The 143,538-nt window shown below is 38.9% G+C and overlaps 2 protein-coding genes and 2 pseudogenes across 6 annotated transcripts; 3 read left to right on the top strand and 1 right to left on the bottom strand.

Moving 5' to 3' along the window:
• Positions 1–49,469: 49,469 nt before the first annotated feature.
• Positions 49,470–59,150, top strand: LOC149818015 (putative aquaporin NIP5-1). 2 transcript variants are annotated; one of them, XM_089985083.1, is made up of 4 exons: positions 49,470–50,660; positions 55,706–56,125; positions 56,249–56,310; positions 58,671–59,150. In XM_089985083.1, exons 1-4 carry the CDS (start codon positions 50,439–50,441, stop codon positions 58,864–58,866), a joined length of 900 nt encoding a protein of 299 aa, XP_089841209.1. In that variant the 5' UTR covers positions 49,470–50,438; the 3' UTR covers positions 58,867–59,150. The 2 variants fall into 2 exon arrangements, with proteins under 2 accessions (XP_089841209.1, XP_089841208.1); XM_089985082.1 differs by having other exon boundaries at positions 58,647–59,150.
• Positions 59,151–75,393: 16,243 nt separating this feature from the next.
• LOC149818014 (glucuronokinase 1-like) lies at positions 75,394–82,012 on the top strand (annotated as a pseudogene). Its single transcript, XR_016427445.1, has 6 exons — positions 75,394–75,699; positions 79,016–79,165; positions 80,054–80,176; positions 80,257–80,373; positions 80,536–80,696; positions 81,638–82,012. The product of XR_016427445.1 is annotated as a glucuronokinase 1-like (transcript).
• Positions 82,013–85,007: 2,995 nt separating this feature from the next.
• LOC149818013 (putative flavin-containing monooxygenase 1) lies at positions 85,008–117,306 on the top strand (annotated as a pseudogene).
• Positions 117,307–125,700: 8,394 nt separating this feature from the next.
• On the bottom strand, positions 125,701–141,485 carry LOC149818012 (uncharacterized). Of its 3 annotated transcripts, none has more exons than XM_089984313.1 (5): positions 139,570–141,411; positions 138,794–138,946; positions 138,504–138,575; positions 137,804–138,012; positions 125,701–126,067 (listed from the first exon to the last, which is right to left on the bottom strand). In XM_089984313.1, exons 1-4 carry the CDS (start codon positions 141,280–141,282, stop codon positions 137,899–137,901), a joined length of 2,052 nt encoding a protein of 683 aa, XP_089840439.1. In that variant the 5' UTR covers positions 141,283–141,411; the 3' UTR covers positions 125,701–126,067; positions 137,804–137,898. The 3 variants fall into 3 exon arrangements, with proteins under 3 accessions (XP_089840439.1, XP_089840438.1, XP_089840440.1); XM_089984312.1 differs by lacking the exon at positions 125,701–126,067 and adding an exon at positions 126,550–127,151 and having other exon boundaries at positions 139,570–141,485; XM_089984314.1 differs by lacking the exons at positions 125,701–126,067; positions 137,804–138,012 and adding an exon at positions 127,091–127,151.
• Positions 141,486–143,538: the final 2,053 nt, after the last annotated feature.

Genomic DNA, 143,538 nt, shown 5'->3' with positions numbered 1-143,538 from the left:
AATTGTTCACAACCCGAAGAATTCTAGAGGCCTTTATATATAGATTTCCCTTACCTTTTCTGTATGAGATGGTAACCTGCATATTACCTTTTGTATAAAATGAAAACCTGCCAATTCTGTATTCAAATGTAAAGAAGATATTAAGGTAGTTATGGTAGAAAATGTAGATAATATAGATTATAGATCACTAGAAAATATTGGAGAATGCGAAGCTTTCAGACCCTTTATATCAACCATTGAGAAAACCTTTGATTTCACCAAACCATGCTTCACATTGATTCTTAAAGAGTAGACATGACTTTAGGCCCTTTTTGAGTTCCTTATCTTACCAGTTCTTTAATATGGGGATTACATTTTGGATTTTGGATTTTCAATCCTACTGCTTTGAAAATATATTGTTCAGTTCAAATACTTGCGTCTGTGGTCCGACTCATGGGACGTCGTGGTTCTTGTGGCTAGAAGGCGATTATCTGAGGTTGGAAGACAATCAACCAGCATGTTACATGGCATGTTAATAACGGAGAGCGAATCAAATTTTGGTTGAAACTATGGTTGGATTGTATCCTAATCAATGAAGTTGTGATATGGACCTTGGCTTGGCTTTTCAGCAGATCACTAGTTCTGTCTCTCAAATTCTTGCCATTTACCAGGTAGGAGGTGAGTTGCCTACGCTAAACAGACCCTAGGAACAGGTCCTTAATTTCTCCTTGAATGATCAACCAGACCAAGTTCTTTGGAAGGGGAGCCTAGCAAACCACCTCTCCAGGAAAATGACATTCGATCCAAGCATCTTCTTGAGGAATAGTGAAAGCTTGTGTGGAACCTGCAGCATCACCATCGAGCTGCGTGCTCTCTACCTCAGTTGCGAGGAAAGCCTTCTCACATTTGATAGGTTGCAGCGTTTCAGTATTGCCTTGGCAAACAAGTGTCCCCTGTGGTTTGAGTTTGGAATCAATCCACCACCTGCTGATCACCTGCCCTATTTCAGCAAATATATGGAGCTTCATTGTCAATCAATTTGGCCGTAAGAGGTGTCCGACAGGCAGTGTTCTGCAGGAACTTCAGTTATGACACAGAGTCAGGCTCAAGACAAACTGGATTCAGCCTTATTGGAACATGACGTTTCCCTTGGTGATTTGGTTCATTTGGAATGAAAGGAACAGAATCCTTCACAAGGGTGAAATGCTCTCCTTATCTAGGCTCAATCGTAACTTGTGTAGAGTTATTCAGGATCACTTCCAGAGACTTCAGGTGGATTCTAATCACACTGTTAAACTCAAAGCATGGCGTAGATTTGGGTTTCTCAAGAGCGACCCCCCAAAAGTGCAGATGCATAGGTGCGTGCTTCAGGTGGCATCCACTCGTCAATCTACCAGATGTAAAGTTGGTTTTCTCCTATGCAGCTCTAATGGGGATCCAATCATCTCGGGCTTACTAGGGTGCCCGTTGGATTTGATTATATGGTTGCACCTCACAGCTGAGATGTTGAATTTGAGATCTATGGCGGTGATTTTCAACAATTCCAGGTCGACGGCGTCACTGAAAGCTATTAGAAATGGAGCTCCTAGACCTCCCGCCCATGCGAACCAGGATCAGGTGCCATCACATGGCATACTTTGAGTGTGCCTCTGCATCTGGCTGCCCTCTATCTGCTTTTGGGCCCCACAACTGACAGACTGATGCCAAAGATGGAGGGCATTAGGTGCAGCAGCACACTTCAAAGTGTGCCATGTGATGGCACCTGATCCTGACTCCGCCCATGCAACCTTCTTGACAGTGGTTGCAGTTTTGCACATTCCCCAGCTCCAACCCCACTCTTGAAGTGTGTTTGCTTTTAGAACAGCAGGTGGAAGTAGGTGGCCAGCGCCTGCCGAGTTAGGCCCCTTCGCAGGTGGATTTTTGATCTGTACAGCCTTTTTTTCTTGTATATGTTCTTTGTATAGCTTCTTAACAAAAAAATGTTTGTGATATTCTTTCTTGTTCTTCACTTTTTCACATCCCCAAAATGAAAGAGAATCATCAGATGGGTTAAAACCTAAAAGTGTATCCATGTGCAGTTTGCTATATGCTTATTCTTCCCTTTTGCCAGTACGGTTATGATTTATTATGTGGTCGGCAATTCTTTATCCAACTGCTACGCTCATTCTTTATTGCACATAATTTACTGAGTTCCTGATTTATGTCCCAGAATTCAAGGTGTAATTTTCATGATCTAAATGTCCTATGTATTGATGTCTTAGATCATTGTGCTTTCTTTTATCATAATTCCTTACTGTGCTATTTTTTACTGGACAAGCCCCTACTGTCCACACGTGCACTACTGTTTCATTTGTCTGTGGTGCATCAGCATCCATCCATCAGATCTAAATGTTAATACAACTTCAAGAAGCCACACAAGGTGCGTAGTGTGGGAACAGCCATATGTAGTTGTAATGAGATGCTCTATGATCTCTGGCAGTTTGTGCACCATGATGTACGATCTAATTTTTTTTATCCAAAGAAGCTTTTATCAGGAAGAAGTGCATTTTAATCTCACCTGCTGGTACGACCCGAACGAACAGAAGAGAGGGTGTTCAAGCTCGGCTTGTTCTTTTTGGTGAGCCAATCCGAGCTCAAGCTCATGTAAAACAAGCCGAACTCGAGCTGGCTCATTTACATAAAATTGAAAACAGTAGATTTTTTACTCTCAACCTACTGAACAAAGCTCAAACTGGCTCATTTACAAAGTACATACATTGTTTCAAAGCGGTAAGCAACAGGATTTGAAGTTTAAACTCGTTAATTGCAAGCCAAGCACTTCAACCATCTACATTATATGATATAAAATAGAAGTAAAATGTATTTTTTACTAGTTAGCAAGCCTGTACAAGCCAAACCGAGCCACACTCATGGTTCATGTTTGGCTTGCTAAACCTATGTCATGAGTTCAAACCTGCTCTTTATGAGCTGAACATAAGCTGAACCACGAGCAGTTCTCGATTCCCGTCACTAGTTAGCACTTTATAAGAGAAACCCCTGGTATTGTTGTCAATTGCTACTAGAATGCAAAACCAAATAGCAACAAAACCAAGATTGTTACCAACAGCCCAACTTGACATGAGATTCTATCAGACTATGCTGCATGCTGATGAAACCAAGCCTTTTTTTTTTCCCAGTTACTGTTTTCCATTGTTATATTAGAGATCACCATTTGAAAAGTGAATTCTGTAGCATAGGTCTTGTGGTCGAGATGTAGATCTGCACACTTTGTCTCCAATATCCCACTTCCCAGAAACAACCACCCCCATGTGCTTGCATGGAAAGTAGTAACATTAATCATTAAAGAGAGATGCTGCATTTATCTCAGCGGATCTTACTTTTAGCATGTTCAAACCTTGATTCATCTTGCAGGTGCATCCTTTGTAGTGGCACAGTCGTCCCCAATACTTTTTCTCAATATAAAAAATATTTTAATGGCTTTAACATGTGTCACGTTCTGATTGACAAGTAATTATTTTTTGGTCGATTCAGAACGATTCACTTGAGTATCGGTATCGGGCCTGACTGAATCCGATACCGATACTGACAACATTGTTTTTTTCTATTCCACTAAAACACTTTACCAAACATCAAGAAAAGTTGGTGCACCTTTTGGATTAGAAATGTCTCTCTGCCTATAGGTGACATCTTGGTACTTTTCTAGAAGCGTTTTTCACTATCAACAGAATATTTCAGAAAATCTTGGTCTGTCAAACCATTTCCAAAGTTTCATGAAAAGTTCTGGGCATACTTTTTTTTTTTCATTGGTTTAATAAAAGGCACTACTAGCTTATAAAACACAAGAGCCACAAAAGACATGGTTTGCTTTCCAATAAGCTTCATGGACCGCTTGTTATAATGAGTGGACCACCAAAGCTTGTCGCTCTCAGTGGAGGTTTTAAGGGCCTCTCTTGGTCTAATAAGCAACCTCATATTTTATTTTGAGATCAATTACTTTGGAACTGAACCAGAGCCTGATAAAGAACTCTACCGACTGTAGTCAAACCACAACCTCCCTCCTGATCAGCCTACCAAGTGATACCCAAAATTTCATGACATATGACTAATTCTTAGGGTGTGTTTGTTTCACACCAAATTTACAGGAAGCAGATCAGGTCATGCTGAACATGAGCGTTTTTTCTCATGCCGACATCGTGGCCGTCTGTTTGCATTTTGGATGGATGCCAAGTGGTTTTGTTGAGTTTTGAGTTTTTTAAAATGCAAATCGGATGACCGAGATGTCGGCATGAGCAAAAACACTCATGTTCAGCATGACCTGATCTGCTTCCAAATTTGCAAAAAGTCTTGAGGTCCTTTGATGCAGGAGCGGAGTCGCGGGAGATTTGGGTCCAAGGAATCTATTCCGATCTAGTTTTTAATTTAGGTTTTTGTTTAGATTTGGATCTTTGTTATGTAAAGGATCTATCTCATGTCTAATTTATGATTAGGTTTTCTCTTTTATCCTATTAGTACTCATTATAGAAACTTGACAGGTGGTTGACGGATTAATGCTCTTGTTATTTTCTTGAATTTATGCATTAATTAATTTATTATTTTCCATTGTTCCTGCTTTGGGTAGCCTAGTTTGCATAGAAGTAGTGATAACTTGGATCAATAAAAGTAATTGCCAGCATATTTCTGTGAATCCAACAACGGATTTACATCATCCTCCCTGCCAACCAAAGAGTGCACCCAGTTTCATCCTTGTGTTAAGGGATGCCTCATCTGGGTTTCAAACTCTTCAACTTGGAAACTTTTGCTACCACTTGATTCCCAGATCGATCTTGACCCTCCGTTCCATCAATTGATCTGATTGTTGGATCTTCAACTTAAAATAGAATGACCCAATTGCAAGAGTGCAGCTCTGCTAAGCTGCATCCCTGGAGCCTAGTGGCACATGTTTTTTAACTTTTATTTTTTGATAAGCAAGCTGGGGTTAAGCAGACCCCCACCAGTTGTACATAGTGCCATTGGGTTTTGAACTTGCAACGTCTCCAACACAAGATGTGCACAAACTGCTCCTACCACACAAGTGAAGCCCCCATTAGTGCATGTTTTGTAACTTTGTGGGCGCTACTGTGTTATTGGCCATGTTTTTATACCATTGGGAAGTTTGATGATCTTTGGAGAAATTGTCTGAATGATAATTTGTTTTACTATAAACAGATGTAAGTGTGACATAAAGATCATGTAAATAGAATGATGAGTAGGGATATGGCAGTAGTCCAGCGTTTTAAATCAGAACATGAAACTAGGAATGGACCGGGGGATGGTAGTTAAAATCAAAACCCGTGCAGAGATGAACTTACTCTTTCTCCTGCCCCATCCTAACCTCATCTTTGTTATAAAAACTATTATTTTACCCTTATACATATTATAAAATCTTATATATATATATATATATATATATATATATATATATATATATATATATATATATATATATATATATATATATATATATATATATATATATAACTCTTATTCGAATCTCTCATCTCTCCTGAAGGATTCGATACATACCTTTATCTTGTCGAAGCGGAAGCGTGAGAGGATCGTCTATGCTTGCTTTTTCTCAATGGATGCGTGCCCTCACTTGGAGAGAACGACAGATCCACGATCCAAGTGCTCACTACGTTGATTCACCACAAAGACAAATTCAGTGTCTTTTTCTTCTCTGTATTTTTCCTTTACACTGTGCACAAATTTCTCTATTGAGATCTCTCTCTCTCAAAGACACAATGCACGGTCACCCACTGTGTACCAACATACACAGTGCTTTCTCTTTCTCTTAAGCATACAAAGGCCCAGCCTTTGTGTCTTCTTGTGTCTCACACAGACTGTCAGATTTTTTTTTTTACTGTCTTTCTCTCTATCTGTATCTTTCCCCTTTTCTACTCTTTATGCATATCAGGAATCCTTAGAAGAGGGGATAATGGGCGGTTATCAAACCGTCCCTTTTTCAAATGGTGGGTCGGGTCCGGATCTCGCCCATCATGGGCGGACCCGGTACCCAACCCAACATTCTCCCACTCGCACATGATGGGAAGAGATCTTAGAAGAAGGAACATCAAATGTGTTCTTATGGTGAATAACTTAATGTATACATACTGGCAAATGGATCGTGCGACCCATGAGCTTAGGGAGTGGAGGCATATTATGTACCGGTTAGTGTAACATAATAGCCTAAACCTGCAAACAATAAGATAACACAAAGTATACCTGCACAAGCCAGGTAAGAAGCTCACTGTGTCCTAGATCAAATACATTTTTCACAATCTAGCATACTGAATCCCTCTGCACATTTTATAGTGCTAAGCTATGCTAGACAAGGCCTTTTCATTATGTCACATGTTTAATCATAAACCCAACCATCCCCAAGATGTGGTAAAATAAGCTAGCTTTTAACATATGCATAATCTGAAAATGTCAAATGATCTTCCTTTCCAACTCTTATTCTTTGAATCAAGATAAGTTGCTTTCCCAGACATGTTCTTTTAGACCGAAACAGTCATAGCCTTAAGCAACATGCTAAAGTAGCAACACTCATCTTTCTCCTTAAAATAAGGTCAAAAGTCAATAAGGACACCAATATATATATATATATATATATATATATATATATATATATATATATATATATCAAGGACTCGCACAATGAAGAAGCATGGATCATTCTTCATTTCCTTTTGTAGTCGACTTATAGTTATGGTCTGACATACGTGGTATGATTCACATATTACGGCAAAACAATCTCACTCTAGTGAGCGTATGCATACACTATTAATTATTTGCCGTACAGATCTTTACTAGTTCAGTTCCTCTCCGAGAAACTAACTTGAGTCATTCAGGATGCACATTCTTATGTAATGTCTATCCATGTCCTCAGATCTGGTCAACTAGGTTACCCTTGACATTTAAATAGTAAGGTCAATCTCTCCATATAGTTAAATATACACGAGACCTCATCCTAACCCAGTTAGGGCGATGTATCCCATATACGTATATATGGCGAATATCATAACTCATTGTACTCAAACTCTTTTGAGTTATTATCACATGATATCTCTAAAATTCTACATGCTTATTAATTCAGCAACCCTAGATTTTGTTACATCTCATCTCACCCCCCCCACAAACAGCGTCAAAGGCGATAAATCTGTGTGAGAAGATTTATCTCAAACCTGGTAGCATACTCATATAGATGTGCAACATGCTATGCAATAATCATAGAAAGAAAATATGAATAACATTAGCATATCAAATCTTATAAATACCCATAGGTTTTATATGTTTAATATAAGAATCCCTATAAATTGGCTTAGTAAAAGGATCTGCCACCATATCTTGGGTATTAACATATGCCAAGGCAACCTTGTCTTTAGATACAATGTCGCGCATATACTTGCATCTCGTGTCAATATGTTTGGTTCTATTGTGAAACTTGGGATCCTTAGCAAACACAATTGCCGCTTGATTATCATAGAATAAAGTCATTGGCAGTTTTGCTTCACAAGTGAGTCCCAAATGTTTGATGAATCTTCTTAACCTAACACATTCCTGCACTGCGAACGAGCCTACAACAAATTCAGCTTCCATTGTGGACAAGGCTACACACATCTGCTTTTTGCTACACCAAGATATAGCACCATTGTTAATCAAGAACACATAGCTAGACGTAGACTTACGCTCATCAGGGTCCATGCCCCAATCTGCGTTCGTATAGCCTACCACACGCATGTTACCACCATGGTAGCAAAGAACTGAATTTGATGTGCCGTTAAAATATCTCATAATCCTCTTGACAACCTTCCAATGAGCTTGTTCTGGATTAGCTTAATATCTACTCACCAACCCTACTGCATAACATATATCAGGTCGGGTGCACATCATAAGGTACATAAGGCTGCCTACTGCACTGGAGTAAGGTACTTTAGACATAGCTTCTATTTCTTTAGATTTCTTTGGACACATCTTAAGATTTAAATTATTCCCTTTTGCAACAGGAGTCTCTATGGGTTTACAATCTTGCATATGAAATCATTCTAAGACCTTCTTTATATATGACTCGTGTGAAAGAGAAAGAAGTCTCTTTGAACGATCTCTTTTAATCTCTATACCCAACCTAAAGCATGCTTCACCCATGTCTTTCATTTCAAAATGAATAGACAATCATTCTTTAATAGTTTTTAGAAACTCTAAATCATTACTAGCCAATAAAATAGCATCTACATATAGAGTTAGAATTACAAATTTTGGACCTTGACGCTTAAGATAAATACAGTGGTCTTCATCAATCATAGCAAAGTCATTGCTCATGTGGTCTCATGAAACCTTAAATACCACTATCTGGATGACTGCTTTAATACATAAATGAATCGTTTGAGCTTGCATACTTTGCGTTCAAAGCCAGCAGTAACAAACCCCTCTGGTTGTTCCATATATATTTCTTCATCTAGTTTTCCATTTAGGAATGCAGTCTTAACGTCCATCTGATGCAATTCTAAATCCATATGTGACACCATGGCTAACAAAAGGTGAATAGAGGTCAATTTGACCATAAGAGAGAATGTTTCTTCATAGTCTATCCCTGCCATCTGTGTGTATCCTTTAGCAACCAAATGAGCTTTGTATCGCTCGATAGATCCATCGACATTCCTTTTAATATTGAGAACCCATTTGCTCCCAATAGGTTTTCTTCCTTTTGGAAGATTAACAAGATCCCAGACCTCGTTCGATGCCATGGATTTCATTTCCTCTTCCATTGCCTTGCATCATTCATCCATTTTAGAATAAGCTAGAGCATCTCTAACACTCTTAGGTATCTCATCATCTTGGGGCATGACCACAAAGGCTTCTCCTTCGATTTAGAATCTCTGTCGAGGAATTTTCTTCCTTGAACTCTTTCGAGTTGTCAGATCTTCATCAAAATCGATATCCACTTGAGTGTTACTCCCACTATCCAATAGTGGTATAGACACATCCTCTTATGTCTCTAAAACATGATGATCAATATCTTTAGATTGATCTTCATCATCCAATTTATAGAACTGGAAGTGATGCTTTATCTCTCCTCTTTTAGGAAAGTCACTTTCAATAAACATGGCATCTCTAGAATCTATCTCAGAAATACTCCCATCTGTATTCTTCCCTAAGAACACATATCCTTTTGAATGTTTACAGTATCTTATAAAGATATACTTCTTTCTCTTAGGACCCAATTTTCCATATTGATGGAAAGATTATGGACATATGCAACAGACCCCCAGGGTTTGAGATAAGCCAAATCTGCCTTTCTACCTTTCCATAATTTGTAGGGAGTTGAAGAAATAAATTTAGATGGTACACGATTTAATACATGAGCGACAGTCAACAAACAATCACCCCAAAAAGAAATGGATAAATTTGCCTGCACCATCATGGACCTGACCATCTCTAAGAGGGTCCTATTCCTTCTTTCTGCAATACCATTTTGTTGCGGAGTTTAAGGAGTAGTTAATTGTCTATCTATTCCTTTATCATCACACAATTCCTTAAATTGTTCGAATAGATATTCACGTCCACGATCTGTTCTCAAGGCCTTAATCCTACGATCAAGTGGATTCTCTACTATGTTCATAAAGGATCTAAAGCAATCCAATGCTTCAGATTTATGTGTAATTAAATGCACATGGCTAAATTGTGTATAATCATCAATAAAAGTGATGAAATAAGAGGCTCCATGCCTCGTTGCCACATTCATTGGCCCACATATATCGGAAATAATTAATTGAAGAGGATAAGTTGCTCTAATTGCCTTTCCAAAAGACAATCGTGTTGCTTTTCCAGCAAGACAATGCTCACATATAGGCATTTCAATCTTCGCATGGGATCCCAAAAGACCCTCTCGTGCGAGCCTATCCATTCTCTTTTGCCCTATATGTCCAAGTCGAGCATGCCATACAGATACATCCACATCCATATTATTAGCAGTTGAAACAAAAGAAAAACATTCATCACTAACATTCAAACTTATAAGTTTTATGTCCAACACATAGAAATCATTCATCAAGAAACCAGAAGCAACTAAAGTTTCTCCACAAATGATGTCAACATTGACATCTCCAAACACAAGTTTATAGTTTAACATAGACAAAGTAGAAACTGAAATCAAATTTCATCGAATCTCTAGAACATGCAGAACATCATATAATAATAAAGATCGTCCTCCTCGCAAATCCAATTTGCAAGTCCTGATTCCTTTGACTTCTGTTGTAGTGTTGTTCTCAAGGAATAACCACTTCGAACCAGATGACATCTTCCTGTATTCGACGAAGTTTGTGCGGTCTTTGGTCACATGGTCGGTGGCTACTGAGTCTACAATCCACATAAGATTCAATAATTAGTGCACAACTACAAACATTTGCACTTAAAACAGGAGTTATGAGAGAATGTACTTTCTCCTGCTCATGACATTCACGAACATAGTGACCCAAATTGCCACACTTAAAATATTTTGCATTTGCCTTATTTTTCTTGCCACCACGCTTTCCAGAGCGTTGATAAGACTTCTTTTCTTGCTCTTTGTATTGTCCCTTCTTGTTACCCTTCTTGAACCTCCTTGGTCCATAAATTTTTTTCTTAAAAGATTTTGGTCTTTTAGAGGTTTCTGCCACATATGCTCTCATGCTAGATGATTGAGTCGCTTCTAGGCGATCATTTTCTAGCTTCACATGACAGACGATATCATTGAAAGTCTTAATACTTTCGTTATGAGTCATATTTATTTTCATATGCTCCCAACTATTGAGCTCTCTTATCATATTTGCCATCTCCCTGATATGCTGACTCATAGTGTGCTAAGGGGACTTCCTGTATGAATCGAACCTGATGGTCAACTGTAAGGGTATGTCCTGTACTATTGAGCTCTTTTATCATATTTGCCATCTCTCTGAGATGCTGACTCATAGTGTGCTGAGGAGACTTCCTGTATGAATCGAACCTAATGGTCAGCCTTCTTTTAGCTTTGTAGCTGATGTTCCCCCAAACTTATCTTTAAGGGCCATCCACATCTGTTGAGCAATCTTATAATGCTCAAATTTGTATATTATATCATCCTGCATAGAATATGACATGGTGACACGCGTAACAGTATTCATGGGTTTCCATTTCTCATAGGTCTCCATGTCCCTACGAGATTGTGTCTCATTACCAATTTCAGGTTGATCCATAGTATGTTTGAGAGCCTCCAAAGCCTCAGTCTCCTCCAGTGTAAATTGAATCTTTTTATGCCATATATCATAGTTATCACCATTCAGTTTCTCAATCCGTGCTAAATCCATTATGAATTTACTTGGTGCAGCTGTATCCTTATAAAATAAGAGTAAAAACAATACGCAAATATGTTATTCAAGCATATTATGACCTAATCATTAGCACATCTATATGCAGTCATAATCACATGATTAAATAAGATATAATTTCCCTCAGGGTGTGGAATCGAAAGCTCACTACATTCACAATCATCTCCTACTTTTCCTACGACAATTATATTTATCTAAGTTGTATTATGACTGTATAAATAAGATATCAACACATAGAGTAAATACTTCAATCTCCTTATATAATCAATATGATTATATCACATGCATTCAAATTCAGAGAAAAAAATATAAAGTTATACGGATCCGAGTATCCCCGACCTAGTAATGGCTTAACCAAGGGAGTTTACAGCTCCAGCCACTAGCCATTGGCCTCAACCCACATGGACCCTGGCCATGCCAGAGTCCGTCTAAAAAAAAAATATATATTTGTTCAGCCCAGTCGCAATACCCTAGCCCATGATCGGGGGCCAGGCCTGCGGCCTATGCCGCAATTCCAGGAGCTAGGCATGCGGCCTGTGCTGCAGGGCCGGGTCTGGGCCTACGACCTATGCCACAGGGCCGGCCTGCACCGCAGGGTTGGGTCTTGGCCTACATGCGGCCTGTGCCGCATGATCGGGGCTAGGTCTGCGGCCTCTGCCGCAGGATCTGGCCCGGGGCCGGGCCTGCGCCGCAGTAGCCCACCTGGTTGTAGCCCAGGTCTGTGACCTAGTCGCTGGGCTTGCGGCTGCAGTGGCCTGCCTGAAGGAGGTCCCATTATGCAGCCTTGCCACATCATACATGGGTCCAAGGTTGGACCTGCTGTACTAGGTTTTTCAGGTAGGCTTGATAGTGGCCCCACAACGTGCGTCCACCATGAACGCATAATGGTGGATATGGGGATGCATCTACAAGCAAAAAATAACATCAATAAACGAAGCTCTGATACCAATGAAGGATTCGATACATACCTTTATCTTGTCGAAGCGGAAGTGTGAGGGGATCGTCTATGTTTGCTTTTGCTCAATGGATGCGCTCCCTCACTTGGAGAGAATGACAGATCTACGATCCAAGTGCTCACTACATTGATTCACCACAAAGACAGATTCACTGTCTTCTTCTTCTCTGTATTTTTCTTTTACATTGTGCACAAATTTCTCTATTGAGGTCTCTCTCTCTCTCTCAAAGACACAATGCAAGGTCACCCACTGTGTACCAACGTACACCGTGCTTTCTCTTTCTCTTAAGCATACAAAGGCCCAACCTTTGTGTCTTTGTGTATCTCACAGAGACTGTCAGATTTTTTTTTTTACTGTCTTTCTCTCTATCTGTATCTTTCCCCTTCTCTATTCTTTATGCATATCAGGAATCCCTAGAAGAGGGGATAATGGGCGGTTATCAAACCGCCCCTTTCTCAAATGGTGGGCCGGGTTTGGATCTCGCACATCATGGGCGGACCCGGTACCCAACCCAACATCTCCTTTCTCTCCTTCCTCTAACGAGCCACGAGAGCTTCCATTTCTTTCCTCTCCTTCCTCTAACGATTAAAGGCTAAAGGCTGCAACATCAAAAGGTCCTAAGAAACAGGGCCCCTCTTTGCCGGGTTTGGTTCGGGGATAGAGGACATGAAACAGAAAATGAACCGACGATGGAGGTTCAAATCAAAACATGGAGGGCAAAATTTAGAGGCGGAGCAAAGTTAGAGAGACCTTGTTCCCCTGGTCCACTGCTATCCTTAATGATGAGCTAGATTTGAATCTTCTTTCTTAATTGGCATTTGTTATTCTTTAATTATGACCTGCCCTTTTGTTAAAGCACTTTGGGCTAAAAAATTGGAAGTTGGGGGCAGTGGAGCCCGGAAGAACTAGAAACATTTTTGGCACGTCTTCCTCCCAAGAAATTTGTATGGTACAACCGGCCATTGTGCATTTGGAGCATAATGTAATCACAGTTTATCTACTTTTAGTGGCCCAACACGATAATAATACCCATTTTTAATCTTAGTTTGATGATCTGCATCTGGAAATAAACTGTCTGATTGAGAAGTACGGAAGCAAAATCATTGGCTCTGTAAAAGCAACTGTTTTGCAGGGGCCTGGTTCATAATGGTTGAGCCTGCTGGGAAAACTACTTTTATATGGACGCATCGTTGGAGCATTTATGGAAAATGCCATGCATCAGGCACCCTTTGTTGAATCATGAATAGTGTTTGTAAATGAAAGGTGTGTTTACAAGTCAATGACGTTTATGCTCTAGAGAGAGAAAGAGTTTAAAATTCATTGCAGTCGTTAGTGGGTTTAAAAATAAATCACAAAAGGCTGTGATGTGAGTGGGCAAGCAACTATTGTAACTTGAGGAGATGTTTTGAAGTGGTTAGCAGCTATCGCTTTCTCTCTCTCTCTTTCTCTCTCTCTATATATATGTATATATATATATATATATATAAGCTATCTTTTGTTGAGGGTTTACTTTAAATAGACACACAGTTGTTATTATAATTAATTGGAATTGAAAATGATAGAGATTGATTCTTCATGTATTATTTTGATTTATTTTCTTCTTATGTTGGAGATCCAAAGAACCATTTGTAAATTCACATTATATATATCCTACCACTTTTTGAGCCTACTGCCACTAAATAGCTGTTTTCAGGTTGTTTTTCGCAAATTTGACCATGCATATGTGTTCCGAATGATTGATTTGCTAGGAATTGATATGCGGACTATACTTTTTGATAAAATTTTTTATTTTTAAGCATTAAATATTTTTGAAAATTGTAGACCATTGATTTTTAAATCTTATAAAAACCTAATCGCGTGTCCGAATCGAACGATTCAAGAGTTGATTCCTATAATCTGACCATACGGAAGAATGATCAATTTGCTAAGAATTGATACTTGGATCATGTTTTTTGATAATTTTTTTTTTTAAGCATTGAATATTTTTAAAAATTGTAGACCATTGATTTTTAAAACTTGTAAAAACCTAACTGTGTATCGAATTCGAACTATTCAAGAGTCAATTCCTATAAAATCAAGCACCTAGATCACATATTATAGAAAAAATAGAAAAAATCTTTTGAAAGCCTGGTAGGCAGCTACCACCTGTATATATAACTAGAAATTTCTCATTAAATATATGTGGCTGAATAAAATCGTATAGGTGTGAAGATTGTTTAAGAGAAATTTCTCCAGAAAACTACATAGGAAAGTATTATAATATTTCTGTGTGAAAATTTTCTCTTGCTTGGGATTAATTTTCATATTTCAGTAAGATTTTTTTTCTCGCTTCCAAGCATGACTTCAGGACACGTTTGCAAACCTACAAAATACTTTCTCAGCAGATATGCAATTGTTTACTAGATGAGAAAGATTTGGCATGTTTGCAAACATGTGATTCATAGTTGACAAGACAAAATTGGTCTAAAAGGATTGGTATTTTTTTGCAGGTGACCCACTCCTAACACATCATTTGTTGGAAATATAAGTTGATTATTTTGTTATTTTATTAGGTTGGATTCCCAAATTTATTTCTCACTCAAATGTTCAAATCTTTGCTTGTGTTCTGAGAACTCTTTGAACGTTGATACTTAGTTCTGTTGGTACTTGCCTACATAGGCCCTGCTCATGTGGTAGCTAGGGGCGTCTTGTGAATATCACCAAGTTGACAGGATGTCACGAGTTCAAAACCCATGGAGGGCATTCCTTATCGCAAGGCCAAAGCTGAGTATACTTCTGGATGGGCAGGGAGGATCTCAACAGTTCTACTAAGGAAAGGGTTGCCAAGGTGCAGTCCGTGATAGATTCTTAGTAAATCGATCATGCCCAACACATTTATAGGGCCGGACCTGCATAAAAAGCACAGGAGAAGCTGAAAAACTCATTTAGCACGCACCAAATGGGTTTAGCACGGACCCATTACTCAGTACTTTTATACATATAAGTTAGGGCGATTCTCAAATTTGCGCCTAAACTTTCAGTACAATTAAAAAAGACACCTATGTTTTGAAATTTTTCAAAAGTGCACCTAGATTTTGTTAAAATTAATAAAAAAAATCCTTCAAGTTTGGGCATTAATTTTACAGTGAAATCTAAATATGACTGATTTTTTTTTAAACGATAAAAATGAAAACTTGAGGAATATAATCAAATTAAACCCACCTAATTATTCATAATAAGCCTTGCAGACAAAAGTTGGAAATACATGACCAAGGGGTACATCCTAATCGTTGAGGGTAAAACGATAACATATTAACCAAGATTGTTTAGCAGTAAAACTGCAATTCATTTAAAAGAATTGTTCTTTATCTAAGTAAGCAAAAGTCCGGTGGATTTTTTTAAAAAAAATTCAAATTTTAGGTTTTTTTGAATTATGCCAAACATTACGTGCCATTTTGAAATTTTGTCTATAATTTACGTATTTCTAAAAAATTCAACTACCAAAGTCTTATCACAATATATTCGGAAGGCATCTGATTCGAAACGTTTCAAAACATTAATTTTCAAATCAAAATGCTGCAGCTCGAGTCAAGGCCGAGCTTGAACAAGATAGTTCAAACTTGGTTCGAGCTCAAGGCCGAGATAGTTCAAACTTGGTTCGAGCTCAAGCCCAGTTCGAACATGGTTCACATGTCATATGACTAAGCTTGAACAGTCCAGGCTCGGCTTGAACACTGCCAACGTGCTGTCTTTACCTTTTCGCACTTAAAAATCAAGTTCTATAATTTTATATTCCTAGTTGTGTAAAAGAGAAGCAGTGATATTATTTAATGAAAAAGAATACAAGTATAAAACTCATAAAAAGATAACTTGTAAGCCTTTTATAAAAGAATTATTTTTTAATATGAAAAACATAACAAGTTAGGAGAAAGCGATTGGGAATTGACAAGAAGCGAGAGGGAAGGAAGCGCAAAGGAATCGATTTCGGAAACGAGGAGGAAATAAGCATCCCGTTAAAAAGAAATCGAGTTTCTCATATTTCAGAAACAGGTTTTCCAAAGCTTCTCCGGAGTTTCCAGCTTCCGAAGCCAACTTCCCAATGTAGGAAGAAGCTTACGGTAAAACCCTTGAATTACCAATTCCAATACTGTTTGCCTATATGCAACGAGGGCACTTCTATTTCAGCTCGTGTCCAAGGACAAAAGCATGGCACAATGACGAGATGTGGCACGTTCCTGACATATATGGTCAATAATTCATTATTTTAAATATTTTCATAATACTTTAATAATAAATTATATTTTAATAAATAAAATAATAAAAACTTTGTGCCACCCTCAAAGTGAAATCGCTTCACGAACTCCGATTAGGCTGTCATAGTAGCACAATATTGAAAGCACGTGTCATGGATCACACAAGTTGAACACACTGACACGATTTTGACATGCATGGACACTGCTTTTAATAAGTTTTTATACTTTGTAATAGTATTTCAATAGCAGATAATTTTATATATTAAAATATTAAAAATAGTTTTGTTGATTAAGAAATAAAAAAATCCATATCGTCTCATCCTCTAATTTCTACAAAAATTTCAAACTAGCATGCCAAACTCAGTCACGTGCCGGGTCGTACACGTGTCTTCATGACATAGAGGTGATAGTTTGTGTTGGTGTCCATGTAGGGGTGTAACAGGTCGGGTTTGGTTCGGACCCAGGTAGAACCTGACTTGTACCAGATTTTTGGGTAAGCTATCGTGTCCGGACCCAGGTCTAATCAGGTTCACTATAAGAAAAATGATACTCAGACCCGATAAGAACTACATGAACCAAAACCGGACCATACCCTGTAAAGCCATATTTTTTTATCATTTTTACATTGAAAAATTGTGGGTCTTAATTGGAACTTGCGTCACGTCCAGGTCTGGTATAAAATTTCACAAACTATACCCAGGTCCATGTATTACTCGGACTTTCGAGTCCGGACCCGGGTCTTCATCAGGACTTCTTATTTATCACCATACCCGGACCTTATAGGGTTTGGTTTGGGTCGGGTCCGGGTAAGCCAGGCCCGTTGACACCCCCATGTCCTTGTGAATCGTGACATATCTTCAACTGAATGATGCCATTTTGAAGCCGTTGGCAATTGGGGGCATCTCTTATGGATCATGGCACAGCATTTTGGCACAGGATGCATCATCCGAACAACCCCTCATTGTCAAAGAAGCCCGTGAGCTTAAGGTGCAATGCACAGGTTCAGATGCTACTTTGCAGATAAACCTCATCAAGTACAGTAGAGGATAAAACGTATAAAGTTAACATTCCAATCTCAATATCATGTGGTCATTGACCATCGAATATTTAACACTTGAAGAAGGAATACGTTACTGCTCCTAATTCCTCAAACATTATAACAAATGGCCGATACCACGTGACATACTGGGAATGTCCTCTTTTCTTTTCTTTTTCTTTTTTTTTTTATTCCTAGACCAAATATCTCAAAAATATACTTCTACTTTGACAAAATGATAGCTAAAGGAACCTACACTGAGCATATTGATGACAACAACAAAAGAGTCCGAATGGGTGCAATATGATTGCACAAAAGAGCCCTCATCCGATTTTTAATATTTTAATAGTTTTCAATGTTTAATGTTTTTTAATAAAAAACAGAAATGGCTGATTCAGTTCATTCGAAGGATTATTTGAATTGTTTTGAAAATAGATTCAGATCCAAAAGAGATACTGGCAACATTGATTAGTATTAAACTTAAGTTAATGATTAGTTTACTATTATTAATTGAAACACGAATGCAGGAGTGCCCTTGTGTGCCGAACTTTATTCGTCACCGACCGAAAGTGGCGCACATGTGTGCATTACGGTGAGGCTTATGGTGACATATGCGTTGCTAAGTGGAAAGCTCATGTCTTTACTATGGCATGCGGTGGCAGCACGATGCAACACAATATCGCTCGTAAGCAGCTCAACAAACAAGCTTTAGTGCGCACATCATTTTTCATTTGCTAAGCTTCATACTCCATGACACGGGAGTTTCTCCAGCCAGCCACGGCCATGTGCCATGATTCGGGGCTGCTATGCCACCCGTGACCCGTCTCAACTTTAAGCTCACAAATGAAGGACATTCATGCGTAATTTATATGCCACAATAGAGTATTCTCCCTCCAAATTATATGTGAGAAACATATCCATGAAGTTAGAACACAAAAAAGAGCTATTTCATCTGGATGTGCCATGTCGGTGCCTATATGATCGCCCCCAAACTTTGGGGTCGTGTATCTCCACGAACATTGAAAATTATCAAGCCAAGACCGAAATCTCGTTGTCTCATTCATATGTGGGAAAGACCCTGGTGCAGTTGTTTCAGAGAAACGCAAAGTATACACTTGTGAACTCTATTGAGAATAAAAAATGTGTGTTTTCAAGGGATATTAGGGTACCTCCTATTGGCGGAGGGTCAGGATCCATAATACCTATATAGGAGACTTTCATATTGACTTGCATTGGTGCACCACCGTGAGATCCGGAGTAGGCAATCCCTATATCTCGTGAGCAACATATCAGAGTGCACAAGGGTGCTCACAAGTATACAAATTCTTCATGGGCATCTCGAGCATGCATGAGGCATGTTCTTGTTGCCCACGTTACTGCCCAACCTCGTACTCTTGTGAGGAGTTCGACGAGTGCATGTCGAGCAACAATGATTCCTCTTGGTTAAAAAACTTTACTACATCATACTATCAACTGACTTAAGCTGGGGGTTGAAAGGTTTTCTTCATCATAGTGGGGGATTCTCTGTGGAGCACACGCTCTGCTCTGTGAGGCCCGTAGTGTAACGCTCTAAAAAACCTGAGCCACTTTTTTTTGAAATATATCTAAAAAGATTTAGCTATTTCAAAACACAATGAAAGGAATATTATTTGAAAAGTTTTCTTTTTAAAACCAATAAGATAGAAAAGAAAGCAAGATAGTTCTTCGCACAACGGATAATACAAAATCATTTCATTTATTGAATATTCCAAGTTTCATGCAAAAGTTTAATGAAATACAGTCTATTCACAAAATCCATCTTTTCTAAATGAAATGTTCACCAAAACAAAAACATGGTAGACAATCAATACTGTTTACAAAAAGAATGCACCATTCATGGGGAGACAATATAAAAAGAAACAAGGGCCTTAATACATAATTGACCCAATATACAAAACAATACAAAAAATATTTGTGGTCCCATAAATAGAAGAGCTCAGAATCAGCTCAAGGGGTGATCGAGTCCTTAGCATCTATCATCCTCGATGCACGCTTTCCCATAAGTACCTGAAAAAAGAAGAAAGAAGTAGGGGTGAGACTGACCATATGTCTCAGTATAAACACGACCACCCATCGCGCAATAGCGGACATAGATAGGTCACTAGCTCAATCGGACTCCAACTAAGTCTGTAGCTCAACACAAGTCTAGACTCCTGACTCCCTGCGAGAAAGACTCGACTTAACCTCTAACCAAGAGATTGAACCCATACATGCAATGCATAAACATATTTTATTGATCTTTCATTTATCTTATTCTTTTGCTCTCTATATGATGCATTAAATTACTATTTCATTTCTTATAATCTTCTTCTCACGGGCACCATTGCTCGGGCCACTCTAGGCCCAATAGTCTACTTGGAAGTGTAATTTCATATTTTATTATTATCCCCCAAGCAAAATCTGAATTTCGCTAGTACCAACATCCCAAAACCATTTGTCAAGTTGTTCCTTCCCTTGAAAAAATCTAATGCACTACTGCTAGCATACGTAGCCAGGATCTCAAACAAAAAAAGTGTCCTCATCCCCTAAGCCGTTGTAGTTGGGGACTGATCCACCCTCAGTGACCAAGGTGAGACCTACCAGAAACTGCAACCGCCTTCAACACAACATCCACGGGGTTAATGTTAACTCACTCAACAAGTTGAGTCCATTAATAGATTACCCATCTTTCAGGGCATGACTTTCAAATTTTATGTAACTTGTTTCATATTTAAATATGCATTATAAATTTAGTTATCATAGTACCCCTTAGGTACACATGGTCTTGCCCCAACAAGTTACATTAATTTTTAACTTATGAGAAAATTTATTTAAGATGCCAACTCACAGTTGCACAATTGGGTTCACTATCGTGCCCTAAATAGCATCATGATTACCTTAGCCTTACTGTGTTATAGTAAGCTCACACATAAGCAGATCTCATCTCTTAAGGTCTAATTTATTTACAAGAGATAAATTCATAAAATTAATCTTTTACAAAACCCCAAAACTTATATGTAGTCTCCATAGACCTACGTATCTCTAATCATCTCAACATATGAACTTAATCACACTAACTAATGATATAACATAATTTAGCACCAGTTTACTACAACAACAACAACAACAACAACAACAACAACTACGCCTTCATCCCAAAACAATTGGGGTCGGCGATATGAACCAAAAAAGAAAATCATTCTGGGTCTTCCACATGAATCCTTCTCCTCCAATCATTTCTATCCAATGCCATGTCCTCGGTGAGGTTCAAAGCATTCATATCCTTTCCTATCACCTCCATCCATGTCTTCCTAGGCCTACCCCGACCTCTTTTAACTAATATATTTTCCCATTTCTCCATCCTTCTAACTGGAGCATCATTAGGCCTTCGCCGAATATGTCCAAACCACCGTAAACGATTCTCTCTCATCTTATTTTCAATGGGTGAAACACCTACCTTCTTACGTATCTCCTTGTCTCGAATCTTATATTTTATTGTATTTCCACACATCCATCTCAGCATATGCATCTCAGCTACACTCATTTTTTGAATATGATGTCTCTTGGCAGCCCAACATTACGTACCATATAGTAAAGCGGGCCTAATAGTCATCCTATAAAACTTTCTCTTCAACCACAATGGCATTCTACGATCGCACAACACTCCAGTTGCACTCTTCCATTTCATCCACCCAACCTTTATCTTATGATTTACATCTCCATCAATTTCTCCATACTTTTGAAATTGATGGAGATGTATATATCATCATCACTTCATAATAACTAAATGCATGCATAATGATCTAACTCAATCACATACATGTTTATATATATATATATATATATATATATATATATATATATATATATATATGTTCTTTTCCACTAAGCATGTTCACAATACAACTGAATATCAACTTAGCCATACAAGAAATATGTAGCATGCTTAAGCAAAATAAAAATCACACATTTAGGTATGAGCATTGAATCTACAACTCAAGGTGAGTTAAATCTCTCTTTGAACTATCAAACTCAACTGATGCATACAACCCTAAATCACATCACACACAGGTTACTTAACCTGATCTAGTGTTAATCCATGCATTACCTAGGCTAAGCGACCTTCATCCAGTTTCGAAATACCAAAATCATGAAATCTGGTGCAAAAGAGTTGACTCTGTCAACTCAGGGGTCAACTCTTCCTGAATAGAAATATGTTCTATTTAGCAAGGGTCGACTCCAACATTAAAAGGGTCGACTCTTTCTAAACAAAATACCATTTGGTTCAGAAAGAGTTGACTCTCTGATCACAAGGGTCAACTCTTTCTGAACAGAAGGTGTTATGTTCTAGAAGAGTCGATTTACATGATTCCATGGTCGACTCTGTTAACTTAGGGGGTCAACCCTCAAGACTGCCAAGGGTCGACTCACAAGAATGGGAGTCGACCCTTAGATTTGACCAACACCTAGTGAAGTAACAGGAGTCTACTCCTGCATTTCACAGCAACGAGTAACTTTCAAAACAACACCATAACAGTCGATGCACCCAACAAAATCTCTTTATAATGTAATCATTCAAAAATTTACAACAACTTACTTCTAACCAAAAATACATATGCATTTTCAGAATAAAATCACATTTAAACAATGAAGAATACAAAAAACTAAAAGCTTACATAAATTTGCAAGTTTTCTAGGTTCAGAAAAATTGTTATAAGTAGGCAAACTTGGCAATTTTTTCAAAAATATAAAGGTTGTCTTAAAAGCAAAAAATATGTAAGTATGCTAGGTTTTAGAGAGTATTTTCAAAAGCCTTCTATAGTATAGAAAAACATTTTCAAATTATTCAGAAATCCTAGCTTCCAAGATAACCGAAATCATTTCCAACAACACGAGTTTTGGTGATTTTCTAAAATCATGTGTTCATAGATTTACAATTGAAAACCCAAGATCTATTTCATTAAAACTTGATCAAAACATGGGAGAAATACTCTTTAAAACACCAAAAATCCATTCACACAGTGTAAGGATTGTTTCGTGTTCAGCAAGGATCGACCCAGACACTTTAGGATCAGCCCAAGACTCGGCAACAGTCAACTCCTGGAACTAGGGGTCGACTATTATGGGTCATGGATCAACATAGAACCTAACATGAATCGATCCTTGAAACTTAGGGGTTGACCCTCTTGGGTTTGTATAACAAACACACTCATAAAACAACAAGGTATTGACTCTTCAAAAGCAAGAGTCGACACTCGGGCTTCAGAAACATAAACAACACAACAAGGTGTCGACTCTTCAAAAGAAAGAATCGACACTCGGGCCACAAAACAACAAGGTGTCGACTCTTTAAAAGCAAGAGTCGACACTCAGGCCACAGAACAACATGGTGTCAACACTCAAGTCATAGAAACATAAACAACACAACAAGGTGTCGACTCTTAAAAAATAAGAGTTGACACTCGGGCCACAAAACAACAAGGTGTCGACTCTTCAAAAGCAAGAGTTGACACTCGACTATAGAACAACAAGGTGTCGACTCTTCAAACGCAAGAGTTGCCACTCAAACTGCCTTAAACCACCTGAATATATAGGGGTCCACTCCTATGTTCACCTGAGCTTCGAACTGAATGCTCCTCCTTTAGGGGACGACTCCTGGGTTCTCAAAAACCCTCAACAATGCTCAGAAATCCATTTTTTTGGCAAACCTTTCACACAAAAATCTTTCATAACAAGCTGACAAAACACCCATGTCATCATTTAACATGTATAGCATACAAAAATAACATTTTTTAGCATGCATATTCATATGAAATAAATTATTTTAGCATACAAACGAGCACATCACAATTCATAACACTACAAGAAAAACATTAATTAGCGACAGACGTTTGCGACAGAAATAATCCATCGCCAATTTGAGACGGATTAGCTAGAGAAAATTATCTGTCGCTAACATTTGCGTAATTAATGATGAAAAACTTCAGTCGCTACTTGGCGATGGAGCAGCGACAAAAAAATTATGTCTCATGTTTCATCGCACTTTAGCGACGAATCATCGGCAAAAATTTTCTGTCGCTACTCTGTTGCCAAGTAGCGACGAAGTAGTGACGAAATTGTTCTGTTGATAATTTCCCCCATAAATCCCTAATATGAGCCCCTTTCCCATTCTGTTTCATCTGTCGCTTGCCGCCCATTGACCCCCTGTCGCCCGTCGACCTCCCGATGCTCGTTCACCGACCGACGACCTCCTTTCTTGTTTCCTTCTCGTTCCCTCTCATGATCTCTCTCTCGTTTCTCCCCCTTTGTTTTTTCGGTGAGCCCCGTCTGACGACCTCCTCTTTTGTTCCCTCTCTCGTTGCTCCCCCTCTGGTTGTCGGAGGGCCGATGACCCCAGTCTGCCTGTAGGTAACCCTCCCCTTTTCCCTTATGTTGGAGCATCCCCCTTCTCCCAATGGTTGCTGGAGGGTCAGTAGAGGTCTGACAGCCTCTGTTGGGCCCTCCCCACCCCTTTGTAGTCGGCAGGGGCTGGCAGAGGCCCCGATCGCCTCTGCCAGGCCCTCCCCTTGCCTCGATCTTTGGCAGAACAGGGGGCTTCACCCCTGTCCTTTCAAATGCTGACAGGGCCCCCCTGTCCTCTTGACTTCTCCTGCAGTGGGGCTCCGCCCTGCTGCCGGAGAATGATCTACAGGGGGTGAAGCCCTCTGCCTTTTTGTTTTTCCTGGCAGGGGGTGGCTTCACCCCCTGTCCTCGATAATTTTGACATGGGGCGAAGCCCCCATGCCCCTTGTCTGTTTTCCTGGCAGGGGGCGGATCCTTCAGCCAAGAAATTTTGCCTCCTGATACTTCCCTTTGGGGGGGTCCCACCCCTTGCCTCCTGTGAATGTTTCGGCATGAGGTTTCGCTCCCTGCCGTGACCTTACTACCGGCAGGGGCAGCGTCCCTGCCTATCTCACTTTCAACAGAGGGTTGTGTCTCCCTATCTGGGCTCATTTTTGATAGGAGCGTCACCATCCTTGTCATCGGGTAATAAACTTTATTTTAACACAGTGTCTCCTACAGATTCCGCAATAGATCCCGCTTCTTCCCCGTGACCCGTGGTAAGTAAGTGACAAAAGCAATGCAAATCGGGTAAATACTCGTGGTGAGTAAGTGATGCATGTGCATCACATGTTATTTAATTTCTTGGATGCAACACTTTTCTGTTCACGCACTCACTTAGTTGTGGATATCTAGGACTGCTTTGATGAAGTTCGAAGATCATGCTGAGCATGATTTTAATGTATGAAAATAGAAGTGTTCTTATTTTTGGAGTTCGAATTCCATGTTAGTCATGGTAGTAGTTAGCGGAATATTGGAGTGTGTTTGCTGCGATTACATATTTGATATTATTTTGATATGAATGATTTGAATGTATTGCAATGTTTGATGTGATTGTATCCATGCATGCATGAAGTTACTTTCAATTTGATTATGACTTCCATGTGAAATTGTATCATAAAAACATGCTTCAAATGAATGTATTGTGTTATGAATGAGTTTGCACATGAAAATGAATGATAAGTTATCAATGCTTCAAACATGTTTCAAATGAATGGTTTTGCACATGAAAATATTAAGTTATCAAAGCATGCATCATAGTTCTTGTAATTGAATGACATTATATATATATATATATATATATATATATATATATATATATATATATGTGTGTGTGTGTGTGTGTGTGTGTGTGTGTAATATATATCAAATCATTACATCTACCACAAATGCATGATAAATTTGATATTTTCTTCATTATAGCATTCTGATGATTCTCGTTTAACTGGTTAGAATAATATCTGTAACATCATAGAATAAAATAACTGCAAACCGTGAATAGATGTATCGGAGGATAGTTAACAATGAGGTATCACTTAAATATATGGATAGTGTTGACAATTTTATTGAATTTGCAATGGCAAATGTCAATGCAGTGGATCCCACATGTCAGATTAGGTGCCCCTGCGCGATGTGTAAGAACAATCGATTTGTAGAACCTCATGGCGTTAGACATCACCTATACATGAAGGGTTTTGTGAGTGATTATCAGAATTAAACATTTCATGGTGAAGAATTTAAGAACAATTTTGATGCATGGGTGGATATGATGCACGATAATCCATATGTGAATTTGATATTTGATGCCGCAGGACCAGAACTGGGTTCTGCTATGGGTCCTAGTGATGTACCAACTGGGGTAGAGGAAGAAGCAACAAACGATGTAGCTAGTAGATTTTATGATTTACTTAGAGATGCTGATGAACCACTTTAGAATGGTTGCGAGAGTCACACTATCTTGTCTGCAATTCTTCAAATACTGAATCTGAAGTCCGAGTTTAATTTGAGTCAATCATGTTTTGACCATCTATGCTCTATTGTGAAGAGTATGTTGCCCAAAGATGAGAAATTGTCACAAAATTTCTATCGTGCGAAGGTTATGGTCAACGCTTTAGTTATGGGGTATCAAAAGATAGATGCTTGTCCAAATCACTGCATGTTGTATTTCAAAGATCAGAAAAATGGCAGATCATGTCCATCATGTGGGCATCCTCAGTTCAAGCCAAAGACACAAGACAATGGTAGCACGAGGTTAAAAGAAGTGTCATACAAGTCGCTTCGCTACTTCCCTCTCACTCCTATATTGCAACAATTGTATATGTTAGACAAACCTATATGAGGGGTATTATTTGAGTTGAGTAGATTTTTTAGAACATTATGTGCATTGAAAGCCATAGTATCTGAGGTAAAGAATCTCAAAGATTCTATCGTTACTACTATTTGTTAGCTAGAAAAGATATTTTTGCCAACATTTTTTGATGTTATGGAACATGTGATAATATATTTGCCATATAACAGTATTGTTGCATACCTATTAAATAATTTTTTTATCATTTAACTTCACGGGAAACAGAAAAGAGAGACATTGTGTCATACAATGATGTGTTTGTTGAAACACATAAACGTAAGACCACGAGAGAGTTCATATCAGAGAAGGTGAGAACGACAACGGTATGTATTTATTGTATTAATAAACATTGTAATTCTTAATTATTAATTCACACTGTAATCATTACTTTATATGAGTCATACGAGCAACAAATGGTAGAGCGATATGACGATGACTCCACTCAGCATCCGCTTTTGATCTTGCAACATGGGTGACTGCAACAGGTGAACCCAAAAAGGTTCGTGTGTTTGGGTTTGAAAGTAATATGAACACCTCACCAATCATTGCCTCCTCCAATCACGACTCTTAGAGTTTTCCCGCCAACATCAGCTCCAAGCATCCGACTGACCAGCCTAATTCTTGGGATGGTGTCCGCCAACTTGTTAAGGACACAATGCGCCACTATTTACATGAAGCAATTTCCAACGTTGTCCGTAATGAGTTGTGCGGGTTTTTTTGTGACAGGGAAGCTTCGTTTGCAGGTGCCTGTTAGGTATGAAAGTTTCATGTCATTTGTTTCATATCATTAGATTTCAAGCTAGTATATGTATGATTTCATCACATATGAGCATGATTTCATCACTATGAAAATTTTTGCCTGCCTTATAACCATATATGCATGATTTTATCACTATTAAAGTTTTTTTACTACATTAGAACACATATAAGCATGATTCCATCACTATGAAAGTTTTTTCACTACCTTAGAACACATATATGTATGATTGAATCACTATGAGAGTTTTTTGACAACCTTAGAACACATATTTGCATGATTGAATCATTATGAATTTTTTTTGTCAGTCTTAGAGCACCTATAAATTCTGTCAATATCCTTCACTTTATTGCTAAGTAGACTATGTGTAATTCACTCATGTTACTTTGATTGCCTTAGCTTAGGTACATTGCATATAATTTATTTTATTATATTTTGTTTATCAATACTAACCTTTTTTTTTTCTTGTAGGATGCTGGAGATAATCAGCGTAAAGAAGTTGAAGGGGCAGATCGAGACAATGAAGAAGATGATGCACAGAATCTTGGCGATGATTAGATTCATGTGTTGAATTCATTATACCTTCTTGTTGTTTCAAAAGAAACTATTTGTAAATGTTCACTTATAAATAATTAGAACTTGGCGAGGATTATAGTGGATCGATAAATTGTTTGTAGTTGCTTTGTATATGTATTTTTTATGTGTACTTTATTTTTTATTCACAGGATATATAAATTGTATCACGAGAATTTTTTTCTCGATATTTATATTTTAAATAAATTTTGTAATTTGTTTTTTAATTTTTGGCCAGAGATTTTATCCGTCGCTAATTGGTATCTCCCTCTAATTTAGCGACGGATCAGGGACGGATATTTAGCCATCGCAAAACTGACTCGGCTGATGTTGTGCGATGGATTTTAATCCATCGCAATTCTGTTGACAGAATTAGCGACAGATTCATATTTGTCGCAAATCCAAATCTCTACAGATTAACGACGGCCTTGCGACGAATCATAGCATTCGCTACTTTGTCATAATTTAGCGACAAAAGTAGCGACATATATGTTGTCGCTAATTAGCGACTAGAAATTTGTGATGAAAGTTAGCCATCGCTACTCCGTCGTTAATCTGTCGCTAAACTCTACAGTGAGGGATTGGCAATGGATTAGCAACGGATTGTGGCCGTCGCTAATCCATAGATTTCTTGTAGTGTAATTTCTGAAACATTTCAAGATTCGAATTTCAAAAAAACAATGGCTCAATCATGAGCTTCCTCACATGTTTCATGCAAGTACACAAAAAGAAATCAACATGATATACCTTTCACGATTTCACATCAAATGCATACATCAAAGACCTAGTTCTTGCCTATGCATGCCACTATTGCGGAAAGGGAGATCAAGCTCCTACCTTAGAATGCAATCCGACAAGAATAAGGCCACACGAGAATTAATATTCATCCCTTTGCAACAACACTTATGCCACAACTCATCCTCCACCTCGAGGACACCCCACAACAAGAAACCCAAAAGGGATAATAATGGAGAAAAACAAATGAACGAATTAGGAGAAGAATCAAGAGGAGGGACGGTCTACCCTGAGTTGTTCCTTCCTTGATGATTCTCCTTGCAGCAATGATATCCTTCATAACTCTACCACTGCAACGTCTTTCGCGACTCCACCACTCAGCTCCACAGAGAAAAAGATGGATGGGAGGAGAGATGCCCTCTAATAATGGAGGTCAACAAAGGAGGAAAAGAGATGGATAGTGAAATAACAATGGAGTCAGTGGAGGGAGAGTGATATACAGATCATGAAAGGGGTTTAGAGAGAGACGTTGGGTCCTTAAAAAAAAGAAAGGTTGGGCTGGGTCAGATCCTGGATTGGTTCCATTAAGATCGAATCCAAAATTCAACTAGAATGGACACTTTGGACCCTAGTTAGCCTTCCATTATACTAACTAGGTCCAAAGCCTAGTTGCCATAGCTGAAACAACAAAGAGCTCAGCCATCTGATTGGTCTCTGTTGACCCTGGCAGATTTGACCTGATAGGGTTGGCTGACCTTGGCGATTGCTCAGCCTCCAAAAGAATAAAATGCCCTTTAAAGCTGATCATGGCTAAAAATACCTAAAACTACCCTCAGACAACCTCAAAATTAACTAACATGCCACTCGATCAAACTGAAAGTGGTCAACTATGACCCTCATGCAGTTGATTGATCGGGTTAACTCTGGGTTGGACGACTATGTCTATTGAGTCCAAAATACCCTCGAAACTCTCTCGAAATAATCAAATCACCCCTAAAACTTGTTGGGCTCGCTCCAAAATCAATCTAACTTCGTTTTTGAAGAAACAAAGATCGTTCTCTTCAAAATTTTGATACGAACGCAACTACGAACTCAAAATTCATGAATAAAGCTTCAATGATTACATTATCTCAAAATTATAAAAAAAAAACATTGAAAATATCATATATTACACACAGGACCCAAAAATCAATATACCTCTCGTTCGGTGTGTCTCAGAAATTCGGTGCTCATTCTAATGTTTGCGTTGCTTATTCATATGCATAACTGACTCTACGACCCTCGATTCTTTGTGCACTCATCACAAGAAGGCGACACACACATCCCTCATTGGCTTGAATGCTCGTACGCCAAATTTGAGACTTTGGCATCTCTCCGCTTTATCGACCCATTCAATTATGTCACTTCAGATATTTTGTTGTGCTAAGCGTGCATAAGATATGCACTGCCATGAATATGCTTTCGTTAGGCTTACGTTGCTCATCGCCTAAGGCAAGTTGCATGCTGCATGGCCCAAAAAGCCCATCAAACTCCCTCAGGAAAAGGCCATGACACTTGAGTGGTTCTCACATTTTGAGAACCATGCATGCATCTTTCTTGGTGGTGGTCTTGAACCACCCTTATAGTGTCACTTTCTTAAGCATGTAGGGATGTTCATGGGTCGGATTTGCATCGTATATCAGACAAAAACCGACTAATCAGAGTCGGTTACGACAAAGTAGGTCAAACCCGACTGTTAATGGGATTCAGATATTGCTTGAGATTTTACATCTGAATTAAATGGATATCTGAATCCAAATATGTAACAATCTTGATTTGGTTCTACCCTTTTTAATCTAAATTGAAATCCGTCTCAGAATCCAAATAGCCAATATCCAGTTAGGTGTCACTAAAAGCTACATCCGAACCGAATCTGACCCCTAGGAGTAGCATGTAGGGTTCACTTGACCCAAGGGGTTTGGCATAGTGTGATGGGGCCTAGGCCGTTTGACATGCAGCCTGGGATCAAATCCCAAGGGTGTCATCCCCTGAGTAAGCCAAAGGTTGGCGACTCGCTGGGGTCGAGTGATAAGCCCTCGGAGTTTTATGCGGATAGGACAGCGGCCGTAAGTAGGCAGGATCAGCCAGCGCAGCTAGGCCTCTGCTGTTGGGGGCGCATGGTTTCTCTGAGTAAAAAAGAAAAAAGTAGGTCTTCACTTTTCATAGGACGCCACTGTTTCCGACGACACTAAAGTCGCTTGTTGTCAAGTAAAAAAAAAAAGCTAGCAACAAGTCACAACCTTGGGGGAAAATGAGTTTCCTTATGAAATATAACCCTTGGGGTTCCCCATGCTGGGAATCTTGCTTTTTAGGAGTGGTTGTGACACTAATTTTTTACAAAAGTACAGGTAGAGTAAGGTGAGGTGCTTCCAGGCTTTCTTAGAAAGTTCTCTGTTCTATAAAAGCTATAAGCTTTTGTTGGTTTGTGGAAGAGAACTAGTTCTCCTAAGAAAAAACAAGAGCTATGGCACAATTTTCCCATAGAAATAAAGTTGAAACTTTTTCTTTTCAGGCAAAGAAATTAAGTTGATTGGCTTCATGTGCCACTGATCTTAACAGATACAAAAACATGATTTTGACCTGTACTAAGCAAAAAAAATGGTTCGTAGCAATCATTTTTCTTATTAATTTGCATAATTCAATGTGTTTGCGTGAGCGTGCACGCAGGTAACAAGTTACGATTCATATGTCCACCACTTGGTGTGGTGACATGATTTTTTCCTGCATTTGAGTGAAGCAATCTCACAAATCTTGTTGTTGGGAAAATCTCGATGATGAAAACTGGCTTGTGATCCTTGAACAGAGAGTAAGGGCCAGCCAACCGCTTGGCTAAGATCACATGCAGTGGATACCGCAATCATGATAATGGAGATTCCTTTTTGTTGGCTCAATGCATTTCCAACTTTATTTTATGTTTTCCTATTATCATTCAAATGAGGAAGATGCTTGGTTTATTAGCACCAACCAGTAGGGTTTGGTGATGTGTTTGTCTGTGGAGGGCCGAGACCAGCAAATGACCCATAGTGCCAAAATAGTTGAGCCTAGTGGGATGGAAACTTTTTACCAACCCATCATTGAGCATCTACATATATAGGACATGACCTCCACATAATTTACCCTACCCTACATTAAAGGACTGAACTGTATTATATCAAAGTTTCTGAACCGCTAACGAGAGAGAGAGAGAGAGAGAGAGAGAGAGAGAGAGAGAGAGAGAGAGAGAGAGAGAGAGAGAGAGGGTGGGGTTTAATGTTGCCACCTTTTGCAAGTCAAATGATAATGTGTGCCATGTTGTATGAGCTAATGACCTCATGTTCTGCTTTGACAATCAATATGATTCATCTTTCAACGTCCCAGTGGGAGCCACGCCTGTAAATAAAGCTTCCCAAGTATGAATGATCACTTTTGAGGTGGATGGTCATGGGCCATATGGTCACTTTTCTTTTGTACATTCCTACAACACTAAGAATACTTAGAGAGAGAGAGAGCAGCAAAGAAGTACCCACTTAAAGTCACGATGATTATTACTCTTGACCATCCGCTTAAAGTCACGATGATTATTACTCTTGACCATCCACTTAAAATTGTGATCATTATTGTTGTTGGGTCTTGACAATTCATTGGGGAAAGTTTCAACTCATCAACTTTTGTGACCATCCCACTTCCCCCCTCTCCACATCAATTGCCAAAGCAAGTTACCAAGGCACATAAGAACAGTAAAAATTGGCCCATCATCTGACTAGCAAATGCTAGTCTCTGTCTATATAAGTTAGTAAGTGGGTCCCCATAATAATAGCTATAGAAAAAGATGTGTACAAGAAAACAAAGCAACGTCCTGTTGATATGAATTATGTGCTTTCTTTAAAAAGAGAAAAAAAAGAAGAGGAATTGTGTGCTTCCCTTTACTAAGGGCTCACCTTGACTTGAAATCTCACATATACCTTCAAAAACACCTATCTTGTCACGCGGGGTACCCTCGAACCTAAAATGACGCTAGGTTCATGAATGCTTAGGACAATTGTCAATGCCAATAATGTGATAAAAAAATCAAGGTGATAATAAATAAAATTGCCAAGAAACAAACGGCCAGTAGGGATCCACTAAAATAAATTGGTAGGCAATTTTTATATTGTTTAAATGAGTATGGAAGAGGGTACAAGTAGGGATGGTGAATGGACTCAGTCACTCACATTTATTTTCTGAAATTAGTTGCTTTTCCATTCATTTATGTCATTTGTTTAGTTGGGAGGGTTCCCACCTGTGCAACAACAATGTGAACACAAAATAGATGTACATATGCCCCTCCCTCCCTCTCTCTCTCTCTTGCACACACATGGCTTAAAGAATCATGTTGGAGCCATCTCTAACACATGAAAATAGTAAATAGTTTTTTTTTTTTGAAAGGCAAGCTCGGGCACCAGTTATTACTCAACCTACCACTGGGGTTTGAATCTGCAACGTCCCACCACAAGGAGAAGTTCATTGACAGCTCCTACCAATCATGCAGATCCCCCCGTTGGTGAAAATAGTAAATAGGTTTAGTTTTTGGAAGAAAAGCTGAGGTTAGGCAGATCCCCACCAGTTCTTCAACGTACCACTGGGTTTTAAACCTGCAACATCCTACCACAAAGAAACGTGCACTGACAGCTCCTACCAACCACCCGGAGATGAAAATAGTAAATAGTTTTTTTTTTTTTGAAAGGCAAAAAATAGTAAATAGTTAGTGGTATGTTTGATAGTAGTTTTACCCATATATGAATCAACACCCCGTATTGCAATAAAAATTATATAATGAAGAAACAACTGTTTTATAGAAACAATTCAATTCAAAACTTGTTTTCCAGTAAACAAACAATATTGATAACCATGCTCACTTTTTTTTTTGTTTTTTTTTTTTTTTGCGTAAGCTGGAAGATAACCCAGCTATCTTGTTTGCCCCCAACGCGCATTTTCTTTTAGGCTAATAAAAAGCACATGCAGCTGTGACTTTTTTGAACTGATAATGCGTATAACTGGGCGGGCAACATGCAGAAGGCAGTGACTTCACCCATCTCTGCAACAGATATTACATTATTTTTTTTATATGCATTCATTTTCTTTTGTTAATTCCTCGTGTTATATATTTATATGTCAATTGATTTATGACTGTTTCAATTAAAAAAATTGATGCAAAGCTTAAAAGCATCATGACAAGTCCATGGAGCCCATTAAATGGGTTAGCTGTACTGTTACATTGTCAAAGACTCAAAGCTCAGCTTTGCTCATCACAAACATAAACTTAGTTAGAATGTCAAGGTCTGCAGGTAGGGGTGTCAATGGGTCGGATTTGGTTCGAACCCAGGTAAAACCAGACTCAAACCAGAGTTGAGATGATGATACCGGGTTTATAGGACACATCATAAGAGAAACCATACCCAGATCCTATAAGGACTACATGAACTAGACCCAGTAAAATAATATTTTTTATCAATTTTATATTGAAAAATTGCAGATATTAATCGGAACTGGGTTGGGCATGGGTCTGGTATAAAATGTCACAAACCATACCCGACTCATTGTATTAATCGGCCCAGATTCTAACTGGGTCTTCTTGTTTATCAACAAACCCTGACCCTATAGGGTTTGGTACGGGTAAAGTCCATGTCAAAACCGACCAGTTGACACCCCTACCTGCAGGTTGTATTTTGAGGCACCTCCCCATTTAGCAATTTCATGGGCCATGTCAAAAACAACGAGGTGCAATGTGATTGCACACTTTTAATGTGATGCACCTGATCACCCTCCATCTTGAGGATAGGGCCTGTCAGTTGTGAGCCCAAGAAATAATGTAGGGAGGCCCATGATTGGATCTAAAGCTCCCTGCTTGCAGAAGTAGGTTAGTGCTCTCATGCCAAATGTTACAAGTAGGGGAGGGTGGTAAACCAACCCAGCAGCTCTTGAGCCTGGCTCAGTTCAGATCATCGACGAAATCGTTCTATGAACAGCTCGTTTAGGGTGTTGGCTCAGCTCGGCTCGAGAGAGCTCGTATAGATAAAAATAAATATATTATGTATAATATATATCTTTAGTGTAAATATAAAAAAAGAAGAATACATAAAATATATATACAAAGAGAGGATGCATGAAAAATATATACATAAAGTATGAACTATTAAGTGTAATATATAAAAATATATATATTTTAAGCATAATATATAAAAAACAATTTTTTTATATATTACACTTAATAGTTCATAGTTTATGTATATATTTTTTATGCATCCGCTTTTTGTATATATATTTTATGTATTCTTCTTTTAATATATAAAATATATATTCCATGCATAATTCATGGAATGTTTGTACATGAGGCAGCTCGTGTTCATAATAACAAATCTCACTAGATTTATGAAAAATCTTGCAAAAATATTGTGAGAAATTACCCGAAAGTTAAAAATGGTAATTTCACATTATATTTTCAATTTCTCGCAAGTTTTTCTTCAAAACATAAATACCACATTTTAAATGCAATATTTATATTTTTATCAGCTATTTATCATGCAAAAAAATGTGTTGTTTTTATTCTTAAATATTTTTATTTATATTTCTTTATAAATATTTATTATATTTTTTATTGCCAAGATTTTCAAAAAAACAAAATTCAAATTCTCCAGAGTTTTGGCTGCCGATATTTTGCGGTTTTAACTTTTGTCACTATGCTCGTTGACGGTTCTTCTCATTTAGGGATGCACTTAGATCGGCTAAACATGAACACAAGCCGAGTCACGAGCTCAATCCACTGGTAAACGAGCCTAGCCCGAACATATCCTTCTCGGTTTGGTTGGCTCGTTTACCAGCCCTAGTCACAAGCATGCATGGGGTCCACATGCTCACAACAAAGCTTGGTGTCATGGATAGCTAACATCAGGGCTTCATCTGGGTCCTTTTCTTTTTTGGGTGGGGTGGTCTAACACCTGGGCACTTGGGAGCAAGGTTTAGTAGGGATTTGGGCATGGATAAAAGGCTAGTTTAAAGTGAAAGAATCTATGAAGAAAAAGACTGGCTTAAAACTCTCTCTCTCTCTCTCTCTCAAAACAGCAGTAACTTCTGGCCGGTTCAAGTCTCCACTTAATTTTCTATTAAAAAAACCTCCCCTTAATTTTTAAGATGTTTTCTATAACATCCTAAAGATAATGGATTTCTGGTCCTCCGGTCCACATCCATATAATCTGTGTAACCCTCTAAAAAGGCCGATATGGTTCATCATCATATCTCAAAGTGAAACCTACCACGCCCAAATTCAATAACATAAGATCAGTATCCGGGTCCATTTAGGAGAAAAATTAATTGGTTGATTCAAAGCCGGATCCACTGGGCATATCCCACCCTGACCGAGCAATTTACAGTCCAATGGATAAGGCAAATTTTATTCTAAATGGGTTTCGAGTTTCTCAATAATCATCAAAATTTTATGATTTTGTCCGATACAGAACGATTCACTTGAGTATTGGTACGGGGCCGATGGAGCTGAATCGGTGACCAAACGATTCTGGGCCTATACCGGACACTGAAACATTGGGTATGACGTTAGGAATGAGTGGATCCTGTTCCAGAAACTAGAGTTTGGACTCACAAACCCTAGCACCATCCCTACACGAAAACTACAAAGATAAGTCAAACTTCATTAATCCTCGGAAAAAGATATTTGTAACTCATTGCCTCATTGGTTACGGGAGATGACGATCACCGAGCGGTTTGGTCCAATTGCAATTTCCATTCAATATAATACTAATGACTTTTTTTATATTTAAAAGGTTTTCAAGTTCGAAGGATTGGCATTTCACCAGGAAAATCTCTCTCTCTCTCTCTCTCTCTCTCTCTCTCTCTCTCTATATATATATATATATATATATATATATATATATATATATATATATAATCACTAGAATATGAGAACTGAAAATAATTCATGGATTTTTTGTTCTTTTCTCTTGAATCTAACCATACGGATGTGACCTATACATGCTTGGATTTATATGAACCCACTCTTGAATCATCCTATTTTGATGCATAAATGTGATTTTTTAAGGTTTTAAAATCAATGGCTTACAATCTTTATAAATATTCATTCATTCAAAAATTACATTTTTTTTTTGTCAAAAATACATGATCCAATGGTTGATTCCTAGTAATTAATATATATATATATATATATATATATATATATATATATATATATATATATATATATATATATATATATATATATATATATATATATATATATATATATATGAGAACTAAAAAGATGGGCATTTTCAACACTTTTTTTGCAAATCTAACTATCTGGATGTTCTTCCCATGGTGAATTTACTAGCAATCAACCATTGGATCATGCATCTTTGATGGGAAATGTGATTTTTGAATGCATGAATATTTATGAAGATTATGAGCCATTGACTTTAAAGCCTTAAAAAAATCTCTTTTATGCATCTAAATTGGACAATTCAAGAGCGGGTTCTTATAAAACCAAGCATGCATATCACATCTATACAGTTAGATTCAAGAGAAGAAAAAAAATCTATAAAAATAGTGGTTCATGCGTTAGTTGTCATATTTTCAGTTCCCATATTCTAGTGATTATATATATATATAAGTAACGGTATGGTGCTCCAAGAGCACCTAATAGAAATCATAGTTGTAGATTGTATCTTCTCAATCAAACCTTATAGACGTACTTAACATAGTTTATTTGATAGGAATCATGTTTTTGGACATGAATAAATTTTTTTAACTCATGAAATTTTGATGTATTGTAAACCATTGATTTTTGAAGATCATAAAAAACCTGAATATATGTATAATCACATGATCTAAAACTTGTTTTCAACTAAATAATTATTGTAGATCATATCTATAGGGTCTGATCAACAAAAAATGCTTAAATATTAGTGTGATTTTTGCAGGCATTTATTTTAAAATAAGAGCTTCACACCAAATAATAAATTCAAAATCAGTCCTTGCACTCATGTAGAGTGGCAAGTCAGATCGTCTCCTCAGGGAATAAAAGATAAGGCATAATAATTCACTTAAAAACCTCACTTTATTAATACTTCAAAAAAAATAAAAAAATTACATTATCTTTGCAATTACAATAAAATAAAAGTAAGCACAATTAAAATAAAAGCAAATCCTAAACTATGCTCAGAACTTTTTGTCTTTGGGCTCAATTAAATATGCAATGATAGATATCTTCCTCCGCAAGTAGCAACTTCTAAGAAAAAATACCTGCAAAACAAAATAACACAACTATACCAATACTAACAAGACTATAATTAAAATAACAAAAAGCCTACAAAATTAACAGTTAAAAACTCAAACAAATTAATTTTAACACTACTAAAAAACTAAAACAAAAACAATAAGATTATACTAACGGTCAACATAAAAAGAAAACTAAATACAAACACCTCTATTTTTCATGACGAAAATCAATGCACCCACACATGTACCAGACCTAACTAACACTGATATATTGAATAACACGAAGCAACACCCAAAAACAATAAAATAAAACTAAACTATTCTACTCGATTTATAAATAAAGAAAGCCTGAGTTCAGCAGGACATGTTAATTTTGGATCGAGAATGGGCAAGGTCAAGATAGATCAAAATCTCCTCAAATTCGGCATAGACCTCATCAATATCTTCTATTTACGTGTCAGGACTTATTCCTAGATGAAACTCTACAAAATTCACATAAAATGATGCACTATGACGTGAAATTCACTTTATCGATTCTAATTCTAATGACAATGCAATTAATACTAATCAAAATAAAAACTATTCTAAAATCAATTCTAAATTACAAAATAGAGCAAGCAGAATAGAGAGAACGCAAAGAACATGAAGATTTACAAGAGAATCATAGAGAAAAATAAAAATAAAAAAGAAAACAAAAAGAGAAGCATGTGAAGAAGAAGAAGAAGAAGAGGAGGAAGAAAAAAACATGAAAAAGAAGATGGGAGAAGAAAGGCATGGCTTCCAAGGCTACTTGATGAGTTTAGGGTTGTTGTGGCTTTCTTTTTATATGAAAATTTTACCCTATTTCCTAAAACAGCCCTTAGTTCAAGCTATTTTCAAGAATCACCTTCAAATTATTAAAATTTGTAATTTACCTCTAGGCACCATCTTTGAGGGTGAATCAGTCTTTCTTACTTTAGATCTTCATATTTTGGATGAGTTTGAGTATGGATCTGATCCAAGGTTCATGGCGAATGTTTTGAATCAGATCTGGATCCAAATCTCTTCAAAAACCAAACCCATTACCTTGAAATAGCTCTATCTCTCACATTTTAACTCAGTTTCAAGCGAAATTCAAACTGAAGCCTCTTTGCACTTAAAACATCACAAACATGGATACTTATGTCATAAAACCATATATAAATGCATGGATGTGTGATAAAATGATATGTATTTCATGCATTATCAAATGCCCTCATGCTTGCTTGTTTCTCAGTCCCTAAGCAAACCAATCCTAAGCAACCTCTAACTAAATACGCTAAGAAATTCGAAATAGCAATGCGTAAATTTAAAAATAATAGAAGTACAAGTCCTAATTAGCCTAACTCACTTTTCTAAGAATCACGATTGCATTTAGTATATGCAACAAGCTCTTTAAACCCCTGGGTTACCCTAGTGGGCGAGTTTGGTCTCGCGAGGGTTTACAATAATGCTACCCATAAACATCTTTGTCATGAATATATACAGTCTTTTCTAAAAAGCATTAGGCATTCGAAAAAATGAGTTTGAGCATATATTTCATGTAAATGCATTCTCATAACATGTTTAAAGTCCAACACACCTCCACATTTATAAAGATTTTCCTTCTACCTTTCTAGAGTTTGCAATTATCTATGCTGTTCTCTCAGAAAATCGAGCACATTCATATTATTGTCCATCTAACCTCACATGTATGTTTTCTGAACAATTTTCAAAATTTTTTCTAAGCAATGAATTTTCATTAAACTCTTTTCTTTCTTTCTTTCTTTCTTTCTTTTTTAATTCTAGCACTATGTCAATTTTCAAGCTTTTGTAACCCTATGTAGCGAGCTTTGGGTCAGTGACTCTCAGGACAGACGACCTTAGGGCACTATATACAAAGTATCCCTCAGACTTAATCACTCAAGTCACTAAGCTCTAGATTTTTATAGTTATACATAGTTTTCTTCCTGTCATGTGCAATGCCTATACCTCTTAGGCTTTCTAATGGGTCCATGTAACGAGTGTTGGAAGGGTGACCCTCAAACCAAACGACTTTAGGATACCAAGTATAGAACACCCATCAGGCTTACTTGCTCGAACCCACCAGGCCACAAGTGTTGACTAGACAAAGAAGTTTGACTCTCCCAGTTGCTCTATTTGCATGAACACAAGCAATTTTCATTGTGCCTGAACTCATCTACTAAAGAACAACTACGAATTTCAAGACAAACTACACATGTGCTCTTTTTTTTATCACTTTATATTTTCACTGCTTAATTTTTCACAAAATAACTGTTCATATTCATTCATGAAATTTAAAATGAACTTTAACAATCATATCTTATATTTTCTTTGAAATCCACATAAATAACCACTCTTTCTAGATTGGATTCAGAAAAAAATTCATATGGGGCTTAAAAATCCTCTAAATTGTTAGATCATGTAAAGACATTCATATAATACTAAAACTTATTTCTCAAAAGCCTAACTTTATGAGTGTTTACCAAAGATAGATATATGGACAAAAAAGATTGGGGTGTGCATCTCATAACCTCTCCCATGCTTGAATGATACTATCCTCAGTGGCATACTATAATGCAAGAATGCAAATGTTTATGCACACCTAAGAAACATAAAAGAAAGATAAGAGAAAGGAAAGATACATGTTTTTGCGCAGAACCCGATAATCTGAATGTTGTCACATCCATGCACCACTGCCACACACACGATTTCCTGTTGGTTTGGCATATGAATTGCTTCATTCAAGGTTCCATGTTGTCCTGTAACCTATAACTCATAAACCCTAAAAGCGCAAAAGATTAAAGCAACTATTCATGACAGTTTATTAAAAAACTAACTAACAACGGAAAGAAAGTAAAGCAATCTAATATATTCTTAATCTATGATTACGATACAAAATCCCTCTCAGGTCCTACTTTTCAGCAAGATCCAAGACCTTGCACTCTCTTGCCTGTGAGCCATCTGAAATATAGGGCTTGAGTCGTTGCCCATTGACCTTGAAAGTACCTCATGTGCGAAGATTATACAGGGTCATTACACCATGCGAAAAGACCTCATGCACCACATACGGTCCATCCCATCTTGATCTAAGCTTCCCTGAGAATAACTGAAGACAATAATTGAAGAGCCACACTTTCTGCCCTGGCTCGAATACTTTCCTAACAATGTGTTTATCATGAAATACCTTAGTTCAAGCTTTATAGATCTTCGCACTCTCGTATGCATCATTTCTAAGTTCTTTGAGCTCACTCAACTGCAATCACCGCTCCTTGCCTGCCTGGGTCATATCAATATTAAACTTTTTGATTGCCCAGTAGGCCCTATGTTCCAACTTGACCAGGAGGTGGCATTCTTTCTCGAATACTAAATGATAAGGCAACATGTCAATAGGGGTCTTGAAGGCAGTTCGATAGGCCCACAATGCATCATCAAGGCGTTGAGACCAATCTTTCTTGTCCGACCAAACTGTCTTCTAAAAAATTCTCTTAATCTCTCTATTTGAAACCATTACATGTCCACTGGTCTAAGGATGATAAGGGGTGGCGAACTTGTGGTGCACAAAGTATCTTCTCAGAAGAGAGGCAACCTGCACATTCTTGAAGTGCTTGCCATCATCACTAATCATCGCCCGAGGCACATCAAACCGGTTAAAGATATTGTGCTTAATGAACTTAAGCACTACTTTATGATCATTGGTCTTGGTTGCCACGGTCTTAATTTCCTTAAAAACATAATCAACCACCACAAGAATATGCATATTTTTGAACGATGGTGGGAACGGGCCTATAAAATCAATGCCCCAAATATCAAAAATTTCTACTATAAGTATGAAGAGTAAGGGCATCATGACCCTCTTGGACATGTTCTCTAACTGCTTGCAACAAACACAACGCTTACTGAACTCATGAGCATCCTTGTGGAGGGTGGGCCAATAAAATCTAGACTGCAAAACCTTGCCTATAGTCTTCCTACTACTGAAATGCCCTCTACAAGCCAGAGAATGATAAAAAGTAAGATGAACTTGTACTCTTCCTCTGAGACGCATCTCCTTATGACTTGGTCTGCACATTACTTGAAAAACTCTGGTTCATCCCAAAAATAGTGTTTGACATGCGCTAAAAATTGATCTTTCTCAATCCTAACCCAATGCGCAGGTAACTGTTTGGCCACCAAATAGTTCACAATATTGGCAAACCAAGGCAACTGCAATGATCCTATTATCATAATTTTCTCATCTGGGAAAGAATCGCTGGTTAGTTTCTGATCCATTGTGGAATCCACAATCAACCTGGAAAGATGGTCAGCTACTACATTCTTGTTTCCCTTCTTGTGTCAAATTTTGATATCAAACTTTTGTAGTAGTATGACCCACCGAATGAGACTAGGTTTGATGTCTTTCTTGCTCAACAAATATTTTAATGTTGCATGATCAAAATAGACAACCACCTTAGAGCCAAGTAAATAGGACCTAAACTTGTCCAATGTGAATACTACGGTGAGCAACTCTTTCTCTATCATAGTATAATTTATTTGAGCATCAGAAAGAGTCTTGCTCACATAGTAAATTACATAAGGCTTTCTATCAATCATCTACCCTAAAATAACTCATATGGCATAATTGGACGCATCACACATAATCTCAAATGGGAGCATCCAATCCGAAGACCTCAAAATCAGTGCAGTGGTCAAGACATCTTTAAGTGTCTCAAATGCCTACCTACACTCATCATCAAAATCAAAGGGCTGCTCTTTGACCAATAAAGTACACAACGGTTAAAAGATTTTGTTAAAATCTTTAATAAACCGTCGATAAAAGCCTGCATGCCCTAATAAAGAATGCACATGCCTCACAGTAGTAGGTGGGGTCAATCATGAGATCAACTCCACCATGGCTCGTTCCACCTCAATCCCTCTTTTAGATATAATATGTCCAAGCACAATCTTCTCCTGGACCATAAAGTGGCTCTTTTCCCAACAAAAAATAAGATTTGTCTTCATACAACATTTGAGTACTCTAGTCAACTTATAAAGACAATCATCAAAAGAAGAGCCATATAATAAAAAATTGTCTATGAAAATTTCCATAACATCATCCACCATATCAAAGAAGATTGCCATCATGAAACTCTAAAATGCAACCGGGGCATTGCAAAACCCAAACGGCATACACCTAAAAGCAAAGGTGTCATAGGGATATGTGAATGTCGTCTTCTTCTGGTCATCAGGGTACACTGCTACTTGATTGTATTTGGAATAGTCATCCAGAAAATAGAAGTAGATCTGTCCAGCGAGTCTCTCAAGGATCTGGTCAATGAATGGTAACGTGAAGTGGTCATTCCGGGTTGTTGCATTCAACTTCCTATAGTCTATGCAGACTCGTCACCTTGTCATGGTCCTTTATAGGAATACTCTCCGCATTTTCATTTTCAACTACTATGAGCCCAGACTTCTTAGGGACCACATAAACTAGACTCACCCACTAACTATCTGAGATGAGATAAATTATCCCTGCATCTAGCCACTTGACCACTTTTTTCTTGACAACTTTCTTCATGTTGGGATCCAGTCTCCTCTGCATGTTTCGCACAGGCTTAAATCCTTCTTCACAATAGATTCTATGTGTGCAAAAGCATAGATCTGACAATGCTCAACCTATCATTGCTTTGTGCTCTTGCAAAACCTCAATCAATCTAATCTTTTGATCCTTTGTGAGGTTTGCAGAGATGATCACAGGCAACATATGGTTGTTTTCAAGATATGCATATTTTAGTAAAGCTGGTAAGGAGTTCAACTCAAGCTTTGGGAGACATTCTATTATGGACTTGGCCGGTGTCTCAGCTAAAGTGGAGAGAAGCTTGAATCCTCCTCTCAAAGGAAGGGTACTGAAAACTATAAATGACACATTTAAGGACTCTCTATCTAGGCTATCTCCTACTGTACAATAAGCATCTAATGGATCTCTAATCAACAAGTCTGAGTCTTCTCCAACGAGTCCATAATAGAATGTCTCCCAATATCCACATGGAAGTAAGCCTCATCTCCAACGAGTCCCATGGCAATATTAAAGATATTCAATCTTACTTTTCTGTAGCCAAATGAAACATCCATCACTTCGGTACGACAACTAATACATGTATTAGCCATTGTTAGGAATGGCTGACCCAAAATTATTAGAGTCTGGTGCTGGTTGTCTACGCCCTCCATATCCAAGATAATGAAGTCGACTAAAATATAGAACTCATTTACCTTGATTAACACGTCCTTAAGGTTTTCTCTTAGAACCTTGATAGAATGATTTGTCAGTTGTAGGGTCATAGGAGTCATCTTTATTTCTCCTAATCCAAACGAATCATAGAAATGCCCTGTTAAGAGATTAACACTTGCTCTAATATCTAACAATGCTTGCTCAATCTAAATATTTTCTATGACACATGAGATAATAGGAGAACCAAGGTCTTTAAGTTTAGGTGGAGTTTGATGCTGAAGCACCAAACTTACCTGCTTTGTTAGAAGGACCTTGATAGGAATTTTGCCTCTTGATTTACACTTCTGCGTGCATAGTTTCTTCAAAAACTTAGCATAGGTAGGCACTTGCTGAATGACATCAAGCAAGGAAAGGTTGATTTGCACTTGTTTAAAAATTTTGTGTATCTCTTGCATCTTAACCCCTTTCTTGATAATGCCTCTTGAGAACTCTAAGGTTCTAAGATAGGGTGGTTTCAAGACATGCACTGAGCAATCCTCTTTTTTTTTAGGAGACTCAACTCTATACTTGCCTTTATCAAGAATAGATAACTGAGCAGAAGTAGAAGGCATGGTCTCGCCATGCTCATCTGTCATCTGTATCGAAACTGACTGGTACTCTTGTCCACTCCTAAGGGCCATAACTACCTTAGCCTGCTGTTGGTGAGGATCTGTCATACACAGGCTAGAAGACAGGGGATCCTTACCCTTGAGGTTTACTGTAGGTTGGCTCAGTAAACTACCTTTATTCATCCTAGTTAATGCCTCTGCTAACTGTCTCATATGTATCTTTAATTTGACTATAGACTGCGTGTGGGAGTTTAGCATTTGGTTGCACTTTTCAAAGGCAGTTTGGTTGGAGGTTTTCACTTCCTGAAATGCCTAAAGAAGTCTCCTCAAAGGACAACTGTTGGGTGGTGTTTTGCGGAGCTACTATGAGAAACATAGGAGAGGGTTGGGGATAGCTTGGCCTCTGATAGGTCTGAGTGAAAGTATTAAGTCTAACCTGTTATGTTGGAGGGATATAGACTAAAGCTTGTGGATTCTTCTATGAAAAATTAGGATGGTTTTGCCAACCCGGATTATAAGTACAAGCAAACAGGTTGTTCACGGGTTTAGCGAATCCCTGAGCAACCTAAACTTATTTTTGGACAAATTCAGGGTACTGAGATACCGAAGGATACTCAGTAACAACATGTGTTAGATTAATGCATAGAGCGCACACCATATGAGTAGGTGGTGGGCTAGCAAGAAGCTGATCAAGTTTCTGAGTGAGCAAGTTTGTTTTGCTCTGCAACTCAGTCGTTGTACCCACCTTAAGAGCACCACCTTTTTCATGATCCCTGGTGTGGCTCTCTCGGCCTGTGAGGTGGAGGCATGATGTAACAAATTCTCGCTCAAGATGACAAACAAACACCATGCCTCTTCCTCACTCTTTAACATGAAAGTACTCTCACACGAAGAGTCAATCATCTGACAATTTCATTCAGATAGATCGTCATAAAAACATTGAATCAATTGTCATTTTGACACTTGGTGGTAGAGACATTTCCTAAGAAGTTCTTTCACTCTCTCTCAAATCTCATAAAATTGTTTACCATCAAACTCTGTGAAGCTCGTGATGGCTCATCTAAACTGATTAGTATGACCCATTAGAAAATACTTCTTAAGAATTTTTTTCCACATTTGATCCCAAGACCCTATTTCTATAGTATCTAAGGACTTAAGCCAATACTTGGCATTGTCCTTCAACGAGAATAAGAACATAGTCAATTTTAAGGCATCATCTCTGAAATTTTGGATTTTTTAGAGTGGAGCATACCTTAAGAAACTCATCTAAATGCTTTTAGGGATCCTCTTGTCTAAGGCCATAAAAAGAAGGTAACATCTGAATATAACACTAACCTTAATCTCATAATGTGGCACCCTACATCAGGTCTATTGATGCATGATATCTGGGTGTACTTTGTGGGTAGAAAGTACTTCCTCAAAGGGTGTGTAGGTCCAATAGGCTTCATGTGATCATCCATTTTACTTTGACCTCGAGAAGAATGAAGTAGTCTCTCAGGATCTTCGACAAAAAGATGCAATGGAAAGCCCAAAGATCTACACCCTTGTATACACTTGCGTCTGTGTTAGGTATGAGTGCACTAACTATTCTAAACAAATAATCTTAAATACGATAATGTAAAAGATCATCTACCTATATTTACTAAGTTAAAGCTTATATTTACTAACTAAACAAAAATATCAATAAAGTGAGTAATAAATTAGACTCTATCTATACCGTTTCCTGGCAACAGTGCCAAAAAATTTGGTGCGATTTTTTAAAACGGTTATTTTAAAATAAGAATTGCACACTAAATAATAAATTCAAAACCAGTCCTTGCACTTGTGTAGAGTGTCTCGTAAGATTATCTCTGCAGGGAACGAGAAATAAGGCATACTATTTCACTTAAAAACCTCACTTTATTAATACTTCAAAATAAAATAAAAGAATTACACTATCTTTGCAATTACAATGCAATAAAAGTAAACATAATTAAAATGAAAGCAAATCCTAAACTAAGCTTGGGATTTTTTTCTCTTTGGACTCAATTAAAGAGGCAATGATAAATATCTTCCTCCGCAAGTAGCAACCTCTAAGAGAAAATACTTACAAAACAAAATAACATAACTATACCTATACTAACAAGACTATTATTAAAATAACAAAAAACCCATAAAATTAAAAATTAAAAACTCAAACAAATTAATTCTAACTAAATTCAAGAACAATTGAAAATAAATCAATAATTAATCAAATAATAAAAAATAAATCTATCTAATTTAACACTACTCAAAGACTAAAATAAAAACAATAAGATTATACCAATAGTCAACATAAAAAGGAAACTAAATATAAACACCTTTATTTTTCTTGACAAAAATCAACGCACCCACACATGTACCAGACCTAACTAACAATGATATATTGAATAACATGAAGCAATGCCCGAAAATAATAAAATAAAACTAAATTATTCTGCAGAATTTATAAATAAAGAAAGCTCGAGTTTAGCATGACCTGTCAACTTTGGACGGAGGATGGGTAAGGTCAAAAGAGATCAAAATCTCCTCAAATTTGGCATAACCTCACCAATATCCTCTAGTTACGTGTCCGCCTTGTCCCTAAATGAAACTCTACAAAAATTCACATAAAATGATGCACTAAGATGCAAATTTCACTTTACTAATTCTAATGATAATGATAATGCAATTAAAAATTAATTAAAACAATGCAAATCAATCTAATTAAATACTAATCAAAATGAAAACTATTCTAAAATCAATTCTAAACTAAAAAATAATCACTAACATCATGACGCAATACTGGAAATTAATTAAAAATACAAGGAAAAACTAAGTTGTACGCTAAATGATCTACCGCTAACTCAAGCAAACACTCAGATAAAATTGACTAATTTAATCCTTAAAATATAGATGAAAACAAAATTTGACACAAACAATCAGATACAAATAAATTTAATCTAACTACTATTGAACTAAAATTAATAGTGATCGAAATTAACTAGGACACGCTAAAACCGCAGGACACGCTATACCGATTGACGTTATTCAAGTAAGTCTAATTTATCTAATTCTAATTAATCTAATCTAAATAACATTTCTAAAATATGAGAAAATAATTTAATTAACAAATTGATTTAACAAATTAATAATAAACTATATGTCTAATTGAATTAAATCTATTCTATGACTAACTACAAGCAATGGGTGAGAAGACTTACCTCAAGGGTTGTCCGACGAATTTTAGGAAAAAAAAGAGCGGTCCGCCTTACTTGAAAACACGTACCTACGTTCTTTCCCTTGTTGTATGTTGATATCCTCTTGCTGCACACGCCCCAGAGTCGAATCTATGAAGATGGAGATTGATGGAGAAGAAAAGATGGTCGACGGTTGCTAGATGAGATTCTTAGCCGCCGGTCAATGAAGGTAATTGGTGTTTTCACACTAAATTCAATTTGAAGCTCCAAAAGAGTATGCCTGCAATGATTAGACACAAAATACAAGAAGAAGAATAGAGAGAACGCAAAGAACACAAAGATTTACAAGAGAATCATAGAGAAAAATAAAAAAGAAAAAGAAAACAATAAAAGAAGCGCATGAAAAAGAAGAAGAAGAGGAAGAAGAAAACGTGAAAAATAAGTTAGAAGAAGAAAGACACATCTTCCAAGGTTGTTGTAGCTTTCTTTTTTATATAAAAAATTTACCTTATTTCTTAAAACAGCCCTTAGTTCAAGCTATTTTCAAGAATCACCTTTAAAAATTGTAATTTACCTTTAGGCGTCATCTTTGAGGGTGAATCAAACTTTCTTACCTTGGATCTTTGAATCTTGGATGGATTTGAGTATGGATCGGATCCAAGGTCTATGGTGAAGGCTTTGGGTCAGATTTGGATCCAAATCTCCTCGAAAATTGAACTCATTACCTTGAAATAGCTCTATTTCTCTCATTTTAACTCAGTTTTGAGTGAAATTTGAATCAAGACTTCTTTGCACCTAAAACATCACAAACATTGATACTTATGCCATAAAATCATATATAAATGTGTGTGATAAAATGATATGTATTTAATGCATTATCAAATATTTCAATTTTTTTGAAGCTTTAAGTAGGTTGGAATATATATATATATATATATACTTACATAGGAATGAACCTGGTAGGGGGTGGGAAGGTGAGTAGGGAGCACATCCACGCTGAGTTGGAAAGATCATTCCTAGTTTGGTTTTCTATTGGTTCTGATTAACAAATATACACAATACTTACAGTGGAACGAACCTGGCAGGGGGTCTGCCTAAACCCCTGCTTGCCTTTAAAAAAAACACACATCTGCAGGATAAAATCAACCAAAAATACCTGCAATAATCACTGTAATTTGTTGAAGTGATTAGGATGGTTATGTGTGGGCGCTGTATCATGCCTCACGGCTGCACACGGGCACTAGAATTACTCCACTGGTGGCCGGGTATAATATAATCCTGATCTCCCATATTAATGTGGTGTGGTTACTCCTATATCGTTTTTCTTTATAACCCAAAAAAGACACCTGTACAAAGACCTGATCGTGCTGGCTAAGCCTGCTGCCATACTTACGGTCATCGTGCCGGCTGCCTAAAACTATAAGGCTAAGACCCCTTTCCTCGAAACCTATGCTATGCGTTGGCTTGAGCAGAGTCGATGCTCACGAGAATCGAACTTTGACTGCTTGTTTAGCAGCCAAGGTCACACCCCACTACGCCCACTCCCTTGGGGCGGCTCTAATATCGTTATTTAACAAAATTTTAATATTTTAGAACTTAAAGAACCAAACTTTTCGGTAAAACAAACAGAAACAAAAAATATATTGTGGCATTAGCTGTGCACAAAAGGGTCATTGACCGTCTCTCTCCCATCACTCATCACTATATATGGTTCTGGCTAACTCTTTCTCTTCCCCATTGTGCATTCATCTCTCTACCTTTCCATTGCCCACTTCCTCCAACCTCTCTCTCTCTCTCTCTCTCTCTCTTCCTTTTTGCTTCCATTCACCATAACTGCATTCTCTGATGATCTGTTGGTGCATACACACAACACCGGTGCTGCTCTTGAAGTAAGCCTTGTTATCACCATCCAATATTTCTCTGCTTCCCCTCTCTTCTGCTCTTCATTTGGTGGTTTTCTTCTTGTTGAAACTGTGTTTTCAAGCGTTTATGATTCCTTGACCAGAACTTTAAAAAAGACTGCCAAGTATGTAATTTTCGTTATCTAGGCCTTTGTCTTGAACAAAAGAAAAAAAAAACAGTTTTTTTCCATTTGTTTTTTAAAGAATTGCGATATTGTAGTGCTATAGTATTTGTAGTAGTTAAGCTGGCCGTTGTCTTTCTCGTTGTTCCTTAGCACAACCTTTAAAAAACTCGGAAAATCATGTAATTTGGACTTTATTTTCGTTTGTAATCTTTCCAAAAAAAGACTCAAAAAATCTTTTTGCTTTCTTCAGCACTTGGATGTGTTAAGCGATCACATATCTGTGATATTTAAACTGGATTTGTTTTTTCTTCATATTCCTTAGTGAAATCTTTATAAAAATCTGCAAATCATGTAATTAGTCTCTCATTCTTCCTTTCAGTCTCCAAAAACCCAAACAACAGAAAAAAAGAAAACAAAAAAAGTTCTTGATTGCCAAAGAAAAAAAAAAAAATTTATAACACTCTTTACATGATTCAGCCTATATTATAGCAAAAACTTTATAAAAAACACCAAATCATGTAATTTCACACATATCACCTATTTGCTTCCCATCTATAACCCAAAAAAAACAAAAAAACAACAAAAACAAAACAAAAAAAATGGTGTCTTAGCCGATCATTCTCCAAATATCCATCCTCGTTCGTCACAGATTCCAAAACCCAACTCCATAAAAAAAAAGAGAGAGAGATTCGGAGGATTGTTGAATGGAGAGAACGCCGGAATCTGAGAACGTGACGCCGGCGCCATCAGCTCCGGCGACTCCGGGGACTCCCGGTGCCCCATTGTTTTCATCGATCCGCGTGGACTCTCTGTCCTACGATCGCAAGTCGATGCCGCATTGCAAGTGCTTCTCAGTTGGTGCGTGGACTCCCAGCCACACCTGCCTCACCGACTTCCCCAAGCCCACCGTTTCTCTCACTAGAAAGGTACGTCTCCCACTCTCTCTCTCTTCATTTTGATTGCTATTGATTTTAGATGATTCTTTGGTTAAGTCATAGTACGTAATAGAATTTTAGAGGCCTTTCAAGTTCTCAAAAAAGAGAGCCAATCTGACCTAAACCCTTCACTCTAATAGAAATACAGAATGGTCTTCCTATTCCCACTTGGTTCACTTGTTAACGAGTGCCCCTACTTCTAAACGAGACTGTGTGTATCTCCGGTCTAGAGGGCAGATCAGGTCATATTGAATATAATCTATTCATCAGGTAAATCCCCACCGCACATCTCACTTGATGAAGATTGTGTGTTAAATCCTCACCGCACATCTCACTCGATGGCGATGTGTGTGGGCACCACAATCACCCTTCCGGAGCGAGATAGATGCATGGTATTCTCTCCGAGCTCGTTATCGAGAAAAGGAAAACTAAACCAGGGAGGTGGTATCCCATGTGGTAAGCGGGGTCCTATGTCAAGCTGAAGGCCCAGGATCGAATCTCTCTGCCACATGGGGGCGGCTGTTGTTCTTGTAGGAGGAGTCTGCCTAACCCCAGCTTGCCTTATCAGTTATTTACAAAAATCTGCTTAGCACTTTCGTTAGTTACATTTAGCAGCGGTTTGTTTTTATAATTTATGTTTAAAAAAAACTTAGTTTAAAAAAAGAAAGTGACTAAAATACCTTCATCGTCATTTTGTTTAACAAAAGAGCATGAGAAGAGATGACATGACATGACATGACCGAGTTGTTTTATAGCAAATTGACAAATATGTCACTAAAACTCAATCAGGTATTCTAAAATTCATTTACAAAAACTAAAGCGGTTGAGTTCAATAAGTAATAAATTGTGGGTGTTCCGGAGAACTACCCAAGCTACATCTGCGGGAGCCTTCGCTTCTAAGCCCATGACAGTGAGTGCACCTTTCTTTTAGTAATATTTGTATACTAAGTGAAATGGTGGCCCCCACCAACTCGATCTTAAAACTGAAGTCCTCAATGAATTGCTGCCACGTGTATATAATCAGGTGTCAGAAGATGTAGCTGCTTTTAATTCACTATCTTTTCATGGGTCCCACTATGTGTTTTTTTTTTCCTATCCTTCTTTCCCTCAATAAACTTGGGCCCCACTATACATAGATAAATCGTTTTTTATGGGGTTTATGACATTACGATACCATCGAAGAAACAATATCTCATGTAATCACGCTCTTTTTTGAGATCACCAACTTAGTTTGTATCCACTAATCCTACGTGCATTGGACAAAAGAAGAGAGAAACTACCTGCTCTGACGTTCCTCATGTCGCTCTCACTGATGCATGTAAGCAAAATGCCAAAATTCAAGCTACTGTGCCATAGTCGTCCAATTGCTTAAATCCAATAAACCCTATAGTTATTATTATTCGAAGATAAGATTCAACTCACGGGTGCGGGTCCCTTACTGCAAGGCTGAATTAAGCTTGGTGTACTCCTTAATAGGTCAGGATAATGTTATCAGTATCGGTTTGTATCTGCATCGGGCAGAAAATCGATACGATTCACCAGGCTATTTTACAAAAATAATAATAATAATAATAATATTTTAATAGTTTTAACATGTGTCAAGTTATGATTGACACTTTATACTCTTTTTTATTTATTTATTTGGCTAATACAAAACGATTCACTTGAGTATCAGTATCGCCCGATGCAGCTAAATGGGTAGCCCAATGATTGAGGGCCGATACCGATACTGACAACATTTTGTCATGAAAGTGAGAGTTTTTACACCAATGAGCTCGTGAGTGAATGAAGTGGTTTTCTTTTGCTATCAAAAAACAAAAGAGTGGTCACTATCTCTATATAGGGATGGCAGTGGGGCGGGGCGGGGGACAAGGTTTCCACCCCCGCCCCGCCTCAAAATTTTATCCTCCACCCCCACCCCGCCTCCGCGGCGGGGATGGATTTTATCCTCCACTCCCGCCTCCATCCCCATTTCATACCCTTCATCCCCGGTCCAAACGGGGATGAGGCGGGGCGGGGCGGGGATATTGCGGGGAAAAGTGGTCGGGGCGGGGATTAGGCGGGGATCGTGGCGGGGACGGGGCGGGGCGGGAAAAAGTGCACGTCCACCCCCGCCCCGCCTCCGCGGCGGGGATGGATTTTATCCTCCACCCCCGTTTCATACCCTTCATCCCCGGTCCAAACGGGGCGAGGCGGGGCCCCGCTTTCCCCCGGTCCACTGCCATCCCTATCTCTATATATGTCCTATTTTCTTGATAAGAGAAAAAAAAAACTCCAACCTTTCATGAGATTGATAGTGATCTCCTAGCAAAAGTTAGTACACGTCACCTTGTGTTGGGACGTTGCAGGTTCAAAACCCAATGGTATAGTTGTATAACCGGTAAGGATCAGCCTAACCCCAACTTCACTTTGAAAAAAAAACTTGGAAACGAATATATTTATCATCATAAGAATAAGGTGGGGGTCGAAGTTGTCTTTGTCACATATTCGGTTAATTATGTCTTCAGCTAATAAAGTATTTTAGTTGTGAAATTCGAGCAATAATATAAGGATGAAAGCCTCGTTGTCATATTACCTTTTTTTTATTCTTTCATAAATGGCATCATGTGTATGAAGGTTCTAAGTTCCTAACTTTTTCTGCTCCATGTATATATATATATATATATATAAATTAATTAACCCTAACTGCTCTATAAATAAAAGATTGGTACCTACTCGTCTCGATGTACGCAACTTGTGTTCACGCACGTGGGTCCCACGGGTAGAGGACGACTTTGAGCTTCACTTTTTGAATTATTTTTTCGTTCTGTTCTGTCCGGCTCGGGCCGATGAGTACAAGGTCAGTTTGGCACGAGCACCAACCACCGTTGAGTTCCTATCTCAATAAAAATGATGCTTTTGGGGACGGATTCCTTTTTAAAATGGCAAAGAAACGCGTGATATTTACTTATAGGTACGAATCGGACGGTTACTATTTGTTACTATTTACTTATAGGTCCTTTTGGGCCGCCCATCGACGTGTGCATAGCGTCACAGTGGGTGGGTGGTCATTTCGAGTGCATTTTGTTTTGACCAATTGGCCCTTCCTATTGTTGCAGTTATACGGTTTAACCTTAGCACATATATATATATATATATATATATATATATATATATATATATATATATATATATATATATATATATATAAATGATATTTTTTGAAAGCTTTAAAATTTAAAATCAATATAGCTCATAATCTTCATAAATATTCAAGCATTCAAAAATAATATTTTTTATCTAAAATACATGATTCAATGATTTATTCTTATCCAATTCACCATGTCAAGCACATCTTCATGGTTGGATTTGCACAAAAAGTGTTGAAAATGCTAATATTTTTTAGTTCTCATATTTTAGTGACTATATATATATATATATATATATATATATATATATATATATATATATATATATATATATATATATATATATATATATATATATATATATATATATATATATATATATATATAACCGCCCAACCAAAAGAAAACACAAACGGACCAAACCACTTTTGATAATTAATTATAAGTGTTTTTTGTCAAATCTGACTGTATAGATGTGATCTCAATTATAATATAAGAACTGAATTTTGGAGTAAATTTTTTTGATGTGTACGTAGGATTTTATAATATGCTAAAATTAATAGGTTGAAAATTTTGTAAATCATAAAGATCTAATTTATAGGGAAAAAACTTTGTGATAAGAGTCAGTTTTATAGTTCCTGGTCATGATTATCACATCAAAGCAGTTGGATTTACCAAAAACAGAATTTAAATATAATTTTTTTTAAATATTTTATACTGTTTGTATCTTTTTTTATTGGACAGTCCAGGGTTACTGAAAACGCTATAATAAGGTAGGAAACACATTTCCTCAAAAGCAGGTTTCTAAACAAAAACGCTAAATTTCCGAACATTTGAGAATCTCGATTCATCCTAGTTCACATATTTTCAGTTAACATATTCTAGTGACCCATATTCAATATATATATATATATATATATATATATATATATATATATATATATATATATATATATATATTCTTCAACACTTAATAAAAAGTTTTCTGTAAGAGGAAATGACTAAAACATCCATTGACTTGTTGGGACAGTCAAAAAGGTCCTCTTCATGCTCATATTGAGCGACTCGCCGGAGTGCCGATCGAGAAATTTCAATCTCGAGAATCAAGCTTGGGGTGTTGGAGATCGTGAATCGGGTAATTTGGGGTCTTACAAGATTATTGTAATCCGCCAATACAATAGGTGACACCTGTTCCCCATACTTAGCGAGTTCAGATCAGGTGATAAGTCAAAACACGATTTTTTTGGGTGTTTTAAAATCACCACCGTTCATAGCCTTGATATCTGTACAATGACGACAGCAGCACGTTTTGGTGGGCCCCACCGTTTGGACAATAAGATGGTGGTGACGAAGGTCCCCCAACGCAATGGTAGTGATTTCAAAACACAAAAACACCTCCCCTTCGCGGGTCACGAGAGAAATTAGTGTAGGTGGCGATATTTTGAAAATAACGCTGAAAAAAACATAAAATAGTTGGGGTCACCAATATTTTCATTTTAATGAAAATATCGCCATGTGATATTTTCTATATTGGGAAAATGTGTTATTTCTTATTCTTTTTATTTTTTTCATTAATTAATGAAAATTAACGAGTACACAGGCTGATACCAATGTTGTCAGTATCGGTTCGGCCAACGATTCAGGTGAATTGGCCGATACCGATACTCAAGTGAATTGTTCTGAATCAGCCAAAAAATAATTAAAAATTATTACCATCAATCAGAATATGACACGTGTTAAAGTCATTAAAATAACATTAAAAAACATTTTTAAGTATTTTTTTACATTTATTAAAAATAGCCGATTCAGGGAGTAAAGCGTATCCATTTTCTGCTGTTATGATACGAATATCGGCCGATACAAGCCGATATGCACCGATACTGACATCATTGGCTGATACATACACAGCTTGGAGCTGAGTTCGTGGGCACATTCATCCTCATCTTCTTTGCCACTGCTGCTCCCATAGTGAACGAGAAGTACAATGGTGCAGAGACGCTGATCGGCAATGCGGGATCGGCCGGGCTGGCGGTGATGATTGTCATCCTGTCGACCGGACACATCTCCGGCGCCCACTTGAACCCGGCGGTAACGATCGGCTTCGCGTCGTTCAAGCACTTCCCCTGGGCTCAGGTCCCTGCCTACATTGCAGCTCAAGTGTCTGGGTCCATCTGTGCTGCTTTCGTGCTTAAGGGTGTGTTCCATCCTTTCCTGGGTGGTGGGGTGACTGTGCCTTCTGGTACCATCTGGCAAGCATTCCTCCTGGAGTTCATCATAGCCTTTAACCTCATGTTTGTAGTCACAGCTGTTGCCACTGATACGCGTGCGGTATGTGCATCCTTTTATCTCTAAAGGTGTGTTTGGTACCGCATAAATCATGAACAAGTTCATGAACTCCAACGCCCAAGTCTCTGATACCATCCATGTGTGTGTGTTTGAATTCACCTGCAGGTTGGGGAATTGGCTGGAATTGCAGTGGGTGCAACTGTCATGCTCAACATATTAATTGCCGGGTTAGCCATCTTACGTGCTCTTCTATATATTCAATTTAATTTCCAAGTTCTGTCAATCAAGGATCTCATTTGGTCAAGGCATACAGTGATCCAATTTTGATTCAAGTAGGTTGTGTAGGAAGGCCTGGCCAGTCCTGTCTTTTTATGACTACCAAATAATCTTATTGGAGTATTAACATAGATTTTTCTTTCTTTTTTCGAAAAGACATTTGCACATTTTAAAGCTCTTGAGTAATCGTAGCTTATGCATTTTACTACATTATTAATTTCCATTATAATGACAACTAATGGAGGGCACCATCTATGGTCATTTGGGTAGCATTAATTAGGAGCAGATTTTTGCCATCTCTCTCTCTCTCTCGTTCGTTTTAGCTCGGCTCAGTATATATATATATATATATATATATATATATATATATATATATATATATATATATATATATATATATATATATATAATGTGTTAGTTAGGCTCCCTTTTTCGTTAGGTCTGGTTAGGCCCCTTCAAAAATCATAGTTTTAGGTGTTTTTTTCTCACGTTTAACACTGTAGATGTGATCTTTAGGTTTTGTTTAGTGGGAACTGGCTTTTGGATCGCCTAAATTTGACATGTATACAGGGTTTTTTGGCGATCCAAAATCAATGGCTATGAAGGTACCAGTTTTTTTTGCTCAGAAAAATTTGTTTTTTTTGTCAAAAAAACATGATCCAAGAGTCATTCCTACTAAATCGAATGACACATCTAACTGTTCAGATCTACAGTGTTCAGATCTATCATAAAACACTTAAAACCTATGAGGCAGAAGGTGAAATGGGGCCTAATATGTTCAGTTCTCTCTCTCTCTCTCTCTTTATATATATATATATATATATATATATATATATATATATATATATATATATATATATATATATATATATATATATATACATATATATACACAAAAGCTTATTAACCCAAAGTGTGCCTTAATTGCAATGGTTGCTTTCTTTGTTTTGAAAAGCCGAGTACTCTGGGAAGGTCTGGGGCTCAACATCCATCTTCAGACTGGCCTAGAGAAGGATGGCGCATGAGCTACCCTCAGTCTAATACTTGCCTTTTGACAAGGGCAAGCTATGGGATGGGCCAGGCATACCCATTGGCCCAATGTCTAGGCGTACCCACCTTGTCATGTTCATTTCCTTTAAACAGTAACGATAATATAAAATATATAATTCTTCATTGTAAGCTCGAAATTATATGATATTGTAAGAGCTAAGATTGAACAGCCTTGGGTTGGGCTCGACATGGCTCATGTGCAACCCTAACATGGCTAGTGTGTGCGAAGCCTTGGATCTAAGGATGCAAAAGATTCGGGTTTCGGATCAAAAAATACATTGGGGAGTTGTGAATCCGAGAAGGTCAAAATTTGCAAAAAAAAACCTTCCTCAATCCTAGCCGTTTTAAAACCCTAATTGGATGAGGTGATACGTGCTATCACCAAGATTTTGCCATATTGCACATCACTTGGTCTAAGCTTTTATTTGTGTTGGATGTGTGTGAAAAGCAATATTAAGCTGTGCTGGTTCTCAGAAACCAAGTAAAGGTATCTTCATGTCTTTAGCAAAAAAGCTTGCACATGTGGATATTTGTTTTCTCACGTGTAGTTTATGCTGGCTAATGCGCTCATATGTTTATTATATTCACTAATTTATTGACACTTTATAAACACTAACCCACCCAAGTAAGCATGTCATGACAAATAGGCCTAATTTAGCTTGAAAAAAAAGACAAATAGGCCTAAGTTGGAGGGTGACCATTGTGGTTGTACCCTTCAATGAGCACCATACATAGTGGGGCTGCAGGCAAGAGCAGCCCCCCCCCTACTAGATTACTGTGGGTCATGGTATGTGTTGGAATTCTATGATCGTGGTGAGGAATGAGAGAAAAACTAAAGTGAAGATGGAAGAAATTTGGATTGGTGAACGTTCTGCATCAAGATGTACATTCATATTTTGGGATTCGTCTTCATATATACATGCTGAGTATATGTAACCTCCCATGGAGCAGCCCTTCTCAATCTCAACCTTAACACTTCTCTTGGATTTTCAAACATGTTGGGAATCCAATGCGATATGGGCTCATCACTCTTGTTGTGGCTCACATTTCAAGGGCCCACTACTCTTGGTTCATTGGATTCTCTTATGTGATCCGATTCAATACATGAATCCTTGGATCCAATACTTGGATTTAATATACGTGTAAATTATAGGTTTCATTTGTGAGACCTTATGACCACACTGGATCTGATATCAATATCCAACAGTATATTTTTCTCTCCCTCTCTCTCTCACAGATGTGTTGTTGATGGCATGAGCAGGCCAGGAAGTGGTGGATCAATGAACCCAGTGAGGACACTGGGCCCTGCCATAGCAGCTGGGAACTACAAGGGGTTATGGCTCTACATTATCGGGCCAATCACTGGGGCCGTGCTGGGTGCTGCCGTCTACACCACCGTCCGCCTTCGCGACGATGAGGTTGACCCCCCTCGCCCAGTCCGAAGCTTCCACCATTGAATAGCCTCTCCTTTCCCCAGGCAGAGCCTTTTAATACTACTACAACCAAGTAGCCAAGACTATGATTGCATAAAATAAAAACTGTGTGTAATAATAATACCATGACAAACACTTATGTGTGGTGTGATTGCCTGTTTGATTTCCTCTTTCTGTTTTTTTCTTTTCTTTTTCGATGGGTGCAGTGGACCATGAAGTTCTGTTATCCTTGGTGTGCTAAGACTTTTATTATTTTAAGACTCTGTAATGAGACATTATGTGTTTGAAAAGGGTGTTTGTTTATGGCTTTTCTTGGTGTCCTTGATGTTGGGGGAATAAGATTTTCATTGTTTGGAGGTCTTTAGTTTGTAAGCATAATTCTTTCCTTTTTGCTTTATTGATCATGTGGCGATGGCGTGGAAATGAGTTTGTGAAGCATATTCAAAATTGGGAGGTAACATGCATGTTGCTGCTTCTTGCATGCTTTCGACTTTGGTGAAACTTACTGTGGTAGTCACTAGTGTGTGTGTGGCTTGTGGGGAGAGAAAAGATGTTTTACTGTATGTGATGCTTGAAACTGTTTGTGATGGTACCGTTTTTAATCATTTGCCCCTGTCCAGTTTTCGCATTAGCCGGTGTACAAATCCTATATCCCCTTGTCCATGAGTGAGTGCACCCTGCTTCAGCCTTGCAATGGTGGATGCCCAACCCTAGTTTTGAGTCTTGAAGGAGGATCAGGTGCAATGTGATTGCACACTTTTAGTGTGATGCTGCACTTGATTGCCCATGATCTTTGAGATAAAGCTTGTCAAATGTGAGGCCCAACAGCAGATAGTGGACCATCAGGTGCAGCAGCACAAGTATGCAATCACATTGTACTTTATCTGCCCTCTTGAAGTTGGGATCTCAGGAGCCAGCCCTAATCCAGATGATCGGAGCCCTCGTGGGCTTGCAGCAGTGGGGATACTACATGCTACTACCACCTTTATTTTTAAGTTGAACAAAAAGCGAAAACAGAGAAAATTTCTGCAAAACACGTGATGCCATGGCTTAGTGTGTTAACTAATTTGTCTACTTTCAATATGGTCTCTGTGAAGACGTGTGATCAAGAGTCCACCATTTTGTATGATGCAAGATCAAGTTCAAAAAGAGTCCAAGTCCAGAGGTGATGTGTGGCCTGGTTCAAGAAGAGTCCAAGTCCAAGGTGACCTATGGCCAGGTTCAAGAAGAGTCTAAGACTAAGACTCCCATATGATGGAGTCCTCCAAAATGAGTGGTTAAGATTCGTCAAGTAGGATATCATCTAGAAAAAATCAATGCCTTATGCATGGATAAAGATAATGTTTCTGAGTCTCCTAATGAAAGACTAATTAAGAATCTTGTTTTCTTGTAAATCTCAATGTCTAAAGGACTCTAAGAGATCAGCTGTGGATGTAGGTCAATCCTGACCGAACCACGTTAAATTATGCCTCATTATGTGAGTGTGTTACTTTCTTTACTGTGTTTCAAATCTTTACAGTCTGTTTTGTCATAAACTAGAGCGTTATCTATAGAATGAGGTTCCACAATCTCTTCCAGAATTTGATAATCAGGTCCAATTAAAATAGAAAAATCACACAATAATTGGATAAATCGTTTTGTTAGTTCAGTAGGAGTCTGCATTCAGATGCAAACCAGATAATGTACTCCTATACAGCAATATTTAATTACATAATTTACTTCCATTAGAAAGAGTTGTTACTAATTCAGAAGAAAATAGTTATCTTGGTTTTTTTTTTTTTCCCGCAATGCATGTGTTCTAGCCAGATACAATCATAAAGACTAGCATATATAGGTAACTATCACTAGGTTCACGGATCAATATACCTGCCAATCATCAAGGAATTGCATTCCTAGAGTAGAAATTGTACTGCTAGTTGTAGAACTTTTAGGTGACGGGAGTTTATGCATTTGGTAAAATTTTTGGTCAAACTGCATACTATGGTGGTAGCTGTTCGACAATGAGGATATGATTTATGCATTTGAAAAAGGAGACGAGGCCATCTCACCTTTGTATTTGCACTAAAAACTGGATTTGGCAATACCAGCTCTCATGGTAGGTACCAAATTTGGAATTTGCGGATGCAGCTTTTCCAAATCCATAAACTCCTTCCAACTACCCGTTCCCAAATAGAGCCTATAACCAGAAAGTATAATATGTAATAATTTTTTTCGACAGAGAAAGCTGGGGTTAGGCAGACCCCTATCAGTCATACAACCATATACCATTGGGATTCGAACTTGCAACGTCCCGACACAAGGTGACTTGCACTAACTGCTTCTGCCAGACAAGCGGAGTCCCCGTTGGTATATAATATGTAATATTGATAATATGTGTAAGGCCTAATACTCTTGAACGGACATGGTGGAAGGAGATCCCTGATCATGGCCCTCCCTCACACCAGATAATCATTTCATGTTTGGTTGCGCGATTTGAAATCACACGAGGTAGAATCACGTGGGATTTGAAACCATATGATTCAAGATCACAAGGCGGAATATGTGATTTGGAATCACATGAGATGTGAGTAAATTCACCCCAGCTGTGATTTCAAATCACATTCTCAATTATTTTTCATGTTTGTTTGCACGCGAGGCAAGGGCAAATGAAAATAGTTATCTCACGATTTGCAGGAGAACAATTCTCATCTGGGGCCAACCAAACATTCAGGGGTTTTGTTGATAGAATCATATGCCCCTTATGCATATGACCAGATAGGTGCCAAACTAGGTGTACGGCCTAGAAATCTTTGTAACCTTTAGGTTGGCCACAACATGCAAAAGGTGAATCCTGTGGTCACAAAGTTCAAGATTTTTGCTTCCCATGAACTTTTTTGTGGGTTTTTGGCCTCTGGGTGCATCTCATGTGAGGGATTACAAATCATATATTCCACCTTGTGATCTGAAATCACATGAGCTTCATCCCCAAATGAGATTTCAAATCACATTCTGTTTTTTATTTTCATTTTCTAATGTTTGGTTAGTTATGCAAAAGAGATTGGTTCTCTCTCGCTTCGATGAGATTATGAATTTCATGGGGTTACCAAATATAAAGTTGATAAAATTTCACATGTCAGTTTATGTCTGGATGTTTCATGAATGATATGATTAAACAATTATTATGATAATATACTAATATTTTTTTTTTCAATATAAGAACCTAAAAACCACCCCCAAGAGGTGTAAACCCGAGCGCACCCCAAGGAAGCTACCGGCTTCAGCTTATGCGTGAAGAATAACGCCCATGGGAATTGATGCACAAATCAGTTCATGGATCAATGCCCTGTGATTTTTGGTTCCTATGATTGTAAATCATAATCACCCCTTTCTCAAGGTTTGGGGAATTGTGATTGCCAGCTGAGATTCTTTGTGAAACTTGTGAAAGTCAATAACAATAACAAGGTTGACTTACTTTCTCACATCTGACCAAAACAAACATACACTTAATAAAAAAAAATCTTTCTTTCAAAAAAAAAGAAAAAGAAAACAAAGTTAAGCAATGAAGCCTCAACCTAGTGGTGGCCATAAGTCCAGGCCATGCCGACCCGATTAGGGCCTTAATGAACCCGACATCCCCGAACCTGGCCCCACTCAGTCATACTTGAGCTCAGGTTGGGCTTGTGCCTGACTCAGGCTTGATCACTACAATTTGTGGTGATCTTATGTGTGAAATTAACAATGCACCATTTATGATTTTTTTATTTTATTTTGAGCACTGTCTATGAAGTTGAGGCTTTATTACTCCCACTAGGTTGTAAGAAATTGGCATTTATCAAATGTCCATCGTAATTTTCTTTTATATCTAGCCAAGTTATGAATATTTACAATCTGCATCCGAACATCTTTATAGGATTATGGGATCCTTTTCGAATAACTTACACAAAAAGTTTCTTTATGTCCATTTGATACCTTGATTCAACTCTTGATGTAAGTTAATGGAATATTTTGTCCATAAAAAAGAAAAAGAATGACATGGTTATTTTATGCATTAATCGTCACATGAACCTCATAGATTTATGATCACATTAAAAGATGCCTTGCACTCGTAAAGTATGACCCACAAAAATCTCATATATATATATATATATATATATATATATACTTCATGCCGTCAAAATTCAATATCATGTTTCATTTAGCACAGATCATATATATATATATATATATATATAGAGAGAGAGAGAGAGAGAGAGAGAGAGAACTGAACATGTTTTAAGTGTTTTATGATATATCTGAACTGTTAGATGCGTTTAGCATGATCGATTTAGTGGAAATTGACTCTTGAATCATGTTTTTCGGTGAAAAAAATATGATTTTATAAGCCAAAAAAATTGATACCTTCATAGCCATTGATTTTGGATCTCTGAAAAAACTGTATACAAGTCAGATTTCAGCGATTCAAAAGCTGGTTCCCACTAAACAAAACCTATAGATCAGGTCTACGGTGTTAAGCATGAAAAAAATTGTTATTCCAACCTTGTGAAAAATGGATTTCAGAAAAGAGATTTCAAGCTTAGAGGCACGTTCTTAAGATCGCTATCTTTAGAACTTCAATCGCCCCACTCCGGGAATTCCGAAGATGCGAAAAAGAGTTTTGTTACGACTGAGTTCTCAGAATACAACTTGGCTTGAACCTCAAGAGAGTCACTGCTTCGCAAGAACAGATGACCTCTCCCACACATGAACTCTGCAAGCCAAACCGAGAAGAAAGAAAGGAGAAAACTGGAGAGTCAGAAAGTCTGATGATTCAAAAGACGAAAAAGGAAGAGATTTATAGACTTGTGAGAAGGCCAAAACATTTTGAGATAAATGAGATTAATAGCCATAATCTAGACGGTTTGAAAATAGGACGAAAAGGTCCTTGAACGGTCACCCACCTTTGACTGTCAATCAAAGGCCTTCAAAACCGCCCAACAGTCACAATGCAACATAAACTCAATATAAATGCTATTAAAACCTTTCAAACAGCCAAATATCTCAAAACCAAAAATCCAAAACGGACATTTGCACCATCAAAACGCCACATTGTGCCTCAAGCGCCCTTGCGCGCGTGTGTGCGAACGGCGCATCCGTTGCTGCACGATGCGCAACAACATCCGCAATCCATCTAAAGACTCAAGGCTTACCAAAGTAAAGAATAGATAACAAACTCTCTATTTAATCCTCTTGAAAAACTTTTCTCTCTTAGATATGGGACTAAACTTTTTCAAAACACTTTTGGTAGTAAACAAAATCATCAAAATTTAATATTTTAAAACTTTCCTAACAAAAAAATACTTAAAACTGCAGTTTTTGAATGGGCCTAAGAAGACCTAACGAAAAAGGGAGCCTAAGGAACACATTACTCATATATATCAAGTCATTGGTAGCTGCTCACACGTTAGGTGCTAAATGAGGGTGTTAAATGGGGTTTTCAGCCTTTTTATTTTATTTATAAATTTTGACAATACAAATGTGATCTATATACTTGATTTTATAGGGATCAGCTGTTGAAGTGTTCGATTCCGACACATGGGTGTATTTTTATAAAGCTCAAAAAATCAACGGTCCAAAATCTTTATAAATTTTTTAAGCTCCAAACATCATTTTTTTTCATCGAAAACACATGATCCAGGTGTGGATTCTTAATAAATCAACCATGCCCAGTACATTTATAGGGCTGGGAACAACTCCAGAGAAGCTGAAAACCCCATTTAACGCGTTCACTTAGCACCTAACATGTGAGTAGTTACCAATTTCTCTTTCTATATATCTATACAGAGAGAGAGAAAAACTGGAGGAACAGTGGACAATTACCCTCGTCCAGTGTTACATGCAAAAAATGCCCTATAGCGGTGATCTCGACTGCCACTAAAGGTTATTTTCGCTAAAAAAGTGTTTTGTGAGCAAACTGGCAGCTCTCGTTCGGCCGACAGTATTAAACAGTCCACTATTACTCCATTCCATATATATATATATATATATGTGTGTGTGTGTGTGTGTGTGTGTGTGTGTGTCAGATTTTTAGAGGGTTTTAAAAAATCAATGGCTTGCAATGTATTGAATTTTCAACCTTAAAAAAATGTATTTATACTTCAAAATATTACAATTCAAGGGTTGATTTTTACTATCTTATACATGCTAAACAAATCCATGGGATGACATTTGGTCTAAAGAATTTGTCCTATGAGTTTAGGACAACTAATATTTTTTAGAGCATATAAGATCACCACAACAAAGCAGTAGATTAGCGACGACCACATTCCGTCGCTAACAGGCGTAGCGACGGATTAGCGACGACGAGGCGACGGTATGCTTACGTCGCGAATTTTTCGATGCTAACTGGCGACAAATTTATTTCATCGCTGATTGCGACGGACTAACGAGCACTTTATTCCGTCGCCAATCTGCCGGTACTAAACGATGGCCTCGGCTTGGCGACGGATTTACGTCCGTCGCTAAGACGTCGCTAGATTTATATACATACCGACGGATGTTTCCATCGCTAATCCATCGCAAAAATGAAAAAAAATTAAAAAAAATTATTTGAAAATTAAATACCGAGAATGGTACAATTTATATTTCCTATAAATAAAAAACAAACTACACTAAAAAATTCCATATAAAAAGAATCTACAACAATTAATCGTTCCACCTTAATATTAACAAGTTTAATTATTTACAATTCAACAATTACAATTAGGAAACATAAAAAAATAAAACTTCTTAAACACAATTCTCTAATCATCGCCAAGATTTTGTGCGTCTTCTTGTTCATTGCCTTTATCTGTCCCTTCAGCTCCGCTACGCTGATTATCGCTAGCAGCCTACACAAGAAAAGAACAGTCAGTATTGATAAACAAAATATAATGAAGTAAATTACACACTATATGTGATTCTATCATGTGCTCATGTGTGTTCTAAGACAATAAAAAAACTCTATATGTGATTCTATCATACTCATATGTGCTCTAAGGCAGACAAAAAGTTATATATGTGATTCTATCATGCTCATATGTGTGCTAAGGCAGTCAAAAAATTGAATATGTGATTATAGCATGTTCATATGTGTTCTAAGGCAGCTAGAAAAACTCTATATGTAATTCTACCATGCTCAGGTGTGCTTTAAGGCAGACAAAAAGCTATATATGTGATTCGATCATGCTCGTATGTGTGCTAAGGCAGTCAAAAAATTGAATATGTGATTATAGCATGCTCATATGTGCTCTAAGGCAGGCAAATCAAAAAAATTTATATGTGATTCTATCATAAATGATATATGTTCTAAGGCAGTAAAAAAACTCTATATTGATTTTGGCATGCTTATATGTGTTTTAAGGTAGTCAAAAAACTGAATATGTGATTATAACATGCTTATATGTGTTCTTAGGCAGTCAAAAAACTGAATATGTGATTATAGCATGCTCATATGTATTCTAAGGCAGTCAAAAAAACTTTATATGTGATTCTATCATGCTCATATGTGTTCTTAGGCAGTCAAAAAACTAAATATGTGATTATAGCATGCTCATATGTGCTCTAAGGCAGGAAAAAAACTTTATATGTGATTATAGCATGCTCATATGTGCTCTAAGGCAATAAAAAAACTCTATATGTGATTATAGCATGCTCATATGTGATCTAAGGCAATAAAAAAACTCTATATGTGATTCTATCATGCTCATATGTGCTCTAAGGTGGGCAAAAAGTTATATATGTGATTCTATCATGCTCATATGTGTGCTAAGGTAGTCAAAAAACTGAATATGTGTTTATACCTGAGAGGGATCTGCAATCGAAGATCCTCTATCCAACACAATATTGGTGATCTCATCTCGGAGAAACGGGGCGACGGTGTCATGGAAGTAGTCATTCATTGTGTCCTTAATGATCTAGCGTACATCATCACCGAAAAGAATAGGCTGCTGCTTAGAGCTTATGTCGGCGAAAGTAGCCTATGAGCCGTAACTAGAAGAAGCAATAACTGGTGAAGTGTTCAGATTGCTCTCAAACCCAAACACGCGACCTTTTTTGGGTTCACGTGCTGCAGTCACCCATGCTGCAGGATCAAATGATAGATGCTGAGTAGCGTCATCGCCATATCGCTCTACCATCTGTTGCTCATATGCCTCCTACAAAATAATGTTTAAAGTATGCATTAATAATTAATGATAACATTATGATAACTTGCATATTGCAATGATTATTAATAGAATAAATACATACCGTTGTCGTTCTCGCCTTCTCTGATACGAAGACTCCTGTGGTCTTCCGTTTATGTGTTTCAATAAACACATCCTTATATGGTACAATGCCTCCTTTTTCTGCTTCCTGCGAAGTTAAAGGACAAAAGATTTAGTACACAAGTTTGCAACAATACTTATAAAATTAATATTATATATTGATGAGTTACCGTTTTCTCCAGGTGGCTCCCAAATGTCTTAGATCCACCTGTGTGTAGATGGGCTTCGGGCATTTTCGCTCGATTTTGTGCAGCCTTCGCAGAGCGATTTCTAAATGCATCTCCCACCCACTTATCGCACATTTCATTCCAGTAATCTCTCCTTATAGTAATAGGGCCATGACCCTTCCACTGTAGTGGATCATCTACTACGCCAGATGCTTTTTTCGCTGCAGTCTTCATAGTGTGCAGCATGTCTGCAAATCGATTGGCAACCACCTTCTGCCACACCTTCCTTGCATCATTTTCTTCCACCGTAGTTGCGAAGCGATTCGAAGCCTACAAATATTTTCAGAAAGTTAGTAGACATTACTTAAAAAAATTAAATATGAAACACATTAACTATGAGGAACAACTGTATACCGTGAATGAGGACCACAATCTGCCTAACACCTCCTTTGGGTACTCTTTCCATTGAGCAACCGGTCCTGGTAGATGTTGAAGAAGTGAATTCCTAATCTCCCGTACTACTTCTTGTGGCTCAAACCTCGTGCTGCACATGAATTGTTACACAGTAAATATCAATATAAAATATTTATAAGATATGCAATAATTGAAAAAGAAATACTTACAGTCGATTATCGATATACACTATTCGAATGAGTCTTCTTGTGCTAGACTAAGAAGACCCGACTTCCTGTGTTGGCTCCTGACTTGTGTGATCAACTGGTGTAGATGGGTCGTGTATAGGCGAAACATCATCTGTAAAAAAATACGTTAGAAGTTCTCAGAATGCGCATTTGAACTAATCAAGCATCCAATTAGTTAATCAATATACCTATCACAGGAGCCCGTGAAGATGAAGGCTGGGCCTGGCTACTACTGGATGAGCGACCACTGTAACCTCCATGAACCATATTCTAACAAATAACATGTCATACAATACATTCAAATAATTCACATCAAGTATTACAATACATTCAAGTCATTCACATCAAGTATTACAATAATTCAAATCATTCATATCAGGTACTGCAATGCATTCAAGTCATTCACATCAAGCATTGCAATGCATTCAAATCATTCGTATCAAGTATTACAATGCATTCAAATAATTCAAATCATTCACATCAAGTATTGCAATAATTCAAATCAATCGTTGCATAAATTATAATACATTCAAATAATTTAAATCATTTACATCAAGTATTGCAATGCATTCGAATCATTCGTATCAAGTATTACAATATATTCAAATAATTCAAATCATTCACATCAAGTATTGCAATGCATTCGAATAATTCGTATCAAGTATTACAATACATTCAAATCATTCACATCAAGTATTACAATACATTCAAATAATTTGTATCAAGTATTACAATACATTCAAATAAAATTTTTAATCATTCACATCAAGTGTTGCAATACAACTCATGCATTCGCATCAAGTATTACAATACATTCAAATAATTTAAATCATTCACATCAAGTATTGCAATGCATTCGAATCATTCGTATCAAGTATTACAATACATTCAAATAAAATTTTTAATTATTCACACTAAGTATTGCAATACAACTCATTCATTCGCATCAAGTATTACAATACATTCAAATAATTAAAATCATTCACATCAAGTACTGCAATGCATTTAAATAGAGGTTTGTAGTACAAGATTTTGCTCACTAGCTTGAGAATTCTTCCTCGTCACTAGTTTGACTTTCTTCTTCTTCTTAATTGTTTGCCCATTCACTTGGTACATCATTTGGATCACATTCCTCTATGAATGTTTTATTGACCAATGAAGATATAACATGCATCATCGTGACCATAAGCGAAGTCATAGACATCATCTAATTGATAGTAATCGCTGTCTTCAGCTAACTCATCTTCTTGTAACTGATCATACTCGGGGTATAGTTTGGACTTCACCTTGCAAACTGCACACCATTCATTTCTATCTGACTTTTTTATACTCAGATATGAAGTATAATAAACTTGTTGAGCTTGCGAGGCTAATATGAATGGTTCATATGTTCGAAACCTGGATTTATGATTCACCTCCACAATGCTTGAAGCTTTGGCGAGTCTTGTTGCAGTTGGATCAAACCAATGACACTTGAATAAAGTTACCCTGTTATTTATGCCTAAGTAAGTCAACTCCATTATTTCCTCTATAACACCATAGTAATCATGTTCATTTTCACCGTAGCTGCTACCCTTGACACACACGCCACTATTTATTGTTGATTTGTTTATACCGTAATCTTTTGTATGGAATCGATAACCATTTACGATGTACCCGTTGTAGCATTGCACAATTTTGGTCGAACCATTTTCTAAATCACATACTCCTTGATCTTTAACATCATCATGGCGGACCTACGCACAGACATAAACAATGATTGTGATCACAGTCAATTAAGTAACTTAGTGTTGTTTATAAGTACAAAATTTATGTTAGCTTTTTTACCAACTGTTTCAACCACTCCACAAACTTAGTTTCACGTTCTTTTTGTACTTCTGCATCAGTGAGATGTGAAACTTCTCTTTGCAACTCCAGATCAAATCGTCTGCAAACCACAAATACTTATATTACCGAGCCATGTATCTACATATAGAACATAAAAGGATTTATAATTGTGTTACATCTACATATACTTACTCGATGTATGGGTCAATCGCTGAGCAATTAAAAAGAATATAGATGTGTGCTGCGTCTTGCTCTCGATCTGTCAATAGCCTTGATCGACAACTACCAAACGCATGCCCAAGTGGTTGAAATATCGACAACTTGTCAGCTACAGTTACTTGTTTTCCATCATTGTTACGGGGCAGACATGTGTAATGTGTTGGAATATGAGGTTCGAAGTACATAGATGAGAAATTTGAAATCTCTTCTAAAGTGTACGCCTCACAAATAGAGCCTTCTACTCTTGCTTTATTACGAACCTTTTTTTTAGGTCGAACATGCATCTGACAAGAATATACATTTCAAATTTTAAATATCTGTCATTAAAGAGACAAATATAAAAAAACATATACCTTTCAAATGGGTACATCCATTGATATTGCACAGGGCCACCAACCCTTAGTTCATATGGCAGATATATGATCAAATGTTCCATAACATCGAAAAATGCTGGCAGAAATATCTTTTCTAACAGACAAACAGTGGTGATGACAGAATCCTCGAGATTCTTTACATCTCATACTACGACCTCCGATGCGCACAATGTTCTGAAAAATCCGCTCAACTCAGACAATACCCCCCATATAGGTTTGTCTAACATATCATGGAATGCTAGGGGTATCAATCGTTGCATAAAAATATGACAATCATGGCTCTTCAACCCATATAACTGTCCATCATCAATCTTCACAACCCGAGCAATGTTAGAGACATATCCATCTGAAAATCTCAGTTGTCTCAACCATTGACATACATGTTTTATTTGATCAGGTCCGAGCACGTACTTTGCCTTTGGTTTCAGTACTTTGCCATTATACTCTTTGAGTTCCAATTCTGGTCTTTTATATATTAATTTTAAATCCATACGGGCCTTCAGATTATCCTTCATTTTTCCTTTAACATTCATTATTGTATTGAACACATTATCAAACACATTTTTCTCCACATGCATCACATCCAAATTATGTCGTATCAATAGGGTCAGCCAATATGGTAGTTCCCAAAAAATAGATTTCTTCGTTCAATTGTGATTCTTTTCAAATCCACGGAAGGGTGTAGGACATCGGGCATCTGTTAATACATCTGAAAAATATCGCAATCTTCTTAGAATCTCTATGCCAGACAATCTTGAGGATGGACCTTCTGTTTCAGTTGTGCCCGCTTTAAACGCATTCTTTTATCGTCGGAATGGATGGTCGCTGGGTAGAAATCGACGATGGCACTCAAACCAGCAAGGCTTCCTTCCATGCCTCAATCTAAAAGCTTTGGAATCCTCCATGCAGTACGGACAAGCCAACCTCCCATGTGTGCTCCAACCAGATAGCATACCATATGCAGGGAAGTCACTGATTGTCCATGGAACAACGGCCTTCATGTTGAAATTTTGTTTTTTGTGGGCATCATACGTGGTAACACCGTCATCCCACAACACTTTTAGTTCATCAATCAATGGCCTTAGATATACATCAAGATTTTGGCCAGGTGAGGTCGGACCAGGGATCAACAGAGACAAGAAAAGATTTGGACGTTTCATACACAAGCTTGGTGGAAGGTTGTATGGAGTTACAAATACTGGCCATCATGAGTATGGAGTTGATCTACCCCCAAATGGATTAAATTCATATGTACATAGACCGAGTCTAACATTTCACACTTCCATTGCGAAGTTCTGATGAGTACGATCAAAGTGCTTCCAAGCTTCAGCGTCAACATGATGCGTGATCTTGTTTTCATCGTGTCGAACTTTATTTGCATGCCATCTCATGTGTTTAGCTGTCCTTGAAGACATATACAATCGCTGCAATCTAGGAGTGATAGGAAAGTAGCGGAGCGACTTGTATGAAACTTCCTTTAATCTCGTGCTACCATTGTCTCTTGTCTTTGGCTTGAACCGAGGATGCCCACATGACGGGCATGATATGTTATTTTCCTGCTCCTTGAAATACAACATGCAGTGATTTAGACAAGCATCAATCTTTTTGTAACCTATACCTAGAGCGTTGACCATAACTTTCGCACGATAAAAATTTTATGGCAATTTCTCATCTTTGGGCAACATACTCTTCACAATCATGCACAACCGATCAAAACATGATTGACTCAAATTATACTCGGACTTCAAATTCATTAGTTGAAGAACTGCAAACAAGATAGTGTGACTCTCACAACCGTTCCAAAGTGGCTCATCAACATTTCTAAGTAAATCATAAAATCTACTAGCTGCATTGTTTGGTGATTCTTCATCTACGACAGTTCTTACATCACTAGAACTCATAGTAGAACCCAGTTCTGTTCCTGCGACATCAAATATCAAATCTGTATATGGATTATTGTGCACCACATTCACCCGTGCATCAAAATCGTTTCTAAATTCTTCTCTATGAAACGTCAAGTTTTGATAATCACTCACAAAACCCTTCTTATATAGGTGATGTTTAACGCTATGAGGTTCTACAAATCGATTATTCTTACAAATCTTGCTGAGACACCTAATCTAACCTATGGGATCCACTGTACTAACACTTGTCGTTGCAAATTCAATAAAACTATCAACACTATCCATATATTCATGCGATAACTCATTGTCCACTATCCTACGGTACATCCATTCACGGTTTGCAGTCATTTTCTTATGATGTTATGAATAATAGCCTAACGAATTAAAAGAGAACAATCAGAATGCTACGATAAAGAATATATCAAATTTATCATGCAATATATGATGTCATACAATAACAAGAATTTTGATGCATGCATTGATAACTTAATATTTTCATGTGCAAACTATTAATGACACGATACAATCATTTGAAACATGCTTTCATTATACAATTTCACATGAAAGTCATAATCAAATTGAAAGTAACTACATGCAAGCATGAATACAATTACATCAAACATTGTAATATATCGTAATCATTCATATCAAACAAATGGCTAACATGTACCTGCAGCAAACACACTTCAATATCTCACTAACTACGACCATGCCTAGCATGGACTCCGTACTCCAAAAATAAGAATACTTCAATATTCATACATTAAAAGCATGCTCAGCATGATCTCCAAACTCCAACGAAGCAACCCTAAATATCAACAACTAAGTGAATGTGTGAACAATAAAGTGTTACATCTAATAAATTAAATAACATGTGATACACTTGCATCACTTACTCACCACGGGTATTTACCTGATTTGCATTATTTTTTACACTTACTTACCACAGGTGGCTGAGCACGAGCTGGTTCCGTTGAAAAATCTGCACAAAAAAATATTGTTTTAAAATGAAGTCACCACGAAAAAAAAAGTTGTTCTGGCAAGGGGTCGACTCCCCTGCTGTTCCGGTAGGGGGTCGACTCCCCTGCTGTTCCGGTAGGGGGTCGACCCCCTTACAAAACATAGGGGGTTAACCCCCTTACGGAACGTAGGGAGTTAACTGTCCCCCTGTTTGGGCAGGAAGTCGACCCCCAGCCTTTCCACCAGTGAGTCGACCCCTTGCCGGAACAGCAGCGGGTCGCCCCCCTGCTTGAGTAGGAAAGGCTTGACCCCCTGCCTGTTACGACAGGTGGTTAAACCCCCTGCCCGGGTCGACCCCCTGCCGGAAAGGCAGGGGGCAGGGGTCCCATGCCGGAAACGGCAGGGGGTTAACCCCCTGTCGGAAAACACAGGGGGTTAAGCCCCTGCTGTTCCGGCAGGGGGTCGACCCCCTGCCGGAAACGGCAGGGGGTTAACCCCCTGTCGGAAAACACAGGGGGTTAAGCCCCTGCTGTTCCGGCAGGGGGTCGACCCCCTGCCGGAAACGCAAGGGGTTAACCCCCTGCCGGAACAGCAGGGGGTCGACCCCCGGCCGGAACAGCAGGGGGTTAACCCCCCTGACTTTCCGGCAGGGGGTCGACCCCCTGCGTTTCCGACAGGGGGTCGACCCCCTGCCGTAAAACAAGGGGGGGGGGGTCCTTTACCTTTCTCCGGGCGGCGGGGCCTGCGGACGGTGGGACCGGCGAACGACGGGAGCGGCGGGAGCAGCGAAAGAAGAAAAAGAAAAGTTGTCTGGGATTAGGGTTATTCGAAACTTAGCGACGGATTAAATCTGTCGCTAAGCCCACGTAAATCAAATTTACGAAACCCGCGACGGACGATACGCCGTCGCCAAGTCCGTCGCTACTTAGCGACGGACTAACGTTTGTCGCAAGAGTCTTCGGTAAATCGTGCGGTCGTAACGACAAAATAGTATGTCACAAAATCCATCGCTAAATAGCGACGGACTGAGCGACAGACTATATTCCGTCGCTGGTTTCGTATGTTTCATGGAGTATAGCGACGGATGTTTTTCGCTCTTTAACCTTCGCTAACAACGTGTTTTCTTGTAGTGGATAATCTATCAAATTACTCTAGAAAAATGATTTGACATCCTGACTGCATAGTGACAAATCTCGTGAGATTTATGAAAATCTCACTAAAATATGGTAATTTCTTGCGATATTTTCAATTTCTCATGATTTTTTCGTCAAAAACATATATATCATTTTTTATATTTATGTTTTTATAGGTTATTTATGTAAAAAAAGTGTGTTTTTTTGTCAAGATTTTGTTATTTTGCCATATGCCTGACTGCCCATTGCTTCAATCTCATGGTAGTTGTGAACCCACCAAAAAGGTAATGATGATATCATCATTGGCAGACATAATGGTGACCATTGATCAATGGGCGGTCATGATGTCAAATCACTTTCCCAAAGCGATTTGTCCGATCACCTGATCTGCTCTCAATATTTTCCCTATTTTTAAGTTGGTGGAATTCAGATTCAGTATTACCCTATCCAACTCCAATCTGATTGAGCGATATCCGTTTAGTGTAAAACCCACATCTTGACCGAATCCAACCTGTTTGATATCTCACCTCATATTGAACCGGGTCTGATAAGACCTGGCCCGCTTATCTTATCGGGTATGGTCTGGTTCGACCTAGCCCAATTTCCAACCCTGTCATGCTGTTCCGCTAAGAGTGAGTGTACCAGTCATTAGAGGTGTCAACTGGGTCGGACCCCTGCTAAAATAGGTGAGTCCAAATGCGAATTCATCTAAGTAAAGTGGGTATCGGATCCGAATTCGGGTCTGACCAGATTTTTCATAAGAAAAATCATACTTGGATCCAATGAGAATTACATAAACCAGGCCTGGTCCATACTCGGTAGAATATTATTTTGTATGTTTTTTACATTGAAAAACTGTGGATCTTAATTGGGACTGGGGTTGGACTCGTGTTTTGGTATAAAATTTCATAATACCTGACCCATTTAATAATCGGACTTCATGGGTCGGACCCGAATAGTTAATTGGGCCCTTTTCTTTGTAACCAAACCATGACCCTATAGGATCCGGTACGGGTTGATATTGGGTCATACCCGATCCGTTGACACCCCTACCCGTGATCCCCGATGCGACCGGGGGAAGCCCTCCTCCGCCATCGCACGCTAGAAGATCTCTCTCTCTCTCTCTCTCTCTCTCTCTCTTGGGGAGGTGGGGAAACAATAGGTGTGAATGGGGAGGATGGTTGGATCGAGCACAAGGCATACGCGCGGGTGAGTTTGCTCGGGAACCCAAGCGACGTCTACTACGGCCACACCATCTCCTTCACCCTCGGCAACTTCTGGGCCACCGTCCGCCTTCATCCTTCCGACCACCTCATCATCGAGCCCCATCCCTTCTATGACTTCGTTCAATTCTCCTCCATCCAATCCTTGGTTGGTTCCCCCTTTCTCACTCTTCTTCTTGTTCCTTTTCTTTTTTTGAAGTTTGATTGGATACTATTTATACATATATATCCATTTACGTCCTTCTTTTTATTGATTTGCTAAATATTGAACTGGGTCTTTGCAATTATAAACTGTAGTTGAGTATCTTGGCGGATGCATGTAATTGTGGAGATCGTTCATATATGTTTGTTCTCTTCCATTTTTTTTTTTTGAACATGTTCTCTTTCTTTTGATAATTAGGTGCCATTAAAAAGATAGAAAGATTATGAATGAAAATAGGTCACATCCACTTTGAACGTTATCCTGTTGAAGTGTGTGGGGGAAGAGTTTGATGACTTATTCTATTACCCACTAAGCATCTAGAGAATTCGTTGGGAGCACACCCACGTGCACTGTTGGTTCAAAGGATTGCATTATCACAAGAGCACGCCAAAAGTGTAATTGTAAATATGCTAAAAGATACTTTCGAATTTAGATTAAGTTCAAGAAAAGAAAACTTAAACATCTCGTTGTCATCAGTAATAATGGTTAATATTTGGAAATTGATTAGAAGTTTTAGGTGCATATGTTCACATCGTTCCCTTGGATTATCAGTACTTGCTTGATTAGGGAGACATGGCTTGTGCTGTTAATGTCACCAAAACTAGTCCAACATTAAATGGCAAGCCATGAAATTATTTAACCCTTGAACTGGGATTGATTCAACCTGCCACATCCACATCTTCTTGCTTTTGACATTTATTTATGACAAGCACTTTATCAGTACATTGGTTCCTTCAGCTTGGGAAGAAAGTTGTTTTGTTAAGAAACGCCTTATGTACTTAGCGTTAACCCATAATAAATGACTAGCTAGCAAGGACATGAGAACCCTAAATTTTGAATCCAGTCCACAAAATTTTTGCATTACCCTCGTTCACATATTAACATATTAGATGGCTGATTGCCACAAGTTTTGATCTTATTGAGATATTAAAAAAAAAATCTGTAAATCAAAGTATTGGACTGCTTCTTGCGTTGTAGATTCTTGGTGTTGAGATTTGCATGAACAACATACCAGGAAGATCGTACAAGCCAAGAGTGACATGATTAACAAGGACATAAATGTACGAAGAATGTAGGTTGCTATTTTCTGATCTTAATTCCTTCATCCATTTAATGAATTTAAATCTTTTGGTCTGAAGCAATGATTTTTACCACTTTGTTTCTTCATTAATGAAGAATTACAGTAGTGCCTAAATGCTAACATGAAAATAGCCCATGAAATCTGAATATCAAGGGGAATGATTTCTCAAGTAACAAAACTGGTGAAGATCAACATTCTAGTAATGAATTCAAAGTAGAGAAATTATCAATGCTATTTTAATGAGAAAAACAAATGTCTTTAACACAAAATTAAATGAGTACTAATAGATAAATTATTCATATATTGTGCTGAAAGTCAAGTTGATACATCTATAAAGAGACTCTCCACGCTCTGTTTTCTCCTGTTACCATTCTTTCTTCAGACAATGAAACGAGATTAGAAGGCTACAACAGTACATTGTTTTCCTTTTTTGATTGGTTCATTTGACTAAAATGTTTGGCTCAATGTTCATGTTAGCTCCAATGCTAACAAAAAAACTTGGAGAATAAGAACTGTAAATTAAATATTATTGTTTGTATAATAAGAAGATAAAGAAAGAAATAGATTATATGAAGATAAAGAAAGACAAAGATTGGATTCAAAACATGTTTAGGGTTTATATAAAAAAGTAGACGAGAATTAATTTGGGATGGAGAGGGTTATCTTGATTGTGATGATGATATAATATCATTTGAGCCTTTGAACTTCATGAGAGAAGGTTGGAGATGTGATGGAAAAGGTAATGGGATAAAAAAAGAAACCTCGTACCAACATGAAACGTCTCATCTTATTCTAATGATGATATGGATGTTCTATCCCAGTTAGCATAGGATTGGGTTGCAGCAAATTAATGTTATAATGTAGTAACTGTTACAATATACAAAGGACTATATTCATGCATTTGTGTAGTAAACATGACTTTAAAAGAATAAATGTAACTTTTATAATATACAAATGAGTACTATCATGTATGTAACATGAGAAAATGCTAATGCTACCAATATGCCACACAAGTGCAGTTTATAAACTTTTTGTTCCTTGCATTTTCCTTCCTTGTCAATGTATTTTGGATTGTGGTTATGTGATTGTTCATCGTTTCATTTTACCTTTTATGATTTTTCTATTAATTGCTTTTTTTTATCAATTCGGTGTTTTTTACTTCTTCCAGTTTGTTTTGATCGGTTCTCTTTTCACAAGTGAAATGTCAAGACCTTCACCTATGTTCAACTGTGGAGCTTTTGCATTAATTACATTATTCTTTGATAATTGAATGTAGAGAAATTGTTGATTTGGACTTGGAGGGAAAATCAAAATAACTTACAGGTTCTAATGTTCTGTTAGGAGGACCAAATTGTTAGAATTTCTATTCTACTGTTGTCTTGCATATAATTTTGGAGGGTCTGAGAACATGCAGCTTATTCAAATGGGAGGGTCTGAGAACATGCAACTTATTCAAATGGGAGGAGCAATTTGATTGAATACCATTAAAGAGGTAGAACTTGTAATATGAATGTTTATTAAGAGTATAAAATTGGTTTCTTTCTTGAGATCACTCACAATTGTTACATATATGGTCTCATAAATTGAAAGTATGGTATCTCATTAAATATGAGAACCATTTTTTAATAAGCATGATATCCAAGAGATAGAACTTGGACGACTAGTGATTTCCATCAATGCCAGACATAGCATGCCTCTCTTAGGGGGTTCACAATTGTTTTCTAAAATATCTTATAGAATAAGTCAATCATGAATTAGGCTAATGGGTTAAACAACTTATGGATGAACTAGAGATTTACAGGACGATTGAAATTTATGTTCAAATTATAAATATGACATGATAGAAGTGACAAATGATGAACTCAAAGTTTGAAACTTTATGAATATTTGGACTATGCAATTTTAAATAAAAATGAGTAAGATTAAAGTGCACAGGGTTTTCAAGAGTGTGGACAATGGATATTGTTTTATATATCCAAGTTATATAAATGTTTTGTCTTCTAGTGTTCCCATTGGGCGAGATATGCACTTTATATTATTCAGATTTATCTCATTGTAGTTTATGTTTGTTTGAAAACCAAAGATAGAAGTACATGACTTAGATGATTATAATTCTCGAAATAATGCAAAAGCAATGTCTACACAAATCTGTATATCTGAGGTTATCTGTTTATTTTTCAGGTTGATCGGGTGCAAAACGAAGGCTATTATGGTGGAGTTTGCTTGCTGATGTCAATCTGCAAAGTTTTCTACAAGTACTGCAAGGAAAACAATATTGAACTTAAGAGTGAAAATTTAACATTGTCATATGACACTAATATCCCTCGTCAGGTAAACTTTGTTAGATATGGTATGTTGGTATTGTTGTTTCCTTCTGATTCTTTCACTATTTGTTTAATTTTGTCTGTCTTGTTCTTTGAGTTAATGTTTCATTTTACTTCAGCTCATTCTCATTGACAAGAACTTGCAGTTTTTAACACTGTTACATAAATTATATGCCAGCAAGTGTGGGATTGTGCTTCATGCTTCCATTTAGTAAGATTATTTGTTTGAGTATTATTATTATTATTATTATTGTTAGCAATGTCAATGCCAAAGTGTAGATATAAAGCCTTCATGACCTACTTGAAAGGTTATTTACTCTCAATAAACATACTTTGGAAATTTTTTCTCTTTATATTCAAGTGTTTTCCCAATCAAAAGGTTGGAAATCTTTTCATTTTTTTTCGGCCTTCACCTCCTACCAAAAGTTTTCTGGGGAAAGAAGCCATGCAACTATTACAAATCTTCATTTTTAAAATTGTAAAACCATAACATTATAATCATAATGGTGATGCATTTTCATTTCCTTTGGTTATGCTTCTTTCAGTATGAAAGGGATATCATCAGGTTTAAAGTGTCATTGTATCTTTTCAGTTCTGATTCACAACTATCGTATTGGCAGAAAAGAAAGTGTTTTGACCTATTTGTGGTGATGATGTTTTCTTAGGTGGTAAAACCTCTTTCCTTTTCCATAATTATATGGCAATAATGTTTCAAAGTTTAAAGTTTTGTCCTCAAAAAAGGATGCCTTCATGTTCACATGAATTTATGCTCTCAAATTGTTCGCGTGAATCATGCAACTGTGGATAACTTACTATAATAATCATTCAAATAGGGCTTTCAGGTTTTAGTGCAATTGTATGTGATGCATTGAGTTGCTTGCTTGATTTCTACAAGGTCAGACATCTGGTCAAAGTAGAAATCAGACCGAACCTAATTCTTAGCGCCAAGATGGAACTTGGGATTGTTGCTGGCCTTCAAGATCAGGTTGCACAAGTGTATGTAGGGCTTGTATATATGGTACAATCCATACACCGATATTGAAACTGAGACTCCCATATGTATCCATGATGATTCTCATGTGAGAAGTTTACTTTCAGGATTTCAGCATGCAAAATATGGATGTCTTAGGGCATGGTTTGTATATATCCATGGACACAAGTTTGCTACCTCCGCTATATGTCATTTATGCTGAAAATTCTAGTGATTCTGGAAAGGTTGGTACTCTAATAGCACTTCATGTACCATACTGTTAAAGTTAATTTATTTAGATCTCTGTCAGATCAAAAGACTCAAGTTCTTCAACTCCGAGCCTCTTAGCTCAAACTGCATAGTAGATCTAATTTTGGTGTGCACTTGTGTGGCATCTACTGGTGTAGGTACATAGTTCTATCCGAAAGAGGTGGCTTGATGGAGATGAATTTATTATATCTTCAATGGAGCAAGTTGCCAACTTAGTTGTGGAAGGGCAGAAGGCATTATTGGAAAAAGACTACAGCAAACTTGCAGAACTCATGAACTGCAATTTTCATCTTCGAAGGTGGGCCATATATCCTATTTGTTTAGTATTTTTACTCAAACTAAAATTTTGTTAAAAACTTGTCTCATATCCACCAATACCTTCCTCTCACTCCACTTGTAGTTTGAACTCATGAGCCTTCTCTATTGTATAAAAAAAGAAAGAAAACAATCCAAGTCCACCAAAAAGTTTTGTATTTTGCATCATCCCTTTCCTTGAGATAGGGAAAGTTCATGACACTCCTGTTGATCATTTTCCACACCTGCCACAACACCCTCTTTTATGGAACGCAAATGGCTCCTTAATGTAATGGCAGCTTTTCTTCACATGGCTGACAGCAATGGAGACAACTTATTCGTTTTAATCCATGACATCTACATTCCTCAAATCAAGGAAAGTGTGCATTCTTATCTAATAGCTAAACGCCCTTTCCTAAAAATTGTGGAATATGGTGATGTATTTCTTGAAATTGACACAGAAAGTTACCAATTTCATGAACATTAGATCATGTAATTCACATAATATGATTACCAATTCCAGGTAACGTGTTTTCAATTTATTGAGAAAGTTGCTTGAGTTGAATATGGTGTGTTGTGTCTACATGCATGTATGCATTCTTGTTTGCTTATGGAAACTTATTGTCATTCGCAGTATCTTTCTCTAACCATTCTTTTCATGTCCCATTTGCATAGTTTAATCATTCTATTTCTTATGTCTTTCATATTTAGTCAGTCGACCATCCATGTAACTTGTAGTTTCAAGATGCTTTGTCTCATTATCTTTTCCTTTGCACTGTGTATCCAGTTAGTTGACTCTTTTGAGAAACCACCTTTGCATAGATGGTGTATTGGTAGCCTACTGTTTCATAATACTAGCATGTGATACCAGTTGCAGAAAAGGGAAAAGAAAAAGGGTGATGATCGTCACAGACATTCTTATCAACTGTTTATTGTCCTTTGCAGGTGCATGTTCGGGGATGATGCTCTGGGATCGATGAATATTGCTATGGTTGAAGTTGCTCGAAGTGTCGGTGCTGCGTCAAAATTTACTGGTAGTGGAGGTGTAGTTGTTGCCTTTTGCCCTGATGGATCTTCACAAGCGTCTGGAAGATGCTTGTCACAAAGCTGGTTTTGTCATTCAGCCTGCCATAGTTGTTCCCTGCGTTCTTAATGATGAAGACCTGAAAATGCTTTCTAGCAGAGATCGTAAGTCTTGATTTCCGTTTGCATATGTTCCCCATCAACACGTTCCAAAATGACTGATTTTATTGATTTGCGATTTTGTATGGTCTTTATTAACTTATTATATATTTATTTAATAATTCAAAATTTTTGAAATTATCATTTAGTTGAGAACCGTGAAGCCTGAAGCATGTGTTAGAAATAGTTAAACACATGAAACATGAATTGTTCAGAAAGCATAAGGGGAGGCATGTTTTTTTTTAGGTTTTTTTATCAAGAATGCTCAATACATACCTAGATTTTACGATGAGACCATAATTCTAAAAGAAAATGTATCTTTGTAACATTAAAAAGACATTTCTAATATCAAAGGAGCTTATTTTCACATTAGGTGAAGCAAGTTTCCATGTTTCACAAGTGAGCTTCTTACAAAGCTCGCATGAAAAAAGCATACACGGTTTCATTCTTTAAAGGCAAGTTTTTTTGTGAAATGAACTTTCAAGATTTTTTTTTCATTTGTAACCTAAAGAAACCACACTTGAGATAAAGACTTGGTTGTGTTGGCTTAGCCTGCCATCCTACAGTCATCGTGATGACTGTCGAAAAGTCTGAGGCTAGGGCCCCTGCCTACAGGGCTTATGTTGGACGTCAGCTTGCACAAAAAGGGATGCTCATGAGAATCAAACCTTGACTGCCTGTCTAGTGGTCAAGGCCCCACCCCGCTACACCAAACCCCCTTGGCACAAGCTTTCAAGGTCTTGAGAAGCTTTCGATTACAAGAGCAAATCTAGATCATATTGTATATAACCAATCGTTAGTTATATTTTCAATCCCCACACCATTCTCATTTGGGGTTTGTGCTTCTCTCTTGGGAACCATGAGAGTGGGACCCGTGTTACATCTCAATCAATCTAGTGAGATGTGTGATGAGGGTTGAATCTAACAGAGGAACAGGGTATACTACAATATGACCTGACCTACTGGGACAACAATGGCTCGAACCAACATTGATTTTGATCAGTGATTGGCCTTTTCTACTGCTAGGAGGAAGCTTCTCATTCATTAATCCAAATATGGAGAAGCTTCCCATAGTCAAATAAGGTATGTCCACTGCCCTTAGTTTACGTCATTAATTGTGAAGCCTGCATCCTCTCCCAACCATCCAAACAGGTAGCTCTCATGTGTACACGCCATCCAACAAAATTGGAACCATAGGAAATAAGGAATGTGCACTCATTCATTGAACCTCTTTGCAAGTTGTAACTTCTCTCTCTCTCTCTCTCTCTCTCTTAGGGAATGGTTCAAGCTGGAGCGGGGTCTGTGTCAAGGTTGCCTTCTTTTCCCTTTATTGTTTAATGCGGTCGTCGAGGGTCTTGTTGTGCTACTTAAGTGGGCCACTGCCTGCAGTTTTATTGATCCCTTATCAGTCCAAAACTTTCATGCTCATGCTCTTATTTATACTAATGATATGATCATTTTTTGTCGCGCTAGTGCTCAACAGATGCTTCAGTTCAAGCTTATTTTTCACCTTTTTTTCTCTTTCTTTTTGGCCCTTTTCTCTCTCTCTTTTCGACCTCTCTCAATAAGCAAAAGTGTTCACTTTCTATGTTTCACGTCCAACCCTCTATGTTGGTTGCTGGGATGAAGATTTTTAATTGTGTTATATTTGAACTGCATATATTGTACTTGGGTTTGTCGTTACAAGTTAAGCGTCTTTCCTCTGTGTCCTGGGCTCCAACATGCATGCGGCCTAGCCTGGGCTCTAACGCTTCTTAAAGTTAAGCATAAATTACTCTCGTGGCAAGCTTCTTATCTCTCGTACGTTGGCCGCCTAACTTTAGTGAAGCATGTTTTCTCGACCATTCCAAAATTCTTCATGTTCATGTTTCTGATGCCTGTGGGTCTGGAGAAGCAGTTGACGCGTCTGTTGGCAGGTTTCCTTTGGTCTGGGTGTCATCTCAAGGGTAAGCGCCACCTGGTTGGCTGGCGTTCGGTGATCTTGCCGCATTCTATGACCGGTTTAGGTGTTCTTACGCCCAGACTCAGAAGTATTGCTCTGATCTCTAAGCAATGTTGGTTTTCTCATCAATTGGATAATTCTTGAGCTAGTTTTCTTTTCTCTAAGTATGGGCCTCCTTCTCTCCTTCTGATTTTCTTTCATTCACGGCGTGGAGCATTTTTTCATCTGCGTAAGTCATGATTGTCGGTTTTAGCTTTCTTCAACGATAATTTTGATGATCCCGCTGATATTGGTAACTAGGTGCATTGGGTTATTGCTCCTACCGAAAAGTTTCTGACTAGCAAAGTCTATAGATTGTTGTTTTCCCCGAGGGCGCCTTTGTTGCCCAAATCTATGCTCTGGGCAAAGGGTCCCTCACCCTGTTCTCGGGTCCTGGCTTGGTTAATCTTGCGCGATAAGGTCAAAATTCACTCTACCTTAAAGAGGTGGGGCTTCCGGCTTCTGAGTTGATGTGTGCTTTGTCATGCTGTTGAAGAATCTTTGTTCCATATCTTCTGGTCTTGCCATACCTTTGTGGAGATCTTTCATAGGACTTGGAGGCATCCGGAGGTCCTGGTTATGGAGGAGTCCTTTACGCTCGACCTCATTTTGGGTTTGATCTGCCTTCGGCGCAGTAAGCAATGGCATTTAATTTGGAGGTCATGGTTGTTTATCACTTGGTGGTTCATTTGGATGGCATACAACGATACCCTTTTTCGAGAATCTCTGGTTGACATTAATCATTTTACATAAAAAATATCCTCGTAAACGTTTACGCGATCTTGTGTATTCATCGTCATGATCTAACGTTTCCTTCTGTTGTCGCTCTGCTCCCTTCGGACCTTATTGGTTTTGCGGCTCCTGCGTGAGCCAAGTGTTTTTGTTTGTTTTGCTTCTGCTTGTTTCTGTTTTGTTTTGTTTTGTTTTGTTTTTCTGTTTTATTCTCTTTGGGTTCAACTTTGTTGACCCTTGACCCTTTCTGTGGTTACGTTGAAATATTGTTTGGGCTCTCTATCTCTCGTGTGTGTGTGTGTGTGTGTGTGTGTGTGTGTGTGTGTGTTTTGCACCTCTTAGCTGAGGATAGGACATCAAACTCTTAACTCTATTCATCTAAGTGTCAGTTTGCTCACGCCCTCATTGACCGACTGAAGAATGGCAGGTGAAAAGACAGTGGGCATCATAGGTGCTGGTGTCAGTGGCCTCATTGCCTGCAAATACGTGCTGCAGAAAGGATTCCATCCCATTGTGTTTGAGGCAAGCGACTCCATTGGAGGGATATGGACTCAGACCATTTCTTCCACTAGGCTACAGACACCATGGTTCACTTATGGGTTCTCTGACTTCCCATGGCCTCCCCATGTGAAGGAGGACTACTCCAACCACAAGCAGGTCCTCCAATACTTGGAGTCGTATGCTCAGTAATTTGACCTCACCAAGCAGATAAGATTCAACAGCAGGGTTGTTGGAATAGAGTATGTTGGTGCATCCAGCGAGGATATTCTATCGTGGGGCCTTTGGGGAGGTAATGGTGAAGCTTTCAGCAGCAAAAGGAGTTGGCATATCAGCCTCCAAGACGCACTGCTCAAGTCAAACCATGTAAGTCACTTTACAACACTGGAAATGTGCTTTGATTTGGATGCTCAACCTGGAAACATGGACTAGGTTGGTTAAGGGAAAACCCCTATTGCCAATTCCATATTGGCAGGGCGCTGGTTTCTAAACCTTTTGAGTTTGCCCGTCCATGCCTGATTGCACCCAGCTTCCACCTTGTGGAGCTCTTTCCTCCCCCCTCTCCTCCCCAAAGTGGGTTTTGAAGTGTGATCGTCTCAGGTTAGGTGACAAACCATGGTTGCCTCTAACCATAAAACCAGAGCTAGCTGTTTTTTTTTATGGACGGAGAAACCACCTTTACGATCAGGGACCTAATCGTGCTGGCTCAACCTACCATGTTTATGGTGACCTTCCCAACGGTGTAAACCCATGGCTACCCCTGTAACACCCCGATCTGGGACCTCAGGAGTCCGAGTTTGGTTGGTATTACTTCCCAAAGGGAAGAGTGCAAAGCTTACACAGTGAAAATGTGGCTAAAAAAAACTTTTCATTTTATTGACTAATAAAACTTTTTCTTACATTGATCATCATTCATAACAGAAGAAAAACAATTACATTATTTTCAATGACAAGGAAAGTAAAAATATACCACTGCTCTGCTGTAGACTGAAAAAGAACTGCTCACAAGCGACTGATCTAATGTCTGGAACCTACAGTTGTAATTAAACAAAAATGGGGGTGAGTCTACAGCCCAGTAAGAAATAATTATAAGTAAATAAACAATAATTTACAACTGTAGTGGGCTCTAAGCCCCTAGTCTTATTTTAATTCTCGATACACCACACATGTTTGTATATTTTAATTTCCCCCATTATCATTCTCAAATACTCTCTTTCACACAACTATCACTAGGCTGGCTATACCGGTAATAGCCATCTATGGGCGTAGCAGCCCTGTAGAACACTCCAATTCTACATGTTGGCCAAACAATGAACCATACACTCTCAGTGGTCCCCAGACCACCAGGCACTGCAGTGAACCACCACGGGGACCCCACCGGTAGCTAGCCGGGAGGTCAAGCTCTCAATCTCGGCATGGTTCATGCTACATCCTAAACATGATGGTTATCAACCATCCATGATCCTCTAGAGTCCCAAACCAGTGTGAGTGAAATCCTAAGTCATAACTAAGTTCACACATTGAACAATATACTCACATTCAAAGTTCACCCATTCTCTCACGAGTGGTGTCATGACTAATCACAATAATCTCATTCTCAATCTCATGGTGACATTAGGACTCACACCTCTCTCACTTAGCATGCAATGATGTAGTGTCTCTACATCGTTAAATCACCGGCGGCCCACTCTCCATAGTGGCTGCACTCTGGCCGCGAACCAGGTAGCCCTTGCCACAGGTCGCTACTTCCGGGATTTAAGGGGTCATGCATGCTGATCTCAAAGTATCTATTCACACGTGAATAGATTAAATGAGACTCTAAACTAAACATGGTCTCATCACAATGCATGATATTTGGCAATCATATAAACATGCAATCAAAATTCGAATTTCTTTTCATCATGCATGACATATCAAAACTAACTTGCATATCACATCAACATGTATATAACTCAACTCTAAATGTCAAGCATGGATTTTATGCATGTCATGGTGTGAACACCCCAAATTTTTCAAAGTTTTGTAAAAATGACCCTTTTGCCCCTAACCCCATTTTCTGAAAAAATCAAGTCATTTCTTCGGATTCTCTGAATTAAAATTCATATCGATATATTCAAAATCAACTCCGGATCCGAATCCAGCACTTTAAATCCATATTTCCTCAAAATCCGGATCAAAACCCATTTCTGAAGAAATTTTCGCAAAATGACTTTTAAAATTCTCAGAAAAATTCCCTTTTGTAAATATTTTTGCAAAAACACAAAAAAATTAGTTTTAATCTTTATTTTCTCACAGATTTTAAGATTTTATTATAAAAGTATAAAAAAATGAAAAATAACACAAAAACCAAAAAAATGGAAAATTTCAAGAAAAATGAATGAGTTTAAACTTTTTAAAGTCGATTTTGCTAAAAAATTCATTTTTAAACCATTTTGATGAAAATTTTTGTTAAGGGAGCCTCTTTTTGGAAAAAACCAAAAAATTTTCACGAATAAACCCTAATCGCCCCCCTCTCTTTCACTCTCACCACTTTCCCCTCTCTCTCTTTCTCTCTCCTCCATTAACCACCCGATCAACCTTCACCCTTCATCTCTAACCTCCTCTTCCCGAATCTTCCATGCTCCTCCTTAAAAGGGGACTCAAGGAAACCCTAAAAAAGACCGTCTTCTACCCTACCATCTTCTTCTTCTTCATCCATCGCCTCTCACCCCCACAGCCTTCTCTTTCTTGCATACATCCATCCTTCACCCCTCCGTTGCTTCTTCTTCCTCTCCCCCTTTCTTCTCTTTCTTGGCATCACTGAAGGAAGACCGGCCCTGCAGCAAAGCCAGCCCCATCTACGGAGTCCCCACAAAGGTGGGTTTTCCATTTTAACAGGAATGCACGATAAGTCCATGCAAGAGTTGCACTTCGCTACAATTATTGGACAGTGAAAGACCATAGACAGGGTGCAATACCAGCCAGATCCAGTTTAAGCAGTGATTGTGAAACATCACCTACTGGGAATCTCATGGTTGAGCTGTCTATGAAGAGGGTCTGAAGGCAAGAAGGATGGGGTGCTTCAAGAACAAGAAGATCCAATAAGTGGGTTGTTGGGTCTCTTACGGGTGCCAAGAAAATCAAATGTTATATAGGTATGTCCAATCTCCAAACTCTGCACTTTCTCCCAATCTTTTCTTTAAAATGGTAACTCGCTTCATAAGATATGGCATGCTCTCGATTTCTATCATGTGTTTCATTTTTTTTCTTTCTTTTTTTCCTCTTTCGGTTGTTATATTGCTTTTGATGCATACAAAATACAAGTCAGTTTTCATCATCTCTCGGTCAAAATTTCCCTTTTTTTTAGATGAAATCATAACAGGATTGTGTGAATACTTTCCTGTTTTTGGCCTTCTATTTTACCACCTTCACAACCCAGCGCCTTTGTTGTCAGCATTTTTTTCTAATATTTACATTTATCTTCACCGCATCAGCAACCTCATGTACCCGCCGCCGCCACCTATGCATTTCACAGATTCATTTGCGGATTGTTATATCTTGTAATTTAACACCAACATTAGCATACCTGTTTCAACACACCTGCCCTTCAGTCCCAGCAGCCACCAGTATCTTTCTCGTAGTAGTACTCTGGCTACACCATCATCTCACAACATTTGTACTGTTAAGGCCACTATGTAAATCCTACTGTTCACTCCTCATTTGATACCCATCTTCAGTACCTTACCTACACAGTCTTGCCTCCACACCATCGGCAGCATTTAGGCACTTCCCACAACACACACACATCTTACTTTCAGCTTCATATCACTTGTCAAGTGCATCATATATGGTTATCACAGTACATAACAGCAGTTTACAGTAGTAACCAATTCCCCTTTAGCATACCCCTTGTGGTATTGATTTCATTGTGATATCTTAGTACATTCTTGTATCATTTTACATATTGCCTACACAAATATAAATGGATCACGTAGGTGACTCAATCATCGGATATCCAGGTACATACATCTTCACTAGCCAAACATATCTAGACTTTGATTTGATGTTTTCCACTATTTCCCTCAAGTTATATCCTTGCTTCACTAACTCTGTTTTGCAGGTAGTAGGTTAAAATGTTATTTTAGTTTAGGAACATTAAGTTCAATTTTTAATTCGGCTGAAAAGTTGTAATGATTAGGTGTTGATAAAACTCTCATATTTTCATGTTTTAGCTAGAATGAATGAACATTGTAAATACCATGAATTACTTGTTTTCATGCATTTTTGCTTTTATTTCCTGAATTTTCACAATGGTGAAACACGAATGGCACGTGCACCATTTCGTAAGAGGTAAATTAATCCTAAGTTGATGATTTACATCAACGGCCATAGTCGGGATGTAAACAAGACTTAGTATTTTTATCTTTTATAGAATAACACTGGATCCTTTTTCAAAATCATCATATTTTCTTTAAATATTTTTTTTTCTTTTATCAGAATTTAATCTAAAATTAACTCAATATATATACCAATGGCCATAGTCAGGGTATATTGAGGGTTAATTTCATTTTAACTTCTATAAAAGCACCAAAAATGTATTTTATTCTTCACTTGAATTTAAATGTGGTTATTATATAATATATCCAATGACCATAGTCAGGGATATATTATATCTTCAATCTCATTCTTAATTCATTTAAGGAATGAAATAGCTTTTCAAATTCCAATTTCCAAATTCTTTAAATTCATTTCATCATTTAGGATAGAATTGCATCATACTTTTCAAAAATTCCTTTTAAAAATCCAAGTGATTGTGAATATCTCTTCTTCAAATTCCTATTTCAATTCTATCTCATTTCTCAAATCCAAATTTTGAAATCAAATTCAAAGTATAAATCCAACTTGATTCATTTTATAAATTCCAAAATCAAGTTCAAAGTCCCATTTGACTTTGAAATTCATCCTCAAATCAATTTTGAAATTCCAAAAACCAAAGTTAAAATCTCAACTTGAATCCAGATTTTCAAGTATGAATTCAATTCCACTTCGGATCTTAGACTTCGGATCCACATTTCATCTTGGATTCCAAATCTTGGATCCAATCCACTCTAGGATCCAAAATTTCACTTCTACTTTGGATCTCAGATTACAGATCCAAATTTCCTTTAGGATCCAGAACCCAATTCTTCATTGGATCTCAGATACAGATCCAAAAATCCATTCTAGGATCCAGAACCCAATTCTTCATTGGATCTCAGATTCAGATCCAAAAATCCATTTTAGGATCCAGAACCCAATTCTTCTTTGGATCTCAGATTCAGATCCAAAAATTCATTCTAGGATCCAGAACCCAATTCTTCATTGGTCTCAGATTCAGATCCAAAAATCCATTCTAGGATCCAGAACCCAATTCTTCATTGGATCTCAGATTCAGATCCAAAAATCCATTCTAGGATCCAGAACCCAATTCTTCATTGGATCTCAGATTCAGATCCAAAAATCCATTCTAGGATCCAGAACCCAATCCTATATTGGATCTTAGACTTCAGATCCAAATCCATTCTAGGATCCAAAATCCAATCCTACATTGGATCTCAGACTTCAGATCCAATTTCATCTTAGGGTCCAGAGTCCAACTCTATCTTGGATTTCAGATTTCAAATCCAAAAACCATCTTGGATTCCAAACCTCGAATCCAATTCCATTCAAAATTCTAGATCCAAATTCCACTTTAAATCCTTAAAAACCAATTCCACATCATTCCAGATTTCAAATCAAGTTCCCATTTCGGATCCTAAATCCAAAAAAAAATCAAACTTTGAACCCTATTTAGAATCCAGATCTTGGATTCAGATTTCATCTTGAAATTCCAACTCTATTCTATTTCTCAAATCTATTTTTCCCATTTTTCTCCTAAAAATTTCAAAGATAGAATTCAATTCCATTTCCAAATATTCATCCAAGTTCAAATTTCTAATTCAAAGTCCATTTATGACTTTGAAATTTTCTTTCTTCTTTTATCTCAAAGACTTCAAAATCATTTTCCAAAATCCATATTTATTTTCCCAAAGCTCTTGATTATTCTAAAAACTTAGAACTTTAATCTTAGGTTCTAAGTTAAAAACATTTCTTCACTTTATCAAATTCATCTCAAGAACACTTGGAAGTTCTTCAAAACATTTTCAAAAAGAGCATACATCTTTGCATTTGCACAAACATGATTCTTTGTGCATTTAGACAGGATAAATTCTTAGATAATTTCTTAGCAAAGCAAAAAGGCATAGATTCGACCCTTGGTTCGATTACCTCTGGTAAAGGCGCCAGGAACGGTCGAACCTTGTACCGACGAGCGGATCCCATCTCCCAGTTTTCCCGCAAATATTTCAAAAACGGAGGCGAGTTATTTCAAAATATTTTCAAATTAAGGTCAAGTGAGACCGCGCAAAATAGTTCCTCTTCTCTCTTTCTTTCTTTTCTCTCCTCTTTCTCTTTTCTTTCTTTTATTCTTCTCCCTTCCAAAAAGGAGGAAAATAGAGGTCAGAAAAGAAAACGAGAAGGAAGAGAGAAAAACCACAAGAGAGGAAAAATTTTGCGATGATCACACATGGTCTCTCAAAACTATCATGCTAATCACTAACAACATAACAACAACCAACAAAAACAAATTGTTTATTTACATCTAAGATTACTTATAATATCCCTTACCTCAAGTGTTGACTCTGTGCTCTCTCCGAAATCGAGCCTCATGAAGCTCTAACACTAGGCTGGTCATTAAGGTAATATATTTTAATCAGTTCACAAACTTCTTACTAAAATTACCAAAATACCCTTCCTGAATCTTATTAAAGAAACCACGGTTTCTACATTTTTTGTTTGACTGAATTTCATAGACTATTGGATTCTCCTCTTCAATACGAATCCAACGCACCAAACCTCACTCGATTCCGAGTTCGGAGTGCGACGATATGTCCATTTTACTGAAATGGATCTCACGGATCCAAATGGATCTCTTGGCACATTTCGGATTTCGGGCCAATCCGAGACTATTTTCTGATCCAATCCTGATCTGGATCCAAACCCTGTCTGTTTGGATTCAGATCCTACTCATAACTGGATCCAAAACTGCTGACTGGATCCAGAAAGTCTGATTGGGTCTGAACTGGTCTTTCCCCAAGCTGGTTTGGGTCTGAACCGATTCAACCCAACTGGTTTGGGTCTGAACCGGTTCGACCCAAACCGGTTCACCCAAACTGGGTTGGGTCTGAATCGGTTCGACCCGAACCGGTACACCCAACTGGTTTGGGTCTGAACCGGTTCGACCCGAATCGGTCCATCAAACCGGTTTGGGTCTGAACCGGTTCGACCCGAACCGGTTCACCCAACTGGTTCGGATCTGAACCTTTTCGACCCGAACCGGTCCATCAAACCGGTTTGGGTCTGAACCGGTTGGACCCGAACCGGTTCACCCAACTGGTTCGGATCTGATCCTGTTCGACCCGAACCGGTCCATCAAACCGGTTTGGGTCTGAACCGGTTCGACCCGAACCGGTTCACCCTAAACATTTTTTTTTTAAAAGGACTCGGTCTGAGCGCGACCCAGACCGAGCCATCGGTCTGAGCACGACCCAGACCGAGCCATCGGTCTGGGTCGCACCCAGACCGACCCGGTTCGGTCTGGGTCATCCCAAACCGACCCGGTCTGCTTAAAAAGGACCGAAAGGGGCAAAGCCCCTTTCGTTTACAGGGAGGGGGCGGCCACCTGTCGACCCTCTCCACTGTGTCCAGGAGGGCATCGGTCGGTGGCCGGTGCCGGCCGCCCCCCCCAACGTAGGGCGATCGGCCACCGGCGTCGGCCGGCTGGCCGATCCCCTCTCTCCTCTCTCTCCCCCTCTCTCTGTTTCTGTTATTTTTTTTTTCTTTAAACTGTAACTCGCCGGCAGCCATGGCTGCCGACCCTCTGAGTTCCCAACAATAAAGAAGAACGAAGAAGAAGACGGAGGGGGCTTACCTTGCTGCCGTCGCCGCCGCCGCCGTCTCAGGTAAGAGCCTCACTTTCTCTCGCTCTCTTTTTCTCTGTGTAGGGTGCGGAAGGGGAGCCTGCGTGAGGGTTTTTATAACCCTCACGTAGGGTGGGGGCTGAGGATAACCTCCCCCCCCCCCCCCCCCCCACCCTTTCCGCGGATTATGGGGTGTGAGGTTTATCCTCACCCCCACTCGTTACGCGGTTTCCCCCTTTGGGGGGAAAACCGCAGTTTTTTTTTAAAAAAAATTTAATGTCTATCCCCTCCGGCAACTTTGTCGGAGGGGTTTTTACAATTCTACCCCCCTTAAAAGAAGATTCGTCCCAAATCTTACCTGGAAACAAATGTGGAAATTGTTCGCGGATATCAGATTCACGCTCCCACGTAGCCGCCTTATTGTTGTGATGGCTCCATCTAACCAATACGAGAGATAACTCCTTGTTCCTCAACTTTTGCACCTTCGTGTCCAGAATTTCGATGGGCTTTTCCCTCATACTCAAATCATCTTGCAAATCTAATACAGTCTCAACTGTATCCAATATATGGGAGGGATCTGGTACATACTTCCGCAACATGGAGACATGGAACACGTTATGAATTCGAGATAAGGAAGGTGGTACAGCTAACCGGTATGCTGCCTGACCAACCTTCGCCAGTATCTCAAATGGTCCAATATATCTAGGATTCAACTTTCCCCTTCGACCAAAACGCATTACTCCCTTAAACAGAGATATCTTTAAAAACACGTGATCACCTTGCTCAAATTCCAACTCTCGACGTCTTTTATCTGCATAACTCTTTTGTCGACTTTGTGCTGTGAGAAGATGCTCTCGAATGAATCTCACTTGGTTTGCCATTCGCTGAACCATCTCTGGTCCTAACAACCTCCTTTCTCCGACTTCATCCCAACATAAGGGAGTTCGACATCGTCGACCATACAATGCCTCAAATGGAGCCATGCCTATACTTGCTTGAAAGCTGTTGTTGTAGGCAAACTCCATTAATGGCAAAATATCATTCCACGAGTTGCTATACTTCAAACTACATGCCCGAAGCATGTCCTCAAGGGTCTGAATGGTTCGCTCTGACTGACCATCTGACTGAGGGTGAAAAGTTGTACTCATTTTCAATTGTGTCCCCATAGCTTCTTGAAAACTCTGCCAAAATCGTGATGTGAACTTCGAGTCTCTATCTGAGACAATTGAATCTGGTACTCCATGAAGTCTCACAATTTCTCTAATAAACAATTGAGCCAATTGATCACACGAGTGAGTTGTCTTACAAACTAAAAAGTGCGCTGACTTAGTTAGCCTGTCGACAATCACCCATACCGAATCCATCCTATTCTTCGTCTTAGGAAGCCCCGAGACGAAGTCCATTGATATGTCTGCCCACTTCCACTCGGGAATGGGAAGTGGTTGCAAAAGACCACATGGTCTTTGGTGCTCAATCTTCACCTGCTGACATACTAGACATTTGCTAACAAACTCAGCAATGTCTCTCTTCATACCACTCCACCAAAACGTATCTTTCAGATCTCGATACATTTTAGTGCTACCAGGATGGATGGCATATCTAGAATGATGTGCCTCTTCCATCAACAGCTTTCTAAGTTGATCATCCTTGAGAATGCACACTCTCTGACGAAATCTAATAAGTCCTTGATCATCAATTTTGAATTCTGATTCTACATTTTCTGAAATCTTCTTTCTTACTTGCATCAATTCTGGGTCTATGGTTTGTTTTTCCTTAATTTGATCCCACAATTCTGACTTCAATGTGGTTTGCACGAATAATAATTGACCTGGTAAGCATTGAGCTTCTGCCTTCTGATGAGCCACCGAAGAAAATAACTCCCAGTCTGCAAGTCTAGCTAGAGCTCCTGCCTTTCTGCTAAGAGCATCAACGACAACATTTGCTTTACCCGGATGATATTTTAGCTTGAAGTCATAATTTTTCAGGAATTCTAACCATCCCCTTTGCCTCAAGTTCAAATCTTTCTGAGAAAACAGATACGTGAGGCTTTGATGGTCGGTAAAGACCTCAAATTGCTCGCCATAGAGATAGTGCCTCCATATCTTAAGGGCAAAAACCACCGCTGCTAACTCCAGATCATGCGTCGGGTAGTTGACCTCATGTGTTTTGAGCTGACGAGATGCATAAGCTATCACTTTTCCGTGTTGCATCAGAACACAACCCAATCCTTTGTGAGAGGCATCGCTATAAATAGTGAAACCTCCAGATCCAGAAGGTAAGACCAACACTGGAGCAGTGGTCAAACGCTTCTTTATCTCCTGAAAACTTTGCTCGCATTTCTCATTCCTCTCGAACTTTACATCTTTCTTTGTGAGCTTCGTCATAGGAGCTGCCAATAACGAAAATCCTTCAACGAATCTCTGATAATACCCCGCTAATCCCAAAAAGCTGCGAATCTCTGTAGGATTCTTGGGTCTTGACCAATTGGTGACTGCTTCAATCTTTGCAGGGTCTACCATAATCCCGCCTTTAGAAACAATGTGTCCAAGAAAGGACACTTATTCTAACCAAAAAGCACACTTAGAGAATTTGGCATAGAGCTTATGTTCTCTAAGTGTCTGCAGAACTATCCTCAGATGCTCTTCATGTTGCTCCTTCGAAGTAGAGTATATGAGGATGTCATCGACAAATACCACGACGAACTTGTCCAAATAAGGTTTGAACACTCTATTCATCATGTCCATGAAGGCAGCTAGTGCATTAGTCAGACTAAAAGGCATGACCATAAATTCATAATGGCCATATCTTGATCTGAATGATGTCTTATCTACATCTTCTTTCTTGATCCTCAGTTGATGATATCCTGATCTCAAATCCAACTTTGAGAAGCATGCCGCTCCTTGCAGTTGATCGAACAAATCGTCAATTCTCGGCAAAGGGTATTTATTCTTTATGGTTACTGCGTTCAATTGACGATAGTCGATACACATGCGCAGTGATCCGTCCTTCTTCTTCACGAACAAAATTGGAGCACCCCGAGGAGATACTGAAGGTCGAATAAATCCTTTCTCCAATAACTCTTGTATTTGCTCCTTGAGTTCCGCAGGACCCATCCGATAGGGAGCCTTCGAAATGGGTGTAGTTCCCGGAACTAGATCGATTTGGAACTCAGTCTCCTGATCAGGAGAGAGACCTGGTAAATCTTCTAGAAAAACATCATCATATTCACGGACTATGTCAACGTCTGATATTGTGAGGTCTTCTTTCTCTTCAGTTTTCATGTACGCTAGGAATCCCATGCATCCCTTCTCAATATAAATATTGGCCTTTAAACACGATATGATAGCCGGCTTATGTAACTTTCTAACACCCTGGTATGTGAAAGTTGGAGTATGGGGTATCTGAAAGCTAACACACTTTCTTCTACAATCGATAGTGGCATGATGGTCCGACAACCAATCCATGCCTAGAACAACATCTAGATCCTTGAAGTCGAGTTGCAACAAGTTCATAGGCAACTCTCGATCTTTAATTATTACAACGCAATTAGGATACACAGTATCCACAATAGTGGTTTCTCCTATAGGGGTCTCTATTAAGTAAGAAACACTCAATCGAGAAGGTGCCACTGACAACCTTTTCCCAAAAACTGAAGAAGAGAAACTATGTGTGACTCTTGAGTCGAATAACACACGCGCAAGAACACCAGAAATAAGAAGTGTACCTTCAACCACATCAGGGTTGGCAAGAGCTTCTTGAAGAGCAGTCGCATAGGCGCGACCTGGTACTGCTGGCTTCGGCTTTGGTGGAGCGTTGTTTCTTCGATCAGGTTGTGGGCAATCATTAGCATAATGCCCCATCTGCTGGCAGTTGAAGCATTTGACATTCCTCAAGTTGCATTTACCCTTGTGCCTCTGGAGACCACAAGTTTTGCAAGCATTTTCCGACTGGACCGGCTTCTGGAACCTTTGCCGCTTGGCTTGCTGATTACCAGTATTCTTGACTTGCTTACTCTGGTTCTGACCAGGGTTTTGTCCCCCGAAATGCCTCTTATTGCCGCGCTGGAATCTATTCTTAGAATAAAACTTCTTTCGAGAAGATTCTGTCATATTGCCACCACTATGCTAAGTCTTTTCTTCCGTCTTGACTTTTTCCTTCGTTTGCGGTTTCTCAACTGTCTGCATCTCCCAAAACTCGTATCTGGAGGCATAGTCCACCAGTCGGCTGTATTTCTTTATTTGTTGTGGCCCGACCAACCTCAAAATATCGGGCCTCAAACCCCTCTCGAACGTTCTGCACTTCTCTTTCTCGTTTGCCACCAAGGACTTGGCAAAACGGGAGAGAGAGTTAAAACGTGCAGTATATTGGGCGACTGTCATGTCACCCTGCTTCAATTTCTTGAACTCTTCTTCTTTTTCCACCCTTTGACACTTTGGAAAGAACTGTCTGTAAAACCTTCTCACGAAAGTGGACCAAGGCAAGTAAGTGTCTGACTCCAAGGTGTCCCTGATGGACCTCCACCAGTGCTCCGCATCGCTGGTCAGATTGGATACAACTATCCAAACTCTCTGATCATCTGGACATTGGATGGCATCCAATGCCTTCTCAACTTGCATCAGCCAATTCTCTGCCACGACACCGTCAGGAGTGCCATCGAAGAGCGGATGTTGCATATTCTTGAACCTCTCCGCCCATAAGGTGATACCAGAAATCACCGTCTGTGGCTGACTTTGTTGGGCCCGAGTAGTTTGCAACAGCTCATACAATATGCAGTTTGTAGTATACTCAGGCGGTACCCTCGTACTCTGACTCATTGGGGATCCAGGTGGAATCTCCATACTTTCTTCTCTACCTTCATGATGAGTATATCTCTCCGGCGTGTGCGTTGCCGCGTGGCTCCCTTGAACTTGTGCCCCTTCCGTAGTAGGGGAAGATGAGGGTGCCCTTCGCGACGGTCCACCAATGGTTTCCCTTTCCCGCCTGGCTGCTACCGTGTCCTTGGAAAGATACGAAGTTCCTCTACGAGTAGCCATTTGTACTGCAGTAAAATTCTTACTTAACATCACATGTTTCATTGGAATCTCACAAGATTTGTATCACATCTTACGCAAAATAATTCACTTTATTGCATTCCAAAAAGTTTCATACTTGAGAAACATTCTAATTAAGAAAAAAGAACGAACAATGCAATTAAAATAATACTATTCTACTAAGCAAACTAACTAGTCCTAATCATTCTTCGATCCATCCGAAGCCGGGCCTGTTCCTTGTACTCCCTTGAGTCTGAGTCTCGGGAGGAGCATTCAAGTCGTACTGAGGCGTAGCAGGAGTGTATGATGGCGACGAAGATGCGTGGGTAGGTGTGGCAGGAGTGTAAGTAGGGGAGGCAGGATCATCACTCAGGTCTTCATCCTCGCCTCTCTCTTCTGAATTTCCTCGCCCCTGTCCAAACCCTGGGTCACCTTGGTTGACTCCCGCTGCTTGCCGAGCTGCTTCGGTTGCCTGAAAAGCCGCTCTCCGAGCTTCTTCAGCCAGAAGCTCATTGAATGGAGGTGGAACCCTCTGGTTTCCCCCACTCATGGCTGCCATATAACTAGCCCGGGACATATGTCATCCCCGTCCTCTTGCCATACGAAAACCTCCCCGAGGCACAAAGTTGGTGTTCGGAGATGCTCTTCTCCCGATGCCTTCTCGTGCCGCCATCCGGTTTCCTCCCATTCGCCCACGTGCAGCCCTCGCCCTCTGACAGTTGCATTGGCGATTCCTCCTTCCGTAAGGTGGAGGATGTGGCCCCTGGGTAGTGTAGGGGTAGTTCTGACGATAACCATCCCGGTCTCCGAGAATTATGTAGATCGGAGGTGGCTGAGGCGTCAACTCTCTAACCACCTGAGTCATGCTTGTGATGACTCCCGTAACCATTGCCATTGCGGCAAAGAATTCCTCTCTTCCCACAAAGGGAGGCTCAACTGGGTCTTGAGCCCGTGCGACTTCGTTGTTTCCTTGATTGTTAGTCATTTCTAAATATATAATAATTTAATCACTAACATATATTATTCAAGCAGAGACTTACATCTTGTCATTGAGTCTTATTATGAATGATGAACAATTTTTCTATGTAAACCTGACTCTGATACCACTTTGTAACACCCCGATCTGGGACCTCAGGAGTCCGAGTTCGGTTGGTATTACTTTCCAGAGGGAAGAGTGCAAAGCTTACACTGTGAAAACGTGGCTAAAAAAAACTTTTTATTTTATTGACTAATAAAACTTTTTCTTACATTGATCATCATTCATAACAGAAGAAAAACAATTACATTATTTTCAATGACAAGGAAAGTAAAAATATATCACTGCTCTGCTGTAGACTGAAAAAGAACTGCTCACAAGCGACTGATCTAATGCCTGAAACCTACAGTTGTAATTAAACAAAAATGGGGGTGAGTCTACAACCCAGTAAGAAATAATTATAAGTAAATAAACAACAATTTACAACTGTAGTGGGCTCTAAGCCCCTAATCTTATTTTAATTCTCGATACACCACACATGTTTGTATATTTTAATTTTCCCCATTATCATTCTCAAATACTCTCTTTCACACAACTATCACTAAGCTGGCTATACCGGTAATAGCCATCTATGGGCGTAGCAACCCTGTAGAACACCCAAATTCTACATGTTGGCCAAACAATGAACCATACACTCCCAGTGGTCCCCAGACCACCAGGCACTGCAGTGAACCACCACGGGGACCCCACCGGTAGCTAGCCAGGAGGTCAAGCTCTCAATCTCGGCATGGTTCATGCTACATCCTAAACATGATGGTTATCAACCATCCATGATCCTCTAGAGTCCCAAACCAGTGTGAGTGAAATCTTAAGTCATAACTAAGTTCACACATTGAACAATATACTCACATTCAAAGTTCACTCGTTCTCTCACGAGTGGTGTCATGACTAATCACAACAATCTCATGGTGACATTAGGACTCACACCTCTCTCACTTAGCATGCAATGATGTAGTGTCTCTACATCGTTAAATCACCGGCGGCCCACTCTCCATGTTGGCTGCACTTTGGCCGCGAACCAGGTAGCCCTTGCCACAGGTCGCCACTTCCGGGATTTAAGGGGTCATGCATGCTGATCTCAAAGTATCTATTCACACGTGAATAGATTAAATGGGACTCTAAACTAAACATGGTCTCATCACAATGCATGATATTTGGCAATCATATAAACATGCAATCACAATTCGAATTTCTTTTCATTATGCATGACATATCAAAATTAACTTGCATATCACATCAACATGTATATAACTCAACTCTAAATGTCAAGCATGGATTTTATGCATGTCATGGTCTCTCAAAACTATCATGCTAATCACTAACAACATAACAACAACCAACGAAAACAAATTGTTTATTTACATCTAAGATTACTTATAATATCCCTTACCTCAAGTGTTGACTTTGTGCTCTCTCCGAAATCGAGCCTCACGAAGCTCTAACACTAGGATCTGGTCATTAAGGTAATATACTTTAATCAGTTCACAAACTTCTTACTAAAATTACCAAAATACCCTTCCCGAATCTTATTAAAGAAACTACGGTTTCTATATTTCTGGTTTGACTGAATTTTATAGACTATTGGATTCCCCTCTTCAATACAAATCCAACGCACCAAACCTCACTCGATTCTGAGTTCGGAGTGCGAAGATATGTCCATTTTACTAAAATGGATCTCACATATCCAAATGGATCTCTTAGCACATTTCGGATTTCGGGCCAATCCGAGACTATTTTCTGATCCAATCCTGATCTGGATCCAAACTCTGTCTGTTTGGATTCAGATCCTACTCATAACTGGATCCAAAACTGCTGACTGGATCCAGAAAGTCTGATTGGGTTTGAACCGGTCTTTCCCCAAGCTGGTTTGGGTCTGAACCGATTCAACCCAAACCGGTTCACCCAACAGATTTGGGTATGAACCGGTTCACCCAAACTGGGTTGGGTCTGAACCGGTTCGACCCGAACCGATACACCCAACTGGTTTGGGTCTGAACCGGTTCGACCCGAATCGGTCCATCAAACCGGTTTGGGTCTGACTCGAACCGGTTCACCCAACTGGTTCGGATCTGAACCTGTTCGACTCGAACCGGTCCATCAAACCGGTTTGGGTCTGAACCGGTTCACCCAACTGGTTCGGATCTGATCCTGTTCGACCCGAACCGGTCCATCAAACCGGTTTGGGTCTGAACCGGTTCGACCCGAACCGGTTCACCCTAAACATTTTTTTTTAAAAGGACTCGTTCTGGGCGCGACCCAGACCGAGCCATCGGTCTGGGTCGCACCCAGACCGACCCGGTCTGCTTAAAAAGGACTGAAAGGGGCAAAGCCCCTTTCGTTTACAGGGAGGGGGCGGCCACCTGCCGACCCTCTCCACTGTGTCCAGGAGGGCATCGGCCGGTGGCCGGTGCCGGCTGCCCCCCCAACGCAGGGAGATCGGCCACTGGCGTCGGCCGGCTGGCCGATCCCCTCTCTCCTCTCTCTCCCCCTCTCTCTGTTTCTGTTTTTTTTTTTTCTTTAAACTGTAACTCGCAGGCAGCAATGGCTGCCGGACCTCTGAGTTCCCAACAATAAAGAAGAACGAAGAAGAATACAGAGGGGGCTTACCTTGCTGCCGTCGCCGCCGTCTCAGGTAAGAGCCTCACTTTCTCTCGCTCTCTTTTTCTCTGTGCAGGGTGCGGAAGGGGAGCCTGCGTGAGGGTTTTTATAACCCTCACGCAGGGTGGGGGCTGAGGATAACCTCGTCCCCCCTTTCCGCGGATTATGGGGGGTGAGGTTTATCCTCACCCCCACTCATTACGCGGTTTCCCCCTTTGGGGGGAAAACCGCAGTTTTTTTTTTAATTTTTAATGTCTATCCCCTCCGGCGACTTTGCCGGAGGGGGTTTTACAACCCCCTTGCCCCCGGGGAGTCTCCCAACTTCCATTGAGCAAGGGCTTATCCCCTGCTCTCATTAATGCAAGGGTTTGTCACTCAGGGAGATGGAACCCTGACCATCCGTCTAGTGGCAGGGGGCCTTTATTCTTTAAAAGATTGTCTAAAAAATTATCTTGTTTGAACCAACGCAATATCACTGATATATGGTTTTATCGTTCAACATTTGCTTGGCCCCATCTGATCAACACATCCTGTCCTCTTCTGGTCACTCTTTCTAGTCGGATGGGTGGTCCAGGTTACTTTGATCAAGTTAAGGGCATCCACCGCCACGGGTGACCTGCATGCAACTCATCCCTCTCAAGCCACGTATGCCCATCGCTTGGACGGGCCAAAAATTTTCTTCAGGAACAGGTGCAATGTGATTGAACACTTTACATGATCACTCACCATCTATAGGAGGATTCAATCTGTCAGTTGTGAGGTCTAACACTAGATGGAGGATGATTAAAGCAATCACATTGCACCTGATCTCAAATCTCGACGGCCTTGAAAGTACATATTTTGGGGACAGTTGGATCATGAAAACCCCAATTGTTTTGGGATGAAGGCGTAGTTGTTGTTGTTGTTGTTTGTTTGGATCATGAAAAGCACCCTGAGCTTACTCTTGCAGATGGTGGAGGTTGGGTTTCATGATCCTTTGCATAGGCTGCTTCAGCGACTTCCCCAACCTGCCCCATTTCCCACCAAACAAGGGCCCCGAAGTTTTCAGAGGACAGGTGATGCACTCCATGGAATACTCTCGCATTCCTGACCCCGACGCCACGACCCCTTGTCTCAGGCAAGCGAGTCGCGGTGGTTGGCTTCCAAAAGTCTGCGATAGACATCGCCCCAGAGTGCGCCAATGCCAATGGTACTACTCCAAGAGCACGTATCGGTCATTTTTTTCCTCTTCCCATTGTGAGAATGAGAAGCATAGTGGCTATAAAACATATGAGGCTTTAATTTTGCAGGGGTGGAACGTCCATGCATTCTGCTGTACAGAAAACCTCAGTGGAACCTTCCCAATTATAACATATGGGGAGTGAACCTCGCCTTCTTATACCTCAACCGCTTGGCCAAACTCATGGTGCACAAGCCTGGAGAGGGAGTTCTCCTTAGTCTGCTGGCTACCTTTTTCTCTCCATTGGTGAGTAAGCATCATGCTTCATTATAAAGAAAAATTTCTCACGTTGAGCTTTTCGGCCTTTTTGCCTACCATATGCATTTTCCGTCGAATGGGAAGGCATGTTCGGTCAAATAAGAAAAGTGCTTTTGCGTTTTGAGATCACTACCTTATGCATTTCTTCCATAGATACCATAGTTACCAGGAAACAAAATGGATACGAGAGAAGATGAGTGTTAAAAAGCAGTATGAAGCAGGAAATGGGATACAATTGTGAAGTGAGCACATGAAAAATTTAAAAAAAAAATACATAAAAAACAATATAAAATGATATAAAACCATCACCCAAGCTTGTTATACAAAACTTATAATTCTTTAACATAAAAAATGTAAAAAGCGAGGGAAAGGAGTGAGAAGTGACAAGAAGCTACACGGAAATGTTAAATAAGCAAAAGGGAATGGATTTAAAAAAAGATGGCAGACTTCTCACTAAAGATAATCTAGTTTCTAACAACAACAACAACAACTATGCCTTCATCCCAAAACAATTGGGGTCGGCGATATGAACCAAAAAAGAAAATCATTCTGGGTATTCCACATGAATCCTTCTCCTCAAATCATTTCTATTCAATGTCATGACCTCGGTGAGGTTCAAAGCATTCATATCATTTCCTATCATCTTCATCCATGTCTTCCTAGGCCTACCCCGGCCTCTTTTAACCAATATATTTTCCCAATTCTCCATCCTTCTAACTGGAGCATCATTAATTAGGCCTTCGCTGAATATGTCCAAACCACCGTAAACGATTCTCTCTTATCTTATTTTCAATGGGTGCAACGCCTACCTTCGTACGTATCTCCTCGTTCTGAATCTTATCTTTTATTGTATTTCCACACATCCATCTAAGCATACACATCTCAGCTACACTCATTTTTTGAATATGATGTCTCTTGGCAGCCCAACATTCTGTACAATATAGTAAAGTGGGTCTAATAGTCATCCTATAAAACTTTCCCTTCAACCGCAATGGCATTCTACGATCGCACAACACTCCAGTTGCACTTTTTCATTTCATCCACCCAACCTTTATCCTATGATTTATATCTCAATTAGTTTCTCCATACTTTTGAATGATAGATCCCAAATATTTGAAACAATCATCCATCGGTATTTTTTGCTCACCAAGCTTCACTACACTTCCATCACTACTTCGTTGCTTACTAAACTGACATTACATATATTTTGTCTTACTCTTACTCAACTTAAAACCTCTTGCTTCCAATGTTTGTCTTCACAATTCTAACTTAGCATTAACCCCAGCTCTAGACTCATCAATCAAAACAATATCATCAGCAAACAACATACACCACAACACATTTTTTTGAATTGATCTCGTAAGCTCATCCATCACTATAACAAATAGGAAAAGGCTTAAAGCAGATCCTTGATGTAACCCAACCGTTATAGGAAAATTGGTTGTCACCCCTCCACAAGTGCGGACATTGGTTACTACTCCTTCATATATATCTTTAATTATACTAATGTACTTGAGAGAAACAACTTTCTTCATCATTGTCCACCAGAGAACGTTCCTAGGTACTCTATCGTATGCGTTCTTTAAATCATTAAAAACCATATGCAAAGCTTTGTTCCTCTCTCTATTTCTCTCAATAAGTTGTTTGAGAAGATATATAGCTTCCATAGTTGATCTTCCAAGCATAAAACCAAATCGATTCTCCGATATCATGACAACCTTCCTCAACCTAGACTCAATCACCCTCTCCCAAAGTTTCATAGTATGACTCATGAATTTTATACCACAATAGTTTATGCAATCTTGTATATCACTCTTATTCTTATATAGAGGCACCAAAGTACTCTTCCTCCACTCATTAGGCATCTTATTTGTCCATCAAATCTTGTTAAAAAGATTTGTCAACCATTCTAAATCTTTCTCTCCCAAGCATTTTCAAGCCTCGATAGGTATACCATCAGGGCCAACTGCCCTTCTTGATTTCATTTTCTTTAAAGCCTCTGCTATTTTTTTTCTTTTGAATCTTGTGCATAAAGTCACGATTCATCTCATGAAAAGGAATTGAGAAGTCTCCAAGATCCTGAGCATGACTTCCATTAAATAGCTTATCAAAATAATCTTTCCATCTCTCCTTAATCTCCCCATCTTTGACTAAAACCCTTTGCGTTTCATCTTTGATACATCTAACCATACCCAGATCCCTCGATTTTCTATCTCTCATCTTTGCAAGTCTATAAATATCCTTCTCGCCCTTTTTGGTATCCAACTTGCCATAAACCTCCTTATATACCTTATCCCTCACATTTTGAAATACTTTTTTAGCTTCCTTCTTTGCTATCATATACTTCTCCAAATTCTCATTATCACGACTCTTACTTAGATTTCTATAACACTCTCTTTTAACCTTAATAGCTAATTTAACATCCTCATTCCACCATGATGTATCCCTTACCTAGCGGTGCACTGCCTTTAGACTCACCCAATACTTCCTTAGCCACCTTTCTCATGCCACCCGCTATCTTATTTTGCATTGATTCTGAATCCTCTTCGAGACATCAATCAACTTCCTTAACTACCTTCTCTACAAACATTCCTTGTTTAGCTCCTTTTAGTGCCCACCACTTAATTCTAGGATCTATCCTATGTCTATCCCTTTTGCGGCATTGTCTAATTCTAAGATCTAAAATTAAGACTTTATGTTGTGTATCTACACTTTCTACTGGTATAACCTTACAATCGATGCAACAACCCTTATCTCTCTTTCTAAGTAGGAAAAAATCTATCTGACTCGTATTAACCCCACTTTTAAATGTTACTAGGTGAGACTCCCTCTTCCTAAACCAAGTGTTTGCTAAGATCATATCATAGGATAAACCAAAATCTAAAATCCTTTCTCCACTTTCGTTTTTTTCTCTTATACCATAGCCTCCATGGATACTCTCAAATCCATCCCTACTAATGCCTACATGTCCATTAAGGTCACCGCTGATGAAAAGCTTTTCTCTATAAGATATCCCTTGTACTACTCCATCTAAATTTTCTCAAAATTGACGCTTAATGGAATCATCTAAACCTACTTGAGGTGCATAAACACTAATAATATTAATAATATTTGTACCTAATACTAATTTAATAAGTAAAATCCTATCGTCCTTCCTACGGACCTCAACTACATTATCTATAAACTCACAACTCATAATAATCCCTACTCCATTCCTATTCTTATTTATTCCTGTATAGCAAATCTTATATCCCCAAGGTTCTATCACTTTTGCTTTCTCACCTACCCATTTGGTCTCTTGTAGACATAAAATATCAATCTTTCTCCTACACATAACATCTACTAACTCCTAGTTAAAGACCCTATGTTTCAAGTGGCTAACCTAATTTTATGGTCTTGGACTAACTTCTTTACCCCCACCCGTCCAACAAAGTGAGGGAACTCTTGCCTATTTGACACCACACCCGGGCGTCGGTGTGACGCGTCACTTCCGAACGACGACCTAGCAACCCTTGCCCATTTATCACTGACTCCGGGCCTATAGAGTACAGTGCGTCGCTCATTAGGGAACGCCTCAACGAAATTCTCATATTGGTTCATATTCATAGGGTATGACTAAGTTTTTATGATGGCTGTTAATGGCCTACCGCAACCCTCCTCCTTTATCCGGGCTTGGGACCGGCAGTGTATAACTAAACAGTTATACACAGGCGGAGTTAGATAATCTAGTTTCTCATATTTAGAAAATTGTTTCTCAAAGCTTCCCCTCCTTTCAAGGAAGCCAAGAGTTTCCAGCTTTCTCACTTAGCAAAAAGCTTTTGGTGACTATGACTTCATCTTTGTATAATGATGATATCAACGCTTTATGGTGTGCCTCACTCTTTGCACAATGTACGGTGGTGATTTCAAAACCCAATAAAATGTATGTTGTTATAGTTAAATGAAAACCTACCCAATAAAAAAATATGTATCCTATTTTTGATGTTTTTTCAAAATTCTGACCTTCATCATGATTGATTTAGTAGAAATTGATACTTGGATCATGCATTTTGGATAAAAAAATGGTATTTGAAGCCTCTAAAAATTATGAAATTATAGGCCATTAATTTTTGAAACCTTATAAAAAGATATCTATGCATCCAAATCAAATGCTCCAAGTGAATCCTATAAAACCAAGTGCATAGAAAATTTCAAAAAGACACGGCGATAAATGTTTTTTATTGGGTAGGTTTGGGAGGTTTTCTATTGGGTAGATTTACATTCCCTGTTATGATATATCACCTGATCCATCCGACCTAATACATCTTTTCATGTGGTTTTGATTCCAACTAAAACTAAAATTTTCTTTGGATAAATGGATTGAAAACGGTGTTATCTCAAAGAGGTGGATGAGGTCTAAATTTGTGGAAAGCTACCTCAAATGGAAGCTGCCCTGGAAGAAGTACAACATGGTGCCTCCTCATAGCTTCGAGGAGCAGATCTCTTCTTGCAGGATTGCAGTCCTACCAGACACATTCTACTCCAAGGTGGAACAAGGAAGCATTGTGCTGAAGAAAGCTACCAATTAGAGCTTCTGCGAGAAGGGAGTTATTTGTGAGGGTGACCCTTCTCAGGAGCAAGTGAATGCTGCCCAAAGTGGATCGTGCACCGGTCTGACAAACTCTAACATGCATCTATCGTCATTTCTTTGAAATCCACATAAATAACTATGTTTTTTTAGATTAGCATCAGAAAAAAAAATTATGGGGCTTAAAAATTCTCTAAAAATATTAGATTATGTATAGCATTTATATAAGGTCAAATGCATTCCTTAAAAGCCCAATTTTTATGAGTTTTCATCAATGTGAAAGTACCAAGATAGAAAAACTTTGGGTGTGCAAACTACACACTCCCCCATGCTTGAATGACACTGTCATCAGTGGCACTCCCCCATGCTTACATGAAACTATATGAATGCACATGAGAAACAGAAGAAATATGAGGAAAGTGGTAGAAGTCACCTAATCCATACTGTGTAATCTTACCTGATGCTGCTCTATACTAGCTTTGTAGATATTCTATCTGTCTCAATGTTGATAACTCATAAACATGCACAAAATGCAATGCATACATGATCTAACCTTCATGCTCATGAACAAAGACATAACCAAATGCATTCTAAGAAAACTACGAAAGAACCAAGAAATCTAACCTTAAAAATACAACATGCAAACACTGTTTGTTGCCTCACACATCAACGAGGTCAATGACTTTGATGTCCTAACTATGGCATCTGAAATGTAGGGCTTGAGTTGTTGCCCATTGACCTTGAACATGTTGCCCGTCCGTGGGTCCAAAATCTCAATAGCACCAAGCGAAAAAACTCTCTAGACTATGAACGGGACATCCCATCTAGACTTCAGCTTCCTTGGAAAGAGATGGAGTCGCGAATTATAAAACCAAACTTTTTGCTCAGGCTCAAATTGTTTTCGCACAATGTGTTTGTCATGAAAATGCTTGGTTCGAGCCTTGTATATTTTGGCGCTCTCATACGCATCGTTTTGCAACTCCTCGAGCTCACTCAATAGCAATCTCCTCTCTACGTCAGCTTGGGCCATATTAAAATTAAACTTTTTGATTGCCCAATACGCTCTATGCTCCAATTCCATAGAAAGATGACATAGCTTTCCAAAAACCAAACGGTAGGGGGACATGCCAATCGGGGTCTCAAAAGTAATGTGATATGCCCATAATGCATCGTCAAGGCATTGGGACCAGTCCTTCGGTCTGGTCAGACTATCTTTTCAAGAATCTGCTTAATCTCTTTGTTGGAGACCTCGACCTGGCCACTCATCTGTGGATAGTATGGTGTAGCAGTCTAATGGTGTACAGAATACTTCCTAAGTAAGGAAGCTACCTGCACATTCTTGAAGTGCATACCACCATCACTAATCATCGCTCTGGGGACACCAAATCGACTAAAGATATTATTTTTGATAAATCGAAGCACCTCCTTATGATCATTGGTCTGAGTGGCCACGACCTCGACCCACTTGGAAACATAATCGATTATCACTAAAATATAAACAAAATCGAACAAAAATTGGAAGGAACCCATAATATTGATGCCCTAGACATCAAAAATCTGTATGACAAGAATGAGAAGAAGGGGCATCATATCGTGCTTGGAAATGCTCCCTGTCTGCTGATAGCATAAGCATCTCCTACAAAAATTATGAGCATCTTGATGTAGTGTCGGGCACCAAAATCCATATTTAAGAACATTCACAGCGGTCTTCCAACTGGAAAAGTGGCCTCCACAGGCTAGGGAATGATAGAAAGACAGAATAGAATCGTACTCTTCCTCAGGGACACACCTTTGACTCACCTGATCGAGACATATTCGAAATAACTTTGGATCCTCCCGAAAATAATGTTTCACTTGCGCCAGAAAATGATTTCACTCATTCTTGGCCCAATGTATAGGAAATTGACCGGTCACCAGATAGTTAATGATGTCTGCAAACCAGGGCAAACGCTTGACATGAAGAAGTTGCTCATCTGGGAATGAATCATCAATTCGTCCCTGATCAGTGGATGTTTCCACCGTCAGTCTGGACAGATGGTCAGCTATAAGGTTCTCACATTCACTCTTATCTCGAATCTCAAGATCAAATTTTTGTAGCAAGAGGATCCAACGGATGAGACGCGGCTTAGCATCTTTTTTAACCATCAAGTATCGCAAAGCGGCATGATCGAAGTAAATGATGACTTTGGAGTCCAACAAATATGAATGTAACTTCTCAAGGGCAAATACTACTACTAACAGTTCCTTCTTAGTGGTCGTATAGTTTATCTAAACATCGAAGAGGGTCCTGCTAGCATAATAAATGACATAAGACTTATGTTCGATCTTCTGGCCAAGAATGGCTCCAACTGCGTAATTGAAAGTATCACACATGATCTCAAACGGCACTGACCAATTAAAGGAATGAAGGATGGGAGTTGTGGTCAGGGCCTCCTTCAAAGATAGAAATGCCTTCGGACAGGCATCATCAAAACAAAATGGCTGGTCTTTAGAGAGCAGGTTGCATAACGATCTAGAAATCTTGCTAAAATCCTTGTTGAATTGCCGATAGAAACCTACATGCCCTAAGAATAAACGTACCTACCGCACAGAGGTCGGTGGAGATAATTTGGCAATCAACTCCACTTTGGACTTATTGACCTTAATCCCTTTCTTGGACACAATATGTCCAAAAACAAGCCTCTATTGTACGATAAAATAGCTCTTCTCTCAGCTAAGCACAAGATTTGTCGTCATGCATTATTTTAGCACTCTCACTAACTTTTGGAGACAATCGTTAAATGAGAATCCATACATCGAAAAGTCATCCATGAATATCTCAAGAATGTCATCAACCATGTAGGAGAAAATTGTCATCATGCACTGTTAAAATGTTGTAAGAGCATTGTAGAGCCCAAATAGCATTCTCCTAAATGCAAAGGTGCCATATAAACAGGTGAATGTCGTCTTCTCCTGGTCATCGAGTTGAACGGCCACCTGATTATATCCTAAATAACCATCCAAGAAGCAAAAATAATGTTGTCCTTCGAGTTTCTTCAAAATATGATCGATGAACGACAACGAAAAGTGATCATTTCTAGTTGCATTGTCCAACTTCCTGTAATTGATGCACACTTGTCACCCCGTGGTAGTTCTCATGGGGACGCTTTCTCCTTTCTCGTTAACTGTAACAGTGAGCCTAGACTTCTTGGGGATAACCTGGGTGGGGCTCACTCACTGACTATTGAAGATGGGATAAATGAACCATGTATCCAACCACTTGACTACCTCATTCTTCACCACTTCCTTCATATGGGAATTTAACCTCATTTGCATCTCTCGTGAGGGCTTGGCACCCTCATCTATGATAATCTGATGCATGCAAAAGGAGGGATCTATCCCCTTTAGATCCGCCACCGACCATCTAATCGCCTCTTTATGCTCATGCAGAACCTAAAGAAGCTGACACTTCTGAGTGTCAGTCAAGTCAGCGAAAATGATGATGGGGAGAGACTGATCCTTGCCTAAAAAGGCATACTTAAGCAAAGCTGATAAGGGTTTTAACTCAAGTTCGGGCAGACTCTCAATGGAAGGTCGGGCAGGCTTCTCTGTCAACTCAGGGAGTGGGTCAAAGTGCTATGTTCAATTCAGTTCACCAGACCATCTATCAATCAATTCAAGGCTCTCTCCCTCGAGTGATTCATCAACCTTCTCTTAAGGTGGATCACTCAACGTCCAAACATGCTCCACTTCTATAAGGTCCTGAATGAGATCGACCTCGAAAGAAACATCATCGCCCCAGGGCCCATAGCAATATGGAAAATGTTCAGCCTCATCTTCCTGTTGCCGAATGAAATGCCCATTACGCCTGTGCAGCAATTGATGCATGCATTGGCGGTGGCCAGGAAGGGGCGACCTAAAATGTTGGGGTATGCCTCATATCATCCACTCCCTCTATATCCAAGATGATAAAGTCAACAGGGAAGTAAAAGTCTTCCACCTTGACCAGAACATCTTCAAGAATCCTTCTCAGGACCTTGATCGATCTGTCTTCCAAATGTAGAGTCATAGGTGTCAGCTTCATCTTCTTTAGTCTGAACTTGTCATAAAAGAAACTCTGCAAGATATTCACACTTGCTCCAAGGTCGAGTAAGGTACGCTCAACAATGATATCTCTTATGACACAAAATAATAGGAGTCCCTAGATCCTTGAGCTTTGGTGGGGTTTGGTGTTGTAATACCGCACTCACCTGCTCAGTAAGATAAATCTTCTTCGGCACATGAGACCTCAACTTCCTCTTCTACGTACAAAGCTTCTTTAGAAACTTTTCATATGCAGGGACTTGCTGGATGACATCTAGCAAGGGGAGGTTTATCTGAACGTGCTTGAAAATTTTAAGCATCTCTTGTATGTTTACCCCTTGCTTGCCAAATGACTTTGGCCTCTCTAGCACCTCAGGAAAGGGGGCTTTAGAGTTATAGGACTTTGAAGGCTCAGATGGAAAATCCTTCTCGCTCTTCTGAGGTATGACAGTAAAGACTGACTGCTTTTCACTAGGTCTCTCACTTTCTTCTGCAGCCTCTCTCGCTTTATATTGCTTCTCATTCTTAAGGGTTATAATCGCTTGAGCCTGCTCTTGATGGGCGTTTGTCATGTGCAGGGCATGCATCGACTCCGTACCTCTAGGGTTAACCAACGACTGGCTAGGTAACACCCCCTTGCTTCGCCTACTAACCGCCTTTGCAAGCTGTCTCATCAGTGTCTCAAGTTTTGCAATGGACTGTGTATGAGAGTGTAGGTTTGACTTGAGGTCCGAGAAGGCCTACAACATCTTGTCCTCGAAAGACTGGCTAGAAACAGGCTCCTGGGATGAAGGCTGACTATAGGAAGGCTGATCTAGGGGGTAGCTGGATCTCTAGAAACCAATCGCATAACCGCCTTACCTAGGTTGGTTTTGAGAAGGGATGGGGGGTTGGACTTGTGGACTTCTCCATGAGAAATTGATATGGTTTCGCCAATTCGGGTTATAGGTGTTGAAAAATGGGTTGGGTGTGAGCTTGGCGAAACTTTGCATCATCTGAGCTTGCTCCTAGACAAACTCAGGGTATTGTGGCACTACGAGACAGTCAAAGGCATGGTGTACTAGGCTAGCACACAACACACACACCTGCATAGCTGGGGAGGGATTCGACAACAGCTGATCCAATTTCTGGGTCAGTAGGTCGACCTTATTATGCAACTCATGGTTTGTCCCTAATTCGAAGATACCAGCCTTCTTAGCTCCAATAGGGACAGGTGTATCCCTCTTAGATCGTGAAGATGAAGTGTGATACATCGAATTCTCTCTCAAGATCTCAAAAAGGGCACATGCCTCATCCTCACTCTTTAGCATGAAAGTGCCCCCGCATGTTGCATCGACCATTTGACGGTGCTTCTCGGTCAACTCGTCATAAAAATATTACACCAGTTGCCAACGGGGCACCTGGTGGTGGAGACACTTCTGGAGAAGATCTTTCATCCTCTCCCATGTCTCATAAAATATTTCTTCCTTAATTTGCGAAAAGATGGTGATAGCTTTTTTATATTGGTTCATTTTATCAATCGAGAAGTATTTCTTGAGGAACTCTCTTTGCATGCATTCCCAAGTGGTAATTTGAACTGTATCTAGAGCCTTCAGCCAATACTTGGCTTTGTCTTTAAGGGAAAAAAATAATGTTAACTTGAACGTATCATCCCTAAAATTATTGATCTGCATCGTAGAGCAGATCTTGAGGAACTCATCAAGATGGTGGTAGGGGTCTTCGTTGCTAAGGCCATAAAAGGATAGTAACATTTGAATGATGTTGGTCTTAATCTTGGTTTGCTCCTACAATGGATCTAGCAATACAAGAGGCGACAGTGTATTCATTTAGAATAAAATACTCCCTCAGGGGATGGGTCACATCAAGCAAGCGCTTCAAAGTAGTATAATGTAAAGCAAACCTTATTTTTGTAATCTTTATTAGCTCTAATTTTTTATTGCTTCTAAAGATTGCTAGTGTTTTTGAATGATTTGTGATATACTTCACAATTTCTTTACTCTGCAAATATGTTTCTCCCAACTAATGAAACTCATGTGCCAAATCCTTAAAGATTAAATTAAGTGTGGGCACAACACAAGATGACCAAAAAATATACTTATACATTTGTTATAATTCTTCACATGTTAACTTGCAATTTGTTGCATTGTCTGTAATCATTTGCACTACATTAGAAAGCCCCACAAATTTAAATCCCGTCTTCAAAAACTCGACAATGTTTGCAGCTGACTGTTGCACTTTAGAAAAATCGCTTGCATATAAGAACATCGAGCCAAAACAGTTTGTTGCAAGTATATTTATCAAGTGTTTGTTCTTGATATTTGTCCAACCGTCTGAGACAATGAAAACTCCAAACTCCTAAAAAAAATTCAAAATTCATTTAACTCCCTGTGAACACACTCCTTCTCACTGTCAAGCAACGTTATTCGCGCGTTTTCATATGATGGGGGTTTATATCCAGGCACTTTACTAACTGTAGATATCGTCTCTTCCCAATATGGTGATCGAAGCACCTTGAAAGGTATGTCATTTGCACACAAAAAACTGATAATTTTGTGATCTACATCATCTCTTTCTACCTTTTTAAAGGTATCACGAATATCAATTATTTTTTGGCTTTTACTAGATGATGTAGTCATACTAATAGGCTTTTTTGGTTTATCAATTCTTGATCTTCTCAACTCAAATGCACTTGATGAAACCTCCACTCGTCGAACTTTCCTGTTAATTTTTCTTGTCAATTCTGCATTTTTTGCAACTACAGGATAAAAGGCAATCCTGACATTTTGTCTCTTTGGAGATTCCATGAGATGTGCAAAAACTCGAGTATATGACCCATGATAAATATTTTTGCAGTGACTGCATATAAAAACATGGGTTTCACCTTGCTTTCCTTGCCCACTCTTTTTTTGTTTCAATACATGGCGTCATAGCACTGTTGTTTTATGCATGCTAGGTGATTCATCATCTTGGTCATCTTCGGAATAGTAGTCATCTAAGTCATATTCTTCTTCATCTTCCTCATCAAAATAACTTTTGTTTCTGTCCTCAAACTGATATGGACAATCAGAAGACCTTTTGCCCTTTCTTGCATTGTCATTTTCAACACCACTAGACGATTCATGCTTCAAATTTGTCATTTTCAACACCACTAGATGATTCATGCTTCAAATTATACAAAGAATCATCATCGTCATCATAATTATCGTCATCATAGCTTGTGATAGTCATTAATGAAGCAAAGAACAGGCAAATATACCTGCATCATAAAAGTATAGGAATCATTTTAGAACACTTTAAAAAAGCTATTATTAACAGCAAAGGATAGAGAGTAAAGAACACAAATCATTGCTTATATACGCAAATGTATGCGCATTAATATATAGTATATAGTATATAGTAGCAAAAAATATGTGCATAAATTCACAAAAAATGAATAAAAAATGATTTTTTTATCTAAGAGAGAGAGGATTGGACTTGTAAAAGGCTGATGAAAGTTGAAACTATGTTATTAGTCAAAGGTAAAATATATAAATCTAAGCTAAATTATCAAACAAGAAACAGATCCATTAGGAAGTTATAGATTACAAAAATCACACGTTAATTCCTGAACAAAAAACATATTAATAGACACAACATTGATCATGAAAGTATAACATGCATTAGTATGTTTTGCATTCTAAGGACAAGACTCAAGACATATATTTCTCAACAAAATAATAAATAAAGATAAATAAAGCAATTAGACAGAAAACATAATCTTCTTTTCAACAAAGAGGTTATGTGACCAGCTTGCTCGTAGCATTGGACGAGACTTTCGTGCAACTGCTATTCATGGAGATAAGTCTCAAGGTGAGAGACATTGGGTGCTAAATGAGTTCTGTGCTGGTAGATCTCCGGTATTAGTTGCCAAAGATGTTGTTGGTAGAGGATTATGTTCATCGGATTGACCGAACAGGAAGGGTTGGTGCTACTGGTGTGTCTTATACCTTCTTTTATGACCAATATTAACATCCAACATGTAATAAACCCAAATATTAAAACAGAAAATATTTTGAACTTCAAAGTACCACTGGGTTTTGAACCAGCAACTTTCCACCACAAAGAGACATGTACTGACAGCTCACACCAACCACGCAGAGCCACTGTTGGTACTTTTTTTGAGAGGCAAGATAGGGTTAGTCAGATCCCTACCAGTCATACAACTATACCACTAGATTTTGAACCTGCAACGTCCCAACACAAGGTGACTTGCACTAGCTGCTCCTACCAGACTATTGGAGCTCCATTAAAGGGGTACGAAAGGGAGAACAAAGATGGAGATAAGAGATGGAAAGAGGAGAAGTTGTGGGAGATACGGAGAGAGGAGAGTACGTACCTGAATGGATTCATCGTCGGTCGGTGGAGGTTGCCGGATTCTGGATTCCGCCGATTGGTTGCCAGAGAAAGGAGAGAAGAAGGGAGGAGACTCAGATTGAGCTGCGTGAAAAAAAACCCTAAAGCCCTTTGGGGTTTTGTTTTCATGGGTTTTTCAAAATCTTTATTTTGCCCTTTTAAAAAAACTTGTTCTTTTAGGTTTTTTTGGAAAAAAGGTTTAAAAAAAGATAAACCTATAAAATTGCCCCCTTCATACCCCTTTAATGGGAGTGCGCGTACCCCTTTAATGGGGTATGTGCACCCCATTGAAGGGGTACACGCTTCCCCATTGAAATGTGTGCTTCTCCATGCATTTTGGAAGCGCCACGTTTCGCACTTCCAAAACGCATATCAGGGAAGCGCACTTCCCCTACTATATCGATGCTTTCGATAACGTTGGTTAAAAGTGTGCCTTGAGGCGAGTGGTACGGCTCTTTTCCAGGCGTAAGGTGATGGATACATTTCTTCTGCAGAGTTTTGCGTGGTAATGAATTCTAAGGCAGCAAACAGGTGACCGAGTTCATTTTCGGCCTCGATACGTCAAGAACACACACAAGTAAAGATCAAAGGTTGAGTTGGGGTTTCGTCTAGCGCACGGCTAGGATACAAGGTTGTTTACACAAGCACGCAGACCCAGATTACAAGCTCAGAAGAGCAAACCCTTGCACACGCAGGTGCTTCACTTAATCATAGATGCGCTTATCAAATATGAAGTAAAACGCACGCACAGTTTGGAAAGGAGAGCACAGATAAGGGGAGGTTGTGACTCGTAGTGCACAGGCTGGAGTGCAGGCCCGTTGCACACTGCAACAGTGTGTAGGTTGTTGCAGACCTTGCTGCACTCTGCAGCAATGCGGGCTGCAGGGACTGCCGCCAAGTGTGGCGCAGGCTGCAGGGCTTGCAAGGAGCAGGTTGTGCAAGGCGCAGGGCGAGCGAGTGCCTGCAAGGGCACAGCGCAAAATGCAGCACGACAGCGGCTGGTGCGAGGTGCATGTGCAGCTCTCGGGTGCAGTGCACTGCAACAGGTGCATGGAACTGCATGGGATGAACAAGACTGCATAGTATGGGGCCTCCAAAGGCCAGGGAGTCGTGGGTGACCCGCATTTGTCCAGTCCAAGGGAAAGTCCTCCAGCAACATGCCATGTGACTCTGTTGTAGCGTCGGCACTGGGGCGCAACCGTACGCTAACGGAGAAGAGTCGGTAGGACCAACTTGGAAAATATTGAGTTACTTGCGTAAAGGATTTCGTGGAAACGATGACCGCTACGCAAGATGTACAAACCCAACTTGAAGAAGTTGAAACTCGTATGTGGTTGAAAGAAGAGCTTCGAAAGCATGAACCACGTTGGAGATCAGCCTGATGTTGTAAACCTCCTTGGGTGAAGGAGGTAGAAGAAATCCCTAGACCGATGGCCGGTTCCTTGGCTAGCCGGGCGTGCGCCTACTTCACCAACATTGTTGATCACTCGTTGTTAATGGCCCAAGCAGACCCAAGTGTTTTGCAACACTTGCGTGAACCGAAATGGCACAGTGAGAAGGATCTCACGGCCTTGTGATGAAAAGCCTCTCTTCAACAGAGGGGAAAAGGAGAGGGAGTATGTAGACTCAAGCCAAGCCTTGGAGGAAATTAAAAAACAAAGCATAACTGCCCTAGTGGGCGTTATTAAAATGTGTATATATAAATATATATGCATACATATACTTATATATATACATACATATATGTATATATATACATATATTTTCTTTATTTCTCATTGTACATTCAAATACCTGATAGGAGTATTTTTGTAATTATTCTGTATATTTTTACTTTTAGGTTTTTCTTTATTATTTTCTTTTTATCTTTCTTTTCTTTTTATTTTTAACCCTTGTAATAGGACCACTAGGGGCCCCACCTTCTAGTCGTTGGGGCTCCCAATGACTAGAAGGGAGCCCCAAGTGGTCCCTCTTTCTCCTACTTTTCTCCTCTATAAAAAGAGGGCTCTCCCTCTTGAGTTGTAAGGGTTTTTTAGCCCACTTTGTCTCTCTCTTCAATATATTTTTTGCCTTTTAGGCATTTTACCCCTTAGTGGGTTATTTGTGCACTTTATGTGCTTGTGTTCTTGGCTCTTTGTTTGACTCTTTTTAAGAGTTCTTTGGGTTATTGGTGTTTCCGTTGTTTTCATTATATGGTATCAGAGCAAGGTTTTCAATATTCTTGAAAGATCTTTAGAGCTCTTCACATTCTATCCTTCCCGTCATCAATGGAGCATGAATCAAGAGTTGAGCTCTCCTTCAAGCTCAATGGCGCAAACTATCTTATGTGGGCATCGGCTATGGAAAATCATCTAAAGAGGTAAGAAGTTGTGGGGTTTTGTGATGGGCGTCATTCTTGAACCCACCTTAAAGCTCACTAAAATTGAAGGAGGTGTTGAGAGAGCTCTAGATGGCGATGACCGCATCAAAGTCATTGATTAGCATCAGTCCAAGGTAGAAGATTGGGAAAGTAACCATGCCAAAATTTTAGCATGGTTCATGAACAATGTTGATATTAAAAATTGTGCCAACATTGCGAAATTTAGGAGAGCCAATGAAGCATGGTTCTTCCTTAAGGGTATGTATACCAAAAAAGATTTAGCTAGATAATTTTTTTGTCAAGAAAAGATTGGATCTACTAGACAATCAGACATGAGTGTGTGATTATTTTAGTGCTTTAACCCCTCTTTGGGATGAACTCACTCTTCTTGAGCCCAAGTGGGTGGCTTCGGAAAATATTCAACTTAGAAGAGAACAAATTAAAAAAGAGCATTTCTTTTAATTTCTTCATATGCTTAGGCTCAAATTTGAACAAGTTAGGGCATCTCTTCTTCATAAAAGTAAAGCCTTACCTATTGAAGATGCTCTTGTCGAAGTATGCCAAGCGAAAACTCGTCTTGGCATAAGCTTTAAGAATGATAAAATTTTGGCCGTTACTAGGCCAAGAACAAATATAAAAGCATATAGACCGCCCCATTTTTTCAAAAATAATAGGTATAGAAAGGGAGTGATTTGACACTATTGTAATGAACCGGGGCATATTAAGCCGGTTTGCCCAAAGCTTAAAGGAAAGGTGTCCGCGGTTGGAGAAAACACTCCAAAGAAGGAAGAAGAAGATATTAATGGAGGAGGTATCAAAGAAACTTTTTGCCAAATTTTTGAAGTCCTCCAACATCTTCTCAAGACTTCTTCAACATCAACTTTTGGAGCTGCCATAGCCTATTCATCATCACCTACAGGTATGTGGATACTAGACTCTGGTGCTTCTTTTCATATGACATCTCATAAAAATTCTCTTTCAAATGTTTTTTCTGACCCTATATCTTTGTATGTTTCAACGGTCGATGGGACATCTTTAAAAATTGAAAGTATTGAAACACTTGACTTGAAATCCTCTCAAAAAAATTTTGTCCCTAAAGTAAGAGTTGTTCTAAAAGTTAACTTAAATCTTTTTTCGGTCTCTCAAATTACCGATCGTGGTTGCCAAGTCTCTTTCTCACCTAAGGATTGCACCGTGCAGGATCTCCAGTCAGGGAAGCTGATTGGGCAAGGCCATAGGAAGGGCGATCTTTATTTTATGAATTTTTTGACTCTTTCATCCAAGTCATTTTATAATTTTGTAAATGTCAAAAGTATTGAAGTTTGGCATAAGAGACTTGATAATCCAAACTTTTTAAATATGTCTCTTTTTTCTTTTTTGGACAATAATTGTAAAGACAAACACATGACGTGTAAAGATTGCATTTTTGGGAAATCTAAAGCTATTCCATTTCCTCAAAGAAATTATGTTCACACACGACCATTCAAACTTGTTCATTCCAATGTATGGGGTCCCTCTCCTATTGTATCTAAAGGAGGCTTCTCATATTATGATGTCTTTGTTGACGATTTCACTTGATTTACATGGATTTACTTCCTAAATCGTAAATCTAAAGTTTTCTCTTTTTTCAAAGAATTCCATGCAATGGTTAAAAATCAATTTTTAGGAAACCTGCCCATTCTTAAATCTGACTCGGGAGGTGAATACATGTCCAATGATTTTCAAAGCTATTTAAAAGAAAATAAAAAATTTCATCAACGTTCTTGTCCAAACACTTTCCAACAAAATGGTCTTGCGGAAAGAAAGCATAGACACATAATAGAGACAACAAGAACTCTATTAATTTTCAAAAATATTCCAAAATCCTTTTGGGACGAAGTTGTTCTGACTTCAACATATTTAATTAATAGAACACTCTCATCTTCCTTGAAAAATCTTTCTCTGTTTGAAAAACTTTACAATATGTCTCCCGACTATAAAAGACTGAGAGTTTTTTTATGTAAGTGTTTTGTTCTAACTCACAAAAACGATAAACTTTCTTCAAGGGGAATTGAATGTATTTTCTTAGGATGTGGCAAAAAACAAAAAGGTTATCATTGTTTTGAACTATTAAATAACAAACTTTATATCTCAAAATATGTCACTTTTCTAGAAGAATAAAATGGCTTTTCGCATAACCTAAATGAAAATGTTGATTATTTTTTTTGTTTAACTTGTTACCTCAAGAAAAATGCATAGACAATCATGTTGAATCTATAGAGCCTCCTGAAACTATCATTGAGAATCATATTGAACCTCAAAATGATGAGCAACATGATCTACATGAAAGCCTAAATGACAATATAACAAGTCACACACAAGTTTATACTAGAAGAAATGAAAATAATATCCCTTTTAACAAGAGTGTGATTTACATCGCAAGCAATCATACATTTCACGAGCATACCAAGCATATTGAAATGGATTGCCACTATATTCGAGACGAAATTCTCAGAGGAACTATCACACTACCATATGTTACTTCAGAATATCAGTTGGCTATCTTCTTCACCAAAGCACTTTCAACTTTGCGTTTTATGTTTCTTCTTAGCAAGCTTTCGGTCTTCTCCCCGTAAAGTTAGAGGAGGTGTATTAAAATGTGTATATATAAATAAATAAATATATATATATATATTCTTTATTTATCATTGTACATTCAAATACCTGATAGGGGTATTTTTGTAATTATTCTATATATTTTTACTTTTAGGTTTTTCTTTTTTATTTTTATTTTTATCTTTCTTTTTTCTTTTTATTTTTAATCCTTGTAATAGGACCACTAGGGGCCCCACCTTCTAGTCGTTGGGGCTCCCAACGACTAGAAGGGAGCCCCAAGTGGTCCCTCTCTCTCCTACTTTTCTCCTCTATAAAAAGAGGGCTCTCCCTCTTGAGTTGTAAGGGTTTTTCAGCCCACTTTGTCTCTCTCACTTTAATATATTTTTTCCTTTTAGGCACTTTACCCTTTAGTGGACTATTTGTGCACTTTACATGCTTGTGTTCTTGGCTCTTTGTTTGACTCTTTTTAAGAGTTCTTTGGATTATTGGTGCTTCTACTATTTTCATTACAGATGTACAAGAGAGAAAGGGGCGGGAAATAAAGGCTGACAGACTCACATGGCGCAGCAACTGCCTACGCGCACATGGCGCTGCGATAGGCATGCACGTTGTGGGCAGCAACCGCTCGCGTGCATGTTGTGCAGCAATCGCCCACCCGCATGCCGCTGTAGCTAGCGCGCACGTCGCGCGGCAACTGTCGTCCGCGTGGTGGGCGGCAAGCACGCACATCGTGTAGCAACTGTCGTGCACCTAGTGTGCATGGCGCGCGGTAGTGCACCCACCCGCGTTACGCGCAGCAACTGTCGTGCACGTTGTGCGCGGCATGCGTGGCACTACGACGGCCGCCCGACCGCGATACGCGCATGTTGCATGCAGCACTACCATTGTGTGCATGGCTACATGGCATGCGGCAACTGCCAGCACGTACGTGGCATGCGGCGTTGAAGCCGTTTGTGTCAACATGGCATGTGTGGCCCGGTAACCGTTCGCACACATGTGACTCATTCCGCATGGCATGCCCTTCCGCACGCATATCTTGTGTTGTGCGGCAACCGTTTCAACGTTCTTGTGGGTGCACCAAGTATTTGAATGTGACAGCAATGGTGTGGTTGGTTGGGACGTATCAATCCACCATGCTTCCATTCTTTTGTCCTCAAAAGTTCGACACTCATCACCCTCTTCGCCAATCTGATTTGTCATGATCATCCATCCTCCTCCTTTGTCCTAATGACACCAAATGTTGCCTCTTGACTGAAGGATGCAGCTTGGGAAGGAAGAACGCCATCGAAGGAAGAGTGTGTTTACTAGCGCAGCAACTGTTATCGCATGCTGCAGAGGCGCGTGCGGCGTGGCAACCATAGTCGTGCTACAGAGGCGCATGCGACACACGATAACCGCTGTCGCGTGTTGCATGACACATGGTGCATAATGCTGGGACGTATCACGAGGCCCTCTGTGCCTCGCCTTGAGGCGAGGCCCTCTGGGCCTCAAGGCGCCAGGGTAAGGCATGAAGAAGAATGTTATGATTTTTTCAAAGCTACATGGTTATATAATCAGTTTTTTTTTTACTTTTTTATAGTTTTTTTTAATTCTTAATTATATAATTAGTTTTCTTAGTTTCTCAATTGTATAATCAGTTTTTTTGCTACTTTTTTATAGTTTTTTTAATCATGTTATGCTGTGTAGTTTTTTTCACAAAAGAAGAATTTTATAATTTTTTTAAAGCTACATAGTTATATAATCAGTTTTTTTTATAGTTTTTTTAATTCTCAATTATATAATTAATTTTCTTAGTTTCTCAGTTATATAATCAGTTTTTTTGTTACTTTTTTATAGTTTTTTTAATCCTATTATGCTGTGTAGTTTTTTTGGCAGAAGAATAATGTTATGATTTTTTCAAAGCTACATAGTTATATAGTCAGTGTTTTTTACTTTTTTAATTCTCAATTATATAATTAGTTTTCTTAGTTTCTCAGTTATATAATCAGTTTTTTTGTTACTTTTTTATAGTTTTTTTTTAGTCCTGATATTAGTTTTTTTCACAGCTACATAATTTGTTTCAAAGTTATATAATTACTTTCTCAGTTGAGGGGGGGGGGGGGGGAGAGGAAGAGAGACAGACAGACTCACCTCCTTCCATTGAAAAAATGAGAGAGAGAGAGGGCAAATACGATTGTACACCAACCCTCCCCTCCTTCCATTGAAAAAGTAAAGAAAAAAGGCACATATGCCCTCTCTGCCTAGGTGAGAGCTGATTATGAACTGAAAAAGGAGAAGATGATGCATGGAAAAACTTATCTAGATCACCAGTAACATGGTGCACAATACCAGAACCTTTATAGGCCGACCAACTGTAGATGAATTGTTTAGTAGGCATGGGGTGCACCCCTGTCACATAAGTGCTGGTGCTGGGGGTGTGACACGGCAATTTAAAAAAACTTTATATATATATATATATATATATATATATATATATATATAGAGAGAGAGAGAGAGAGAGAGATGCTAACCACGCAGCTAACCTGGTTTTTGAAGGGGGGGGGGGTGTTTCCGTGTTTTCCTTAAATATGACCATACATATTGGTTTGACATGGTCAATTTACTAGGGAACAACACTTGGATCATGTTTTTTAGATAAAAATATGATTTTTAAGCCTTGAACATTTATGAAAATCGTAGACTGTCAATTTTTAGACCTAAAATCCTACCTGTGTATCGGATGATCCTAGACTGTCGATTCGTACAACACATCAGATTTAAGGATAACATGAGAAAAAAACCTTCAAAGGACTAGTTAGCTGGCAGCTAAAACTCTCTCTCTCTCTCTCTCTCTCTCTCTCTCTCTCTCTCTCTCTCTCTATATATATATATATATATATATATATATATATATACAATAAGTTAGAAAATTGCAGGTGCAAGTTATATCCACTCAATCTGACCACATAGATGTGTTTTGTACATGATGGATCATTTTTTCAATGTAAAAATAAAATTTTATGAATTATGAAATTTTAGTACATTGTGGGCCATTGATTTTTAAATCCCTTGAAAAACTAACCTATGTTTTGCGGAGCAAATTATTTAAAACCTATTTTCTACTAAAGAAACTATAGAGATCACATTTACAAGAAAAATGAGAATTTGTGAAAAAAGAGGTACTGAGGGCATTAACGTACTGGGAATGGCAGTGGAAGAAGCATAAGACAAAGGAGCATACGAGTACTGCACATAGTTTAGTGGCTGGTTGCCTCCAAAAGGTGGTCATATCATGAAAACATGCAGAAATAGGGACAATTGGTGGCTTGTAGAAGGAGATTAGAATGGAGAGAGAGGGAGAGAGCTGCAGTGGAAATTCTTTTAGACTCGGCAGTTTTCTAATTGGATCGGATCACCTTGGACGGTAACAAGTTAATTAAAACATTAAATCATGCAGCATTGATGTGTGTAGAAACATGATCCTTTTTACCATTTCAATAAAACAAGGAAAATAGACGAAAACTGATGGATACAAGAAGACCAGCTTAAAAACGAGGGAAACGCGAGTAAATAGTTGATATGGAAGACTAGAGCAAGATTTTTAAACTTACTATCATATTTTTGTTCTCTTTTATTGTACTTATCTTCTGTTCTAGAATGTCAAAGTGTAAGCCCATGCAACGACTGGGTTGACTGTTTTTTATTTCTTGTAAGCCATTCATAGCTATATTTCCCCTTCTCTCTCTCTCTCTCTCTCTCTCTCTCTCTCTCTCTCTCTCTCTCTCTCTGACACAAACGTTAGTTTCATGGGTCATATTTATCTTGGTTGAGGTGCTCCAGTTATACAAGATAACCATGGGCCATCTTCCAGCTGAGAAAGGTAATTTATTTTATTTTATGAGCAAAATCTACCAGTTTACTGGACTTCTAGAGGAAAGTTGCAGAGATTTTAGAGAAGCTCAGCCAGTGCCATTCATACCCTTGGAGTGACATTATGAATGTAAATAATGCCATACTGCCAGTTTTGTTGATAGGGATCATATAACTTTAAAACTTGCAGCAATGGTGCTTACTTTACAAACACAAATCTGTACCAGGGAAACCAATAGCATTATCTGCAACTGTTAAATGTTATGAAAATCAAATCATCTACACAGAATGGTAATTTATAAAAAAAGTGATTAATTCCTAGAAAAACATAGAAATACCAAAAACAGAAGATTGAAGATACACCATCTTGAATCTTTTGACATTTGTGGAGTTGCTTCTTTGGTGACAATGAAGAGCTTTAAAGTGATGAATTGGAGAAAAACATCTTGAATAATCTCTAAAACCATTTATTTTCCTTTAAAACAATTTTAACATTATGTTTGTGAGGCGTGCACGAGTGATGAATTGATACCTCCAAGCACGTGCATATTAGTGGCTCAATTTTCTGTATTGAAAAGATTGGTCTTGATAACATGGTGACAAATATCATGATATTTACAAAAATATCGCAAAAAAATGCGAGATTTAGTCCAAAAGTTTTAAATGGCTAAATCTTGTGAGATATAGAAAAACTTGTGAGATTTTTTTATGATAATTTCTTGCAAAAATATCACAAGATTTAGTAAATATCACGATATATCACCGACATTTTTGTAACACTTTTTATGCTTTTTTTTTTTCAGTTACTCCACGGTTCTTTCAAAAAGCAAAAAATGAGATTGAAAGTTGAAACCCTGAAACCCTACCAAAGCTTCTCTACAAGCGGCAAGCAGACACCGCTGATCAGACCGGTGTGTATTTTGTCTCTTCTCTCGCTCCCTCTTCTCTTCTCCTTATTTTTGTCTCTCTCCCTCTTCCTTGATTCACTCAGTCACCGGTAACTCACGACGGTGAGTGTCGGGTGAGTGAGAGAAGGGTTTGCTGCATTAAGCAAAAAGGGTGTTTTACAGATTTTCTTATTAAAAAAATCAGAAAAAATGCAAAAACAATCAGAAAAATAATTTAAAAAAAAAAAACAATGTTTGGCCGATTCTGCTTCAAGCAGACCAATTATGATCAATTCAGACAATTCGAGTCAAAATCAGTTTTCCAAGTACCAGACAAAACTTTACTCGCATTAAAATAACCTTTATTGTTCAACCTTCGAAGAAGCAACCAGAATTTGCGCAAGGACTGCCAAAATCATGCTGAATAGTGCATAGCCACCAACTTAACAGAAGAAAATAAAAGGAAAAAAGAAGCCCACCAAAAAAGGATGATAAAACTCAGTCCATTCGCAAACCCTCATGCTAAAACGAAAAGAACTTCACGAATTTCAAGTTTGCTGTCCTGATTCATAAAATCATAACCAAAGAATGGAAAACTATGGAAATTCACAAATCTTCGCAATGCACCTTAGCAACTTTTCCTGGATTCCAACTTTCATTAGGAAAACAGTAAGAAAATAAATACAAAAACAAATTGACAAATATCACTCAGCTACAAGTCTGTTACCATACTGATGCTTTTGCTGCACATAGCATCATGATCATTTTCTCTTAACACAAACCTCAATCTGTACAAAGCAATGATGCAAATATTTTCAGGAGGCACACGACTGCCACCCTATTAAGCACTACTATAGGCAGCGCTTTAACCAGCAAAGTATTTAATGCACTTCTGCCTCCTATAATCATAACCTCTGCTAAATACTGCTTCGTTTTGCATCGCTAAAAGTAATGCGTCTCTGTTTTTAGCTGATCATGTAATATGCACAGAACTTAGTGTCAAAGAGTAACAGTAGCATAGAAATGAAGAAAAGAGCTCTTCACCAACCATCTGCAAGTGCTGGAGGGTGATAGATGATCTCAAATGCTCCAAATGCACTGGACCTAAAGTACAGTCAAAATGAAAGCTAACTCATAAGAGCAGCCACTTATCTATGTGTCTTCAAACTTTCTCCCAAGCACATAACTTCATGGTGGAGCTGAATCCTGTGCTATCAAATAGTGTTCAGCTACTCTCACTGTGATGCAAAAACCAATTCACTGTCGGGTCTTAGAATGATCATAATATTTTGCTCTGATCTGAATAACTATTAGATTCCAAAACTAAACTAGAAAAAAGAAAAGAAAAGAAATGAAAAATGTTCAAAAGTAAACCATCAAAGTGACTACCATACGCAAGCTAACATTATAGCTTATATGCTATGTCACCTGGGTATGAGTACAGGTACGGGTATGGAGGGTATGACACAGCAATTCCAAAAAATGTGGGTACAGGGACACGTTATATATATATATATATATATATATATATATATATATATATATATATATATATATATATATTCACATAGATACAAAATAAACTAAATATAATCTAAATATATATACTATATCTAAAATATATATCATATTACTGAAAATATAATTACAAATTATAAATTAAATACAAACTTGTTGTTCAGAGGGTAAAATGGCATGTCCCGGTGTCGACATGGGGACACACGTGTCGACACGGGTACGGAGGGTAAAATGACATGTCCTGGTACCATAGTTTATACGGAAATACTTGCAAAGCTACCACAGAGGAATATATATAACCACTAACAAGGTAGAAAAAAATATCCAGAAGTTTTCTTACTGAGATCATGCAATCTTTCTGTAAGGTCTGCTTATTACAATTCATGAAGCACCAATTTCTTGCTGAAAAGTGGTTTCAAGTTGTCAAAGACTTTTTTTCTCCCAACCAAATGAAATCCAAAAGATAACTGATTCTGTCACTATATAAATTTAAAGGAACCACTGAATACGTTAAGCCAAAGAACCTGAGTGCAAACTGAGCTATGTTATGAAGTCTCTCAATTTCAGCTTTACATATTTGTCTTGCCACAATACTCCATAGGACTCACCATCAAGACTAAGGCATAGTCGAGGTTGTGGTTGACATGCATATGACCATGTCAAGCTATAGAAATCCTATTTTGGGTATCAAAATTACCTTAGATTAGTGTCCAAAGTAAAAGGCAAGTATCAGTTGGTTGTCTTATTATGCTAATGCGCCTTCACTTCTACAGCACCTCCATCTAGTATCTAGTAATGCTCTAGAAGTTTTATCACATCCTCCACTCATGTGTGATGAGTAAATATAAGAGGGTACATAAAAGATTTGAATTTGGAGATATGGATAAGATTAAGGAAATCACGATTGATCATATTATAGCAAATTCATACCTTACAAATTATGAAGGATATAGCACATTATAGCACAAAAAAATAAACCTTTGACATGGCTGAAGCAGACACAAGCTAGTAATGTGCCATGTAGCAAATAAATGGCTAGCTGATTAGGCATTAATGATTAAACACTTTCATAATACTGCAATAAGGCATGTCCTATTATGTGGTGCCAGTATTGGACTTAACGTTTGCACCTCAAAGTCAGATCTAGTTCCTGCTAGCAAACCACTCATTGAAAAACCCCTTGCTTGAGCCATAGAAATGTCATTTTTCCAATATAAACTTTTGAACAAGACTGAGTGAGTGCTGGTTGGATGATTGATCCAATTCAAATACACATTATAGGACATGGAACTAAATTAGAACCCTTTTACATATATTTGACTCAGCCTTGGATTAGACATCTTGGACCCTTAGTAGTTAGTAGTTTAAGACAGTGTACATGTACATGACGATCTTATATTGGATTGCCTTTATTTTTTTTTGGTACGGAATAAGAGATCTTACCAAGATCAAATTTTTAAACATGCAAGTCAACAAAAAGCATGTGACAGACACAGTGATAATTATTTGGAACTCTTTGATTTTGGATATCTAAAGTATAAACGGCTTGACACACACACACACTGACTGCTTTTTATGTGGACAAACACATGAACACATTGTTAAAATTATTATAGACTTTATATATATATATATATATGTGTGTGTGTGTGTGTGTGTGTGTGTGTGTGTGTGTGTGTGTGTGTGTGTACTGTGTACATATACTTTTCATATACCTTGTATATGATAGTATATTTTTATGTGTGTGTGTGTGCATATACTTTTCATATACCTTGTATATGATAGTATGTTTATATATGTATAGGTTACCTTTTGTATTTTTTTCTTTTTTATTTTTCCTTTTCTTTTGTATTTTTCTTTTTTATTTTCTTTCTTTTGAGGTTTGACTGGGTTGACCAGCCGTTGGGCCCCCTTTTAGTTTATAAATAGGGGATGAATCCCCTTATACAAAATTAGTTTTTTTGTAAAGCTCTCTCTCTCTCAATAATACAGACTTTTTATGCCTTTGTGCATTTGTGTTTTTCTTGTGAGTGTTATTTTGTGCCTTTGTGCACATATTTTCCGTTGTGAATATAGTAATTATAAAAAGATCATTTTTTCAATTTCTTAAATAAGCTTAGACCCGAGTTTGAACAAATAAGATCTTGTCTTTTATCTTCTTTCACTTCTCCACCCCTAGAAGATGTTCTCACTAAGCTAAGTAGGGAAGAAACTCGAATAAGAATGAATAAATCCAATCAAAGCGTTTTAGTTATGACTTCAACCAAGGATGAGAATGAAGGAGCCTATGTCGTTTCTAGACCAAGAAATAATCTAAAAACCTATAAGCCTCCTCATTTCAACAAATTTCAAAATCAAAATCAATGAGTAAGGGAAGAAAGTGGCCAAAAAAGAAGATGGAACCAAGGAATAGAGTATGAAAAAATTATGTCATTTTTGCAAAAAACAGGGACATATTAAGCCGGTTTATCCAAAGTGGAAGAAGGTAGCCATGTCAACCACATTCCAATTACACAAAGAGAAGAATCCATCTACTTTCAACAATGAAGCATTATTATTGAGTAAAGTCATAGAGGACTTTCAACCTCTCTTCAAAGGATCAATCTTCGGTGCCGCTATATCAACTTCTTCTCCTCCCGATAAGACTCTTTGGCTTTTAGATTCGGATGCTTCTTTTCCCGTGACTCCAAATATTTTTGCCATTTCCGAATACACAAAAAATGTATTACCTTCTTTTATTTCAACCGTGAATGGTGCTTCTTTTGAAATCAAAGGACTTAAAATTTTAAAAAACAAGATTTTTTCATTCTCAAAGTTATATTTATACCAAAATTAAATTTAAACTTGCTTTCAGTCTCTCAACTCTCAGACCATGGGTGTGATGTTAAGTTCTCATCAAATAAATGTTGAGTACAGGATCACCGGTCCAGGAAGTTGATTGAGAAAGGCTCTAAAAAAAGAGATCTATACTACATGGAGTTTCTACAAGTTTCAAAACACTCTTTTTGTAATCTTACCCAACATAAAGATATAAATGTTTGGCATAAAAGACTTAGAATCCCAATGTCATTAAGCTTTCCTATTTACATTTTTGTTAAAGATCTTTGTAAAATTGACTTCACTTGTAATGATTGTATTCTTGGGAAAATGAGAAGTTTGCCTTTTGAACAAAGAACTGTGTTCACAACCAAACCATTCGAACTTGTACATTCGAATGTATAGGGACCGACACCCGTCATATCTAAAAGAGGATTTGCATATTATGTTATTTTTGTTGATGATTACTCTAGATATTGTTAGATTTATTTTCTTAAGCATAAACATGAGATTTTTGCATCTTTTAAGGCCTATCATATGTTAATCAAAAATCAATTTAATGAAAACTTAAAAATACTTATAATCAACTCTGGAGGTGAATATCTTTCAAATAATTTTAAAAATTATCTTAAAACCAATGGAATTGATCATCAAAAATCATGTCCCAAAACACCTCAACAAAATGGTCTAACCAAAAGAAAACATAGACACATAATTAAAATCACTAGAACTTTGCTTATTTCTCAAAATATTTCTAAAAGATTTTGGGCCAAAGCGGCTCTTACATCCATTTATCTTATAAATAGTCTTCCTTCAAAAAATTTAAATAAGATCTCACCTTTTGAAATTTTATATCAAAACGAACCCGACTACAATAGATTAAGAGTTTTAGGATGCAAATGTTTTGTTCTTGCTGGACCTAAATGATAAACTCTCATCAAAAGTCATTCCTTGTGCATTTCTTGAATATTCCGAAACACAAAAAGGTTTTAGATGTTATGATATTAAAAATGATAAATTATATGTTTCTAAAAACGTAACCTTTTTAGAAAATGTTAGTGGTTTTGAAGAATGTGAACCTCATAGAGATAATATGAATTACTCTTTTTTGTTTGAGTTGTTATCTAGAAATGATGATGTTTCTAGTGATGATGAAATACTATATAATGCTCTTAGTGATGATAAAATATAGAAGAGAATAATAACCCTCCTTATCAATCTTTTGAACAACCTACTGAAGTAGGAACATCTATTGATCCTATCATATATACACATAGAGATAGAAACACTTTTAGAAGTGTGATTGAGAAACATAGTGAAACTAGTGAGCCTACCTCCACAAATAATCTAAATTCTCGTAGGACCGAAAGAGCTAGAAAAATGTCTTCTAGATTTATATCATATGAATCTTTTTCACCCAAACATAGAGCTTGTCTTAGTGTCATTCATTTATATGTAAAAGCTAAAAACTTTGAAAAAGCCAAGAAAATTGTAGAATGGAGGGAAGCCATGGATAATGAACTTAAAGCTCTTAGAAAGGCTAAAACTTGAAATTTTCAAGATCTACCTAGTAGAAAGAAGACAATAGGATGTAGGTGAGTTTTCAAGGTCAAAACCAAGATTGATAGATCTCTTGAAAGGTATAAGTCAATCTAGTTGCCAAAGGGTATAGTCAAAAATATGGAATAGACTACGATGAAACTTTTACTCTCGTTGCACGTATGTTCACTGTTAGGTGTCTTATTACTATTGCCTCAATTAAAAAATGTAACATATATCAAATGGATGTTAAAAATGTCTTTCTAAATGGTGACCTAAATAAAGAAGTCTATATGGATGTTCCTTTAGGTATGGTTGTTCCTAAAGATAAAGTTTTTCGTCTGCGAAAAGCTCTTTATGGTTTGAAATAAGCTCTCAAGGCTTGGTACGATAGGTTTAATAACTTAATGATAGAAAATGGTTTTACTTCATGTTATACTGACACTGCTTTGTTTGTCAAAAAATCCAATGCAGGAATCGTGATTTTATTATTATATATTGATGATATGTTAATTACAGGTGATGTTGCTTAAGGGATTAAGAGTATCAAGTCTATATTAAAAGAAAATTTTGAAATGTCTGACTTAGGTTTTTTGACATTTTTTAGTCATAAAAGTTGTCTACTCACACAGGGGTTATTTCTTATCTCAAACTAAACTTGCATTTGAAATTATTGACAGGTCAGGAATTATTTGTGAAACCCCTGAAGTGGTAGAAACAAAGTTAAAGATTAATGAAGGAGTTCTTCTAAAAGATCTCACTCCATACAGACAACTTGTTGAATTTTTTATGTATCTTAGCATCACTCGACCTGATATTTCACATGTTGTACATGTTGCAAGTCAATTTCAGCATGCACATACATCAGTTCATATGATTGCAATTCTTCAAATTATTAGATATATTTAGGAATCCATAAATAAAAAAGTATTTTTATCTTCATCTTCTGAGTTAAGACTAATTGCTTATAACGACTCTAATCGGGAGGTGATCCATATAACCGTCACTCCACCACTGGCTTTTGTGTGTTCTTAGGTGAATCATTAATTTTTTGGAGATGCAAGAAGCAACAAAATGTGTCTATGTCATCTACTGAAGCCGAATACCGAGCCATAACAACTACAACCATGGAGATTTTTTTGATTTGCCAGTTGTTGAAAGATATGGGTTCATGTTCGAGGACCCATGAAGTTATATTGTGATAACAAGAGTGCAATATATATTGCTAAGAATCACACTTTTCATGAGCATACGAAACATATCAAGATGGACTGCCACTATGTCAGAGAAGAATATCTGAAGAAAGTTATACATCTACCTTATGTAACATCAGAGTATCAACTGGCTAACTTTTTTACTAAGGTACTCTGTTCTCCTATATTCAATTTTCTTATTGGCAAACTTTCGGTCGTTGCATGGTAAGCTATGTCACACGGACTCTGCTAAAGGGTTGTCGCACCCGCGTCGACACGCACGGACTCGGGTGCGGACTCGGGTGCGGCTTTGGACTCGGCCCGGACTCGGTCAACGCCGAGTCGGACTCGGTCAACGAGTCCGGGCCGAGTCCGTCCACATTTTGGACTCGGTCAACTTTGACCGAGTCCAAAATTGTCCAGTTCGAGTTTTAAATTTTGTTTTGGATCCGGGTCGGGTCGGGTCCAAACCCGACCCAGATCCAATTTTTTTTTGGCAGCCGAACCCTAAAAGGGGTTTATCGACAGGGAGAGGGGCTTACCCTCTCGATTTTGCCTCTCCCTCCTCAGCCCCTGCAGCTTTCTCCTGCAACAACGCCGGCGATCCGAACTCCGACGACAGGCAGCCACCGTCTCCCCCTCTGTCAGGTATGTCGACCCTCCTGCACCCTCTGCTCGTAGCCTCCCTCCTTGCACGCAGAAGAGGGGCTCGGCCCCCCTCCCTGCACCCTCTGCTCGTAGGGGAGGGGCTCGGGCCCCCTCCCTGCACCCTCTACTCGCAGGGGAGGGGCTCGGCCCCTCCCTGCACCCTCTGCTCGCAGAGGAGGGGCTCGGCCCCCCTCCCTGCACCCTTTGCACGCAGAAGAGGGGCTCGGCCCCCCTCCCTGCACCCTCTGCTCGCAGGGGAGGGGCTCGGCCCCCCTCCCTGCACCCTCGGCTCGCAGAGGAGGGGCTCGGCCCCCTCCCTGCACCCTCTGCTCGCAGAAGAGGGGCTCGGCCCCCCTCCCTGCACCCTCTGCTCGCAGGGGAGGGGCTCGGCCCCCCTCCCTGCACCCTTGGTTCGCAGGAGAGGGGCTCGGCCCCCCTCCCTGCACCCTCTGCTCGCAGAGGAGGGGCTTGGCCCCCCTCCCAGCACCCTCTGCTCGCAGGGGATGGGCTCGGCCCCCCTCCCTGCACCCTCTGCTCGCAGAGGAGGGGCTCGGCCCCCCTCCCTGCACCCTCTGCTCGCAGGGGAGGGGCTCGGCCCCCCTCCCTGCACCCTCTGCCCGCAGAGGAGGGGCTTGGCCCCCCTCCCTGCACCCTCTGCTCGCAGAAGAGGGGTTCGGCTCCCCTCCCTGCACCCTCTGCTCGCAGGGGAGGGGCTCGGCCCCTCCCTGCACCCTCTGCTCGCAGAGGAGGGGCTCGGCCCCCCTCCCTGCACCCTCTGCTCGTAGAAGAGGGGCTCGGCCCCTCCAATATTCCCTGTTTTATTAACTTTATTTTATTTACTTATTTAATTATTTTCTTTTCAGTTTTCACTTGTCAGATATAATGGCGAGTTCTAGCGGTAGTGTCAATACATTTGGTTCAAGTTCTAACCTTGAATTAGATGTTTCTCAACCACTTTGGAGGCTTGTGACAAAAGGGATAAAAGCTAGTAGTGGTGGTGGTGGGAATGTGCAGTTTCATTGTAATCTATGTAAGACTGTTTTCACAGGTTCTTATACGCGTGTGAAAGCACATCTTTTGCATATTCGTGGTCAAGGAATTAGGGCACGTTCTGGGGTTGACAAAGACATGTTAAAGCAATTAAAAAAAGAACAAGAGGAAGCTAAAAAGAAGAAAATTGCAGAGATGAAAAGCGATTCGATTAATTTGTCTTTTCCTACTGCTAGTGATACACAAGAAGAGCTTTTAAAGAAAAGAAAGATGGAAAGCAATAAAACAATACAAGCGTCATTCAAAAACATGGCAAGAGCAGAAATTGATAAAAAGATTGGTCGATTCTTTTACTCAAGCTCAATTCCTTTTAATGTAGCTAGAAGTCCATACTGGAAAGATATGATTACATCTTTGGCTAATTGCAATTTGAGTGGTTATGTGCCTCCTAGTTCAAAAAAACTAAGAACAGTCATTCTTGCAGAGGAAAAAAATAGAATTGAAGACTTGCTAGAGACCCAAAAATTTGCATGGAAACGACATGGAGTGTCGATTGTTTCTGATGGGTGGACTGATATACAAAGGCGACCACTGATAAACTTCATTGCTTACTCACTAAATGGGCCAATCTTTTTGAAGACGGTTGATGCATCTGGAGAGTATAAAGATGCTGAATATTTAAAGAGATTATTTGTTGAAGTGATAAAAGAAGTGGGTGAAGAAAGTGTGGTGCAAATCATTACTGACAATGCTCCAGTTTGCAGTCGTGCAGGAATGAATTTGGCAAGTGAAGATACATATTCACATATTTTTTGGACTCCTTGTGCAGCACACAGTTTAAATTTGGCACTTAAGAGTATATGCAATCCATCAAAAGATGATGCACATGCACATGAAATGTGCTTATGGATTGAGGAAATAGAGCATGATGTTCGAAATATTAGAAATTTTGTTGTAAACCATCATCATGCCCTTTCTATATTTAATAGGCATTCTGATCTCAAGTTACTGAAAGTTGTTGAAACTCGTTTTGCTTCTCTAATTGTTATGATAAAAAGAATTAAGCAACTCAAGAATGCATTGATGATGATGGTGGCTGATCAAGATTGGGATTTTTATCGTACTGAAGATGATGTCAAGGCTCAAGCTATCAAAAAATGCATCTGTGATGATTTTTGGTGGGATAAAATTACATATTTTGTTGAATTTACAGAGCCTATTTGGGAAATGCTGAGAGAAGTTGACAGAGATGTACCCATGCTTCATAGAATTTATGAAATGTGGGACAATATGATTGAAAAAGTTCAAAGTATCATTTTTAAACATGAGAAGAAAGATATTGCACTTGATGATTCAGAATTTTACAATCATGTACATTCAGTTTTAGTGAGAAGATGGGATAAAAGCAATACACCTTTGCATTGCATGGCACACTCTCTCAATCCAAAATACTATGCAAAAAAATGGTTGACAGCAGGTGTTGGTCGTGTTTCTCCAAATGAAGATCCTGAGATATCAAGAAATAGAATGATATATTTGGGAAGAGTTTTTAATGATCCTCACATGTTTAAGGTTGTAAATAGTGAGTTTGGCAAGTTTTCTACTGGAAGATTTGATTCTTTAGCAGCACTTGTGGCAAGGGACGAGGAAGATCCCCTTAATTGGTGGGCAACATATGGATCAGAGACACCAAATCTGCAACGTCTTGCAATGAAGTTGTTATCCCAACCTGCTACATCATCTTGTTGTGAAAGAAATTGAAGTACATATGCTAAAATTCACAACATTAAAAGAAACAAACTCACTAGTAAAAGAGCAGAGGATTTGGTATATGTTCACTCAAATCTACGATTAATTTCTCGCCGCACCAAAGAAGAGTATAGGTACTTTTTTTTCTTTGTATTCAAAGTTTGTATTTAAATATTTCATATTTGTATTCAAAGTTTTAAGTTAGATACTAATATAGTGATTTTTTGATGCAGTTGTGGACCATCCAAGAATTGGGATGTAAATCCAGAAGATTTTGACTTGGAGGGAGAACATAATTTACATACTCTCAACATGGACTACCTCGATCCTGTTCTTCCTTCTAATTCAGACGATGAGGCAGATTTATGATAAGTTTTGTTGTTTATCACACTCACAAGCTTCTTTATGTGTTATATTTTGGTAAGTTTGTGTTGTTAAGAATTGCTTTTTTTTTGCTTTAAAATTTACAATCTTTATGTGTTAATTTATTGTTATATATATATATAATTATAATATTTAAAATATATATATTTATAATATATAGTTTTTAATATATATATATAGCCGAGTCCCCGTGTCCAAATTTTTTGGAATTGCGCCGCACCCGTGTCGCACCCGCACCCATGTGACATAGATGGTAAGTTTGAAGGGGGGTGTTAAAATTATTATAGATTTTATGTAAATACATATATATTTAACCAGAGTTACCAGTCGAGGAAGCGGAAACGGGAAGCGATACGGGAAGCGGGAGCGGGAAGCGAGGCACTTTCAAAAATTTAGGAAGCGGGGAAGCGTGGGACTACTTAGAAGAAAATTCTGAACTGTCTCGGAAGCGACCTAGGAAGCGAACCGGAAGCGACCTAGGAAGCGAGGGGGAAGCGAAAAAATAGAAAAAATGCGGAAGCGAGGGGGAAGCGCGCTTGGGAAGCGCGCTTCCCAAAAAAGGGGGACGCTTCCCCTCACGCTTCGGAAGCGCGACGTTTCGCGCTTCCCCTTTTACCTAGGCGCTTCCGGTAACTCTGTATTTAACTATATATATAGGTTACCTTTTGTATTTGTTTTCTTTTTTATTTTTCTATTTTATTTTCTTTCTTTTGAGGTTTGACTGGGTTGACCAACCATTGGACTAGCTCCAACGGCCCAAGCCCCCCTTTAGCTTATAAAGGGGGGATGAATCCCCTCGTACAAATAAGCTTTTTGTAAAGATATCTCTCTCAATAATACATACTTTTTATGCCTTTGTACAGTTGTGCTCTTCTTGTGAGTGTTATTTTGTGCCTTTGTGCACATATTTTCCGTTGTGAATATAGTGGGTTAGGTTAATCAAGTCTTGTTTGGACTTTATCTTCTTGAAGATATTTTTACACACATATCTGCATGCATGCACACATTTGACTGTTTATAATAGAGAGAGAGATTAATAAAGGAAGAATTACCAATAATTCATGAGAAGCCAATATTTTTTCATCTCAGATAGCAGATGAAAAAGTTGCTCAAGACGCACATTTTGAAGCTGTGTATGTGGTGTTTATCAGCTGTTAAACAGTGTCTGTTTCATATACCGAAGTGCTGACCGCAACATTGCCTTAGCTTTTTTATCAGGTGTGCATCCAGACAAAACCATCTCCTCATAGACACTGGGAACCTGAAACAATTCAATGGGGAAATATAAAATATAATCAGGCTAATGGCTTGTCACATGGATGCCGTTACAGGTGCAGGGTACAACATGGATGATTTTTTCAGAAAAGGTGCACGTTAAGGCCAGGAGATACACATGCACACACTCACATGCACATGCATGCATGCTTGTGCACACTGGCACATGCACATGCACACACAGAGAGAATGATGTAAATACAGATGATGCAAACAACCATGCCCAGTGCTCACCTATCCAAGATTATTTATGATACACTAACAGAGACATCATTGAAGGAGAAACAAAAGGCAAGGCAAGAATTTTGCTTAATTGAGAAGCAAATCACAACAGGAGCTTAAGAGTTAAGACATTGTGACAACAAAGAGAAGCAAATATTTAATATCTTGTTCTAGTCTATGCTTGTTTAAGACAGGCAACTAGGAGTTCAACCATTTATACTTGATAAGAAAGATTAATTGGTCGGGGAATACTACCTTATCAAATTTTTCAACACGGATTAGAGTTTTCATAAGGGTTGTATATGTCACAACATCTGGCTTAAGACCCTACAAGAAGAAAAGACATACAGAATGAGCAATCTTTCTAACCACAAGAAAATGAGGCCCAACCAGATAACAGAAATAGCATCATCCAACAAAATAAGCTTACAAACACGCTTTTAATATCAAGCAAGCAAAAGTGTGAAGATTTTGTAAACCCATCATAACCAAATAAGAAAAAAAGTACATAGTGATGCCAGAGAACCCAAATAGCTTAGTATTACATTTTCCTTCATGTATTCCAACACTGAAAATGCATCCTGATCCCGCTTGTCCTCACCAAATGCATTTATCAACAAGTTAAGGACTAAAACATTTGGTCGTATACCATCAGCTCTCATGACCCTAAATGCATTTACAGCTTGCTCAGAGAAACCCTGTTAACAGTAACAAAAGAAATAAAATGTATCAGCATTCATTTGTACAAGAAGCAATTCCTTGTTTCAGTAAATATACATAAACATCAAATAACAGTACATGGTTATCAACAATCGTCCATGTTACACTGCCTAATTATTAATTTGGTTGAATGGCTAATAACATCTGCTCAACAGACTTAAGTAATAACAGGGCACAAAATGAAAGTAGCAGACACAGACAGCCATTTCTCTGAATTATTTCATGCAGATTAAGTAGGTGTTTGCAAAGCATTCAACCTCACTAAAACACCAGAATGGTTGCGTACTGTATCCCTCTCCTGTCACATTATGCACACAGCATACTCTCACACCCTCAAACATCCCATAAGTTGATTAAAATCAGAAAACCAAGTGTGGCAAACATTCCAAATCAAAGAATTCACCAGGGAGAGTGCTAAATGAAGGATTAAATTGCAGAAGGGCTAGCAAATAACTGTTCAAGGAGGCTTCATTATGAAATGGCAATCCGGCTGCTTAAAACAAAAGATGTTCACCATGATGGGCAAAACATAGCATCTTTATCAGCAAGTTGGAGAATAGCTCAGACTGAAAGCAGAAAGGAGAATAGCTCGTTCACCTACCTTCTGTGCATATGCATTGACCAGAGCATGGTACATGCTGGGGGACGGCTTCAGGCCGGTCGCCTTCATGACTTCCAAGCACTCAATGGCATCCTTGAAGCGGCCCGACTGACCATAAACATCGACCAGGGTGGTGTAGGTGACGATGTTGGGCAACAACCCTTCGCTCCTCATCTGACCGAGCATCCCCTCCAATTCGTCCCACTTCCCCTGCTCCCCCAACGAATTGATCAATATGTTGTAAGTGGTAGTGCAAGGCGCGCACCCGCTGTTCCTCATCTCTTGGAACAGCTCGAAGGAGCGGTCGTGCTGACCGGCCTTGCAGTGGCAATGGATCAGCGTGTTCCAGGTGACGTTATCAGGCTGAATTCCCTCAGAGCGCATCCTTTCGAAGGTATGGACGGCGTGCTGGAGGCAATTGTGCCTGCCGAAGGTGTCGATCATGACATTGTAGAAGTGGCGATCAGGGGAGACGCCCGCCCTCCGCATCTCCCTGAACACCTCGAACGCCCTCTGCCACTCGCCGGTGTCGCGGTAGCTCGCGAGCAGCCGGCTGAAGACGTAGGAATTGGGGCGGACGTTGCTGGCCTCCATCTCATCCAGGAGGATCCGGGCGGTCTCCTGGCGGCCGGTGGCGGCGTAGAGGTCGAGCAGGAGGCTGTAGGTGTGCTCGTCGGGGGCGATCCCGGCCTTCTCCATCTCAGAGACGATGCGCTCGGCGTCGTCGAGGAGCCCCCTCTTCACGAACCCCTTGAGCAGGGCGTTGAAAGCTCGGGACTTGGGTTGCAGGCCGCTCTCGCCGATCTCGTGGAAGATGGCCTCCGCCTCGGTGGTGCGGCCGGAATTGCCGAGGGCGGAGATGAGGGCGACGCAGGCGGAGGTCTTGGGGCTGAGCCCCTGGCCCTGAATCCTGGAGAGGAAGAAGAGGGCCCGATCGGGATCGCCGGCCTTGCTGAAGGCGAGGACGAGGTCGTTGCAGAGGCGAGCATCCGGCTCGACGCCGTCGTCCTGGAGTTCGTCGCAGAGGCGATCGAGGACGCGGGGATCGACCGCGGCGCGGACGCAGGCCTGGACGATGACGCTGTAATTGACGGGGTCGGAGTGGATGCCCAGGCGCCGCATCTCCGAGAGCAGGTGGAGGGCCTTCTCGAGGTCGTCGTTGCGGGCGCAGGCGCCAATGAGGGCATTGTAGGTGAGGGGACTCATGGGTTCGAGGTGGTGGGAGAGAAGGAAGGCCTCATAGAGCTTCTGCGACTTGCTGAGGGAGTGGATGAGGATGGAGTAGAGGAGGTGGTAGGAGAAGCAGAGGTTGTGCCTGCGGATCCAGGTGACGAGGGCCGACGCCGACGAGAGGCGCGACGAGGAGCAGAGGGATTTCAGGATGGAGTGCCACAGGGAGGCTGGGACACCCCTGTACTCCGCCACCAGCCGAGCCTCCGTGGCGTCGAGCTTGCCATCGCTGCTGTTGCTGCCGGCAGTGGAGTCGAGGTAACTGAGGAGGGGGTCGAAGTCCCAGCGGCGAGAGTACAAGGAATTGGGGTCCGTGGAGATGGGTGTGGGAGTAAATCTAACGGCGGTGGTTGCTGAAACAGCCGAGAGAAGAAGAGGGAATCGACTGGGAGGAGGAGAAGGTGGATGCTGCAAGGAAAGAAAAGGAAGGGGAGGGGATGAGAAAAGGTTGGGGAGGGGAGGAGGGAGAAGCAGCATCGTCATCACTCGTCAGCCACCCAACTTGCTTTGCTGCTGCTGCTGCTGCTGCTGCTATCATCCATCCAAGGATATCTCCTATCTGTGTGATAACCGTTCTTCACCAGGCTATCGCTTACTTGGTTCCTAATGCTATTGCTATAGACGGGGTTTTCGAGGGAATGATGGCAATATCTTCTAGCGGTCGCACAACGTTCCGGAAAAATCCCAAGGGGAATGTTGTGGTGGGAATTTTGTAGCCTTTTCCTACCTGCTCTATCCATGGGATAATTCGTCCAAACCCATCCTTACTTTTGAGAATGCCAAGGGAGTACCCTCCTTTTTCCTTTTCCTGGGTAAGAAGACTCGTAGTAAACATGCTGGGATGTTGTCGTTCCGGTAGTAGGTCGGTAAAAGCAATTATGGAAGGATGTTGTATTTGCTACAGTCGATTGTACCTACAGTTTAGTTGGAATCTCATGATGCAAGTGGTTTTGAGTCGATTTAATATTGGGGATGTGTTCAGCTTGGTGGATTTAATGAGAATCGACACTTGGATCCATGTTTTTCCCCTTTGGTATTGCAGAAAAACCTATACACAGGTCAGATTTCAGTGATCCAATAGTTGATTCTTACTAAAAACATGTGCATCACATGCATAATGTTAGATGTAACAAATCATGACATGAAGTACAAAAAAGATATTCGCTGGATAACAAATCCTCTAATCAGACTTTTTTTTGTTCAAGAAAGCAGGCAGCGGATCACATGTGAATCTATCTATGATTATTCAGAGTTTAAGAGGCTTTAAGCGCAGGTTGCGCGTGTGTAACAGTCTTACTCCCAAATTTCTTAAAGACCAGTGTAATCCATAGGACCATAGGGAAAGAACAATTCATCATACCAACTCTTCTTCCTCATTTGGTTGCACCCCATGTCCTTGCAGAGCTGAGCCACCTCATTGTCATTTCTGAAGTATACAGATTTGACAAGCTCTTCACGAATCCTTGGATGAATGCTCCCTGTTGGTAACCAGAAAACTCACCATAACAGAAAGTCATCAGCCAAAACACAAACTCTAACAAAGAACTAGGAGTAATGTGAATAATGGTAAACAGGGAATGATGTTTCAATCCTGGAAGAAAACACTGCAAGAAGCAGGAATATATTGGTACAACTTGCACCTATGATTTTCCAACTAGATTGTACATACTGTAGATAGTAGCAACTATTTACCCATATATAGGATAAAATGTTTTCTACAGTCGTTTGTATATGAGAACACCATTTTTTTAACGTTTTTGCAAAACTTTTGTGGATCTAACCTTATAAATGTGATCTACATAGTCTGTTAGTAGAAAACAGCATTCAGATCATGTATTTGCAACATGTAAGCAGGTTTTTCAAGGGCATAAAAAATAAACTTTTTACAATGTGCCAAATTTTCAAGAATGAAAAAAATTATATTTTTACATTGAAAAAGTGTGATTCAAGGTGTGTTTCTTAGCAAATAAAATTTGTTGAATACATCTATGATGTCATTGTTCCTTTGCTCATTTTGTTCATTTTTTATGAGAGCAAAATAATAATAATAATGTGATTTATGTTTGAATAGATGGTGGTGATGTCAATGTTCCTTAAATCAAACCGAAAAAAAAAAAAGTAAGTGCAAGTAGGGCTGGTAAATGAGCCGAACGAATCGAACAGAAAGCGTTTATGCTCGACTCTTTTTTGTGGTGAGTTGAGCCAAGCTCAAGTTCATGGAAAGGCGAGTTAAAAGAGCTAAGTTTGAGCTGTCTTGTTTACAAAAGAAATACATTTTTCAAAGTTGAAAATAATAAAATTTGACCACTGCACCTATTGAGTTAAGCTCAAACTAACTCATTTACAAAAAAAATACATTGTTTCAATGATGTAAGCAATAAAATTTTAACCATAAACTTACTAAATTTGCAAGCGAAACACTTTAACTATCTATCCAAAATATAAAACTATTTTTAAAATATATTTATTACTAAATAATGAGCTTATACAAGTCAACCTGAGCCGAACACTCATTGTTCATGTTCAGCTTGATGAGTCTATTTCACGAGTTTGAATGAGCTCTTTACCATCCGAGCTACAAGTGGCTCGCAGTCCGGATCGGGTGCAATATGATTGCACAAAAAATTGTGCATTAAGCAACCGATTGCTCTCCGTCAAGTCTTGAGCCCCACACCTGACAGGCCCTGTCCCCAAGATGAAGGGTGATCAGGTGCTTAATGCACAAATATTTGTTCAATC

This window comes from Nuphar pumila, chromosome 13 (genome assembly GCF_984573655.1).
Source record: "Nuphar pumila chromosome 13, dmNupPumi1.hap1.1, whole genome shotgun sequence".
Lineage (NCBI taxonomy): Eukaryota > Viridiplantae > Streptophyta > Magnoliopsida > Nymphaeales > Nymphaeaceae > Nuphar > Nuphar pumila.
This window is presented reverse-complemented; position numbering and strand designations above follow the sequence as displayed.

Bases quoted from the DNA above. Each gene is read 5' to 3' on its own strand.
- LOC149818015 (XM_089985082.1), top strand. From the start codon at position 50,439: ATGGAGAGAACGCCGGAATCTGAGAACGTGACGCCGGCGCCATCAGCT. The intron at 50,661-55,705 runs GTACGTCTCCCA...ATACATACACAG, and splicing joins CCGTTTCTCTCACTAGAAAG to CTTGGAGCTGAGTTCGTGGG. The intron at 56,126-56,248 runs GTATGTGCATCC...ATTCACCTGCAG, and splicing joins TTGCCACTGATACGCGTGCG to GTTGGGGAATTGGCTGGAAT.
- LOC149818012 (XM_089984312.1), bottom strand. From the start codon at position 141,282: ATGACGATGCTGCTTCTCCCTCCTCCCCTCCCCAACCTTTTCTCATCC. The intron at 138,947-139,569 runs GTAGGTGAACGA...TACTGTTAACAG, and splicing joins TCAATGCATATGCACAGAAG to GGTTTCTCTGAGCAAGCTGT. The intron at 138,576-138,793 runs GTAATACTAAGC...TTCTTCTTGTAG, and splicing joins TGGAATACATGAAGGAAAAT to GGTCTTAAGCCAGATGTTGT.